Source organism: Equus quagga, chromosome 19, assembly GCF_021613505.1.
Source record: "Equus quagga isolate Etosha38 chromosome 19, UCLA_HA_Equagga_1.0, whole genome shotgun sequence".
In the NCBI taxonomy this organism is placed as follows: Eukaryota; Metazoa; Chordata; class Mammalia; order Perissodactyla; family Equidae; genus Equus; species Equus quagga.
The window spans coordinates 24,402,192-24,546,370 of record NC_060285.1 but is presented as its reverse complement, the minus strand read 5'-3'; the positions used below and the strand labels follow the sequence as shown (position 1 = coordinate 24,546,370).

The window sequence follows — 144,179 nt, the reverse complement described above, 5'->3', positions numbered from 1 at the left end:
AAAACTAGTATATAGTCAACCTATTCCAAATATCAAAGAACTATGAAAATATAGAACAAAATACAGTTAGACATTAGCATCAATTAGCAAATTCTTTTTAATAAACTATTATGTGCAAAATTGTCCTAGGCTTCAAGAGGTGACATACAGAAATCAGTACAATTGGGTCCCTGGCATGGAAGAGCTTAATCATTGTATGAGTATGGCTATAGGTACCCAGATGCCATTCATAATGAGCCCAGCCACCTGGTGGCCCTCTCTTAGCAAAATGTGTCATTCAAAGAAACATCAATCTGATGTTCAAAACCATTGAAAGTAATCTAAATCTTTACAGAGTCTCTCATAAGAACATCTGAGAGGGAATCTTTTCATAATACACAGGAAAACTTCTTTTAAATCTTCTTTTCCCCAACTGTCTTGCTCTTAATATTTCTCTGACATCCACAGCAGCTCTCCAACATCTGTCTCATTTGGCTCAAACTCTTCAAACTTTCCCTCCAACTCAGTCTGCATGGAGTGTTTTGTTTCCTCTCCCCTTCCTGCTCTGGCTCAGCTTTTTATCATGTACTTCAACTTAGTCTCTCTGATTTCTTCCAGTTTTCCTATTTCCCCCATTATCTGGATTCTACACTATGCAAAAGGGTAAGACTGCTGGATCCTTCCTTCTGTTGATGCAAACTGGTCTATTATTTTTGATATCTCATTCACACAGGTGTGTGAGTGTAGGTGTGTTGAGAGAGAGAGAAATTGAGCTAGACTTTGTAGTTGCTTAAATAGCTCAGACAGCATTGTATAGCCTCTATAGACTAAAATAAAGGCCATTTTCCCTTGCACCTCAAACTATCCTGTGCCCTTACTGTATTGTTTTGACAATACTGTACTGTTTATGTGTCTCTTTCTCTCTCTCACTGTGAATTCCTTTGCCCAGGGGTCCTATTCATCATTTTAGCTCCAATATCTAGCCCAGTAACTGAAGCATGGTGCTCCTTCAATAGTGCTTATGAAACTTTTAGTTGGAGACATGTGGAGAGCACTCATTCCTGACTGAGGATACAGCAAGAGATGAGATTTGAAGTTGTGGAATGAATGTTATATTCAGGGGACAGTGAGACATCTGTTGTGGCAGGAGTACAGGGTGAATGTAGTGGGAAACGAGGCTGAAGAGGTGGGTAGAATTGAGTGCTTCCTCCTCTCCGATCTCATCACATTGTGCTGTAAGAGTGTCTCTCCTATTTCTCCCACTAGTCTGTGAGCTCCTTAAGGACTCTCTTTCTTTCTTGTTCATTACACTCCATGGCACTCAGGATGCATTCAATAGATGTTGAAAAAATAAATGGTAAACGAACATTGTTCTGCAGGAAAGGGCTGTGGGAAAGCAGGTGCAGGGGTAGGAGGAGGTGGGGGCAACACGTGGAAGGGCATCTCAGAATACCCCCTACGATTCACTAAGATAACCCTGGTGGCATGTGAAGGAGGGACGAGGGAAGCAAGAGTTAAGAGGATGGAAAACAATTTTGCAACTTCCTTCAATATTATAGGTGAAAGATGATGAGGATTTTAACTAGGTCAAAGAGTTGGCTTTGTTATTTTTAAAGTAATTCAGAAGGCCATCTCTCATAAAATCAACAGATGCTCCTTTTTAAGGGAGAAATGACAAAGATTGAGCAAAGGTCATTCTGTGTCCTCCCAGACCCCTTCCAACTGCAGCTCACCTCCAGCAGCTTCCTGGTGGGGCTGAGGAGCTCGATCCCTTCCTTGCCCTCATGTCTGTGGTAACAAGGTCCTGTGAGTTCCCTCACGGCCCAACATCAAATCAGCTGGTTTCCGATGTGTGTATGTGGTTTACCTCAAACAATGCCAAAGAAATAGAATGTTGTTGAGGTGAAATTGCTGTTTGATAAATGTTGAGACAGGCAGTGGGAGGCATTTATCAGGTAACATTGCTGTCTTCATCTGTTATGTGAAATGATTAATGATATAGATAGTGTCATTTTGCTTGATAGCTCTTGATGAAATCATGACAGTAACCCATCGTGGCTGTTATTGAAACCTTTTATGTAGGAAAAAAACATACGTTAACCAGTTAGAAGTTTAGAAATATAGATAAATAAGAGGAATATAGGAGTGGATGTGTGTTCCTCCCTGTCTAGTAAAGTGGACCAAGAGCCTGGAAAATCCATCACAGGTAAACGGTCTACCCTCATCAGTGCTGGATAAATGCCTGCCCTCCATCCTTTTTGGTCCCGTGGAAGCTGGCCTCCTTCTAGCCATGATCACTTCCTGCCGAAACGGTTTGAGCAGTCTCCTGGCTGATTTCTCTTTTTCTCGTCTCTTCCCAGTCCAGTTTGCCTTTTTCTTTTGGTGAAAACATTTAAGTCTCACCTTTTTGTGAAAACAGTCCAGTTCATAAACCATGGCCAGAATTATCTTTTTAAAACAATTAGATATTATTTCCTCAGTCCAGTGCCTCTCAATTTCCCACAAAACAAAATCCAAATTCCTTACTGCCACATGTCCTGTTATGAGTTTACCTCTCCAGCCTTCTTTCTCACTACTGTTACCTCCTGCTTTCTCTGTATGCCTGCAGTAAATACCATATCAGATCCGTTATGTTCCTTAAATGCCCGGTGTTTCATTGCTTACATGGCTCCCTCCACCCGAAATGTCCTTGTCCCCATTCTCTGCTAATTGAAATCCTACTGCTGTTTCAGGGCTCAGTTCATATGACCCTTTCTCCAGGATTCTTCTCTGTTCATCATTGTACTTATAATTACTCTCTCCCGCCTCTAGGCTCCTATAGCATGTCGTAAATACCCATGTTCTGATCACATTTTACCTGGTGTTTTGTTTAGTTGTGTACAAATCTATTTTTCTCAGAAGAAAAGTAATTTTCCAAAAATCTTATTTTGGTATGAATTACTTTACTTGTTATTCTTCTGTAACATATGATTTTTAACAATGAATGTGCAGGGAAACAGTCCTAAAATAATGTTTTATTTGTAATCAAATCTTCTCTTTGGTGGCCATTCTGTATCTTTTCAAATATCCCTAATTACTTAGAGGATTGTAACCTCTGAGTTTCATCCTGACAATTACAGTTAGTTGAAGATGCAAGAAAAGATGAATCAAATAAATAATTATAATTAAAATATCTAATATTTTATCAATAAGATCAACCTCACTATACAATCTTCTTATTTCTAGAACATGATTATTGAATGTTGCTCTGAAATAATGACTCTGTTTGTGACCGATAGAGAGGTGACATCACTATCTGAGGTATGTATCTCTTTTAAAACAGTATCTGATTCTCTCACAAGCATTATTGTTGCTATGGAAATGGAAATGCAGAAAACATCTATTATGAAAGTATCAAGGGCCTAACCCTCCTTAATTAAAGTAAAAAAGTGGTAAACATGAGTTTATAATAGCATGTTATTTTGGTTAAAATATTCTTTGTTAAAAAATCAACCAGTGCAGAAAATTCTGAAGAGGATAATTTTTAAATTATCTCAAATCTACCATTCAAAGAATAACCACTACTAATCTTTTGGAGACTATCTCAAATATTTTTCATGTGTGGATAAACTTTATAATTTTTACATCAATGGGATCATGCTATACGTGCATTCTCTAACTTGCTTTTTTTCACTCAACAGTAATATTATGGAAATATTTTTATGTGAAAAATCTACCTTGTATTTAATGCCTGTGTGATATTCTCTTTTCTGTATTTGTTGTGTCAGTGTCTGTTTACATAACCATGTCTTTATTCATGGGTCTCGAGGTTGGCGGATTCTGGTACATACATATTTCATCCTTACATATTATCTCCTCAGAGTTATTTCTTAGGAATAGGATTTTGGAGTAAAAAAGAATATATACTTTTTTATCTGACAAAGAGTTAATCTCCATAATATATAAAGAAGTCACACAGCTCAACAACAAAAAATCAAACAACCCAATCAAAAAATGGGCAGGGGACATGAACAGACATTTCTCCAAAGAAGATATACAGATGGCCAATAGACACATGAAAAGATGTTCATCATCACTAATCATCAGGGAAGTGCAAATCAAAACTACCCTAAGATATCACCTTACACCTGTTAGATTGGCAAAAATATCCAAAACAAAAAGTGACAACTGTTGGAGAGGTTGTGGAGAAAAAGGAACCCTCATACACGGTGGGAAGGCAAACTGGTGCAGCCGCTATGGAAAACAGTATGGAGATTTCTCAAAAAATTAAAACTAGAAATGCCTTATGACCCAGCCATCCCACTAGTGCGTATCTATCCAAAGAACTTGAAATCAGCAATCCCAAAAGTCCCATGCACCCCTATGTTCATCGCAGCATTATTTACAATAGCCAAGACAGGGAAGCAACCTAAGTGCCCATCAACTGATGATTGAATAAAGAAGATATGATATATATGTATACAATGGAATACTACTCAGCCATAACAAAGGATAAAATCATCCCATTCACAACAACATGGATGGACCCTGAGGGTATTATGTTAAGTGAGATAAGCCAGATAGAGAAAGATGAACTCTATATGACTCCACTCATAGGTGGAAGTTAACGTATAGACAAAGAGAACTGATTGGTGGTTACCAGGGGAAAGGGGGGTGGGGGGAGGGCACAAAGGGTGAAGTGGTGTACCTACAACATGACTAACAATAATGTACACCTGAAATTTCACAAGGTTGTAAACTATCATAATCTTAATAAAAAGAAAAAATATATATACTTTTTAAATTGTAGTAAAATATAAATAATATAAAATTTACATTAACCATTTTTTAAGTGTTTACTGCACTGGCATTAAGTAATTCACAACGTTATGCAAGCACTCCACACAGCTAGGGGTGGAATTGATAGATCATATGGTAATTCCATGTTTAACTTTTTGAGGAACCCCCAAACCGTTTTCCTCAGAAGCTGCACCATTTTGCATTCCCGCTAGCAATGCACAAGAGTTCCAGTTTCTCCACAGCCTCACCAACACTTGTTATTTTCTGCTTTTTTTGTGATAATAGCCATCTTAATGGGTGTAAAGTGGTATCTCCTTGTGATTTGCATTTCCCTAATGACTAGTTTAGTTGAGCATCTTTTCACCTGCTTAGTTGCCATTTGTGTATCTTTTTTGGAGAACTGTCTATTCAATCCTTTGCCCATTTTTCAATTAGCGTATACATTTTGGTGTATATTTGCAAATGGCTCTCCAGAAACGTTGCACCAATTTTCTCTCCCACCAGCAGTAGATGAGAGGGCCAATTTACCCGTATATTCATCTACCTAGCTCTTCTCCTCCTTCTCCTCCTCCTTCCTTCTCACCTCCTTCTTCTCCTCTCCCTCTTTCACTTCTTCCATCTCTTTTTCTAACCATTATGAGTCTGACAAATGAAAAATGACACTTTCACTTATTTTATGTTTATTATTAATAAGGCCAAATATAGTTCATATGTTTGTTGGCAGTCTGTGTTTCTCCTCTTGAGAAATGGTATTAATTCATTTAATCAATCAACAAATATTTAGACTGAACTGTCTATGTGTCAGAAATTCCTTTCCAGGCCCTGGAAAGCAAGCTGTGAACAAGCAACGAGGACTCCACTCTCTTGGAGCCAACATTTTTGTGGTGTGAATTAATGAATAAATTAATAAGCAAGATAATTTAAGATTTTGTTAAGTGCTATGAAGGAAAAAACAGAGTGATATGTTCAAGTAGGGGTCAGCAAACTACAGCCTATGAACTACATCTCGCCCACTTCCTGTTTTATAAATAAAGTTTTATTAGAGCACAGCCATGCTCATTCGTTTGCTTATGGTCTATAGCTGCTTTTAAGTGACAATAGCAGAGCTGGGTAGTTTTGACAGAGACCATATTGCTCACAAAGCCTAAATTATTTCGTATTGGCCCTTTACAGAAAAAGTTTGCTGACCCTTGTGATAGAAAGTAACAGGGAATGGGGTGACATCTTACATAAGGCAGTCAGGGAAGACCTCTCTCAAGAGATGACATTTGAAGTAAGACCTGAAATATCACTCTGTGATCCTCCAACTAGACTATTAGCTTCTCAGGGGGCAGGAGTGATGCTGTCTTAATCTCTGAATTCTTACAGTGCCTTGTACATTCTATCACTTGGTTATTATTTCTTGAACTAAATTGAACTCCCTTTAGTTTTAAATACCTGAAATTTAATATTTGCTTTTTAAAAAATTCATTTGGCCATCCTGTCCTTTTCCCATTTTTTTAAATGGAGAACTTAATTTTTCTATTATGGAAATACGTATATTTACTGTGGCAGACCATTGATAATAAAATCAAGGTTAAATCTAGTTTTGTACAAACTTTAGTTAAAAATAGGTCACAGAAAAAGAATTTGTTATTATAAGACACATGATTTATAGTATTGTGAGCTTTGGCTGCTGACAGACCTGGCCTGGAGTCTCAGCCTTGAATCTTGTTGGTTATGTGACTTTAGGTAAGTTATTCAGCTTCCTCAGTTTTCTCAAGTGTAAAAATGGGGTGATGATGTTAACCTCTCACAATTGTGAGGACAAAAGCAAATAATATGTGTTAAGTATTTGGCATAGGTCCTAGTGCAAATAAGTGCTTAGTAAATATTAGCTATTTAATCGTCATTATCATCCCTACCACGGTCCTGCCTTCCAAGTGTAAATTCTTCATCTCCTAGTTAACTAATTTCAAACAGACTTGTAGGATCCAAATTTGTTTTGAAATATTGATAAAAAAAGAAGAGGAAAGGTGTCAAAGGTCGAGAGAGAACTAGGGATGATTTTCTTTGCCTGTAATGTAAATCATTGTTGAATTCTAGAGGAATTAGGTCAGTGTGCAGGATCCCAACCTGAGATGCCAGTGGGGAAAGAGCCACCAGTCCAAAAGAAGGTGCCTCGCAGTTGAACCCCACGCCAATACTTCCAATGACAGCAAGCCTTACCTAATAGTGCTGTGGGGGATGTGGGCCTTTACGAGCTTGTTCACAGGAGTAAGTTGTTAGACAAACAAAATTACATGCCTTAGCTATGCTGTTTTTGTCACCGGGATGAGATCTTGCTTTGCCAGGTGTTCCCTGCCGAATGTACCTATTACAATCGCCTTTGCTTGTTATTGCCTGCTCCTAATTAAAATAAATATTGCCACACACAGCTTGTGACAAAAAGAAACTGAGAATAGCAAGGAGATGAAGGAAGGGAAGGAGTGCTCTGTGCTAACCTTCTTAGTGATCAATCACAGAATAGAAATGACCAGTAGGTATGATTTCTGGGAACCGACAATAAAGCATCCCTTTCATTGCCTGCATAGCTTCAAATTATTGCAGTTTCCAAGTTGTCAGGTAGGATTCAAACGTGATGCTAAAAATATCCTTTCTGTTCTTGCTGCTGAAGATGGGAAGGACTAGGTTGTTTTAGACAACTATCTGTCCCTCAGTAATTACTGACTGCCAGCTGCATGTAGAACATTGGTGCAGATCCTTTTGTTGCTGCAAAGGCAAAGGCAACATAGGTTAAAGTTCTTGCACTCAGCTAATTAAATATTTTCCTATTGGTTCACATGACACAAATAAATTTACCTAATCAGTGTGTGTGTGTATGAACTGAACCAACTAGAGTCATACAGAATCAGTAGGAAGAGGAGATTCCTAGGAGCACATCCTGGTTTGAAGGTAGAAAAGGTTATCCTAGGCCAAGAGATAAGACACATTGTATAAGGGGGTTGCAAAGTGGTTTTTCTTGGCTGCATGAGTTTAGTTGGATTTTTCTTAGTTCAGGATTCTTAGCTTGATCTAGCATAACATTGACAACTGACAGTATGGACAAACAATAATGGTAGTAATCATTAAAATGCAAATATAGCTCCTAGTGGCAATAATATTAATAGTTAATATTTATTGAGCACATGGCATGTGCAGACACTGTTCAGTGTTTTAAATATGTTATCTCCTTTAATTTTATAAGAACCCTGTGACGTTGGTTACTATTATTATCCCCATTTTAGCAGTGAGGAAACTGATGCACAGGGAAATTAAGCAGCAAGGTCTCCCAGCATATAAGTGGAGGAGGCAGGAGTCAAATACCGTTCTGCTTATATCCAGGATCTGCATCTTTAACTAAATGATAGCCAGTGAATGTTTTATTAGACTAGTGGGAGCAGCTGCTACAGGGAGCTGAGGAGTGAGAGGTGAGAAAGTGGCAGTTGCAAGTGTCGGTGAATCTTTAGGGAGGTTTGGGTAAGAACTCTGGAGAGGGTAGAGGAGAAGCTGGAGGAGACACATTGTAAGGGAGGGTGTTAGGTCAGGAGTGATGGCGAGGGAAAGAGCTAGCAGTGGTGGAGGTTGCCTGTCTAGAAGAGAGAAGGCCAAATGATGGAGCAAGGCCTTAAAGGAGATTTTGGGAATCAAAAGACACGAACTGTACAAGTGAGCTGGTTGACTGGAAGAAGAGGAAAGACGTCTCTTCCTCTAGGTCTTGGGGTAGCAGATTAAGGTGGGAAGGGGTGTGAGTAAGCTTGTAAGAAAAGGGTGGGAGAAACTGGGGCCATTCACACCCAGTGGTATTCACTTTCTCAATGAAGTGGAGGTAAGTTTCTCTACAGCAGTCATGTGTCAGCTTAATGACAGTAAGACGTTCTGAGAAATTCATCATTAGGCAATCTTGTCGTTGTGCGAACATCCTAGAGTGTACATACACAGACCTAGATAGTATAGCCTACTAAAAATCTACGCTACATGGTACTAATCTTATGGGACCACCGGCGTATATTCAGTCCGTCATTGCCTGAAGCATCATTATGTGGCGCATGACTGTATTGGGGTGAGGTTGACACGTAGTCTTCTAAGAGAAAGATAAAGGTCTTGAATATTCACAGTCTTTGAGTGTGATGGACAAGGAAGCTGACAAAGGCCAAAGGAAGGGATTGAGGCCACATGGAGATTTAAAAGTCATAAATTTGTTGGGGCGCTAGGCTGCTTGGCCTGTGATTTTTCTCCAGCAGCTCTTGGCTTTCTGGATATAGGAGTGGAAAATGTCAATAGAGGCAGTACAGGAGCAGAACAGAGGCACATGCAAGGTGAGAGTACTGATGAGACAGCTGACAGCCTGCAAGAGGCTCAGGTGGATTGGAGCCGCTGTGAATTTCTCACAATAAATCCAAAAACTCCTCTTATTTACTCTGAGAAAGCACCAGTATAGCCTGACGTCTGCCATTATTTCTCAAGCTCCATTTGAACATAAAATAGTCTAATTATGCAATATGTTTTCTTAAAAATATTTTGAATTGAACTTATAAAACTCCTTAATGGTAGTTAAATTCTAAGGACTTAACGCTGCGTTATGTACACTGTCAGTGTGTGTTCCTTTTCACATGGCTGAGTTTAATGGACCCATGTTTTCTTACTTCTGATTCTTAACCTCATCATTTTTTGATGAGTTTATGATCAGATATCGACATCAACCACATGCTGATCACTAAAGTGATTATTATCTTTAAGAAGGTTTGGGTAAGATGTATGCAGAGGGAAGAAAAACAGCTTGAGGGAGACACAGAGTCACAGATATGTTAACATATCTTAGTTTACTTAGTCTTTTGCATCTTTAATTTTGTGTCAAATGTACTGATTCTGTCATGTGGCTACCTATACCTTATGGCTCCTATGACCTTATGACCCTTGCCTGTCAGCTGAAATAATTGCTTCACAATGCTAGCGTCTTATCCTTTGCTGGGTTATTGTGTAAAACGGGTAATAACACATCTAACCCACGTTAACCTAACTCAGACTGCCTTCTTTTCATCAGTCTCTCTCAAGCCCATGGTTTATATCTCTGTACTTAATAGTTTTTATCAAAATGCGTTATAATAATGTGCTTCCACGTTTGTCTCCTCTGCTAGAGCAGATTGGGTCTTATATAATAAAATTGGATCTAACTACATCTTTATTCTTAGCCCAGTGTTGGCCCCCTGAAGGTGTTGAATAAATGTTTGTTAAATGAATGAATTCTTGTGATACATCTTCCAAGATCCCCTTGGGTTGCAGTTCTAGCTTTGCCATTAACAGTGACTTTGGCCCTGTCAATTTCATGCATTTGTATAGTAAACATTTGTCCAGTGCCTCCTCTGGGCCAGCCCTTGCACTAGGCACTGGGTTACAGTAAAAGCCAGAGTCCCTGCCTTCAAGGGGACATGCAGATTAGCGGGGGAGTCAGACAAATACAGAAGCAATTATAGCACAGGGGGTAATAGAGGCCTGGGGGCCAACCATCACTCCTCAGTAATAATATCAGATGATACTCTGGTATTATCTCAGCATAGCTCTGAAGGTGAGAAATTCCCTTTGGTATCTTTCAAGAAGGGCTCACTAGTTCCCTATAAGAAATTGAGTTAGTAGAAGCTCTTATGGCCCATGGTTAAAAGTTTTAATTGCTCTGGAGATGATTGGAAGGCAGTAGAGTATCCTTAGGAAGACATAGACACGATGAAGGGCACTCATGAAAGCATTTCCTCTGATTCGGAAGGCCTTTGGAAAATGAGGCAAAAAATAGAGGTCGTAAATGAAGAGAGAAGTGAAAAAAAAAGTCAGCTCCGTTTACCAGCTGTGGCTGAGTGCAAGGCACTGTGTTGGACCCACTGGAGGAACCAGAGCTGAGAAAGAGCCCTCGCCTCCTCTGACAGTCTGGAAAGGAGGGATGGGGTTAATGCACACACAAGAAGACAGTGGTTGTGGTTTCAAAATGGATGATTGTTTTGCATGAACATGGGGTGAATGAGGTTGACGGAGGTTAAAAGACCTGCCTAAAGTCACATGGCTGGAACTGTCACAGCCAAGACTCGCAGACTCCAGAACCTGTGCTGTTAACTGGCATCGCTATGCTGAAGCCAGCACCGTGCGTCTTTTCAGCACCCCAGCCATTCAGGTGGAGGGGCTGGGTTGAGCATCACGTTGCTGAGGGAGAGTTAGAGTCAGGTTTTGGGAAGCAGTGTGTGTGGTGGCTAACGGGCAGGCTCGAGAGCCAAATTGCCTGGCTCTGAATCCCAGCCCTGCTCTGACATTTGCTAGATGTACAGTCTTAGGCAAGTTGTTTAACCTAAATGCTTCAGTTTCACTATTTGTAAAATGGGAATAAAAATAAGTACTTACCTCATAGGGTTGCTGAGTGGATTAAGTGAATTAATCCATGTACAACTCTTAGAACAGTGCCTGGCACCTACTAAGCAAAATAGCTAGTTACTATTACTATCCTCTAAGAGCTATCTGAGTTCACTTGGAATTAAGCTCATGTAAGTAGATTTGGTTCCGTAAGGAGTGACTGTAGCAGAACAGCAACAACATGTCTGGGATCAAGCCTCTGAGTACATTGCCAAAAGAGAGGCTAGAATAGTGGAAGAGCTAGGAATGGCTGCAGCCATTGCTTTTAACCACATCTATTCCTCATTCTCGTCTGTTCCACTACTACTGTTATATTCAAAGCACCCCAAATTTAGAGGCACAAATGACCACCACTTTTTAGGCTCAAGCATTCTGAGTGTCATGTATTTAGAAGGGCATAGTAGGGCAACCTGTCTCTGGTATCTTGCCCCATGGTATCTGGGGCAGTGACTGGGAAGACCCAAATGTTGGGGATGACTCAGTTGCTGGGGGCTGGAACCGCCTAAGGCTCAAAGGCTTGTTTGGTTTGCTGTTCGCCGCCGGGGCTGGTAACACAGATTGGGCTGTGGGCCCTGATACAGCACATGACGTGTCTGTGGCTGGTCGGGTGTCCAGACAGCATAGTGCCTGGGTTTCAAGAATGAGTCTCCCAAGAGAACCAGGCAGAAGGCTTATCGCGATTCTTGCTCTAGCTCTGGAAGTTACATTGTGACTCTTCCCCACTAGTCCCAAATCCACCCAGATTCAAGGTTGGACATAGAATTCACATCCTGAATGGGGAGTGTCAAAGTCAAATTATAAGAAAGGCATGTGGGTTGGGAGCTCTTGTTGCAGCCATTGTAGGAAAATGCAATCTGCCACAAAATCCAATAAAACGCCCTATTTCTAAGCCTGTTCATCGAGCAGAGGCTGCTCCTGGCAGATGCAGGGTTGGTGAGCCGAGGAGTCGAAAGAAAGATTTCTTGGACTCTTAAGATCTGGCAGTAGTGCTCTTTTATTTAGAGAATAGTATAGAATAGCATGGGGACAGGACCCATGGGCAGTCAGAGCTTCTGCTGCCCCAAGTTGAGGGTTAGAGCTAAATTTAAGGCATAGGTATGTGAGTTATCTCTTTACGAGACAAAAAAAAAGTTAAAATGGTACCAGTGCGGGTAGGGTCCAGCCATTGGGCGGTCCCACAACTTTTAGATAAGAATCAAACCGGATTGAGTAAATGGCAGAAGTCACGCTCAAATATTATCTTCAGCTAAAGATGAAGCAGGATTTTGGTGGGGGGGGGGTCAGTTACATGAGGTTGCCAGACAGTAAACAACTTAAGTTCTTGCCTTCCCCATTAAGAGTTTCCAGAGATAAGGCCATCCCGTCTTCCTCCTGGCACAGAGAGGGAGGCATGGAGATTTCCTTCACAAATGCAACTGTCTCTGATCAAAGGGCAAGCAAATTCCACTCCTCGGAGCCTGCTTCTCATCTGCAGGTTTAAAATTAACCAGCCTAAAATCCTCATCACTGAAGGAGGAGTGTCAAAGTCAAATTATAAGAAAGGCATGTGGGTTGGGAGCTCTTGTTGCAGCCATTGTAGGAAAATGCAATCTGCCACAAAATCCAATAAAATGCCCTATTTCTAGGCCTGTTCGCTGAGCAGAGGCTGCTCCTGGCAACCTATTTAAACAATTTTTAAAATTAGTCAACAACTCTCCCAAATATGCTAGGTAACTGTCTTGGAGTTGCCGAGTGTGTTTAAACCCAGAGGATAGAGGATAAACTAGGTGGATTCCCAAAGCACCCTTTGAAATAACCTGTGTGGCCTTTCTGAGTGTTGGGTGGGTTGGATGTGCCTCTACGTGAGTGGGACAGCTTCCATTTCACTTTCCTTTAGGATGTTAAATACGAGAGGATGGTGCTCGGCTAGTTAACTTCCTTTGGCTAATTTTATTACATTACCGTGTGCCTCTTGGTTTCTTTTTAACAAGACCTCCTAAATGGTAGCAATGCCAATACTCTCCTTAAACTGTCATTTACAAGGTTCCACATATTCTGTAGGTGTTTACTAAGTATTAAAAAATTCATTCTATTAATATAACTGCTTTTGGTTAAGTTGAGAGTTAGATTTTCATATATTCTTTTTTGTACCAGCCAAGAGTTGTCTGAATAGATTTTATGGGCATCTAGAATTATATCTTCTGTGAGACATTATCATTCTGTCCTCAAGTGAAGAGTATCCTTTATATGGAAGTTCATGAGACATCCACTTAATATTCTTATATTCTTTTGAAGACAATGCTGGATGACATCAGTTCCACGCTGCTTTTAAAACACAGCGCTGACTTTGATTCCGTCCTCTCACTGTTCGCTTCTAACTGTCAAATTTGGCTAAGGGAAAAAGAAAGCCCTTAAGAAAAGGCCAGGATATTAATGTGCTCTTCAAAATGCTAAGAAAAGGCTAAGTTGTTTATAGCGTTTTCAAAATGCTCATCTCTCGGAGATTTGCCAGCAATGGTGTCAAGGTGAAATACACTCTCGTTCATCAAGGAACCCAGAGCCTTTGTGTTATCTGTGCTCAAAGTACTGGTCCCACTTTTGTGAGATGTGCAATTTGGAGGTATAATGATACTTGGATATCATTTAAACCAAAATATAATCATGAACCTGATGTTATGTATTTCCTGTAAAAGTAGCGAGAATGTGTGCTCTGCTTGACAAACCAAGCCTGGCTGCATTCAGCATATAACTGTATTTCATTCTCAAAGGGACAATTTCCTGAAGTTTAGTCACTTTGTATAATTTCAAAGAAAGTGAGAGGCAGGGGTGTCGTTAACAAATCTGTTCGTTGCGTTCTGTTTTGCCGAAAACTAAGTTAAATGTTTAGTTTCATTTACTTCATTTTGCTCAACGGCTTTGTTGTGGTTAAAAAACTGGACCCTTAACAATGGGATTATAGTTTCCTTTTAGGAGGATGTTGATTTTTGCCTCATATAGCTGAGTCAGTTGGGAAGCCTTTGGAAATTCTCTTGACAAATGTTCTTTATATTTAAATGAATCCACAAAGAAGGATCAGGTGTAAATTTACCCATTTTCCTTGTCAATACTTTGAACCCTAGCCATTCGAGATTTTTGCTCTTACTCTGCCTGTATCTCAGGCAGCTAATACCGTTATGTTCTTTTCTCAACCACCTGCAAGGGCATGGGACAGTGGGAAGAACGCTCAACGCAATTTCTAGTTCCAGTTTGGCTTGTGGACAAGTCATTAATCCTTAAAGACCTCGGGTCAGTTAGATGCTGTTGAAGGTCTTGGAAGCGATGTATCTCAGTGGATAACACATGCTTTGATTCTTGGTTCCACCATCTATTGACTGTGTGACTGATAGTAAGCTACTTTACTTCTCTGCCTCAGTTCCTTATCTGTGCGTTGGTGATAGCTCTACTCATGTAGGATCACATTACAGACAATGTGCAGCATAATTAGTATATGGTGCCAGTACAACACCAGTAGTAAGCATCTGATACGTTGTGGCCATTTTTATTTTTCCCAGCCTTACAAAAATGCGAAATGCGTCATTTGTTCATTTGACCGTTAGTAACTCTCCTTGCTGGTAGTTTTTGGCCGGTCTGAATGTTTTGCTAATTTTTGAAAGAGTAAATGGACATTTAATGTATTTTTAATATTATTTTTTAACTATCCTTTTTAAATTAAACTTTTTGTTTTGAGATAATTGTAGATTCACAAGCAGTTCTAATAAATAATAATATAATACATTATAATAATATAATATAATACAAAACTGTAGTACAATATCACAGCTAGGATACTGATAGTACAGTCAGGATACAGAACAATTTTGTCACTACGAGGACGCCCTCCTATTGTCCTTTTACAGTCACCACTTCCCACCCCACACCCCTGTCCCTGACCCCTGACAATTACTAATCCATTCGCCATTTCTATAATTTTGTCATTTCAAGAATGTTATATTGAAGGAGCTGTACAGTATGTAACCTTTTGGGACTGGCATTTTTTCACTCAATATAATTCCCTAGAGAACCATTAAACTATGCTTTTGATGAACCAAAATGTCCTTATGAATATTGACACATTTTATTTTGGCCACAGCATTATTGTTAGTGAAAAGTGCTTTGCGTGGTACCTGGCACATACTGTATAGTGAATGTTCAGGAAGGGTCTGTGGTCCATTCCCACCCTTCCTCCTCCTCTTCTCCATCCTTCTCCTCTTTCCTTGCCCCCTTCTCTGCATCCTCCTATTCATATTGATAGACAAAGACTGCTTGCTCAAGTTAGAAATACTAAAAAGAGTTAAACGAAATCATTTATGTGAAATTGCTTTGTGACTTGCAAATTCTGTTAGACTTTCTGTCAGCAATTGCTGGTCAGTGTTAGCTGCATTATAGGGCTGGTTTGCAGCTGCTTGTGGTGTAGACTAATGTGAATAAAGAAGTCAGCATGAGCAGTTTTTCTTTCCACACTGTGCACATGAGGTCTGCCCTCCAGTTTGCTATTGCAGTGGGAGCTGCTCACGAACAAAGCCGGTCGTCCTTTGAATCTAAGCAACGAAGTCCCATGAATGGAACACAAACTTCAGTTCACATTCTTTATAAAGCCTTCACTCTGAAAAAGAGCTTTCTGTTTCTAGTTGCCAGACGTTAAGCCCAGTGAGCTCCCTCATAAAAAAACATCAAGAAATGCCAAGTATTGTTCAAACTCTGGAGTTTTCATTTCTATATCCCGGGTCAAAAGCTCACAGGCAGACCGGACACAGCCCTTCAGGAGGAAACTCAGCTTTACCTTACCCAGTTGCAGCATTTCTTCCTATAACTTCACCGCTGAGATTCAAAGTCCTGACCTTTAAGTGGAGTTAAAGCTTTCCTGTGATAGAATTTCCTCCTATTCAGAAATACAACAAGGAAAGAATAGTTTGCCAGAGCATACGTGTTTGAGTCAGGATAGGGTAGGCTATGCTGTGCTAACAGATAACCCCAAATCTCAGTAGGAAAAAGGTTTATTTCTTTCTCATGCAAAATCCAGTGAGGTTTGGGGGCCTCTCCTTCAGCTGTTTGGACTCTGTGGCCTCCGAGGTCACCACTGCAGGAGAAGAGTGCTAGGGGATTTCACAGGATGTTTTTAAGTAGGGTAGCCATACATATCAGTTTGCCTATAACAGTCATAATGGTTACTTGTTGATTTAGAGTAATGGTTAATATATTCTACTTTTATTCTCAAAAGTGTCCCGGTTTAGGCAATAAATTAGGGTGAGCGTTTCTAAGACCCAGCTGAATGACTATCATAATTTTTGCTCATAGTTTATGGATCTCAACCTAATGTGCAAGGAGGCAAGAATTGTAGAGGAGCAAGTGTATATTTTAGTGAACACTGATAACTGCTGGCACAATAGGCATTTACAGGAATGCTGTGAATTTTTAAATAGAAATAATTCAATAGCTTCAATTACCCAAACTCTGTTGAGCAGATACACTATAAATGTGATATTCTTATGAACAAAACCATCTCCTGTAATCACGTGTTGTGATAGGCCAAATCAGGGTTCCCCACGTCCTAATCCCCAGAGCCTGTTACCTTGTATGACAAAAGGGACTTTGCAGATATGATTAAGTTAAGGACATTGAGATGGGGAGATTATCTTGGATTATGCGGGAGGGCCCTAAATGTAGTATCAAGTGTCTTTTTAAGAGGGAGGCAGAGGGAGACTTGACAGCAAGAGAGAAGGCGATGTGATGGTGGAAGCAGAAAGTGGAATTATGGGCTTTGAAGATGGAGAAAGGGCCTACAAGGCAAGGAATACAGGCTAAAAAGGCCAAGAAACAGAGCCTCCCCTTCGAGCCTCTGGAGGGAACCAGCCCTGCTGATACCCTGACGTTAGCCCAGTGAAGCTGATTTCAGATTTCTTATCTCCAGGACTGGGAAGGAATAAATTTGTGTTGTTGTAAGCCACTAGGTTTATTATCAATTTGTTACAGCAGCAATAGAAAATTAATACACACATACATTCTGAAGTTCAGCACACGACTTCAGATTTCTGTTTCTAGCTAAGGTAGATACTATTTTCCTTATTTTGCATGTGAGAAATTGAGACCTGGAGACTTTAAGTGACTTGCTCAAGGTCCCTCAGCTGGCTAGTGTCAGAGCCAGGACTCACACCCAGGCAAGTTGGCTCCTCAGGACACGTTCCTAACCGTTCTGCCCCACTGCCTCTCCCCTTGCCCATCTCCTCTGCATTGTCTCCTGCTGTGTCTCTCAACCATGTAGTGCCTATGCCTCATGCAGCCTCTCCTCCGCTCCCACCTGACTTCAGTCTCCTGCTCCTCCTGTGGGCTCAGGGGCAATCTGGATGCCCACATTTTCCAGCTTTAGCTTTTGGAGGTTTTATGGGAGGTTCTAGGGCTTCCATCGGGAATTTCTCAAGTAAAGGCAGGCTTCAGGTGAAATTATTGAATGTCTTCATATTGAAGTTTGTAAGAAGATATTATTTGAGGGAAGATATTACTTCTGATTCTTCTTCCTACTCTTTAATTTCTGATTCTCCTCCTCATGCTCTAGAGGGGGCAATGTTCCAGGAGGAATCAAATAAAGTGATGAATAGAAGTCATTCTGTAAATGTATTGTTTGTTTTATCATGACCCAGAAAAGAAGCATCTGGAAATTTGATATACGTATTCTTAGTTTAACTCTTGCCTTAGCTTGTGTTGGTTATATACTCGTATGCATTTTGCCATACTGCCATTTGTGTAATGGTTCTGTAGGTAAGCACTGAATTAAATATTTCTGCCTGTCGTGGTCCCTGCACTGAGCCACCAGCAATGAAGAACTTATTTTCCCAACTCTGGGAACGTGCTGTTATGACAGCCATCAGCTGTCAGCCCTCTCTGGGAATTGCCCCTGACTAAAGGACATGGCCTCGTTCTGGGGAAAAGTCTGCATCTAATTACTGGTTGATGTGGAGGTGCAAAGACCGGATCCCCCTACCACAATTCGGGACAACTCTGAAACGCCATCTCATTGTGACTCCATTGCGGCCCATCTTCTCTCTCTACCTAATGCTGCTTTCTTACCTTTCCCCACTGACGTTGATCCTGAGTATTCCCTAATAAACTTCCTGAAAGCTAAGTTTCATCTCAGGGGCTGCTTCCCAGCAACCTGAACTGCAACAATGAGTTAAAAAATAAGCAGTGAAGATCTCTGACTGGTGATGAATATGTGAGAGTGCTCAAGTAATCCTTACTTATGGAATTAGAAGAGTTCCAAAGGAACTAGAAAATGTACTTTCTGGCTTAATGTTTATTTTTTAATGTAGAAGTAAGAGGAGAACATACACATCACTCACTGATTAAAAATGCCTTCTACGATGGGACCCATAGTTCAATCACATTTTCTTTAGACCTCCATTTTAACAGGTAATTTACAAATGAAATAAACTCTATAAAACAAAGGCTCCAGCCCACATCCAATCCTCAATAAATGCAGCCTTCCTTTCCGAGAGAAAGTATTTTTCCAGAGTACAAAAACAAGGACTTAGTAAAGCTTTGAAATCATCTTCTGAGGATAGAGGCAATGATGTAAAGTGAGATGTGATCACGTATAAGTACTATATGAGAATTTGTGCTCACATCTCCGCAGAGAACAAGGAAATAGGCATTCAGTTTTACAACACATTGAATATAGGCGTTTCTGTTAAATCCTCTATCCAAGAAAACTTTTCCTTTAATCTTCTCCCAAGTCCCTGATTATAAGCACTGAACCATCGCCACGAACTTGCATCTAGCCTTTATGCCCTCCGCACTTCATTGTTGGCTGCAGAACTCACGCTTCCTGTTCTGATTAGAGCTTTTGATATTTTAAAGGGGATTTGCCCTGTTTGAGACCTTTTATTACTTCTTTATATGGTGAAAAATACTTTCCTGGAGAGAGAGTGAGCCGCTGTTCTTTCTGCACAATAGGGTGTCAGATTTCAAAGGCTCTTTTCTCTGGGCCTTAGACTCTTGAGCGGTCAGAATAAGCCTGATGTGTACAACCTAAACTTACCTTTTTCTTAAAGTTCTCTTTTGGTCTTAAAGGATTGTTTTATTAAATAAATTCCTGTAAAAAGCATATGCTCATAATGGAGCCATCACTGCCAGCTCTATCACTTTTATCAAGTAATGCCTTGCTCGGCCTGGGGTGGGGCCTGGAGGGCAATGTGTGCAGAACGGGTGCTAAGGAGGAGGGTAGAAGGCACCAAGGTCCCAAAGATGTGCACTAACTGAGCACTGCCCTAATTTACATAATACCAGATATGACTGTTGCGTGGCTTTTCCTGACACCGACCAATTCTAAATTCTCGGATACCAACTGGATGTCCACCAATTCAATTCAATTCTGACACTACAACCCAGAGTTAGTGCAGACTCCACAGATTAAGGGCTCAATTCAAGACTGTCCTCACTTCAGATGTCAGCTACAAATGAGGTGTCCAGGTTATCCATACTTCTGCCCAGCAGACTACAAATTCTAGAGTTCCCACAATGCCCCCTCAAGTCTCATATTTCACTACAATGACTCACAGAACTCAGGAAAGCACTTTGTTATGCTTACCAGTTTATTGTAAAGGATACAACTGAGGAAGAGCCAAACAGAAAAGATGCATAGGGCAAGGTTTGGGGAGTGGGGAGGAGCGGAGCTTCTGTGCCCTCTCTGGGTACACCACGCTCCCAGCACATCAGTGCGTTTACCCACCAGGAAGATCCTCGAAACCTGTCATTATGGGATTTTTATGGAGGTTTCATTACGTAGGCATGATTGATTAAATCATTGGCCATTGGTGATTGGGCTCAATCTCCAGCCTTTCTCCCCTCCCCAGAGGTTGGGGCATAGGCTGAAAGTTTACACTCTCTAATCACATGTTTGGTTTTCCTGGTGACCAACCCCATCCTGAGGATATCTAGGCACCTCCCTGCCATAGCCATCTTATTAGCATACAAGAGAAAATTTCCAAGGGTTTTAGGAGCTCTATGCCAGGAACCTGGGATAAAGACCAAATATTTATGTTTTATTATACCACAACTGTAGGCTATGAACATAACATAAAATTGGTTTTTAAACATACATGCCAGTGAATGTAGTCTCCCTCAATATATCTCCTCTCCTGGAGGCACTCTTCATGCATTCCAATAAAGAGGCCATTGTTCAAAACATTTTTGGGGGCCAGACTGGTGGCGCAGTGGTTAAGTGTGCACATTCCGCTTCTCAGCGGCCTAGGCTTCGCCAGTTCGGATCCCATGTGTGGACATGGCACCACTTGGCAAAACCCATGCTTTGGTAGGCATCCCACTTATAAAGTAGAGGAAGATAGGCATGGATGTTAGCTCAGGGCCAGTCTTCCTCAGCAAAAAGAGGAGGATTGGCAGTAGTTAGCTCAGGGCTAATCTTCCTGAAAAAAAACCCAACATTTTTGGCATCTACTTAGGTGAGAGAAGGGAGACAGGGTCCATTATGCTGCTGAAATGATTTTGGCTGGACTGAAACATTTGGTTTCCTATGCATGTGCGACAATGTGTCTGAGCAAGAATTATTCTTTATAAAAAGGTGAACTCTGCTCAAGAGCTCAAGGAAACACCATGCGCAGCCAGGGCTCAGTGGTGGTAGAGTGATGGTGACGGTGATGATGAGGATTTAAGAAGAGTCTATCCTATTCTTAGATAGTATAACATGGGAACTGATCCCCTCCACAAATGCTGTCTCGCCCGTACCCTATCTTTAATTTCCAACTTTCTTGTTCTCTGAAAAATGCCTTTAAAATAAATTATTTCTTTAAAATTTCATTTTAAAAGATTCCTACCATCTCACCAATATGACCCTTTGAGCTCATATTATGTAAAAAAAACCCCAAGATTTCTTTTCTGTCTTATTTAAAGTTTTATTAACAGCAAAATTAGAGTGATGACAAAGATAATCTTGTTCTCAGCCAAGTGTGAAATTTCCTGTGCTCTGGTAGAGTTGTGTACAAGCCCTTCTCACATTCCTAAGGGTTGGGTGCTGTTTCTGTTAGATTGAGGAGAATAATATCCATTGTTGTTGGTATGAGGATTCTCTTGGTCATATAAAGTACAGTGAAACCAAATATGTCTAGTTCCCTCTCATCTCAACTTTTATTAGATGGATCACCAGTCATTCATGATATCAATTCTTTTTTTTTTTAAGATTGGCCCTGAGCTGACATCTGCTACCAATCTTTTTTTTCTTCTTCTCCCCAGAGCCCCCCCCCCCCCCCCGCCCCCAGTACATAGTTGTATATCCTGGTTGTAGGTTCTTCTACTTCTGCTATATGGGACGCCGCCTTAGCATGGCTTGATGAGCGATACTAGGTCCGCGCCTAGGATCTGAACCAGCAAAACCCTGGGCCACCGAACTGGAGCATGCAGACTTAACCACTCGGCCACAGGGTCGGCCCCCATGATACCAATTCTTCAGTAGCCTAGTATCATATTTTCCTTTTTACTTTGGAATGAAGGTTTTTCCCTAGTCTGAAAAAATCCAATAAATGATTAACTTCAAAGACTCAGGTGATATATTAAGAAGAGAGAGAAAACATGGTAGAAAAACTTATGTGTGAGAATGCGAGATGAAAACAGTATTTGCTTTCCTACCTTGAAGTTATCAAAAAAATTTTTTTCATGGCTCTGGCTCTCTGTGTTTTAAGGTTCTTGAAAGAAGGCAAAGTTAAATCCATCTGTATCACAAAGCTCACAATTTTTTTTTTGAGGAAGATTAGCCCTGAGCTAACATCCACCACCAATCCTCCTCTTTTTTTTTTCTTCTTTTGCTGAGGAAGATTGGCCCGAGCTAACATCCACTCCCATCTTTCTCTACTTTATATGTGGGACGCCTGCCACAGCATGGCTTGATAAGCAGTGCATACGTCTGCACCTGGGATCTGAACTGGTGAACCCTGGGCCGCCAAAGCAGAGCATGAGAACTTAACTGCTGCATCACCGGACCCGCCCACAAAGCTCACAGTTTTTGATATTCCACTTACCAATTACAAGAGTAGGCAAGCCTAACTGATTAGAGGAGATTTGCCTTTCTCTCTTTTTTCTTGGTCCTTAGCACTCAAAATCAATGAAAAGGCAACTGACACTGTGCTAAGAGAAGCAAGAAGAGGTGTCAAAGTAGATGCTCAATAAAAAGTCAGCGGATTGAGAAAAACCATAGGTACTTTGAAGACTATATGATTTTTCTTTCAATTAAAGGAAATTGTTGGAACAAAAGAACAGAAGTAATAAAATCTTTCATTGTGACAGAATCTAGTTTCCATGCAGAAACTCATATAAAATATAGCCCTGGTAAATAACCTCTGACTCGCCAATGGCTTTCAAAACTTCCCAAACAAGTTCAAGTCCAGGCCTGATTTTAATGAACCCCTTCAGTGTACCCCAACTGATTAACTTCCTTTCCCTTCCTAGTAGGATTCAGGGTTTATCCTCTCCAGGCAGGCAAAATCAGCACCATTTCTTTACTATCGCTCCTTAATGCATAACCTACTTGAACTGAGTTCCAGTCTACTACCTGCCAAGCTGTTTTCTTCCTTTCTCGCTACAAAGCCTTTCCTAATCCAGGAAAAAGAACAAGAATTCCTTCATCCCTTATTCCAGACAATTCAGACTCAAAGCTATTTACAAAAACATGAAAGACTTCTCAGTGATTACATGATTGCCAATCTTGCCTCCCCTGAATGAGAAAGAAATTCAATAATTTCTCCCAAGCTTAACTTTACTTGAGAAATTTCCTATGGAAGACCTAGAACCTTCCATAAAATTTCCAAAAGCTGAAGCTGGAAAACTGTCCAGAGTGCCACCAGGCCCATGGGAGAAGCAGGAGACTGAAGTCAGGCGGGGCTGGAAGGAGAATCTACATGCGGCAAGGGCATTTCCTGGTTGACAGACATGGTGGGCGGGAGTTCAGAGGCGAGTTGGGCAGTGGGGGACAGGCAGTGCAGCCGGGTGGTTAGGAATGTGTTCTGAGGAGCCAACCTGCCTGGGTGTGAGTCCTGGCCCTGACACTAATTAGATGAGGGAGCGTGGGCAAGTCTCCTAAGGTCTCTGAGCCTCATGGGTGTTTTCACGTTGTAAAAAATCATGTGGTCTCACTTAAATGTCCAGGTAATCAACCCTGAACAGACACAGGTGTCTAAAGAAGTACTTTACCTGTTAACTCCATCATTTTACTTGAAATCTTGTCAATTTTATTTTACTTCTTTAAATCTTGAACTTTCCTCACAGAAAATATAACTGTGACCTCCTGAGGCAGCTTCGGATGCTCTTAATATTTATAGCATTGCTATTCTTTGGCTGTGAGATAAATTTAGCATTTTCACCTAACTCAACATTTTTTCAAACTGGACTCCGTGATTTTGATGATAGTGTTTTCTTTATTTTACTGTTTAATAAAATCTTATTTCATTAATTACTTGGAACATGTTTGGGTGGTTTCTTTTTGTTCCTAAGTAGAAGTTTTAGGAATAATAAGGCTCAATAGCACGTCTGTGAATTAACATTACTTTGAAATATTTAGCTATTGGAATACGGCAAGAGAATGTAATCAGTAACATAAATATTGAGAAATAATAAACAAAATTATCTTTATTTGTAAGTGATATAATTGTAAAACCAAAACCCCAGAGTTTTTAAAATGACTAGATTAAGAGAATCTGATAAAGTGGCTAATATAAAAATCAATAATTTTATCTCTACTAAGAATAACCATTTAAAATGGAAAATTTTAAGTTCCACTCACAATGATATCGAAACTATGAAATGCCTAGGAATAAATTTAATAAAAATATTACAGGATGCAAGTAAATAAAAGGATGAGTTTTAGTAGTAGACAATTTTACAATGCCGTTCATTAAAAAAACCTCTCCCTTCTCCTGAATTAAAAAGTCAGTTAATTTTATGTTAATGACACCCTCTTCTTGCATCTAATTAACATTGTATGGGAATTCTTAGCCAGTGAAATAAAGGAAGAAAAATAAAAAGGTATAATTATGGGAAAGGAAGAAATACATTCTCATTATTGACGGATATAGAAAATCCAAAATAGTCTTCAAATAAACTCTTAGAATGAATAAATGAATTTATCAAAGTTGCTATATACAATATCAATGTAAATATAAATTTTATTTCTATATAGCAGGAAAAACAATTAGAAATGAAATTTTTAAAAAGTTCTGTGCGGTAATATTAGAAAATTTACGTGGAAATGCAAAGGACTGGAATAGCTAGGGCATCTGGAAAAAGAGGAAAGCTGGCGAACTTACACTTCTAGTTATCAGGTCTTATTAAAGAGCTACATTAACAGTGTGGGCTTGGAGAGAATATAGATATAGACCAATGAAAGAGAATAGAGTCGAGAAAGAGAGCCACACCTACGCAGTCCCCTGGTTCGTGTCAAAGGTGATTCTGCAGTACAGTGAAGAGAGAACTGTCTTTTCGACAAATAGATCTGGGCCGATTGGGTATCTATATGGGAAAATAAGGCACTTCAATCCCTACTTCACAATATGTACCAAATCCATTGCAAATCGATTGTAGAACTAAATGTGAATGATAAACAATAAAGCTTCTAGAAGAAATCATAGGAGATGATCTTCATGACTTTGATAATGGCAGAGCTTTCATAATAGGACCTATGAAAAAGTACCAACCATAAGGGCAAACACTGATAAATTGGACTGTATTTTAAGACACCATTCAGAGAATGAAATGGCAAGGCATAACGGGGGAGAATATATTTACATATAGCCAACAAAGGATTGGTTTCTAGAATATATTGAGAAGCAGTAGTAAAAAGACAACTCCTTCTTAATTGGACAAAAGATATGCACTTCATAGAGACCAGTAAACGTACATTCAATATTATTAGTTGTCAGGGACATGACATCAAAAACATGAAGAGATACCTCAAAACATACAACAGAAGGGCTAAAATTAAAGGTAAAATGATCAAAGTTTGTGAAGATGTGGAATAATTGATGCCCTCATACATTGCTGGCGGGGTATAATTTGGCCAATCATTTTAGGAAAATGTTAGGTAGAATCAGCTTAAAGATATATGCATAACCAATGGCTCGAAAAACTCCACTTTTGTGAGTATTCATAACGGAAATGTGTACATTTGTATACCAAAAGCCATGCTGATTCTAAACAGTGAAAAATCTGAAATAAAGTTTTGAAATAATACTTTGAAATAACCCAAATGCCCAGCATCTGGAAAATGAATAAATAGTGATACATTCATACAATGGAAACTGTACATCAGTAAGAATGAACAAAGTATTGTTAGACTCAACGACATGGATGAATCTGAGGAACATAACATTGGACAAAATAGCCAGACACAGAAAAGTATATATTTTATGATATTTTATAATTCTACTTAAGTACAGTTAAAACACACACACACACACACACACACACAGGTAAAACTAAGCTATTGGTATAGAAGCCAGAATAGTGGTTCCTTTGTTGGAAGGAAGGCAGAGTTAGTCACTAGGAGGGGGCACCAGGGGGACTTCTTGAGTGCTGATCATGTTCTATGATCTGGGTGATGGTTATGAGGATGTGTTCATTTTGCAAAAAAAAGAAAAAATTATCAAGTTGTGCACTTATGATTTCTCCCATTTTGTCCATATGTTATACCTAAAGAAAAGTTTATTTAAAGACTTGCATTTAGCAGTAGCAAAATATAGACTACGGTTTTATAGCATGGTAGAAAAAGCTAGAATTTGAAGCATCTGATTCCACCAAAGGGCTTGGAATGCCTGCATGTGTGTGGAAAGGGAGGAGTGGGTGGGTCCTCACAAGGGTGGGTCCTGACATTTTAGGGTAACTTGTATTCTCCTGAGGACAAAAAAATAATTAATAACTCCTGGGCGACAACTGTTTTTCTTTTATCTTCTTGGTCTGAAGCTTTCACTTGTGGCTTCCATAAACAAACTCAGCAGTTAATCTTCATCCTTTGACAAATGACTACTTGCTTCTGCAATTCATTGTCAGGGTTAGAGGCCAAAGTGCTCTATTTGTACCTAGGATATAAATTATGTCGTGAAGATACTTCTAATGTTATGTAAAACTAACTTGGCCTAAACTAACTTAGTTGTGTTTTTTAAATATCATTCCTATCTAACATGAGAAGAATTCTACAGTAACAGAGATATAGTATAAGAGAAAACACACACATTTTTCATGGTAATTATTATATTTTTGTATACTACTTTGAAAATCATCTATTAAAGCATATTAAATTGGACATGAGATATTTCATCACTATATAATAGAATGAATCTTTAGTGCAGTTAAATAGCAATGAGAAATAACCAAATAATCACAGTAAACACATGTATTTTCAACATATTAATAAACCAGTGGATGTTTTCTTGCCAAAATATTCCCTTATTTTTTTCCTGAATAAAACATAGTCATTAAATGGCAAAAAAAAAAAAAAAAGATTTATAACATTCCATAATAATATGCTGCCCTAGGTATGGGAAAACCCTCATATATTTCTGGTTAAGTGTTAATTGCCATGACCTATCTGGAAAGTAATCTGGCAAGAAATGCTAAAGTGTAAAATGTAAATACCCTCTGACTAAACCAACCACCTTGGAGAATCAGGAGGACAGAAATAAAAGCAGCCATATCCAAGGATATGTATAAACAAACAAGTATGTACAAAAACTAGAAACAACTTCTGTGGCAAATTATTGAATAAATTAGGATACTGCCATCCTATGCATTGTTAGTAGCCATTAAATATGATGTATTCAATCATGACAGTAATATGTAGCTTTCACTGAGTGCTTGCTGTGTGCTAGGCACCGTTGTAAGTGTTTTATATGTATAAACTCATTCCATCCTTGTAACAACAATATGAGGAAGGAGCTATTATTATTTCCATTTTACAGATAGGAAATTAAGTTGAAATGGATCAAATATTTCAGCCGACCTCACAAAGCTGGTATGCAGTGAGGTCTGTATTTGAACCAGGCTGTCTTACTCCAGGATGCACACCCTTCACCTCCACGTGGTTATTCTGCCTCCCTGAATGAAGGTGGGATTTCTCTCACATATTGAAAAAGCAAGTAATGGAAGTCTGGTTATCCTATTCCAAAAGAGAAAAAGAAAAAAACCCCCACATGAAGATACATTTTTCTGAGGATTTTAAGTTTTGGAAACATACTCCTCAAACTGCCAACACTGATTATTCTAGGACTGAGTGAGAAAGGAGGATGTTATTAATTTTTTATTTATTCACTTTATTATTTGAAGTTATAGAAAGTACTGGAATACTTTTGTCATTTTTTAATCAATAAGGTGAAGAAAAAGAAATTAAAACCAGACTCCACTTTTAGGTTCATTATGCTGTCTTGAGAATACAAGTTTCATTCAACAAACAGACAAGAAATGAATAAAACTTGTCCTCTAATTTCTTACCAGGACTCAGGCCTACAAGGGTCTAACTCATTGTGGTCATTCTCCATGACATTTGTTCATTCGTCTTCAAAGTATCCAGATCGGCATGAAGTGGGTCCCCAGTAAACATTCGTTTCCTTTCCTTCAAGTCTGTTCTCTCCTTCCTGCCCTTCTCCAGATCAAATAACCAGCGCTATGATCACAAAGCAGTCTTCACTTTCCATTTTTCAGCCTGCTCAGATGACTTTGGCTGCACTAGTCCTCAGCATGGTAACCGGGGCCTCTTTCAGAGAGAGTGAGCTTCAAACAACTCACTTCACTGTGTCAGGACTTAAACTCATAATGAGGGGGGAGATTTGCCAAATGAGGGAAGGTAGTCTGTTCCAGAGGAGAGGATGTCATTAGGAACGGGCTCAAAGTCCTACGTTAGAATCATGTACAATGGTTACATACATACAAATAATCCGTATTTCTAGAAGGATCTGCTGTTTTATAGGCTAATTTATGGATCTGAATAAGACGTAAGATGATATATGTGACATTTCAGCAGTGTAGAGATGTGAAACTTTGCATCTTATTTTAGGCAAGAGTTAAATATTTTTCACATAAAATTATTATATGGAATTGGTCTTTGTGTATTTTGCGTACTTTACTTCAGTCAACAGTTTGAAACAATGCATTTCATGAACTCTTTTGTGCTTTTTCTCAGGTCCCATTTACTATCTCGCGGACATCTATATTCAATCTCGAGAGACTTTTTGATCTTGCTAGCGGTTGTATCATACCGGGAGGAAGCCTTTTCAACTGGATGGTGTCAATTATTCCCTGAACATCCTTACATGTTAACCTTACAAAGAATTTAATTATTATTGTTTTTCTTGGTTTGAAATAGGTTTTTGGAACTGTCCTCTTATAAAAAACAAAATAAAATTGTTTTCTTACACAAGCTAAATGTCTTTAAAAATTATAGTTTTGAGTAATGTTTTAATCGTATTTGAATTAAATGACAATACTATTGCCTATTAAAACTATCTTACAGAAGTATTCAGAGAAAATCTTTGTTCACAACGCAACTATTCCCATATTTATATGGTTTATGTTTAGATTGTCTTTAGATGTGTCCACACAACAAGACTGGATCAAACCAGTGGTTCTCAACTCAGGGTGGTTTTGCCCCTCAGATGACATTTGGCAATGTCTGAAGACATTATGGATTGTTATAACTGGGGAATGAGTGCTACTGGCTTCTAGTGGGTAGAAGATAGGAATGCTGCTAAGTATCCTATGATACCCAGGAAAGCCCCCCACACAAGAATTATCTGGCCCAAAATGTCAAGGATGCCAAGGTTAAGAAACTCCGGATTAAACCTCAACATAAGGTCAGTTCAACTTTGGAGGTTTGCCTATGTTTCATGGGAAGAAATCCGTAGCAAATTAGACCTTTCATATTTTATACTTCTGAGAGGCAACATTGCGTACATTTTGGAGTATGGGTTATGGAATTATAGAGACCTAAATTTGAATAGTAAATTCACCACTTACTAGTTGTGCTACTTTGAGAAAGTAGCAAATTCTTTAAGCCTTGTTTCCTCACCTATTGAATGGGGATATTAATAGGATTGCTGTGTGGATTAAATTAAGTGAGATGATGAATAAATAATATCTTAGCATAATATCTGAGGTAGTAATAGTCACTGTGTTAGGCATTATCATTTTCCTGCCAAATTGGAAGAGGACCATGCATTTCTGACCCGCTTTGTTTAGCATCAGAGAATAGTGTAAATGAATGCTTCCTACGTGCTGGCCCATGGATGGATACTCATGGTAAAATGAAAAGAATAGGGATACATAGATGCGTTTTTCTAAAGCTAAATGTGTTTAATGAATTACCCTTTATTCTGAGATTATAGATTTCCTGCTTCCTATTGGTGTTAAAATGGTCTTTCTTTTATGAAGTAGTGGTAATAGCAGCTGGTAACTGATATTTTAAAATGTTTTTACTCTATAATAAAAGAAAAAAGTAGCAACCTTTAATTGGCCCCTGACTTTTTAAAGAATACTGCATGGAGGAAACAAGGCTTGAGCAAGATTTTTAATGATAAGAAAGATTTTATGGTTGCTGTAGGCAGGATGCTGCAGGAGAACACAGGCATAGAAACGAACATGGATATGGTGTATGTGCAGGGGACTTTCCTACTGCCTCTCTGGAGTGGACAGTGATGACGGAAAATAAGATGACCTCTAAGGGGGGAGCTAGAGTGAAGACTTCACTCTTCCCTATTCAGTATATGATAGGGACCCAATACTGGTGATTAAGGAGAGGAGTGACAAATTCCTGGCACTAGTAGACATTCAACACATGTTGAGTGAGTGAAAGGGAATGAATGATTGAAATGAATGATAGCCTGGCTTTCAGGGAAGATAAGTATGCAGTGTACAATGGAAAGGGAAGAAACAAAGGCAAGAAGACCAGTAGGAAATCATGTTGTAGTGAAAGAGAAAGAGAAAGGAATAAAATATTTACCATGCAATTCAGAAAAAAAAAATTTGCCTAAGGACTATACTTTTATGTGAAATAAAGTTTGGGTCTCAACCAGAAAAGCCATTCAGATAGTGATGGCTCTAATGTGGTGAAGGTTTGCAAATCCTTTGTCCAGGGACTGGGGTTTATAAATTTCTCTGCTGGGATGGAGAATGCTTTCAAGGGTTTTGTGTTTCTCCCATGGGGCAGTTTAATTTATTCTGCAAAATTTAGCCACCAGGAGCAAAAAGGTACAACAAAAGGCACTACACATTTAATATAGGTGTGGAAGTATAGCATGATTAATAACCAAGGCCACTCACTTCAACCTAATGTTAATTTCTTGAGAATGTATATGCATGTCTTTCAGTCTTCAGCACTATTAAGGTTTTTGCTAATTGGATGCTTTTTATTTTTCTTTATTTAAATGTTAGTTGAGATAAATGCATGTACTGTTTTATACAACTCTAGAACAAGGCCTAACACATAATAGAGGTCTATAATATTTGTTGAATGAATGAATGATTGAATGGATGGATGGATGAATGGATGGATGTGACCCAGGCAAGATGACACTATGAGATTCTAAAAGATATCACCACCACTCCACCTCCACTACCACTACCATGATTGTCTACGCTTTCTGGAGCATTTACCATGTTGGCACTGTGTTAGTAAGCACTTCATATGCATTATCTCCTTCTGTGCTCACAAAATTATGACCATGATGCACATAGGATGACTGACTCCATGTTACAGATGAGGAAATAAAAGCATAAGGCAGTTAAGTAACTTGCCCAATGATCACAGTTAATCAGAGGTAGAGCCGGAATTTAAATCCCAGCTCTGTCTGACTGGAGAATTGAGTGTTTCATTGCTAAGCTGATTTCCCCAGCACCTGCACTAGCCCTGCTGCTCTGAGAAATTTGAAAGTCGAGGGAGAGGAAGACACAGCTGAACCTCATGCTAAAACTGGGACACCTATCATGGAACACCCTAGGAGCAGATTTTTTAAAATGACTTGCAAACCTGAATGGATGCCCCAAGAAAGCAATGGAGGGTCCCCGATGTTCTCCATTCCAACATATTGGTTTCCTCTAGGGAAGGCAGGTCCCTTCCAACTATTACAGATAGTGTTTCCGCACATTTCTGTTTTTTCTCCACTTTTAGTAACTTACAGATGCTGTTATTTTCGGGTGTTGTTTTGACTGAGAGAAACACTGTCTAAAACTGCACCAGACCCTGCAGTCACAGCTTCCTCATTTTAAGCCATCATTCCAGAAATCCCCCATCTCTTCTAAAATAGGAACAACACTCACTAGTTAAAGCTGAAACTTTCTGTGCAAGGCAGTGAGGAAATGGTGACGAGCCGGGCTGAAGTAGAAACAAAAGGGAAATTCAAAATTTACCAGGATGAACGATGTGTTGATTTCCAGAAATGTCTTTCAGGTTTTTTTAAAGACCAAATTACACAATTTGCAGCTGGCTTTTTTTTGTAATGCAATCTACAGTATCTACAAATGCTTTATAGCAGACACCTGCAATGTTTTCTATTTGTTTTAATTATAACAGAGAATGACAGAAGGCAAACAGAAGGGGGGAGAAGAAGGGAAGCAGAAAAAGAAGAGAGAGAAGCAATGAGCAAGAGAAAGGAGCCAGTGCCAGCGGCTAAGTGATGGATAATAAACCCCAGTGCTTCCCATGTCTTTCTCCAAATCCATCTCCAAGAGATTGCTTTAGAAATTGACCACCTGCTAGCTATTCAGAACTTTAATGCAGTAGTCTCGGTTCACTTCAAGAGTAGGCACTTTACACATTGGCAACCCCAGTTGACTTGTTCTCCACTGAATTGCAGGGAAAAATGGCACATTTCTGGAAAGGACTAGAAACTTGGTTTCTGCCTCTGGTCTGCATTGCCCTTCCTTCTTCTTCCAGACAACATTATACAAATCTCTCCATCCCAGCTCAAATGGCAGAGGGTAGGACTCCCAGAACTACTTGAGCACTTCCTGGTGCCCTGCTCATTTGGCTTTTAATAGAGTCCTTGGCCACATGCTTCTGTATTGTTCTATTTTCACAGCTCAGTCTTATAAACTTAGTTCAAGGGTGTCATAATGCCCCACGTTCCTTTGGGTTTCATTTAGCTGAGACTGGGTACATCATTGTTTGCTAATGTATCTTGGAATCTACAGGGTGTCCATAAAGCCTGGAAACTTACATGAAATATACATAATGTCATCAAGGATATCTTCAGTCCATAGGAAAATAAAATATTATTTTTAACTTATTTAATATTCTCTATGTGGCATAAGATTGAACAAGTCCCTACCCGGGGTTAGGGGAGAAAACAGTGGGCCCAGAAGTCCGCTGTTTAACCACCTTTTCTCATGTTTTAAATGTTTGTGATATACCTGCAAAGAAGCTCCCACCCACGTGCCCGAGGAAACTCATGCAATAGCGTTCACTAATGCATTGATTAAATAGCAAAAAAAAGGAAACCGACTAAATAGCCCTCAGGTAGAGAATGGATAAATAAGTCAGGACGTAAATGAATTAATTAAAGAGACATATCAATCTGGATACACTTCCAAAGCAGGTTGAGCAAAAGAAAAAAAAATAAAGTATTGCAGAAGGATACATATAAGATACCGTTTGTATAAGGTTTACAAAACAGGCAAAATTGCATAATCAATAGTACTTATGGCTATATAAATATGTACTACAAACATTCTTTTTTAATGCACGTTAATGGTCAACACCAAATTCAGGTTTGTGGTCACCTTTTAAATGAAGGAAGGGGAATGAGGTGTGCTAGGAAGAATGTCCAAGAGGTTTCATTTGTATTTGTAAAACTTTCTTTCTGAAGGTGAGTGTTTGTTACATTGGTCTCTAATTTTGCATTCATGATGTATTTCATAAATTAAAAGCAGACACACTGTTTACCTTCCTCATCTTGTTGGCTGGCAAGCTTCACATTGCCCTTGGCTCATCTATCAGTAAATAATTATTAAATGTGAGTTACGACTCTGGTCTCGTTATACAACTATAACTGCATAGTTCACATCTGATTCCATTATTTTGAGTTTAAATGACAACTAAAGATCATTTTGAAATTAATGTGGAACTATACATGTGCCCAATTTTAGAAAACTCAGTCTATGAAAATATTAATTTTTAATATAAGTTAGTAGAGCCTCAATAAATGTTTAATTAAATTGAGGCAGATTCCCTGTACAATTTCTTTCAATTCTGAGTTCCCTAGCTATACTTTAAATTATTTGATTTTCCAAAATTAGATATATGCAGAGCTTTTTACATGACTGCTTGTTATGCGAAATGAGGTTCACTTGTAAAATCCATCTACCATCCATAATTTCAATGTTTTTAAAAATATATTAAGGAAGAAGTTTCTCTTTGCTGAAGACGCATTTGCTATTTTTGCTTTATACTTCAGTAGAACTTTATGAGTTGCAACTTTGACGTTAAAATTTCCATGGCAACAGAGTTTTTTTGTCATAAACACAAGCATGATTAAGAGGAAGGCTTTACTGACGGCAGTTTTCTTCATAATTAAATTCATTAGTTAAAATTCTGGGTTAACAGGCGTAGAAATTTTATTACAACAAGGACATTTTCAAGTCGGGCTTTGGAGACAACACAGAATTGATATTAAATAAATGTCTTTGGTCCTGGTGATATTTAAGATAACATTTATACATTTTGTATTTAATAGCTTAGAATGGAATAGGTCTAAAACCATCTTCTGCCCAAGTACGAAATCACCCTGAACTCTCCCTTTAAATTGTCCGCAGTGGGAAGCTCTATAGATTTCTCAGTGATTTGAAGATTTCTAAGTAGTTTCACCACTTTCTTGATTTAATTCTTCCCCACAAGCTTCAGAAGAATTTCTTGAACTGATTTCTTTTCTCATCGTTATGAAGGCAACTCAGAACTAATGTAGAGAATTTGCAAAATGTTGAAAGGCACAAAGTAGAAAATAAAAGTTACCCAGAAATCCACCACTATGAAACAATCAGTGTTAACATTTAAACACATTTCCTACAGCATATCGAATTGTCTTCTCTAACAGCCATAAAAAACAGTCTTCAGACTGAAAAAGATCAAGATTTGAGGCAACTGTCCATATTCCCTAAGGGGTAGATGGGTCTTTTCAGAGCCTGTTGGCTGAGAAAATGCCTGAGTTGGGAGTGTTTCGACCTGGTGGTTTGGATGAAATGCAGTTAGAAAAATCAGGATGTAATTAGATTGGAAGGAAACGTCCAGAGTTCTCCTTCTTAGAAATAAATTGTGTAGTAATGACACATAGGAGGTGAAAAAATGTCAAATCTTCATTTTGTCCTTTGGAGGCTGGTCATTTGCTCTCTTTTTTCATAGATACGTTAGTATTTCCCTGGCAACAGCTCTTTCATTCATGCACGCATTTGTTCATTTGTTAGATTTTATTACTCAGTGCCTTTGCTTCCAGGCAAAAATATCCTTTCTCACTCTTTTTACTTAAAAAATATTTATCAAGTGTCCTTTGTGTGTCAGAGACTGTGCACACGAGGAATGCCACCTGGGCAGACCCTTCCTTCAAAAAGTCACGTCTAATGATGCCAGCTCTTCATTCCAGATTCAGCCGAGGCATCTCCCCTACCTCTGACCTGTCTTTACTGCTACCGCCTGGTGCCTCTGTGTACCACTCATTGTGCTTGTGATACCCACTCTGCTTTATACATGCTGACTTTCATGTCTGTCCCCTCTGAGGTCAGGGAGTAAGGTAACTGGATTTCAAGGAAACAAATGATTTTATTTTCCCATGTTTTGCAGAAGTTTCTCATTAAATTTTGATGTGCATTTCTTTGATTACAACTGAGGGTGATCGTTTTCACATTTGCTATTGGCCATTTTTTCCATTTTTATGCCTCTTCAGGGCCTCTGCTCAATTTTTTACTTGTATGTCCATCTATTTTTTCCTTGCTGATTTCCAAGATCTTTCAATATCCAGGCTATTAGCCTTTTTCATATGATTTGTGAATTTTTTTTCAGGTCTTCATTTGCCTCTCAATTTTCATTTACACTTCAATGGTTGTTAGTTTTAAAACTGTGGTAGTCAAATCTTGACCACTTAGTTATATTCAGACTTGCACAAAAAGGGATATAAGGTAGCTTACAAGTGTACATTTAATACAAAGATAAGATAATTAAAACCAGATAAGGAAAAGGAGGCAAAGAAAACAAATAAAAGTAGGAAAGTAAGATGGAGGCAGGACTTGAGTTAATTTCTTGAAAAAAGATGCTATTACAACCTTTACCCTCACTTGGGGTCAGCCGCACATGTGGCTGAGTGCTTTCCTACAGCAATTACTTGTGTTGACAAGTATATACAATGCATTACAAGATCGGCAATGTTGTGAGAGAAAAACAGACCACATACTTTGGAGAAGCTATGCCTGATACTAATTCCAGAAAACACTTTTTCCCAGGGGTCCTCATGAGAATATGCTCTAAAGGAACTGTGCCTTCAACAGTAGCCTACAGTAAAATGTAACCCATTTCATAGATCATTTCAAGGACTGTAGACTTTCAAGGGATTATAGATTATAGACTTTCCTTTCAAGGGTTTTTCACTTATTTTTGCAAAACAATATACATATCTGATTAATTAGTTTAAAGCAATTGGGGGAGAAGATACAAGGGAGGGAGGTCAAGGAAAATGATATGTTTATTAATCTTAAAAATAGTTTCGTTTTGTTTGAGAAAAATACTTCAATGTGGCTTTTTTCTTAGAGCAATTTCACTGGTTAAAAATATTTTTCAAATATATTTGGGGTGCTGTGGAAAAACACATCAAAATGGCTATTTTTCAAAACTTCAAAGGCTGATGCTTTGAATTGCTTGAAGTGAGCTGGTTTATCAATCTTGACACTGCATTTGGAATGAACACAATTTACAACTAGCACTATAGCAATCCAGGCAACCACAAATATATAGTTCTGCTCGAGGTGCTGTAGGTCAAGTTCTAAAGCAGAGCAAAGAGAAACAATTCTACAGGAGCCGAGGAGACAGGGACATACCGTTTTATTGTACATTTTCTGGATTTCTGATTGAGGGCAAATAATTTTATGACATAAAAATTAATATTTTTGGCTGATTGGGGGTTATAATTTTTATAGGATTATAGATTCGTAGGTTTAAAGGAACCGTAAAGGTTATTCAGGTCAGTTCTCTGATACAAGCTTAAACAGCCTCTAAGCTTAAAGTCTCCCTCAAGGCGCAGCCAGCCTACACTTAAATAACGTCATAGTCTAGTGGTTAGGAGAGTTGGTGATGACATCAGGCCATGTGGGTTGGAGTCCTGACTTTGCTGTTTATCACTCATGTGAACTTGGGCGAGTTTCTTAACCGCTCTGCACTTCAGTTTTCTCATCTGCAAATTGAGGAGCGACAGCACCTGGACCAGTGGCTGGCAGATACTGGATGCTCACTCCGGTCATCTCTTACTATTATTGCCTCTTATTACATGCACCTTCCAGGAAAATTGTTTCACCTAGAAAGACAAGAGTTGGTGCATTTGTTGTTTTCTTGTTTGTTTGTTTTTCTCTCCTCAAAGCCCCGGGACATAGTTGTATATCCTAGTTGTAAGTCACTCTAGTTCTTCTATGTGGGACGCCACCCCAGCATGGCCTGATGAGCAGTGTGCAGGTCCATGCCCAGGATCTGAACCGGTGAACCCCGGGCCGCCAAAGCAGAGCACATGAACTCAACCACTCAGCCACAGGGCTGGCCCTGTGTTTTCAGTAATAAGAAGAGTTCATGGGGCTGGCCCCGTGGCCGAGTGGTTAAGTTCTTGTGCTCCACAGCAGGCGGCCCAGTGTTTCGTTGGTTGAATCCTGGGTGCAGACATGGCACTGCTCATGAAGCCACGCTGAGGCAGCGTCCCACATGCCACAACTAGAATGACCCACAACGAAGAATATACAACTGTGTACCGGGGGCCTTTGGAGAGAAAAAGGAAAAAAATAAAATCTTAAAAAAAACAAAAGAAGAGTTCATTTCTGGTCACAGCAGAGCAGCTTTTATTGAACAAACATCTGCTAATAACAATTTCGTACTTCAGACCAAAAAAACAGTGCGAACAATTATAGGATCAGAATTAAAATAACTGTTTGATGCCCCTGGGGAAAGATTGAAAATATAAGACTGAAACTGGAGGGGACATGATCCTGGAAATAACAGGAACAAACAATGTGGCATCACATTTAGACAGCTTCTTTCCCTGAAGGCACTCCTCGTCTTGCAAAGTACATGAGGGATAGAGCTCAGTCAGGAAGAGACTGGCTGACTGACTGGACAGAGGATTCAGAAGTCAGAGTGTGGTGTGTCAGAGTGGCTGGAAGTTAAGGAGGGACGTTCCAGAAAACGGGGAGACAGAGTGGGGAGCCACAAAACTCATGCACAAATTCCCCTCAGATTGTTGGCTGACCGACAAACCGCACATGCGCCACATGAGACCCCAGGGAATCCAGGGGAAAGTATTAGCAAGAGGTTAAAATTGCTGAGCAGAGATGTCAGCAGATGCTTGATGCTGGAGAAACAAGTTTTCGAATTCAAGTCCAGCCATGTAAAAGGGGCTTATAAATTCTTTGTGCTTTTCCTTGAAACCCTAAGAGGGCCATACCTTAAGACTAAGGATCCCAGGACTAAGGATGACAACTGAGGCCTAAGGACAAACAACAGCAAGCCCATCCTGTCAAGTCCCCACAGATCAAGGTGATTCATCAACAGTTTAGCACTTTACTAGAACAAAACTCAACACTTTTCAGAGGAAGATAATACATCGTCTACCATATGCTGCCTACAGTGTACAGTATATAATTTAAAAATTACTATACATACAAAGAAGCAGGAAGATGTGGCCCACAATCAAGGGAAAAAACAGTCAAACAGATCCATGGAAGTCCCAGATGTTAGAATTAGCAGATGAAGCCTTTAAAGTAACTCTGTTACACAGTCATACATCACTTAATGATGGAAACACATTCTGAGAAATGTGTCGTTGGGCAATTCTGTCACTGTTTGAACATCATAGGGCATATTTACACAAACCCAGATGGTAAACCTATTACTCAGCTATGTTACTAATCTTATGAGCCCACTGTCATATATGTGGTCCATTGCTGGTCAAAACGTCATTATGTGGTGTGTAACTGTACATGTAAGGGAATCTATTGAAAAAGATTGGTATAATGGGTGAAGAGATGAGGAATATCAAGAAAGATATGGAAACTAGAGAAAAGAACTGAATGGAAATCCTAGAACAAAAAACTATAATATCTGAAATAAGAAATTCATTGGATGAACTTAACAGCAACACAGAGAAAAAAAGGTAAACTTGTGAAACAGGAAGCATCAAAGCCAGGCCACATCTCTGGCTCACAGAAACAGTCTCTGCCTTCAAAAAAGAACTTTTACCCAAGCAAATCATATTCAAACTTCTGAAGACCAAAGACAGGAAAAAAATGCCAAATCATCCAGAAGAAACAGACACAACGTACTAAGGAAAGGAACAGTGATAAGAACAAAGGATGACACACTCATCAGAAACATTGGAGGCAAAAGATAATGGATTGTTTTCTTTAAAGTGCTGAAAGAAAAAAAAAGGTCAACCGAGAAGACTAAATAACCTATACTAGACTTATATTCCACCATGTCATTAATTATTTTAAACATAAATGGAACCCAACTTCCAATTAAAAGGCAGAGATTTTATGTAAAATCTTTTATAAATAAAAGACACTGACAGGTTGAAAATAAAAGGATGGAGAAATGTATACCATATAAACAGTGAACATAAGAACTCTAGTGTGATTATACTAATATCAAGACAGATTTCAAGACATAGATTACTGCTAGAGCTAAAATGGAACATTTCATAATGATAAAAACATCATTCATAAGTGTGTATGCATCTAATGATAAGAAATGTTTATTTTCTAAACATCTGGGACAGTTATTCCCTTTAAGGAGAGAGTTGCTTTGATTGGGAAGATATTTTGATAAGCCTATTGGAGTAGGTGGTTTCTGTGAACCAGAGATATGGGCTGGCTCTGATGCTTCAGAGAAGCAGGTAAGATGACTTTCTTGAGACAAGGAGATAGAGTCACCACCTTTCCAGTTTGCCCAGGACTGAGATGTTTCTTGGAACATGCAGCTTTCAGTGCAAAAACCAAGATAGTCCCAAAACTGAGACAGTCCCAGGCAAGCTGGGATGGTTAGTCATCCTACAAAGAGAGGACTTCATTTGCTTTGGGAATGCAGGAATAAGAGTAAAAGAGGAGAACAGAACGGATTGTCGTGAGATGGTAGGAGGTTGTAGTGGACAAAGTGACCCGTTTCAATGATCCCTTAAACCTTAAGTAAAATTACTAACCTCACAAAATGATAGGTGTAAAGTATGCTTGGGAAACCTATGATGAGGTAGAATGGGTCAAAAACAGACAGCATATGTCATGGGCATGGTGTTCATGAGCAAGGACCATGAGAATATAAGTGCTACAGACTGAAAGTTAGTGTGTGTGTTTCCCCCCCTAATTCATCTGTTGAAACCAAAGCCCCCAAAATGATGGTATTTGGAAGTGGGGCCTTTGGGACATAATTAGGTTTAGATGAGGTCCTGAGGGTGGAGTCTGCGTGATGAGATTAGTGCCCTTATGAGAAGAGACCAGAGAGCTAGCTCTGACTCTGCCACATGAGGATACAGCAAGAAGGCAACCTTCTTCAAACCAGAAAGAGGGCTCTCACAAAACACTGGATTGGCTGGCGCCTTCATCTTGGACTTCCCAACCTCAAGAACTGTGAGAAAGGAGTGTTTTTTGTTTAAGCCAGCCAGTCTATAACATTCTGTTATAGCAGCAAACTGACTAAGACAGTAAGTCTTCGGGAATTTGTAGAAATCATACAAATGGCTTTGGACTATCATAGGCTAGGAATTGGTAGATTTGACTCAAGTTTGGGTATATTAAAGGCAAAAAGGACTGAGATTACATCTGAATCTTATCACTGGATTAGTTAAGGATCTTTGGTTTTTGAAAAATAGAAAATCTACTTCTGACCGGGTCACACAATAAAGGGAATTTATTCGCTCACGTAACTGGAAAGTCCAGAGGTAAAGTGGGCTTCAGATTTGATTCACTCCACAGGTTCACAGTCACTTCTGGGCTCTGGTTCCATTTCTCAGCAGGTATCTCAGCAGCCCTCTTCCCTGTGACATTTCATACTCAGACTGCTCTCCCTCACGGCAGCAACAATGGCCATAGCAGTTCTGGGCCTCATATTCTCACCCCACAGCATGGGTCGGCAAATTTTATCTGTAAAGAACCAGACAGTAAATACTTTAGGCTTTGTGTCTCTGCTGTCTCCAGTCAACTCTGCTATTGTAGCGTGAAAGCAGCCGTAGAGAGACAGGCTGTGTTCCAGTAGAACTTTATTTATTGATTTGAGTTTCATATAATTTTCTGGTGTCATGGAATTCTTCTTCGGATTTTCTTCCTAATAATTCAAAAACGTAAAACCCTTCCTAGCTCAAGGACTGAACAATAACAGGCAGAGGGCCAGATTTGACCCACAGGTCATAGTTTGCTGACCCCTGACTTAAAATACTGTTTGACCCGAGTTTTAAGTAAAAAAACTCTCTCCTTCCTGGCAGATGCTCCCTTTTCTCTTCTCTCACTCAAGATAACCCCATCAGTATCATTTATGTGCTAAAATCTTTTTATCTCCCTCCCAGACTGCTCCCCTATCACTAAACTCCTACAGCCAACTGCCTGCTCAACATCTCTATTTAGACGTTTAATACATTTTTAAATTAACATAACCAAAATCTGCTAGGAAACTCTGTTTCCTTAAAAATAGGCTCAGCTTTAAGCAGCAAGCAGAGGCACCTTGGCAATCCCATGGGACTGACTCAATGCACAGGATGATGCTTAAGCATTTCTTATATTTCTGCATGCTTATGGTGAAAAAGAAGTATTCTGATTACTCTTTTTCCTCCTCAAGGGATAAATAAATCAAGAAGGTGACATCGGACTAAGTAATTTTTCAGCAATATCTGTCAGCTGTGGGAAAGTTGGTGAGAAGAAATAGTCGTGATTCAATATCTTGCTTGCACAGAAGCCGCCAGTTCAAACTTGGGTCATGCCCTATCTGATCATTTATGATGTCTCCAAATACTCCAGATATTACTTTGAGTTTTTGCTCTTGCTCAACTGGCCTCTTGCAGCCTCAAGTGTGTTTTAGCTCCCACTGGGGAAGTTTAACTGCTTTCTTTCCTGTTACTTACAATTTGTACATCTCTTCAACTTGCCCTCAGTTTGTCCAACGGATCTAGTTCCTTGGCAAGTTGCTTTGGCTTCTCCACTCTCTCCTGCGTTTTGAAAAGTGTAAATTTTCAAAATAAAAATGAGTATGCCTGTGTACTTAGTCCTTCATTTACTCAATATATATTTTTTGATCATTGCTGTCCACTGGGCACAGTTTCAGCCCCTGAAAACACAAAGATCCGTTAGCTGTGAGCCAGCCCATAAGACACTCATAGTTTATTAAGAGTAACGGAAATGTAAACTTACAATCGACAATACGGCGGTGTAGATGTTAAAACGAAGCCTGAACAAAATGTTTTGGAAGAGAGGGAAATAACAAGGATTCAGAGCAGATGATGCAGTTACTACATTAGGAAAAGGAAGAACAGAAGAGGAAAGGAAGGCAAAAATGAGAATGCGAGCCAAGATATTGTTAGTTGAGCCCCAAGAATGATTACTTCCGGAAAGAGGAAGAATTGAGAAGATGTATTGGGAAGATGAAATGCCTAATGAGACCATAAATGAGGAGAATTGCTTCTTATAGCTTATGAGGAGATAATTTTTATCAGATAATGAAATTGTTTTCAGTCTTCAGAATGAAAATGAATCCCTTGCTAATGCAAATCATGCTAATAAAGGGAGCGAGAGAGAGAGAATGTCGGAATTACACTTGGCTAGCAGTAGGCAGAAACCAACCTAAATAGTCTAGGAAAAAAAATGAAAGATAATGAAGTAATCAAAATAATTGCTTAATAGGGAATGTGAAAGATCTGAATTGTTAAATTATAAATGTACATTTTCAAGAAAAATGAGGTGACCTTAAGGAACAGATTAGAAACCCAAACTCACACTGGGTAGAAGCAATGCTTTTCATTAGCAAAACTGAGGATTAATTAAATCTGGGTAAGCTCTTTGAGATCCACTAGTGCGAGTTACATCAGAATACAATACAACTGGTATATTGGTATCATAATTAATGCTTAGCATGGACTTCTTTATTAAATGTATTCTGGCATAGTTCACGTGACAGATGTGAAATGAAGAGGACAAAAATGTGTTATTTAAAACCAAAATTGACATTAGCAGCTTTCAAAAGTGAGGAGGATGGGCATAGTTTATCTAGAGGGGAAGTATATTGTTCCCTTCTGTCTTTGAAATTGCCTTGAGACCCATTCCAAGCACTAAGGAGGGCACCATGCTCCCTCACCAACCTCTCTAGGGAACTAGGGAAGGGGATGAAGGGGGATGGCTTATCAATTATTTTTAAATTATCTCTGAATTGGATCTCTTGTTTCAGATGTCTTCAAGACAGACATCAGTGGGGAAACCACGGAAGGACTGGTCCATATCTAGGGTGCTGGAGGAAAGGTGATCTGTCCACTGAACTAGTTCAGGGACTTAGGGATTCTGAGCCAAAGGCAATGTAAAAATGGGAACCACATTCCAATCCTAGAGTGTCAGAGTTACACAGAGCTCACAGGAGGCAGAAACCAACCTACATAGTCTGGGGGGAGGGCACGTGACAGGATGGAATTGCAGCCAAGCTTACTCTGTAGTGATGGGTTAACTCACCTAATAACTGAAATATGGTTTTTCATTTAAGTTTGGTTGTTACTTTGAATTTGACGCGAAGATTTTAAATTTGACTTTGTTTTACACAGCTCAAACTTTCGACCTCTAGAGATGCTCCCTCAGTCACATTTAAAAGATTTCTGTGAATTCTACAGAACAAACACCTTACAAAAAACACTACAACTTAAAAAGATGTTATTCTGAAAATCCTTGCAGAAAACAGGAATAACCACATAGGTAATTTTTTAAAATTTGTTTTTAAATGCAATAAAAAGTTATTTCCTGACAACCAGAATGGAAATTTGCATAGAGATTTCATTTGTTTATAATATTTTATTTTTCTCATTATTCCCCTGTCTCTGAAATTCTCCAAAAGGCATGGTTTATAACCTGTTATTTTCCTCCAGCCACTGCCTTTGAACAAGCTCTGTTGAATCTCTCTTCCCCACCCTGGATATTTTTTGTGCTGTGATCTTCATAGTGTTTTTCAGTCACTTTTAATATAAGAACGAGTCCCATTGGGGAGATGAGATTCACCCTCAAGTATTATGAAGTCCAATCTAGTATAAATCAAAATGTCAATCTTACCTCCAATTTGAAGATTTTTTTTTCTCCCTGCATTCCTTCAGTGAGGAAGAAGGCAAGGTCTGTTTTCTCAACTTTTCTTCTCATCATTTCATTGTCCTGCTTCCTGATGTTTCTTTCTTCTTGCATTTGTGGGGCCCAGGAGGAAGGATGGTGAGATAAGGGTAAAGATCTCATGTGTCTTGTGCCACTATAACTTTTTTTTTTTGAGGAAGATTAGCCCTGAGCTAACTGCTGCCAATCCTCCTCTTTTTGCTGAGGAAGACTGGCCCTGAGCTAACATCCATGCCCATCTTCCTCTACTTTATACGTGGGATACCTACCACAGCATGGCTTGCCAAGCAGTGCCATGTCCACATCCGGGATCCAAACCAGCGAACCCCAGACCGCCAAAGCAGAATGTGCGCACTTAACTGCTATGCCACCTGGCCGGTCCCATGTGCCACTACAACTTGCTTGTGCCCTCTGAGTGGCAGACTCTGAATGTGGGTCCTCAGAGGCCCTCACTCTGGCCTATGCTGCACTCCCAGGTGCCGCCAACCAATGGCCCGGGAAAAGCCAAGGAGAATCTGTGGGTCCATCTGAGGATCTGCAGTCCCCGCTCAGCTTCTACATGCCTGTCCCATGATATATACCCCACAGCCCTTTACTAGGGGGTCCCCTAGCTCAGGAAGGCTGTCCTCTTGAGTGGAATTCCTTCAAGATGCTTAGAGCTGGGACCCTTTCCATGCCATCCCACCCCACCAAACACCAAGTGTGCAGGCCGCCCATACCGCTGCCCTCTCTCTTTGCCTGGTCAGTCTCCCACCTTCAGATTTCTGCAGGCAGAAGCACACACTCCATGTTCAATTATTGCTTCAAACTCAAGGGACATAAATCCTTCTTCCCCAAAGCTCTGCCCACTCCTGGTGGCCCCAGATTAAGCTGACAAGTGTCTGTGGTCTTCTACTATTGCAGGCACTTTGGTCTCTACAGTGCTTCTCTCCAGAACCCCTCCCCTCCACGCCATTTTCCAGCAAAGAACACTCTTCACTGCTCCACACTCTGTGGGGCGAGAGGAGAAAAGGCGTAGTGCTCTTCTGTCCCAACAAATTCCCTTTCCAAATGAACTTTCACCTGCTTATGTAGGATGGGTGGGGTGGTGGGAGTAAGTGGGGGGTACAAGGGCCTGTCTTGCCATCTCTTGGCAAGTCCTGGAAGGAGTGGCTGGAAGCTTTCTCTGCAGTCTTTAGAATGTGAATTGACTTATTGACCATTGGCCTCATCTTTAGGGCTTAGGAAAATTCTGAGAGTACAAAAAAGTTCCTTCCTGTATTTTTTTTTACAAGCTTACTCCCTACAACCTCTAGAAGAGACTCATTTTAAAGACAGAGAATCTTAGGTAGAAAAAACTCATTATGCAGGCTTAAATGTGTCAGTGGTGGAAATGAGAGGCTCTGCTTCTCATCTGTTCAGCTTTCTTTCTTGTGCGGACCATGAACAAAACAGATAATGGTCCCTGCCTCCATAGAGCTTACACAATCAGGAAAGATGGCTAATCAACACGCAATTACAATAAAGTACAATAATGCTTTGATAGAGAAATCACAGAGCACAGACTAGGAGCCCCTAACAGGATGTGAGATTAGTATGCTAAAAGGTAGGCTTCCTGGAAGAATCACCTTGACTTTTGTGTCAAACATAAATCTTATCTGCCACCTCTGATTCTCCCAACTCCCTACACTGGATGGTGCTGCCAACACCAGGGACCCGACCCCCAGGGGTCCTGGGAGTCCCAAGCCCTCTATCTTGACTTCTGCTACCCATTCAGGGATTTAGCTCCCCGTGGTCATGAAAACGCAACACTCAAATCTGCTGAGGGAAACAGGATTGATGGATGACTCCAGCTTCTACGCCCTGGATCCACTACTGTGTTGGGGCTAATGCCCTGCTTCCCTAGGCCGCTCTCAGCCAGTGACTCAGTGACACAAGGATACTGAGGCAGGCCCATTCCTGCAAGACGTGGGACTCCTGTGAGAGGTGACTTTGGCTGTAGGATTCTCCATCAGCCTGATAGAAACTTTCTTAGAACTTCCTTCCCTGTCTCCATCATGATTTACACCTTCCTTGGTTTCTCCACCTTTTTCCCCTCTTCAATTTCCCTCATAGTTCTTTCACCCAGTAAATATCTTGGACATCTGATCCAGTCCTGAATCTGCTTCTCAGAGGACCCAAACTAGCACATTTCACCCCTCACTCTGGAAACACTTGTAGGGGAACAAAAAATACTTTTTCCTCTATCCTTTAGGTTTGCTGACGGGGGCCTTGTGAATTGAATTGACAAAAGACAGATTAGTGAGAGTAAAACAGGGTTTATTAACACATGTAGCATGCATACACACGGGAAAAACTCAGTCATGAGTAGCTCAGAGAGATGGTTAGAACTTGGGCTTATATAGCATTTTAACAAAGAACAATAAATTTGTAGGGAAGTGACAAGACAAAGAAAAAGGTTTTGGGATTCCAAGGGTGACAAACTGTGGGAAGAGAAATATATGGGGGAAACTAATGAAGTACATTTTGTCTGTGCACGTCCATCTCGGTGCCAACTTTCTGTCTTCTTAATGGCCATAAAACTTCCCTGGGAGAGAGGATTTGTTGGCAGTCCTCATGTCTCAGAAGTTTCTGCTTTTAGTCAGAAGTTCCAGGAAGGTTTCTTTCTGCATCTGTTGAATCTCAAATGCTTTCTGCTCAAAATAATCCTTACGAAAGAAAAAATAATAATCCTTATGCCAAAGTGGCATATTTGAGTTGCATATGTTGATCCCCTACACACTACACCATCGCATGTGGGATCTGGTGTCCTGAGAGCCTGCAGAAAGGGCCAGATGACATGAAATAGAAGAGTGGGGCAGTTAATCCAGATGGGTAGACTTTGTCCAAGGGGAAATAAGCGACAAGTGGGATTGGAGCAAACAGATTCCCTTTCTCCTTTCTTCTCATTCTGAGGCACTGTTTCTCTGTGCAGTCGTCTTGAGAGATCCTATATTCTCAACGAACACCTCTGCTGAGCAAACTGATGTATCTCTTCAAGGCTCACCATGAAGCAGCAGACAGGGTGGGAACACATTTCACATTGATTCGCATCCTTTCTTACTTCACTCAAGTTTTTTCACACTTGCTTGCCCTGGGATTGCACCTCCCTGGCCCCTCCATAACACATCAGCACTGATTCCTTGCCTCAGGCTCTGTTGTCTAGGAAACCTGGGCTAAGTCAATTTTTAGACTAAGTCAATTTATACTAGGTACAGATACATAAGTAAGAAATAGCCTCTGAAGATGGAGGAAAATAGTCTAGACTTAGAGAATAGTAAATTTGGACACCTAAAGGCAAAAGGGAGTGTGGCTTTCCAAGAAATGGAGAGAAGTTCAATTTGGCTGCAGTGCAAGCATGGGGTGGGGGTATAGGGATTGTGAGAGGAAGGGCTAGAGAGGTATATGGGCTCACAAAATACTGTAGGGGCCGTAGTAAGGAGGTGTGAAAGCTACAGAAGGATTTGCAGCCTTGGTGACGAAGTCAGACTTGCATTGCAGATCACTCTGACTGCAGTAGGGAGACTGAATGGAAAGTGGGCAGGAAAGACGCAGTCAGGTTTGCAAACTCTCACTAGAGTTGTGGCATTGGTGGTCATTTTTATGGTAAAATGAAAGTTGCCTATCATATGTTAGCTCTACCAATTTCATTTAAGTAGTCCAATCATGTTATTTCCTATTACCAAGTGAAGAAGAATTTTCTTTAAAGTTATTCTGTGAAAGACCCATGAAGTATAAAGAAGGGCTAATTTTGGTGTTAATAAATGTTAAAATGGAGTTTATTAGGAGTTTTTCTAAACATATGGGATATTAAGAAAAATTATTCAAAATTTGAAAATAGGCAAATGGGATCACCAGGTATCCTACAAGTGGAGTGCTAGACATTGTCTAACGTGCCCGAGGTGGGTATCTGATTCTGTAGGGGTGTGAACTTGTGTTTGGCATTTTATTTCCTATTGATTAGGAAATTTTACATCTCTATAAGGGTGGAGGTTAACTAGTAAAAAACTGATAGCCATGCAAGTGATTCTTGTCCAATAAAAATGCAAACAAATTTTGCCGCAGAGGATACCAGTGATGGGAAGGTAACCCAAAGACCATCATGGACGCGTTGTCCTGCAGGACTGCGACCAGTTTTGTGTCTAACCTAGCAATCTTATTTCAACATTTTAAAAATGCCCTTTAGATAAACCTTACCATCCTTCAGCTTCCCTTATTAGTTAATAAGTTGAATAAAATCTTTGTCCCATCTTCATTTGATATTTTTATAAGTATAATGTTTTTAAGTTTTGAAAGTTATGTTTTGATATGGGAGAAACTTCTAGTGAACAATAAAGGAAAGACTGACAATAATTATTCAATGTGTGGTGGTATGATTTCCTTTATCATGCTAGAAAAGAGAGTCAAGAGACTGGTGCTTAATAACCCTATCACTTTCTTTATAAATACCTGCTTGACACTGGTGTTAAGATGTATACATCTATCCTCTCTGTCTCTTATATTTTCCATCCAGGGGTCATTTTGGATAGTGCCTTTAGATTTATCTTTCAGTTTGCTAACTCTCTTTTTGATTCTATCAAATCTGCTGTTTAATCTATCCATACAATTTTTAACTTTAAAGGCTATCTTTTTCAGTTCTTGAATGTGCACTTGGTTATTTATTAAATCTGCCTGCTCTTTTCCATAGTACTGTTTTATGATTCTGATTCTTTTATGTTATCAATCACTTTAACTACTTATTTTTCTTTTTCTGTCAGATTTTTCTACCATGTGATACTCTTGTGATATTGATTCTGCTGCTTGTTATATCTGCCTAATCTGGTTTATGCTGGATTATTTTCTCCTTTTTTAAAAATTTGGATTGTTATTTCGAGCAGGGTATGATCAGAACTTTATCTGTGTAAATGCTGTGTGGCCTGGCCAAAGTTTGGACCCTTCCAGAGGGGATTTTGCCAGGAACCTCTCCCTGGGAGCAATTATTTTGATAATTTCTCAGTTTAGGGGTCCCAGACCCTACAAGTAGTGATGGGCAGGGCCATGGTAACAAATTCTCAGGGGAGTCTTTTTATCTAGAGCCCCAGGAGATTAGATAAGATTCCTTGTTCTTTACCTGTGTTAATGAGCAGATTGTCTTCTAGTCCAACACGGTTTTTTTAATTAATTTTTTTTGTGAGGAAGATTAGCCCTGAGCTAACATATGTGCCAGTCTTCCTCTACTTTGTATGTGGGATGCCTCCACAGCATGGCTGATGACTGGTGTAGGTCCACAACCAGGATCCAAACCAGGATCAGACCACTGAAGTGGAGTGCGTGGAACTTGAACCACATGGCCACACGGCCGGACCCCTAGTCCAACATTTTCAGGAGAATGAAGTTTATAATTAGTTTCCTATTGCTGCTGTAATAAATTACCACAAACTGCTTATAGTTCTAAAGGTCAGAAGTTCAAAATATATCCCATTGGGCTAAAATCAAAGTATCAACAGTCCTGATTCCTTCTAAAGACTCTAAGAAAAAATGCATTTCTTTGCCTTTCCAGCTTCTAGAGGCTGCACACATTCCTTGGCTGGTGGCCCCCTTCCATCTCCAAAACCAGCAATGGTGGGTCGAGTCTTTCTCATCTTCCGTGGCTCTGACTTCTTCTGCCTTCCTCTTCCGCCTTTAAGGATGCTTGTGATGACATTGGGACTACTCAGATAATCCAGGATAATCTCATTATTTAATCAGCTGATTAGCAACCTTAATTCTGCCTGCAACCTCAATTCCCCTTTGCCATGTACGGTAACATTCACAGGCTCCTGGCATTAGGATGCAGAATCTTTGAGGAGTCATTTTCTGCTGACTACATAGTCTTTTGAAGATCTCACTTTATGCAAAGATCTTAGTTCTAACTTGCCACTCTGTACAGTTCCAGGCCTCACAAGCATTAAAACCAATGCCCTTAGGTTAACAAAACCAAAAGCTTCATCTAGTGAAGCTACAGCATCAGGTCACACCCTCTCTACCCTGGATTTCATTTCTCCCTTTCTCTCCTTGGGGATTTCTTGTTTGATCTTACAATCTCAGCTATAATTTAGTGGAATCTTTGCTATATTTATCCAGCATTTCTAGGGCTTCATAGTATGAGAATTTGAAGATTATCTAGCCAACAATGTTGCCACAAAAATAAATTTCCAATATGATCATATTCAATCAACCAGGGTACAAATAAAGGTACATAAAGTGTATATTCAAATACTTAAACATTGTAAATCAAGCCACAGTTTTTTTAAACTAAAAGGTTTTCTGTCATGCTAACTTGACAAATGCACTTATATAATGACCTGGAAGGCCAGATTTTAAGGTAGGACTCTTGAGTTTTTTGGAGTGCTGCACAGGATCTTGGCTGTACAGGAGAGATGTCTCCCAGCTGTGGCCTGTCTCCTTTCTCTTTTCACCCCTGGCTCCACCCAGCACTCTGAGAGGCCTCATATACCTGCCTGTGGACCAGCACCCCTCTGCCTGACTATGAAGTTCTGTCTGAATTCTTGGCTACTTCTCAGGCCAAAGAGTAGTGTATACAAATAGCAATTCCTATGGGCCTTGCTCTGTACACAGGGGAGTGACCAGAATACAGATTTTAAAGCACTGTGTGAAGGGCAGGAGTCCCCTTTGCCTGGCTCTCAGCATGGTCCTGTAATTGGCTGCCAAAATATTTCCCCTCGTATCTGTCCTGTAAATTGCAACTGTCCAAGTTTAACTCTTGCTTTGGCTGTTGCAATAGCTTCCTAACTGGTATCCTGGTGACCAGTGTCACACTTGGTCATTAAGAGGCAAAGAACCTGGTTCCAAATTCTGGCCTTGCTACTTAGTTGTATAACTTTGGGCAACTTAACCCTTTTTGAGCCTCAATTTGCCTAGCATAGCTGCTCCCAAATTCCCAACTCACAGAAACCATGAGAGATAATAAGTGTTTACTGTTGTTCTAAGCCATTACCTTCTGGAGTAATTTGTACACAAAAATACATAACTAAAGTATTACTACTCCACCCCTGCTTCTCGAATGATGGCATGATATCTGTTATTCCAGAGGAACTTTCTAAAAACCTAATATAAAAACAATGGTAAAGGTCATTGACTAGACACATTTTAAAACATTCTACCTGTTCTATTCTCTTGGTTCTTTAATAGTCTAAGCATGGAATTCTTTTTCAAGATAAAGCCTAAACCAACAAACAAAAAAACTAAACTGTATATATCAGGTCAAGTCCCTCTAATATCAATGACTCTTCTCATGACATAAATGAAGATTTTATAACATGGGCGATGGAGGCGGTGCCGTGTCCCCCACTCCAACTATAAGCCCATTTTACCCTAGAGTACTGTAGTGACAACACTCTTTAAAGACAATCACTAAGCAACAGAGACCTTACTCTTGCTGACATTTATCTGGTAATATTGGGGAATAGGCTGGTTTGGTTGGTCAAACATTATGTTTAACGCTTACCAGCATTATGAGATTTAAGCTATCTATAGAAACTGTCTCATGTCTAAGACAGTCATGAACATAATTGTCTTCTACAATGTAGACAGTGCCAATTTACTATAGTCCTATTCTGAGTCATTTAAACCTGTTCCTAATTTCTCTACTTTTGTCATTTATTCATTCCTTCATTTATTAGTTCAGCATATATCAACTATCTTCTATGTGCTAGCTCTAATAGAGAGTAAAAACTAAGACATTTGCCTTACTCTCAAGGAATTTAGAGTTTAATAAAGGAGAAAGAGAATTTGTAGTCTCTCTCTAAAAGAAAGAGGTGCTTTTAGAAAAATAATCCCTTGGTGTGAAGAGGAAGCATGAGTGTGTGTACATGCGTGTGCACACAGATGCACTCGCGTCTACTTATCCTCCATGTGGGGAAAGGATATTGCAGGGCTTTTTAAAAAACTTTTTACTGAAGTATGACATACATCCAGAAAACTGCACAAATCCTAGGCATATAGCTCGGTGAACTTATTCAAACCGAACACACCTAGTGACTAGCACCCAGATAAAAATACAGAATTTCACTAGCACCCAAGAAGACCTTTTCTGGTCAATACTTCAGCAGGGAGAAGGAAATATATCAAACACCCTTTTTTCCTGTTCAACACTCTGCTGAATGCATACCTTCCTGCGCCGTGAGTCACCCTCAGACCATTATTAGTCAGTCTTCAAAAATAGTTTCTGTGAGACAACTCCTCGCTCCTCCCAGGCTGAAATCAGTGATGAAAGTCCAGGTGAACCAAGGCAAAAATTTCCAGCTGCCAAATTAACATCCAGAAAGCATTTTTTCTTCACAAAAGATGTGTCTAGACTCATGGAAATTAGAAGGAAAAAAAATCCATTAGGTTATCAGGTGAAGGATTGTTCCCTCTGATATAATTCCTAGTTTTTTCTCTAATTTAAAATGAGAGCAGCTGTTCTTATTCAAAGGCAATTCATACACATAAAGCAAAACTAATGTACCCTTTATTATAGGAGTAGACGGGAAGCATGCACCAAACCAATTAGATAATATAACCCCATAATGTTACATCAAAGTATGTGGCATGTTATTAGAAACCAAGTGATATAACACATCTTTTATTTTGTGTTTAGAAAGCACAGGATGGTTATCTGACCCAAAGGTGAGCTCACGTGGATACAGACAGACAAAGCATCCTCCATCGAGATATAGGAGTGCAGGGCTGTGGTGTTTGTACCTCCTTGAGTGCTAATATCAATCAGTAGCTATGAGAGATGCAAAAAGTCACTCTTTGGGCTGAATCTTCCTTTAATCTTTTCTAGAAGAGCCTCATCACAGTTGAAACAAAATGGCTAAAAGTAAGAGTGAGTCTGTAGTAGGCAGATAACTCAGGTTGGGTCTCTTGGATCAAGTATTTGATGTCTTTTCATAGAAAGGGCAAAGAAACCTGAATCACAGCATTTGTGTTGTAAATTTCCATCAAGTCTCTATTGTTTAGTGACTTTCTCCAAAGAACTTGAAACCTACTTGCACAAAAGCAAAACTAGTAGCTCTTTTAGGCAGAAACCATGTTTTTATTTTGTTTTCTGTAAGTACAACATCTGCCATAGTACTTGGGACCTAGTAAGTGTTTAATAAATATTTGGTGACGGAAGAATGGCTGTGTGTGCTGAGCTAAGGAGTTAGAACTTTATCCTAGAAGCTATGGGGCGTCATCTCCTGAAGCATGTTCAGGAGAGGAGTGAAATGATCATATTTGCTTTGTAGGAAGTTCCTTCTGGCAATAGTATGGAACATTTATTATAAAGGGACATACTTGGAGATAAGATGACTCACTGGAGATAACAGTATCCCAGACTAGATAGTTTGAACTAAGGGAGGGTAGGTTAAGGTAAAAAGTAGGTACTAATTTGAAGGATACTTAGAAAGTAAGATCTATATGATCTAATGATTGATAGAACGTGGAGGGAGAGAGAAGATAGGGGAGGAGAACTCTATCAATGATACTTGGGATTCTGGTTTGGTCTTTTGCATGGATGATGGGTTAACTGGTTGAGATGCAGAATATAGTAGTAGGAGGAGCAGGTTTGGTGTCAAAAACAATAGATGTTCTGTAGCTCCTTTGAGCTTGGGTGCTTGTGGCACGTCTGATATAGAATAAATAGAATAGAAATGGTTTTTGAAGCTGTACATTTTGATGCTATTTCACAAGAAGAAAGGCATAGCATGAAAATCCAGAGGCAAAGTGCCAGAAGGAGACCAGAGGTGGCCAGAGGGGTGGGATAAAAGCTAAGAGAATATAGTGAGAAAGAGAACGTAATCAGCGGAGACACGGGATTCAAAAAGATTGAAAGAGGTAAAGACTGTGAAGTCAGATTGGTGTATGGAAACTAATTCGTAAAAGCTGCAATTATTCAGGTCTCTTGATTGCAAGTACTGGAAACTCAAATTAAATCAGTTTAAGGAATTCATTGGTTCATATTAATGGAAAGAGAAGGGAGGGTTCATGGTCTTAAATGATATTAACACCATTTTCTCCCCATCTCTCCTGATTACCCCTCATTCACACATCTCTGTCCTTCTCTGTTTTGGTCTCATTCTCTTCCACTGCAGACAGGCTTCTTGTCCATGGAGGGAGACAGGACTGTAGGTGGCTCCAGCCTCACATTTTCTCAGCCTTGTAAATCCAGACAAAAGAGGGAATGCCGCTTTCTCCACTTCAGAATATACAGCTTGCTGGGAAAGACTCTGGTTGGTCAAGCTAGCAGGTGTCATGAGCCTACTCCTAGGCCAGGGGGTTGGTACTGTGAATGGTTATGCTGCCAAAATCACATAGTTTGCGAGAGAAGGAATAAATACAAGAGAAGGAAGAGGAAGAGGCACTCTTTCCAGAATATATGGTAGGAGTGGAGGGCAACCAAAAACAACAGATGTCTACAATCTGTTGAATGACGCTAGTGGAAGCCAGTTTGCAGTTGAAATCCTGTCAGCTTTTTAGACTCAACTCTGACAGATATTGATTTGAAATGAAGAGGAACCCCCACAGACTAGTCTTCCTTTTGAAGAGGCTCACCTATTAAATAAACATATGGAATAAGATGTATGTATTCCCTAAAAGTCACACATAAGAAAGGCAGACTTTCTTCTCCCTTATGGTAATTGAAATTTGTTTTTGGCATGAGATAAGATTCTAAAGTGACTTTTTTTCTTTTAAAGAAAATAAGATAAAAACACTGGAATGTTTTCCAAGGTATTCACTTCGGGAGGCTGTACATTTATCCTGGCAGAGTTGTTACTGCAAGACATTTCTGAAATTTCTCTTTTGAATTTGCCTCAGAGCTTGAAGGGGCAAGAATCCATGTCTTTAAGGACAAATTTGAGTTTTGAAAACAACCCAATTTGTCATTTGGAGTAAAATTTAGTGAAAAGATGAGTAATAGGAATATAACATAATTGTGTAACACAATAATGAGATGGATTAATTCTCCTCTCCAGGACCCTAATGAGCTACTCTTTTCTCCCCTTTTTCTCTCTCTCTCTCTCCCCTCTCTCTCCAGTAGCTCTTACAGACTCCAGCGAGATTAATCTTTCTGAATCATGTCACTACCTTTTTCAAAATCTATCAGTGACTTCTGGCTATTCACATAAAAATATCCAAACCCTTAGGTCTGGAAGTCAAGGCTTTTTATGGTCTCACTGAAGATTGTTATTTGTTCTGCCTTTCAGCTCAATAAACTCTCAACTCTTGAATGTTTTCTGTTCATTCTCTCTGATTTTATCTTTTTATTTTCTCTCCATGTCCAATTTCTACCTTTCCTTTATGACACTGATCAAATGTCATCATCCCTGTGTGTTAGTCTTCCCTGATTGCTCCATTCCAGTTGATTATCCTTGGTTTCTTCCACCCAAAGCAGGTCAGTCATCCTTACAACATTTGGGAATGCCCCAAATGCTAATTTCTATTTATCTGGAAATTTGTGTGAATATAGTGTTAGAATTAAGGCAATGTTTTGGTTATTAATAATAATGATATATTTAATATAGTCCTGAAAGAAGTAGACAATAGTGAGACATCTGACACAGATTATATTGACCATTACAGTTTAGCCAAAAGAGCAAGCATAGTCATTAGGGTTAGACTGATTTGATTTGAATATTAGCTCTGCCATTTGTTAGTTTGGTGTCTTTAAGCAATTTGTTTAATACAGCAGCCCCACCTTATCTCTAGTTTTGCTTTCCATGGTTTTAATTACTTGTGGTCAACTGAGGTCTGAAAAAATTAAATGGAAAATTCCAGAAATAGACAATTCTTAAGTTTTAAATTGTGTGCCGTTATGAGTAGCATGATGAAATCTCACACCATCCCACTCTATCTCACCTGGGATGTGAATCATTCTTTTTTGCAGTGTATCCACGATGTATACACTACTTGCCCATTGGTCACTTAGTAGCTACTCAGTTATCAATAGGTTGTTACAGTATGTTGTTATAGTTGTTCTATTTTATTACTAGTTACTGTTGTTAATTTCTTACTGTGCCTAGTTTGTAAATTAAACTTTATCATAGGTATGTATGTTTGAAAAAAACTTAGTATATATAGAGTCTGCTGCTATCCACAGTTTCAGGCATCCACTCAAGGGTTTTGGAATGTTTCCCCTGTGGATATGGGGGGAATACTGTATTTCTCTAAGTATCCATTCTCTCATCTGTAAAACGAAAATAATAACATCAGTTTCTTAATTTTATTTTGAGGATTAGAAGCGGTCAAGGAAAAGATTTTTTAATGATTTTAGAGAGAGAAAGACCTCTATAAGTATGACAAAATCGAGAAGCCATAAAAGATTGATATTTTGACTGCATAAAATATCAACATTTTTGCATGGCAAAATAATACCATAACCAAAGCCAAAAGCAGGTAAACTGGAAAAAATATTTGCAACATTTCTGGTAGATAAAGAAATTATTTTTATCCTCTCATATAACAAGGAGGAAAAAGACCAATCCAGTAAAAAATATATTGACAAAGGACATAAAAATAGTCCACTGCAAAGGAAATACAAATAGCTTAAACATATAAAAAGATGTTCAATCTCATTTGTAATAAAATAGATGCAAATTAAAACTCAGTGATATACTATTTTTTGCCTGACTGACAAATGACATGGGAAAGCAGGCACTGCATGCATTGTTAAGCAGAATGTAAATAGGTACAACTTCTTTGAAAGGTAATTTGGCAACAGCCTTAAACATGTCAACACATACTCTTTTGAGCAATTCCACCTCTGGGAATGTATACACATTTGCTGTCCAATATGGTAGCCAATGGCCACGTCTGGTTACTGAGTACTGGAAATGTGGCTCATGTGAACTGAGATGTACTTGAAGAATAAAATCCACACTGAATTTCAAAGACTTAGTATAAGTAAAAGAATGTAAAATATCTCACTACTAATTTTTTATATTGATTTACATGTTGAAATGATAATATTTGGGAGCTAGGAGGTTAAATAAAATACTTTTTAAAATTAATTCCATTTTGTTTTTACTTTTTTAAATGTGGCTGCTAGAACATTTAAAATTAAATATGTTGCTTACATTATATTACTCTTGAACAATGCTAGCATATATAGTTCTACTTGTATGCATGGGAAATTACGTACATATAAAGAATATGTGAAAACATCTTTAATACTCACTGACAGAGGCTTTGCTAAACAAAACATGGTACATTCACACAGTGGAATATTATATGACCAGAAAAAGGAATGAGACCAGTATGTACTAAAATGGGGGAACTCTCCTAGAAATATTGTTAAGTGAACGAAAATAAAGGACAGAACAGATGCATAGTAAGCTAATGTTTGTGTTCAGTGTATATTGATTTTGAATCAATTATATAAAATTGTACATATGCATAGAATATTCTTAGAAAGATGTATGAGAAATTATTTTTATTGTACTAGAGAGAAGAAATTGCAGCTCAGTATCAAGGGTGGGGAAGATTTATTTTTAACTCTACCTATTTGCAATGATTATATGTTTTACAACATGTATTTATTACCTATTTAGAAAATAACATATTTACAAGCATTCATTGTTTTCGAAGAAAACAATCTCCAAAAAGAATTTCCCCAAACCAGTTACGACAGCATAATGATTCATGTTTATTTTTAAAAAGTGGAGGCAGAGGACAGACGTATGTGAGCCATGGGGCCCTACACATATTGGGTTCCTAGGAAATATCTATTCCTTTCTCTTCCCCACACTTTGGCTAACAGCACAGACATCATAACAGAATCTTTCCACGTTTCAGGGAGACCTTTAGTGTTACCTTCATGTTACGGCTCCAGAGATGTCAAGTGTTATTGGGATGAGGCTGCACTGATCCTTTGGCATGCCCTGGAAGTTAGTTATTCCTAATAAATCCCGGAAACTTGCTTGCTTACTTTTATACCTCTCTCATCAAAATAGAAGGCAGCTTATACAATGTATAATTTCGCAGTCAGTATAGTATTGTAGGCTGTCTGCAAATTTTATTACTATATTAAGGGATGAAGCAAACTCTTTCAGTTATTACATCCTCTGCACTAAAATCTTTGCTCTCCTTGTCAGTCTCTTGATTCTTGGCAGTTAAAACACTCTCTTTTATTTTTGTACCAGAAAGTCTAGACGCCTTGCTAACCTCTTCGTCTACTTCAATCACCTCCACTCACTTTCGTGAAGTCTGTTGATTGATTGCTTCTCACGGAGTATTTCTGGCTTTCCAGCCCTTTGTCTAAATTTAAAACACTAGAGCCATCCTTCAGAAAATACACAGTGCTCAATCAATTGCGTTTGCTCATAAAATATCTTTTTTTTGAACAAAAGTCTCTTGATTCTGATTCCTTATTTCCATTCTGCCTGAGTCCAAGCTCTCTTCATCTTGCTGGAATATGTCAATTAGCTCTTAACTAGTGGACATGCTTTCAGACTCCCTACTGGCAATCCATTTTCCAGTTTACTGCTAAATTCTAAAAACAGATTCTGAAAAACAGATTCATGCATGCATTCATTCATTCATTAAACATTTATTAAGTATCTTCTTTGTGTCAGGCATCATACTAGGAACTGGGGACACAAAGATACATTTTTCATATGCAGGCACTGTGCTCCTGAGCTTTGAGCCTAGTGAGTGGGGCCGATGAGTAGATACATGATTTACAGTCCATGCGGGTGGGCACAGGATGCTGTGGCAGCACCCAGCAGGGAGGGACAGTTTCTCAGCTCCTGCCATCTGATCAAATCGGAGGGAGGCAGAGGGACACGTTCTAAGCAGAGGCAACAGCAAAGGCATAGGGTGGATAGGGTGACGCACGGCATATCTGGTCAGTAAGGCTGGAAAGGTGGCCGGAGAAGAGCTGGAGACGTCAGCATGAGGCAGTGTGAAAGGCCTAGGAGGCCATGTAGAAGAGTTTGGACCCTATTTTAGGGGCCTAGGTGTTAAGAGGGCAGTCATGTGCTCAAATTTGCTTTTTGTTTTTGCTGCGGAAGATTCTCCCTGAGCTAACATCTGTGACAATCTTTCTCTATTTTGTATGTAGGTCATCACCACAGCATGGCCACCAATGAGTAGTGCAGGTCCGAGCCCAGGAACTGAATCCCAGCCACTGAAGTGGAGTGCTCCAAACTTCAGCACCAGGCCTCACGGCACGTTACATTTTATGAAAAGCATTGTGGTAGGAGTTTTATGAAAAGCACTGTGGTAGGAGTTTGGGAGGATAGTTGGAGGGATAAAAGACTGTAGTCAGGAAAGGAGATTAGGAGGAGACTGTTTCAACAAGCCAGTCAAGAGTCAAGGATGATCTAAATCAAGATAGCAATGGGATGAGGAAGTGGGCAGATCTGAGAGTTATTCATCAATAAAACAGACTGGGTTTCATGATTACCTACTTGGATGTTTGTGTGAAGGAGGGAAGGAAGAAAGGCAAGTCAGAGTTGACTTACAAGTGTCTGGTTTGAGCGTTTGTGTGCTATGAGGAGCTATGAAAGAGGAAATCGTTTGGCAGACAGCTGGTTGCGTGACTTGGTGAAGATGGTAGCAGTTAAGTACATGGGTCTGCACTCAGGTAAGGGACTTCGACTGGAGACATTCATTCTTGATCCATGTGGGGCAGCAGGGTCCCAAAGGAACCAAGGGTGGGGGTGGGTGGAGGGAGGGTTGTGGGGAAGGGGTGGAAGGGGGAAGGGATGCAGATGTTCACTTAATAGGATCCCTACCAGAATCTGAAAACCTTAAATTCTTAGGCATATGTCATCTTACCACCTTTTGAAACCATTCCTAGTCCCTTAGACAGAACTAATTCCTTCCTTGGCCATGACTGTCCAGCACTTGATAAATCTCATAGCATTTGTCACTTTGTATCACTAGTATCTGTTACTTTGGTATAATCTGAGCTTCTCCAAGGTAGGGATGTTGCTCTTCTTAGTGACTGAAATACCCAGCACTGTTTGCTGGGAACTTGGAAGGCCCACAAACGTAGGTTGACAGAATAACGACAAACACCACGACTTTTTGGCATGTCTTTGAAAACCACTAAAAAACATATTATCTGGCTGTTCTGTCCTTTCTAAATTTTGATGCTTTAAAATATGAATGGTCAATATTGCACTTAAAATTTTTTTCTTTTAAAATTTAGTTTACTCAAAAAAACACAAAAACCAGATACATTGCAGTAAGTTAAAGAAAAGTACATGAAACCAAACGGCTTAAAACAAAACAAAACAGAAAACAGTCCCCTGTCCCTGTCCACCTCTTTACTACTTCCCCAGAGGCAACCCTTTCAACTCTTCTGCTGTGTCATTTGTTGTTGATCTCCATCTGTCTGAATAGTAAGCTAACTCATGATTATTTTGTCCAGTTTTTGGTTTTATCTATTGACTTTCCGCCATAAAATATAAGGAATCAGTTCTTACAGCACCCTCCTCCATCCCATCTACATGCAGCAGCACACTTCCCATCTCTCTATCAACTCAATAGAGTTGTATCAACATCTTGGTTAAATGAACATTCCATGTTCACTTTTTATTACTGTGTAATTATTATTCATAGCAGTTATGTGGTATATTATGGTTTCTGTTTTCATTTTTCCTTTCTTGAACAACTTTTTGTTTCCCTGGTGTTAGTTTTTCTTTATTGTTTGGTTGGTTGATTGGTTTTCTAGTTTTCTATGGATTTGATCGTGAATTAAGCCTCTAACCTCCTCTCTCCCAGTTTCCCCTAGCTCTGTAATCTCTTCTTACTACAATTAAACATGTCAGATACGTGTGTGTGTGTGTATGCATGTGTCTGCATGTGCTTGTATGTTTCTATTTTGGACAGCAGCACTGCTGGAGCCTCTTGGCCTGCTGTCTGGACTGGTTGTTCTTAAGGCCCAGTGCCCAGTTATTATCCTGGGATTTTTATTCCCTTACATCCGGGGGATTCCCTTTTCCTTTCTCAGATGGATTCCTCCTCTTCCTCTCTTTCAGTTTACTCCTTTGTTTTGGTGGAGTACCTCCTCAAGTAACTTCCTGATACTGTACATGGGAGGTAAATTTCTTGGGAATTTACATGTCTGAAATGTTTTTATTCCTCCCTTACATTGAATGATAATATGACTAGATTATTTTAAGTCCATAATCATTTCTGCTCAGAAATATGAAGGCATCGTTCCATTGTCTTGTAAATTCTGGTGCTACTATTAAGAACATGGAAGCCATTCTGGTTCTTGAAATTCATTTAGTAACATCTTTTTTTTTCCTTTGTTTTGGGGAATGTTTAAAATCTCTCTCAGGCCAGTGTTCTGAAATTTGACAATTACGTATTTTGGTGTGTCTTTTTAAAAATAATTAATTTTGTTTTTCTCTTGTAAGTCAAGGACATCACTGCCACCAATTGTTTCCTTGACTCCTTTACGGTCCATTCATTCCTTCCTCCACCCAGGCAAGTGCTACACTGCCTATTGTCACTACGGATTAGTTTGCAATAAATCTAGATTGATATCAGGTATAGGTCCTCCGACTTTATCTTTTTTTAAAAAAATGTTTTGGCTAGGTTGTTTGCATTCCAATGCAAATTTTTGAATTAGCCTGTCAATTTGCACACATGCAAAATAAACCTGCTGGAATTTTGTGGAGATTAAGATGAATATATAGATTAATCAGGAAAAAATCAACATTCTAGCAATATTATTTTCCATCTCATTAATATGATATAGCTCTCTATTTATTTAGGTCTTTAACTCTTCTCAATAATGTTTAACGGTTTTCAAAGTCTAGTTACCGAACATATTTTATTAAATTAACTGTAAGTATTTCATGCTTTTGGATGATATTGGAAATGGAATTGTAATTTTTATTTCATTTTCCATTTATTCTAGTATATAGAAATACTACTTTATTTTTGTCTGTTGACTTTGCATAGGCCTTGCTAAATTCACTTATTGGTTCTAGGTGCTCTTTTCTGTATTCCTTATGATTTTCCAGTGCACAGTCATATTGTCAGCAAATGCAGAGAGTTTTACTTCTCCTTTCAATTCTGTATGCTTTTAGTTTTTTAAATTTTTTTGTCTTATTGCACTGGCTAGGGCTTCCGAAGACTGTTGAATAGTAATGAGACTGAGCATCCTTGTATTTTTCTCAGTCTTAGGAGAAAAGCATTCAGTCTTTCACAATTAAGTATAGTGCTACCTGTGGGCCTTTTGTGGATATTCTTGAACCAATTGGAGATATTTCCTTCCTTTTTTCCCTAGTTTGCTGAGAGCTGTTAATCATGAACGGATGCTGAATTTTTTCAAGTGCTTTTGTTTTGTCTATTGGCATAATTAAATGGCTATTCTCCTTTTATTTTGTTAATATAGTGAATTATGTTAATTAATTTTTGAATATTAAACCACCTTGCATTTTTGGAATAAACCTTACTTGGTCATGATGTATAATAATTCTTTTTTATGTTACCATATTTAATTTGCATATATATATAATTTTTGTCTCTAAGTAAGAGAAATCTGAATCAGTTATTTCTTGTAATGTCTTCATCTGGTTTTAGTATCAGAGTAATATTGCCCTTAAAAACAATGAGTTTAGGAGATATTCCCTCCTCTTCTGCTTTTAGAAAAAGTTTGCTTTGGATTGGTATTATTTCTCTCTTACGTGTTTGATAGAATTCAGCAGTGAAGCCATGTGATCCTGGGGTTTTCTTTGTGGGAGAGGTTTCTTAATTACGAATTCAATTTCTGTAGTACATATAGGACTAGTCATGTTATCCATTTCTTCTTGTGTCAGTTTTAATATTTGTATCTTCAAGATATTTGTCCATTTTATTTGTTATCAAATTTATTGGCATAAAGTTTTCATATTGTTCCCTTATTATCTTTTAAAATATCTTTTGGTTCTGTATTGATGGACTTTCTTTCAGTTCTCATACTGGTAATTTACGTTTTCTCTTTCTTCTTGATAAACCTAGCTAGAGGTTTATCAATTTTATTAATCATATCAAAGAATCAGATTCTAGATTCATTGATTTTTCTCTGCTTTCATTTGTTTTCACTTTCATTGTTCTCTACTCTAATTTTTACTTTTTGTTTAATTTTCTCTTCTTTTTCTAGGTTCCTTATTGATTTTGGAGCTTTCTTTTTTCATAATATAGACATTTAAACCTATATATTTCTCTATAAGCACTGCTTTAGCTGAATTCCATAAATTTTTATATATTGCATTTTACTTATCATCAGTTGGAATATTTTCTAATTTATTTGTGATTTGATTTCTTTTGACCTATGAGTTGTTTAGAAGTAAAGCTCTTTAATTTTCAGATGTTTGGGACTTTTCTAGATGCTTTATTGTTTTCTATTTAATTCTACTGTGATCAGAGAACATACTCTGTAAGATTTATTCTCTTAAAATCTATTGAGAGTTGTTTAACGACTTGGTATATAGTCTGTCTTTGTAAATGCTCCATGTGTATTTGAAAAGAATGTTCATCCTGCAGAGGTTGGGTATAGTGTTCTACAAATGTCAATTAAAATATTTGATAGTGTTCAGGTCTTTCACATCTTTACTGATGTTTTTCTTATCTGGATGGTCTATCAATTACTGAGAGAATTCTCTTAAAGTCTCCAACAATGATTATGGATATGACTTTTCTCCTTTAGTTCTGACATTTATTCTGCATGTACTTTAACTTCTGTTATTGGTCACATATATATTGATATGGCTTCTGGTTTTATTGACCCTTGTTTTGTTAGAAAATATCTGTCTCTAGAAATATACTTGGTCTTGATGTTTACTTTGGGAAAGCTGTATATGTGTTTATATAATTTGCATTAGTGAGGTTTCCAACATTTGTCTTCTATGGCTTGTAGATTGTATTATACAGAACTAGGAAACAGTATGCACACAGACACAGAGGCAGCAAAAGAATGACAGGATCGTTCCAGGACCGTATAAGGTCTGATGGGGATGTGGTACCAGCAGGGAGAGGGAGTGGAGGTTAACATTTGGCCCTTTATGGTGTGTTCTGGCTCTTGTCTATACAGCATAATGGCTGGGAGCATGGTCTTTGTAATCTTATGGTTCTGAGTTTAACTCCTGTGCATACCATTTCTTAACTGTGTGACCTTGGGCAAGTTACTTAACCTCTGTTTCTTCATATATACAATGGGGACATATAATAGTACATAGACGCTTTTAGAAAGATGAAGTTATATATATACATAGTATACATATACACATTATATACATATCTATACACACATACATATGTACAGTGCTTAGGAAAGTATGTGTTCAATAAATAATATCTATATGATATTTGTTATTATATTATATAATATATAATATGTATATATTACATGATACGTATTATTATATCATATATTGTTTTGTATATCCTGGTCTCCATTTTCCTACTGGCTTCAATTTTTCAGAGATTTAGTTTATTGTCTTTTCCGTGTTTGCCCTGATTCTCCCTGCTCTTACCCTGTTTTCTTATTTCCCAACTACTTGGCCCCCATCCTTACTGAAATTGTATTTAATGATCACAAGAACTATAGACAATACAATTAAGGCAGCTGTTGCTTGCTCTCTTTCTCCTTTTGAAGCTCCCCATCAATCTTTACAACTTGGCCAGGACTTCAATTTCTGCTCTGAAAAAATTGCACTTCTCAGAATTTTCCAGTTATTCACAACGTGGGTGCAAATAACTGGGGCTTATGTATCTAGTTCAGAAACAAATTCTGAGTATATGCTTGTGATGAAAGAATAATAACACTGTTTGCAGAAGAAATGCTCTATATTTATCATAAGTATTCTTAGCAAAAATTGTCGGTAAGCTAAAAAAAAAAAGAGGCTCTGGTAGACGGGGCATTTGAAAACTCAGTTCAGCTCCTCCTTTTTCCTCTGAGAAGCATCCCCTTCAAAAGAATTCCCAACCAGACGGTGTTTGATGTTCCTGATCCTTCAGCATGATTCGGAAGAAAAATCATAGGTTTTGAAGTCAGAGAGCTTAGACATTTACGCTTTTGGTTACCGCTTAGCTTTTCTGAGCATGTCCCTTGGTTTGTAGATTGCATGGGGTATTATCTGCTCTCCATGCTTTCCTCTTCAGGGAAGCCTTTCCTAAAGCCATATCCACGTTCATTTCTCTTTCGTATATTTTGTTCCTTTCCTTTGAAGCGATTGTCAGTTTCACTTTTCATTTAAGTATGTAATTATTTATTAACGTCTGCCTCCTATACTGGACTGTAAGCTCCACGAGGCCAGGGACCACAAGAATTCACTGTACCCTTCTCCCCAGGCTAATCCATCACGGTGCACCCAGAGTCTAGCAGAGTGCCTGACATACAGCAGGGAGTCAACAAACAGATGAATTTCAAAGAAGCAGCGGTCTGTTGCTCAAGCGCCGCTGCTGGGGCAAGTAGGGAGCCGCCCAGCCTGCAGTTCCCGCCCTGGCGCCGGGAAAACGACCCCCGCCCTGAGGCCTAGCACCGCCCCCAGCCCTGCCCAGCCAACCCGAATCCCCGCTTCGGGCAGCGCCTCTCCTCGTGTCGCCGCGCGGGGGCGGGACTTCCGGCCGCCGAAGTTTAACAGTCCAGGCGGGAGCCGGAAGCCCAGCGCCGGAGAGGGCCGCGCTGTGGCCCCCGGGGTGCTGCTGCCGAGAGGTGAGGTTCCGGAGGCCCGGGGGTCAGCGGGCCACTGCCCGCCGCGGCCTTGCACACTCTTGGACCCCGCCCGCCCTGCAGCCTCCTCCGGGCGCGGGTCGGAGGGCCCGGCACCCCGCGCGCCCGGGCTGGCGTGGCGCTCCGGGCGGTTCCCAGGCGGGGGCGCGGCCGCGGGGACTGGGTCGCGGAAGTGCCCGGGGGTCGCGGGCCGGGAACGCCCAGCCGCCTGCGCCGGAGCGGCCGGAGAGCGGGCCGGGTCGCTGCTGTAGGTGGGCGGCGGCCCGGGGGGGCCTTCTCTGGAAAGTTTGCCGCTTCGCCACCGTCCGTTCCCTTTCTGTCAGCCTTGCAGATGGGCTCTCATGCATTTTACAAGGTGCCCCCAGCTGAGCAGTTCTCCTGCCAGTAGAGGCAGTTTTGGTGTGAAGTTGGAGAACTTTTGTTTGTTGAAGCCAAGTGTTGTAGTGGGATTTGCTCGTCGCCGCTGTCCCCAGGTCCCGGGCGGGCCGTCCGGTACCTCCCTGTGTCCCGACAGCTGCTTGCGATGGGACCCTCCTGGAGAGGGTGATGTCATCATGCCTTTTCCTTAAATGCACTCAAGTGTCAGAAGACCGAGGGAGGTGGGTGCATGGTCCCCATTCTCGCTCCACTTTCAGAGAAGGAAACACATTAAATGACTCGGCTAGAGTCACTGTCACCTAACTCTGAGGCACATCGTTTGAGCGCTCTTTTTCTGAGCTCTGGCCTGAGTGATCTTTCCACGACTCCACGCCGCCCAACAGGAATGGAGTAAGATTGTAGCAGACATCTTTCAGTTGTGTTTACTGGGTTTAGAGATCACCTTTCCGGCCCTTCATTGTTCCTTGAGTCGGAACCAAAAGGGCACGTGTTCGGTAGCAAATCCAAACACTTTGTCTGCGCTTCAACAGGTGACTGTAATGACTTTTAGTAGCACTGTTTATCTGATGAAGCATGAATCCCATAAGTGACTTTTCTAGTTAACAAAAGTTTTAGCCTTTTTATAAACACATTAAAATTTTTTTTGTCTCTTGAGAATCAAAGGGCCCTGTAATTTATACTTTTAACTTGTCCTCTGAAATAGGGTGGAGTGGATGTAAATGTGATGGTTTTGATGACTTGGGAACCTGTCTGTGACATCACTAATGCTGTGCTGTGCTGTTACGCTGTCCACACCACGGGTCCCCTTCCCTCCCCCCTTCTCCTCTGTATTTTTGAGCATTCTTTTCTGGCTGGTCATGCCTTACTACCTGCTCCTCTTTAAGGTGTCTGCCTGGAGCTTCCTTGCTTTCTGTCTTCTAGATTGCCTTGGTTTGTGAAATCACTTCGTCACAATTATGTGTTTGAACTGTATACTGTGAATAAATAGTATGAACAAGGGCGTTTGGCTGTATTTACTCATTTTGGAGTTATTTAGAAGAACTGGAGTGGCTGAATTCTGACCTGCAGGGGTGCTGCAGTTTATCATACATTTCTAAAAAGATTAGGAAAAGTTGCCTATCCAGCAGTTACTTGTTGAGTACCTACTGTGTGCCAGGAATGTTTCAAGACTGGTGGTAAACAAGACAAAATCTCTGTGCTCAGGATCTTTGTTTTGTTCCAAGTCAGGGGAGACAGACGTTATTATGAGAACAAGTAAGAACTGCAGACAGCAGGAAGTGCCATGAAAAAAATGAAACGAGGTAATGGGATAAAGGACAGCTGGTATGGGGCTGCTCTAGCCGTGGGGTTGGGGAAGGCCTTTCTGAGGAGGAGACAGTTGAGCTGAGACTGGAATGATGTGAGGGAGATGACTGGGCAATCTGGGGAAAGAGCATGCCAGGCTAAGGGTGCAGCAGGCAAGAAAGAAGGCCAGTTGAGTCTGGTGCCCTGGCCCCGGGGAAGAGTGATAGGAGAGTTACGGTGGGGCCAGGTCCTGTAAGGCATGCAGCTTGGATTGCATTATAATTGCTGTGGAGAGCCATTGGAGGGGTCAGCTAAGAGAATGTGAACTGGTTTACATTTTAGAGCACTCCGTCTACTTCACGGTCAGCCTACTCTCTGAGACAAACTGGACAAGGAGAGCCACTTGTTTTAGATTAGATGTTTCAGTTTAATTTTTTTTTTGTGGCTTATCCTTAATTGTGTTTTAAATGTATTGTTTTAAACTATTTGCAGGTGCAGCCATGCAGGAAAACCTCAGATTTGCTTCATCGGGAGATGATGTTAAAATATGGGATGCCTCATCTATGACGTTGGTGGATAAATTCAACCCACACACATCACCACGTGGAATCAGCTCATTGTGTTGGAGCAGCAATAGTATCCTTTTTTTTTTTTAACAACCACTTTTTGTTAGGTCAAACAACCAGTATCAATGAGATTTTTGCATGTGACCCATAATGAGAAATATATTTTGCATCACTATGAAAGATAAAGTGAAATAGGAGTTTAATAAAGAGTACATCATATGAATGCACACTGATATTCTGTTCATTGCGTTTTAAAAAATTTTACTTGCAACTCACTACTTGGAAAAATACTGCTATTAAAAAATATATGTAGGCTATTAGATTTAGACCATAGAATTGGTCTTGTTATCAAGTTTGTAATTGAATCAAATGGAATAAAGTAGGTAGTGGTGGGAAAAATTCTGAAAGGCCTTGGAATGAGTTTTTGCATCTACATTTGGATATTTGTGGATCTGGTCTGAAAATTAAGGATAACTCAAAGGCAGAAGCAGAGGTTGGAGGACTTTTCCTAAGCTTTTTATGTTTCTGATTCACACCCTCCTTGACTTAGTAAGCTCCTAAATGTGGATAAAATAACTGAGGGAGTGAAGCTTGTAAATCAGGATTTCTCAGCCTTGCACTGTTGACGTTTTGGGCCAGATAATTCTTGATTATGGAGGCTGTCTGTGCATTGTAGAATGTTTAGAAACCTTCCTGGCCTCCACTTGCCAGATACCAGTAGCTTCCAGTTTAAAGCCACTGCTGTAAACAAAATAGTCATCACTCTTTGTATCAAAATGTTCTGTATATTTGGTATGCTAGAAATTATCGTTCTTTTGTGGAACTCATACACCATTTAAACAACAAATTAAATTTTAGCGTGTCTGATCATAGCAAATTATTAATATTCTGCTTCCTGATGAAAGTAACAATATCAAAGCTTTAGAATGTGACTGATTCATGAACAAAAACATTAGAAGTTTTCATGCTCAACCTAATTATTTCAAATATTTAACAAAAATGATGTATTATTGAATTAAATTTACTTCTTCCACATTCCTTGATTTTGTATTAAAATAGCAAAATATATTTCTTTGGTACTCTATTAATCAAACTCATGGTGAAGTGACTACATTTTTGAAGGGCTCTCCAGATGTGTAGTGGGGGAAAATGTTTTAAAAGAGAGTGACAAATATATGAAGTTGCTTCTCTCTAATATTAGATTTTTATTGTGTGTAGAGCTTAATTTCCCTGTTACTGTTTAAGAGAAAAGTAGCAGTTCTTAGTAAGATTTATTATTTTTGATTTATTTTTATTCCAAGGAGTTTTATTAGGAGTTGGCATTTGCTGGTAAACCACTTAATGGCCTATCAACAAAACTGGTGTGACTATGAAGCAGCGTTGTGTGACTTTTGGAAACTGGTCTTATTTCTTGGTAGTTTTCTTATATGAGTAGATGTGCACTGGAAACACTCATATAGTCTTATTCCTAATGAGGCCTTGATCCCTTCTGTGGGGGTTAGTTACTGAAGAACAAGGACTTCCCAGACTCAGCTACTTGGGGTCCACTCAGCATGGATTTCAAGAATGGCACTCATGGTGAGCTGCCATGGAGATTAGTTTTCTGGGATTTTTTGTTTTTTGGTCCTCTAGATAATGTTCCTGACTTTATCGTGACTTCTAAAACTACATGAGAAATAAAAGAAGTAGCTAGATTATGTTCTCTGTTATCTTCTTTCAGTCCTTTCTTTCCTATATTTAAGGAGAAAGTAGCAGTAAACAGAGGAAGAAGCCAAGGAAAGGGAAATGATTTATTGTTCTCAATGCTGTAATATCTAAGTGGAAATGAGTTTGTTTAACTCAAGTATTACAATAAAATGAGAATCTATGGTCTATTCACAAAATATCTCAGTGTTATGCAAATCACCCAAAGTAATGCAGTTAGGACGTCCTAAGTCCTAAGTTGCTTGTTAAAAAGCGTAGATTTAAACTTCTGATATTTTAATTTATGACTCTCAAAATCAGACTCTTGTTCTTGGTTATATTATTGAATCTAATCAGTTTAAAGATAAATACTGTTTAACACTAATAACAGTTTAATACTAATTACAGTTTAATAAATACTATGCTATTTTGTGTTTACTGATTTTTACACTTAAAATTTATGTAAAATAAGGTAAATATAGTTATACATTAAATTAAAATTTCAGAATAATTAAATAAAATTATATTTTAAGTAATTTAAATTAAATTTAATTGAAAGAAAGTTAAAATAAAAGTCTTCCATAAGATAAATAGTTGCTATTAATCCACACTTATTTATATTTGCTGTATTTACTGTAATATTCTTAATACATTTATGATCGGCACTCTCTGTCACAAAAATTCCAGTCCTGAGAAAATATCAGTCTACTTTTCTAGTGGAAAACTGGGAGATTAATGTGGATATTTGCTTCCTAGCTTAAATTGGTACCAAGCACCGCGTTAATAAAGAACTGTCTTGAACAGTTTTCATAGATGAAAGGCTGATATTTGCTGATGTGGCTTTTATCATCCTCTCACTCTTAAAGGATAAAATTAGACCTTCTGGCAGACTCTTTGAAAGTGGAGTAGTATTTCACGTGGGTTAAATAGCTTTCAAGTGACAGCAAAGCCAGAAAGGCTAGCTCTTCCCTGCAGTAGTAGTAAAGAGAATTAGTCTTAGTAATTAGTAACCTGAGCCGGTTTTGAAAGCTAATGTATAGGCTGTATTCGTTACTTGTCTTCTTGGTTAGTGTGCTTGCTCTTATCACAGTTCTTGTAATGATAGCCTAGTGCTAGAGCTGCTCATGGCTTGTTTGATGCTCCATAACTCTTCATTTAGATAACTTTCTAGTGACAGCATCTTCCAGTGGCGACAAAATAGTTGTTTCAAGTTGCAAATGTAAACCTGTTCCACTTTTAGAGCTTGGTGAAGGGGTAAGTGATTTTTTAAAAAACACTTTTTTTATTCTTAGTTCTGCTTGGATGGTAATTGCTTGTTTATTATGGTGCTTGTGACTTTTAAGGGTGTTTGAAAGCATTATTCTTAACCTGAGCTCAAAATAAGACAATAACACTTAGAGGTGAGATGAGTGTGCTTACAGGAACATCTTCAGGTAAAATAATATGGATCCGAGGGGAGCAATCAATTACTTAGATTTCCTCTCTGTGGGAGGTTCCCTGGTATTGCTGCCTTTTTTAGGGCTGTGTCCCACCAACATCACTACGTTGACTTGACCGTGAGAACCCTAATGATGTAACCCTACCCTTGCTGATGTTGGGCTTGGGACTGTCGGCTAAAGACCCCTCTCTGATGGTAGTCTTCTGCTTTAGCTTCTGCCTGCCTGGTACCGAGGGGCCTGCCCAAGCTTCCCCAAGCTCTCCTGGAACAGGATGGCTTTGTCAAAATGAGCTTTGATTCCAGAGCGTTTAATTGAAGCTCTCATTACCTACTGTTTTCTTATCCTTTTGTTTTATAAGTTAATCCCTGTGATTCAGGATAATGCTGGCTTCCTCATTTCTAATCACACACACTCTTTAAAAGCTCTTTCTTTTTAAAATAAGGTCTAAATAGAAAGGTACAAGTAGTTGGTAGCTTGTTCTTTTTAAAAAAAATTCAGTTTTCATAGTAGACCCTAAATCACTGTGAATTGTCATAATTTTACACACTGAAATGGGAAAGGCAGCCCAATTCAAAAGAACACAGCAGGACAATGGGATATAAGCTCATCTAATTTAAAAAGGACTTTTTCTATCAGTTCTTTCCTAAGGGTGTCCAGTGGGATTGATCTGAGCATCAATTCCAGCCCACAGATGTTGGAGGCTGGGACAGAGAGAATGCCTGCTAAGGGTAGAAGTGGAATTTGAGGCACTCTACCTGTTCAATCTCAGTTAAGTAAAATTGAGGCAGAGAGGATTCCCAGTCAGTAAAAGGTAAACTGTGCTCTTCAAGAGCAGGCCAAACGTCTGAGCTGTCTTTGGATCTTTAGATCCTGTGAAAGGTGGTCAACAAACATTTGTTGAATTAAATATCAACATCAAAACAATTTCAATTTCCACGTCTATCACTACACACACACACACACACACACACACACACACATACTACTTTTATGCATTATGCCTTAGAACCAGTTTGGGACCTTTTTTTGTTGTTGTTAATGTTAAAAATGACAGATGATAAGGGCTGCTGGTGGTGTAGTGGTTAAGTTCTCATGCTCTGCTTCTGTGGCCCAGGGTTTGTGAGTTTGGATCCCAGGCGCGGACCGACACAGCACTCATCAGCCATGCTGTGGTGGCGTCCCACATACAAAAGAGAGGAAGATTGGCACAGATGTTAGCTCAGAGACAATCTTCCTCAAGCAAAAAGAGGAAGATTGGCAACAGATGTTCACTCAGGGCCATCTTCCTCATCAAAATAACCCAAAAAACAAAAAACCCGCAATAGATGATATTCACAAGTGTGGCACCACTCTAAGGATTTTGTGAATATTCCATACCACGTTAGTTGCTATAGGTGGTTCTCTTTCCCACAGTTAAGAAGTCACATCAGAGAGCAGGTGGATGAGAAGTCATTATATAATAATTTGAATCTGCTTTACTTTAATTTACTTATGCAAATATTTTGCCAGCATTGGTTCTTTAGCCTTTATTAGTAATTTCTTGTAAAGTGTTAGTATGTTGATGACCTTTGGTTTGTAGCATCCAAGTCCTGTTAATCACGTGCCATTTGAGATATTGGACCCTTCCTACTTGGAAAAGTAAGATTCTATCCTACTTACTTTAACATTATCTTTAGGGTGGAACTTTAAGTTCATATTTATTTTCTTTGATTTTGTATCTTACCTCTTTAAAGTAGACAGATCAGTTTTAACAGTATTACAATGGCTGTGGTAGGCTACTACATCCTAGAAATTTGACCAGGTGTTATCATTAGATTTTAAAAATTCCACCCATTGCTTGTATCTTGGGGTACAGGATTCCTATAATACCTCACAATTTCCATTAATTATTTAGGTTCGTTAGCTACATTAATAATACGTTCACTTAAAAAAAAAAGATCTATCATTAAGGTAAGCCAGCTATAAGTATAGGTTTTGCTCTGAGCCCTTAGGAATAATTTAAGTTGTTTTTGACGATAAGAATCCTAATATTGATCTTTGATAGATGCCATTCTTATCTATTTTCTTTAAAGGTTATTTTGATAGCTGTTAGCAAACTGTTCTGATTTTCAGTGATAACCAGATTCTAAATCTTATTAATCTGTTTAAATCAAAGTCAATTCCTAGAGTGGTGCCTGCAGGGAAATTATGGCAACTATATTGAAACATTGATGTAAGGTGCTCCTGCTATTTTTATATGTGTTAGTAATTTTGATTCTTGGTCAGAATTGTAGAGCTAGAAGAAACCTTGGGGGAGGGCAAGGAGGGCCCAGCGGCACCCTTTTAAGAATCTGGTGCTCTCTTGAACAGAGGATGTTTTTGAGATGCATGACTCTCAAGATAAGACAGTGGATCTAGTCCTCATCTTTGATTTCTCAGATGAAGAAATGCAGGCTCAGAAAGGTGGGATGATGTGCCTAATACTACATAGCTTGCGTTGTAACTTTTAACTGAGTCACACAGTGTCCTCTTTGGAATTCATTTCTCTGTGTTTTTCCCCATGGCATTCAGCTGGAGGTGAGAACAGTTATTGTAACTACATAATGTATCTGAAGGTTAAATAGGAAAAAACATGCAACGTTGTGTTCTGTGTAGCATCATTACTGGTGGTACCACCAGATAGATGACACTCATAGGTACTTACTCTGAGGACAACTTGATAACCTTTGTGTTTTTAGCCATTTATTCTGTAAATATTTTTTGGGCATGGATGTGGTCTTTGCACTAATGGGACTGACATTGTGGTGGGGTGCAGTCAATAAACTAGTAAACAGAATACCCATGTAGTTATAGGTTGTTATGCAGAGAACTAAAGTAAGATATTGAGATAGCAAGTTACCTTTGGTGGCCAAGGGAGGTCTCCTGAAGAGGTGGCATTCCAGTTGATATCTGTGGACCAGAAGAAGCCATTCAGCCAAGGTTCGGGGAATTTAGCTTCCCAGGCAAGAATCGCTGTGTAGAAGCGTTGAGGCAAATATAGGATTGTTATGTTTAAGGACTGGAAGATGGTCAGTGGGGGTGGAGAGTTAGTGGATGAGGAGAAAAATGGTGAGAGACTAGGTAGGATAGGGCCAGATGAACAGGGCTTAGAAAGCCAGGTTAATGAGTTTGGAATTCATTCTAGGTATGATTGGAAGCCATTGAAGATTTTTAAATGGGAGACACGTTATCTGATTTACATTTTTTAAAGGTCACCCTACTTACGGAGCGCAGCACGTAGGGAAGCAGGACAGCCAGTTAGGAGGCTGCTATTGTGGTTCGGCCAGGTTTGGGTTAGTGTGCTTGTAGTAACGATAGAGGAAGGGGGGCCCATGTGGGATTTAGTTTAGGGCCGGAGTTTAGAGAACTTACTCATAGGTTAGGGGGTGGGGAGAAGGAGGAATCAAGGGTAATTCTGGATTTTTATCTTGAGAAACTTGATGGATGGTGTCTTTACAGAGATGAGGAAGAGTGTAGGGTCAGATTCTGTTGATCTGATGTTTGAGACTAGGGCTCCCTAGGGGGAGGTTTGCTGTGAGACTTGGGCATCTTGTCCTCTTGATAAAACTTTCTGCATCTGTAAATTGAGGGGTCAACTAGATATTCTTTAATATCCCCTCTACCTTTAGCATTTTCTGAGCTGTGGGTTGATTTTAATTTAAGATATCCTGTGGAAGTGCAAGAGCCGGTTTTTTATTAAAGGGCGATATTAAGGGCAGCCAAGCCCTGACGGGAGGCCAAGACTTGCTCACCTAAGGCAGGACGAGTGTCCTAAGCTTCCTCCGTCGCCTGTTCCGTGGGAGAGAACATGAATCTGGCTGATTTCCTTGAATTCTTTTTGAACCCCTTATAAGCTGTTGGATCCATGTAGAAGATGATGAGAGGTGAATCTTTTAGTACAAGTATTAGCGTGTTTATAGCATTAATTTAACGAATATTTTTCAAGTGCTTACTAAGTGTTGGATGAGACTTGAAAGTCGTCTCTGGGTTCTACTAAATTAAGGTAACTATTTTTTCTTTAATAGCAAAAGCAGACATGCATCAGTTTAAATTCTACATCTATGTATTTGGTAAGCGGAGGCCTGAATAACACTGTTAATATTTGGGATTTAAAATCAAAAAGAGTTCATCGATCTCTTAAGGTAAGGAAATTTTTTTTTTAATCCTTACAGAAATGGGTATCTCACAATGTGTTTAGAGTAGTCGTCAAACTTTTCTTTGAATTTTGAGCTATTATGATAAAAATAAGATACTTAAGAATTGAAATGAGATTCGTTAGGGTAAATAAAGATGCTGCTAGCCCAAAACTTAATTTTTTTGGTCTATTTTTCCCTCCATGTTTGTCACCAATGCATATTATTGATGTTTAAAACTTTTTCCTTATTTTTTCACTTAGCTCTACTCTTGTTTGAGTGAACCACTTTCTTCATTTTCTCTAAAGCATGGTTGGTTGTCGTCAGAGATCTCTTTTTAAGGCACTTTGTAAAAGAAATGTGATTTTGGGATGACAGTATTTGATTTAGTGATCAGAATTGGGGGTTTGGCTTCTTAGTTCTCTACTACTGTTTGTGTTATTTTTGTGTGTGTATTTGCATCTTGGTAATGAAATACTTTCTAAAATAACTTACTATTTGTAATTAGTATTTCTTTGAATAGCTTTTTGCAGTTTCAGAAAATAAAAATAATCATCACAGAAAAGCCTCTGGTTGTGGGATTCTTTTGGAATTCTTTATTGCTTTTCATTATTATGTTCTTTTAATATTTGGAAGTTCATCTTTATTTATAATTTTTATATCTTTTTAAAAAGTTTTAATATGAAAAATTTTAAACATGTTTGTGTATGTACACAGGCATGCCTGTACACAGAGAAAGAACTTCCTTTAACCCCTCACCTGTGTATTCATCATCTGACATTAATAATGATCAGCTCATGGACAGTATTGTTTTGTCTATGCCCGCTTCTACTCTCTAATCCTCAGACCCTCAGAATATTTTCAAGCAAGTGTCATAGATCATTATTTTGCTACACTGTATCTCAGTGTCATTGAGTTAATTCTTACTAGAGCTGTGGACTAGAAGAATTTTTTTTCTTAGCTAAGTTGAAATATAATTCTATAATTGGTATTTAAAGTATTACCTTTGCAAGTTCCTTATTTTAGGTATCAGCTAAACTTTGAAGAGTCTTCAGGAAAATTGAAAAGTTGCCAATAATGAGAATAGTTAACTTTTATTGAGTTCTTTGATATGCTGGCCGCTATGCTTAACATAACGTTTATTCTATTTATCTCCACAACTCTGCAAAGCAGGTGGTAGTATTCCTAAGTACAGACAGAGAAACTCAGGCTCAGACATGTTAAAGAACTTGTTCAGTGTCAAATAGTAATGGCAAAGATGAGATGCAAATTCAGATATTATTCATTGTTTAATCTTTTAAATTATGAAATAATTGAATTAAAGCTATTTAGAGGGATATACTCACGGTGAATAGAGTGTCTTACAGAACGGAGAAGAGATTAGAAGTCTATGGCCAGTTTTGTCCCATATTGTCACTCATTTTAGGGGCTTCACTTCTTCCCATCCCTCCTTACTGCATGGCAAACTTCTGCTCATCTTTCCGTCCTCAACTTTCCCAATTACTGCAGATAGTTTTTCTTTTCTCACTATTTGAAATTCTTAGAGTGCTTCATTTGTTCAGTTAACAAGTATTTGACTAATTTTGATAGTGGGGAACTAATCTTTCACCTTTGGGTCCTTCCTCTGTGGTTCTCTGCCTGGTAATAACACAGTTTCTGGCACTTGGTAGGTGTTTAGTAAATGTTTACTGAATGACTTATTTTCCACAGTTGAAATAAGGAAGACACCTGCCTCTTTACAAAGTCATAGAAATTGTTTTGGACCCCACATTCTTAATTTCTCAAATGGGAATGATACACTAAATGTCTGCTCTTTCTTTTCTCCCCATGAGACATTTTTTCCTCAGGATAGCACTTACTTCTTTGATGTTGCATTACTTTGATATTATATTACTATGCTTGATACTACATTAATCTAATTATTAGATACAAAGGTTAGTTTGTTTATATTTTCAAGATATGACACCAAACTGTTAAAAAGTTTACCCCAATCCTGATCACTTTTGTATGCTCCTGCTAGATAGCTCTAATTTGACATTGGAAAACATAGTCCTTGTGAACTCAGTTTGTTCAAAACCAAACAGTTTTATTTCCTCCAAGTGGATTCCCCCTTGGATTTGGGAGACAGCCTAGTATAGTGGGAAGAAAACAAGCTTTGGAGTTTGACCTGGAATTGAATCCTGGCTCTACTACTTAGCACTTACGTGAGCTTGCACAGGTTTCTTGACTTTTCTGTGCCTCCTTTAGTTAACAAAATGAGAAAAATGACCTTGCCTCCCAGGATCCTCCTTAGGATTAATAGTAATATGTAAAGCTCCCAGCACTAGTAGGTACTCAGCAAATGGAAGCAGCTGCTGTCAACTCTCAAACAAGTGTGGCTCCATCTGGCTTCGGGGCTTTTGTTTTTTTCTCTCTTCCATTTTGCAGCGTCTAGTTTCTTCCTCTCTCCCTAACTCATCCTTTAAGGTTGAACTCAAGCTTTAGGTCTCCCATAAGGCTTCCTGTGTCGGCTCAGTTCTCAGCGATGCCTCTTCTCTTTCCTCTGACCCTTTGCCTCTACCACTCATTTAGCGTTCATTCTGCCATTTTCATGTTAATTTAAATGTCCTGTCTTCTCAGTTGAACAGTAATACTCTCAAGGGCAGGGACTCTCATAATAGTCAACTTACAATAAATGTTACTTGTCAGTGGAAATGAATTCTTGAAAGTAGACATAATGCCATTTAGAAAATTACCTTTCCTTTCTGTCTCTTGTTTTAAGAGTGCCTGATCATTATTATAGTTATGAAAAATAAACCTCTGTTCCCTAAGAAGACTTGGTGTTGATCAGATAGTTTCCTGCTCGTTTGAGTAATTTTTTTTAGGTTATTTGAGGAAAATGTTAAAGCAAATATTAGATTGACAAATATATAATATTTACAAAACATGAACTTTACAAAGACATGAACACGTGCTGTTTGATGGTTATGTGGCACTGTACTTACTTTCATTTCTTTCAGGATCATAAAGATGAAGTAACTTGTGTAACATATAATTGGAATGATTGCTACATTGCTTCTGGATCTCTCAGTGGTGAAATTATTTTGCACAGTGTAACCACTAATTTATCTAGTACTCCTTTTGGCCATGGTAGTAACCAGGTACAGTTTATTTTTATTTATCAAAAATAAAGCTGATAAGATAGATTTTGAATTGTCTTACATAAGACAATGAATTTAAGTTTTTAAAATTAAGTATTTTAAATTTGCATTTAGCTTGCTTGGAAAGCTTACAGCTAGCTGTTTTTTAATGGTAGTGTTTTAAAAGTGTTCAGATAACAGGCTAATTCATACTAGGTTATGGTGCTTACATGAGTTCAGTTATGCCATTGAATAGTCACATGCTCCTAGAATATAACTATTTGTAACAAAATACAAATAATTGTTGATAGGTTAAGCCTGAAACATGGATATTAATCTTTCCCTGACATTATAGTTACAGAAGTGTTGCTTGCTCAAAATATGTCAGCTACGAGACGGGTACTTATGTTCATAGATACTCTGGTGGCTATGGGATAATTGAGTGTGTTTAGGCACAGGGTACATTGAATTTTGTTTTTTAAGTATATGATAGTTCAAGTATCAACGTTTATTTGTATTTCAGGTTAATATAGGAGTATTTAGGGAAACTTTTTCTAAAGGAAAATTAGTCAAATTTTTTCCTTATAAAAAATTAGTCTATAAAATTCTTGAAAGAATAAATTCAGCTTCTCAAGAAATTTAATTCTTGGCTAATTTTCTATGAAATTCTCAACAGAAATTTCTAATGAGGTGCAACTTCTTTTAATTCTTACTTTTTATTGTAACCACTTTGGCTATAACGGTTATTAGGTAAAATACGGGAGTTCTTCACTTTTGAAAAGCAGATTTTAAAATCATTGTTTGAATAGTATGTATTTAGTGTTTAAGGAAAGTTTAGTGGATATTAAAAATGCGCAGAAAAAAGTCTTCTCAAGTTCCATATGTATTGGGGAATAAAAGGGAGAACGCAGAAATGATATTATGGGTGATTGATAGCGAACAATCTTTGGTGAGTGAGAACAGTGAGGGAAAACGATCTGATTGGGAATAAAGTAAGGAAAGTTGAAGGAGGGAGGGTTTCAGCTGGGTCTAAGGCTTAATTGATTTTTGTTTTTTTGTTTTTATTACGACATGAACTGACCACTTTGCTAATTACTGTATTCTGACTTGTGTTAGGATTAGCTCTTTGCGTGCCCACATCCTGGTTGGAACCATGTCTTGTTTCTTTGTCCTCAACAGTTGTCCAGCTTTATGCCTTACATGGAAAAGATTCTCAATAACCACGTGAATGGATGAACACATTTAGAGCTAACAAAGATTTTCGTAGGCTAATACAACAGAGCATGTTAGGAGAGGGCTATTTTACATGGAGGAAGTCACATGAACCAAAACAAGGAGAAAGGAAGCTGTGTGGGTTTTACATAGGGCCAGTGTGAGAAAAGATTGAAAAGGTCAGCATGAACCTAGTGTTGATGTGGGGCCTTAAATGCCAGACCAAAGATTTGTCTTTTATTTTGGAAGGCATTTAGGGAGCTGATCAGAGTTTTTGGTTAGTTGAATGTCAGAATCGTGGAGTCCTTGAACTAAAAAAAACCCTTAGAGGTAATCTTACTTTCTGCATTTTATGGGTGAGGATAAATGATTTGCCATGAGAATGTATTAATATTGTCATAAAAGCAGGAAGTAATGTTTTGTTTTCGTGATTCTTTTTTTTGCTTATTTGTATTTTGATTATGGAAATGTAAAGCCTAGGCCCATGGACATTGGAACTTTTGTAAAAAAATCTTATCTGGTGTTCAAATGTCTTGCTTTTTAAGGAAATAGAGTAATTTTTTCCTTTTTTTTTTTGGTACACTAGAAGCATGACAAATTTAGATTTATAAATGCACAGCTAACTTTTCAGTAACCTAAAAATTAGGTCAGATACTACCATGTATATTATTATATTTCAGTTTTTATTGTATCTTGCTAGAGAGTTTTCTTATTAAAACCAGACATGAAGGAATAGTCCTGAAAACATTAGCTTTGGTGGTTGTTCTTGGCTTAATTGTGTGTAAAATACTTAAAATTTTTCACTTGAGATATAACTTACGTATAATAAAATGCATATATCTTAAGTGTACAGCTTGATGAATTTTTATATACACAACACCTGTGTAACTACTACCAAGATCAAAATATAGAGCATTTCTGGCACACTAGAGGATTCCCTCTTCACTCTTCCCAGTTGCACTTCATATTTCTTGAAAGAATTGTGCGTGTCTGGCTTCCTTTAGCTTCATTGTGTTTGCTTTGTCGTGTGGAATGGTGGTCTGTAGTGTGGTCCTTCTGTGCAGTGTTCCATTTTATGGATGTGCCACAATTTATTCGTCCATTCTACTGTCGATGGACTTGTGAGTCGTTTCTAGTTTTTAGCTGCTACGATAAAGCTCCTTGAAGATTCCTGTACAAGTGTGTTTTGTGGACATATCTTTTCATTTCTCTTGAGTAAATACTCAGGAGGAGAATTGCTGGGTCTTAGGGTAGGTATTAAGTTTTACTTTATTAAAAATTGCCAAAAAGTGTTCTAAAGTGTTTGTGCCATTTTACTCTTCTGTCAGCAATGCACGTGAAATCCAGTTGCTTCACGTTTTTGCTAATACTTACCAAGTGTTGTCTATCTTACTACTTTCAGCCACACTAGTGGTATCATTGTGGTTTTAATTTGCGTTTCTCTGTGTTGAATAAGTTGAGTGCATTTTCGTATACTGTTTTGTGAAGTGACTCTTCAAGTCCATTTCTCCTTTTTGTATTAGGTAATTTGTGTTTTTCTGATTGATTTGTAGTTTATTATATATTCCAGAGGGAGTCATTTTTTTGGATATACATGTTGCATATAACTTCTTTTGGCCTAAGGCTTGCCTTGTCACTCTCTTAATGCCTTTTTTTTTAATTGAACAGAAATTTTTAAATTTAATGAAAGCTAGTCTAGTATGTCACTGTTTTTTTTTAATAGATGCTGCTTTTCTGTCCTCTTGAAGAATCTTGCTTGCTCCAAGGTCTTAAAAATAATGTCCTTTGTTTTCTTTTAGATAAAACTTTATTGTCTTACTCTCCTAGTTTATATTTATTATGATCCATTTCAAATTAATTTTTGTGTATGGCGTGAGAGTTCAACTTTCTGTACAGGTATGTAATTATGCCAGCATTATTTATTGCGAAGACCATCCTATTGCCACTGAGGTGGGTGTAGGTGGTGACAAGGTTTGGAGAGCATTCCAGGCAGAGGTCATCCCCTTCGTAGCATCCTTACTACCGTTCATTGTGTTTCAAGTCCTGTGATCCTTGCTTTATATTACATTTTCTCGTTTAGTCTTTGCTTCTCGTTTGTGAGGTGCATGGTATTCTCATTTTATAAATGGGAAAACTGAGACTCCAGCACTTTCAGATCACGAGACTCTTAATTGACTTTTGAAGATCAACTCTTCAAGAGTGATAGTATTGTTTCCTTTTGGATCTCTTTTTAGCTCAGGAGCAGCTGAATGTTTAAGGATTTGAGGATCCAAAGCTTCAGGAAACTTTGCAGTATTGTCTTGTTACTTTGTGAAGTCTGAAATTTGCTTCATATTAAAGAAATACCTTTTAAAATTCTGGGTGACAGGTTTTTGCGTTGTTAGTTTTCAAAGGGTTTTCCTTGATTAGTTTCCATAGCAAAACTGAATTTAAATTATCTTCTAGTTTAGGAACACAGTAATGCTCAAAGCTTAGCTCTTGTGCGAGGTCTCATAAACCAGAACCTGAGATTTTCATGTGCCTGCTGCTCCTTCTGGGCAGGTGGTGTCTCTATAGGGTCTTCTGGTATAGCTTTGCATTGTGAGTCCCACATTTATTTGGAGAGCCAGCTGTGTGAACCTGGGCAAGTTACTTAACTCTCAAGCCTCCTTTTCCTCATCTGTCAAGTGAGAATGAGAATAGACTTTCAGCAGGGTTGTTTTTGTTTTGTTTTGAGGGCTAAATGAGATGCTGAGTGTGTTGAACATAGTTCCTAACATTTGTAAGAGATCAGTGAACTTTAGTGTGAGCTTTTAGTGAATAATCATATTAATAGCTCTTCTGATTCACTTCCCTGAACTGGTTTGAGCATCTTTAGGTTTAACTCATTCCCTCCAAACCCCTGCTAATGTACCAGTTGCAATTTGACCTAATAATCGTATTTTGTGTTTTAGACTCACTTAAAATAAGGAAAGCATTAAAGAAGGTCAAGAAATTGAACTGGAGTGTGTTAGTTTTTTCCATTTCCCTGGAACAAATGTTTATGTATTTTTTTGTGTACCATATTATTTCATTTTCTTCTATTTAAAACAGACGCCATGGGCTAGGAAATGCCAGTTGGTTCGTGTGTGTGTAAGTATGCCGTCTCAGTTTTCTTAGTGAGGAAAGTCACAGTTTTTGTGATTCTGCATACTTATGTTTGCCATTTACAGGCAGCATAATTGAAATCTTTGGAGTGTTTTTAAATTAGTTTCTTTCCTACAAATGATTTCGTTATGGCTTAACTGTTATTGACCAAAAGCATAGAATTGCTACTTGAGCATTCATTTAAAAAATTATTTAATTAAGATTTCTCAAAATTCATTTAAGATTTCAAATATATTAAATATTCATTTCTTAAATGTAAACAATATTCATAAAAATTTCAAGTCTGTCAAAAAATTGACATAATTCAATTCAAATACACTGTTATCCAGCCCAATTTCTATGTTCATTAGTTTTACTATGGATAGGATCTGGGTGATTGAGGAAAATAGCAGGTAGGGCACATCTGATGATTAAATTAAAATTTTTCAAGTTTTGTTTCTATGAACAATCGAGAATTTGAAATCTTTTTTTTTTTTTGAGGAAGATTAGCCATGAGCTAACATCTACTGCCAATCCTCCTCTTTTTGCTGAGGAAGACTGGCCCTAAGCTAACATCCGTGCCCATCTTCCTCTACTTTATTTGTGGGATGCCTACCACAGCATGGCTTGCCAAGCAGTGCCATGTCCGCACCCGAGATCTGAACTGGCAAACCCCGGGCTGCCGAAGCGGAACGTGCGCACTTAACTGCTGTGCCACCAGGCCGGCCCCAAGAATTTGAAATCTTTAAAAATTATCAAATTGATTTCTTAGCAAAAATGACAAAACCTTGGAGTCTCACTGAATCGGCGTTATACTGAATTTCGTATCAGAGATGAGGTTGCCTGAAGAATACTGAGAACCTTCCTTGACGAGTCTGAGCCGCCCCGGAGCACTCTGGTTTTGTGTGGATCACAGCGTCTTTCTGCAGGGAGGAGCCTGGCTGCTTCTGCAGGGCCGCCGGGTGCCAGGCTTCTTGGGTTGTGATCCCTGTCACTGCCGGGCGGGTGTGTGTGTGGCCGAGGCTTGCACACAGGCTCGCCTGCGCTGCCTTCCTCAAATCGCAGCCCCTTTCAGAGCAGTTAGAGATGGGCGTCTGTTTCGCTGGTTGCTTAGATTTAAAAATGATCATAAATGTAGCAGGCTTTCTGTGAGATTTTAAATACAGTGTATTTCAGTATGTGTTTATGAAGTCCATTTTCTTCAGTGAAATTTTCGATAGTTTAGGTAAAGATTTTGTAAGTATTAATAAGCTAGTTTGAGTACAGAGTTCTGGTAAATGTAAATAATTTTTAATTTTATCAAGAATGAGTTTAATTCTGATTTGGTTAACTTAGTTGACTGGTTGTGTTTATACTTGAATTTCGGCACTCAGAAAGTTTGACCACAAAGCTTCATACCTGGAATAGGTCTCCTTTATGTTACGTAGGAGCAATGGTGTACCATCACATGATAGTATGTCCGTGATTCTCTTGATACATTTCTGTAGTATTCGTGTATACTTGTCTGGCTTATATATTATGTTCTTGGGCATGTTGGCATAAAATAAACTTCTGATCTATATTTTTGTACATTACTTCTTAAAGGCTAATTTTTTTCCTTCTTCCCTTCTAAATTTTCTTATTTGGAAGTAATTTGAAGAATGTTTTCTTGCAGGGTTTCTATGTGTAGCTCTGTCTTCTTTCCATACAGTTATAATCATTCTGTTGATCCAATCTTGTTTTTTTACTTTTTCTCATTAGTGTTCTATCTCAGGTATTCCCTTATTACTAGTGTTCATGACCATAATTTTTAATGGCTGCATGATATTCCATTGTTCAAATGCCAATTTATCTATACATTTCTGTATTTTTGGTATTTTCCAAATTTTTTTTTTTTTTAAATTGGCACCTGAGCTAACAACTGTTGCCAATCTTTTTTTTTTTTTTCTGCTTTATCTTCCCAAATCCCCCCTGGTATGTAGTTGTCTATCTTAGTTGCAGGTTTTCCAAATTTTTATAATCACAACAGGCACCGTATGTTAATATTTCCATAAGTATATATCTAATGCTTTTGACTTTTTCTTTGGGATTACAAATTCTCTTTCAATGTAACTCAGTAGCAGGCTCACATTTCCTTTGCTTGAGGAGCTTAAGTATGTTACTCTATAATTTTTTTTTTTGGCTGAGGAAAATTAGCCTTGAGCTAACATCTGTTGCCTGTCTTCCTTGGTTTTCTTTTTTTTTTTTTGCTTGAGGAGGATTAGTCCTGAGCTAACATCTGTGCCAATCTTCCTCTACTTTATATGTGGGTTGCTGCCACAGTGTGGCTAATGAGTGGTGTAGATCTGCTCTCCCAGGATCCAAACCTGCAAACCCAGGCTGCTGAAGCGGAATGTTTCAAACCCCAGCACTACGCCATGGGGCTGGCCCCTACTCTATCACTTTTGATCTCAAATGTCTGATGGTAATTTAAGTATTTTATTCCTTATGAGTTGCTTGTTCTTTTTCCCTAGATGTCCAAAGGATATTTTTCTTTAAATCCAGTAATTTTACTAGACTGTGTCTTGGCATAGGTTATTCTGTATTGCTATTCATAGGTACATGGTGTGCTCATTTAATATGTAGTTTCAAATGTTTTGTTCTTTCAGGAAAGTTTTCTTGAAGTATAGTTTTGAGTATTCATTATCTTCCTTATCTTTTTTTTTCTTTGTTGGATCTTCTTATCTTCAGTAATTTATTATTTTCTCTCAAATCATTTTTAACTTTTCCTTTATTTTTGATTTTTAAAAATTCTTTCCTTTTTACCTATCTTTAAGATGTTGTCTGTTGTGTTTGTTCATTCTTATATTCCTATTAAGTTAGCCTTCATTTTTGAAGAGACTTTTAAAATTCCTAATTCTTTTCCAAGTTCTGACATCTCATTTCTGAGTTTTCCAATTATGATTTATGTTGTTTTTTAATGTCGTATAGCATTTTATTGTCGTCTTGGTCATCTGTTGAGAATGTCTTTCTTCTCGTTCTCTTGTTCTCATAATAACTGTGTATGGGATTTATCTGTGAAGATAGTTTCCCTGGACTTCTAGACAGAGATGGAGTTGAGAGTGTGTTTTCTAACTTTACAGAGCTCCCTCTTGTTTTCAGGTATTTTTTTAAAACAGTAGCGACTTGTTTTCTGAGGTGCTTGACTTTGTTCCACTTCCCTGCTTGTATGTGAACTTCTGCTTTCCTTCGGCTCTGTTGACTCCACCCTGTTCAGATTTGCCACCACTCCTAGCACAGTCTCCTCAGTGTGGTGCCCTGACCTGGAGAGAGGTGCCTTGACTGGTCAGTTTTGGGAGTTCATTGAGGCTAAACTGCCCTCGCCCTTGGGACCTTTCGGCAGTCCTCTTGTACGGACCCACTAATGCAGTGGGTATTCCTGGCTTCACCTGATGTTGTCACATTGGCCACCACACTTTCCTGTGAAAAACTTCTGGCTATTTTGGGCCTTTCCTGTTCTCAGATCTGCCTCAGACTCCCTGTTATTTCCTTCTGCATCCTCCAGCACAGACACTAATACTCTAAAGGACTTGTGGCTGTTACTTGTTTGACCTACTAGCATGTATCTTGGGGCTCATGGGGATACCTATTGTCTAGTTTTGTTGTAAACGTTGTTCATGGGATTTTAGTTTTGCTGTCTGGTTTGCTATCTGTCTGTAAAATACACACGCAGACACACACACTCACTCACACTCATGGTGCTGGGGATCCCCAAGACCAGGTTTGAAGATTCACTCAGAGTACTCACAGGATTCAACACCGAGTCATACACATGGCTGTGAGTTACTACAGTGAAAAGATCCAAGGCACGATCAGCAAAGGGAAGAGGCACCTGGGTGAAGTCCTGAGGAAACCAGGTGTGTGCTTCTGAGTGTTCTCTCTCAGTGGAGAGGATGTACTTAGTTTCCTAGCATCACGCTGTGACATGTATGAAACGAGGGAAGCTCCTTAGAGACTCACTGCACAGGTTTTTATTGGCGGCTGGTTACCCAGGCAACCTCTGCCTAGCATGTGCCGAAATTCTAAACTCTCAAGGAACGTAGGTGTTCAGCTATAAACCATATGTTTTGCACAAACACTTTAGGCAAAGTTAGCCACTCTTATCAGTCAGTGAGCCACTCTTTATCAGTTAGCATAGTGGGAACCCTCCCAAAATCCAAGTTCCCAGTGCCAGCCAAGGGCCAACCTTGAAAGCAGGACTTTGGCTTTGTAAGGATAGGCAGTCTCAAGCCTGCTTATTAAGTCTTATCTGCACACACACACACACACACACACACACACACACACAAATGGGGAATTCAAGGAAATTCAAAGATGCTGTCACCACCGTAACTACTGTCTTCTCAGAGTCCTCCAGTTAAAAGGATTTTAAGCAAGACAGAAATATGTTGAAGTTTCCAGTTTTGAAGAGGTTATTGCTGCAGTAGTGTGAAGGATGGCTGGTGAGCCCTTGAGAATGGAGGCAAGCAGTAGCTCTGGTGGTGGTTGATTAGTGCTTGAAATAAGACACTGGAAAGCGAGAAGAGGGAGGGGGTGGACTCAAAAGGATACTGTATATATTTATTTGTGTGTGTGTATATATGTATGACTCTATATGTAAATACATGTATATAGTGTCTAGAGTGTGTATATATATGAGACTAAAGCTATAAGAAAATATGAATGTACATTCTTATCTCTGCAAAGGGGAGGCTTTTCTAAGCATGAGAACAAAGTCTTAGTCGTGGGGACAAGTTTGATAAATTCAAGTACATAAAAATTTAAAATCTGACAAAAAGGAAGACCTGAAAACAATCAACAAAATTGAAAGGAAAATGGGATAAATATTTATACCTATGAGAGCAAGCTTTAATGTCCTTATTATATTAAGATCAATTCCAAATTACTATTTAAAAAATCTTAATAGCCCAATAGAAAATAAGCAAAGTAGATTAATGGACAATCCACAAAAGAAGGAAGACAAATGGTCACTTAGCATTTTTCAACCAAGAACCTTTAAAGCGTGAACAACAATGAAATACAAATTCTTTTATAAATTAGCAATTTTTAAAAATGATAGTAGTCAGGGTACTGGGAAATTGGAAATAATCTAAATGTCCAACATTAGTTATTTAGATAAATTGATATACTCATACATTCATTATTATCCAGCTATTAAAATCATGTAGTAGAAAATATTAATGACATGGCTAACTTTATATTAATAAAGTATGATCCCAAGTTTTCTGTTGATACTTTACTGAATGCACACAAACATATACAAATATAAAAATACTTAAAGGATATCCCCCAAAATGTTAACCAGTTTTTCTCCAGGTGGTGCCATTATGGATAGTTTTTCTTTTCTTTTTTGTGATTTTTTTTTTAATTTCCAAATATTGATAGCAGAAGTCAGCACACTATGACCCGTGGGCTGGCCATTATTTTTTTAAATAAAGTTTTATTGTAACAGAGGCATGCTCATTCATTTATGTATTGCCTGTAACTGCTTTTGCAGTACAACAGCGTAAAATATTCTCTGACCCTTTAAGAAAAAGTTTGCCAACCCCTCATCTATAGTGAGTGACAGATTTTTCATATTTGGAAACAACCTCCCTCCTGCACAAGTGCACGCATTCCTATGTAATAATAATGTAAGAACAAAATAGCATTGCTTCTTAAAATGCTGGGGTTTCTTTTATCAGCTTCTGAAGATTTTTTTTCTTAGAAATAACTTGAATCTGGAACAAGATAGGGGCTTACTAAGTACTGCTGATACTAAAATGAATGGATACTTATTTTAAATATACTTCAGTAAATTAATACTTCATTTATCCAGGATCATTGGATGCTCTCTTCATGATATTCTAAAGAGATGATGATTTAATAGATGTAGAAAGTTCAGAAATGAAGGTCTGTTATCAAAGAGAGAGAGAGAGGAGGCATTTAAAGAAATCAGTGTGGCTACCTAAGGGTCTTTTAAAAAACTATGTGCAAAAAAGATTGAATGGGTACATAAACAACCATGAATAAGAGTCAGAAACCTGTGAAAATAGTGGCAACAGCTACTATGTCCCTGGCTCTGTGCAGAAATGCTATTTAATCCTCAAAATAACCTTGACAGGCAAACAAGAATATTTTATATTTTGTAGATGGGAACACTGAGGCTTGGAAAATTTAAATAATTTACCCAAGTCATACGGAGTTTGGCTGAGCTCTACTTAAATCCAGGTTTATCTGAGAGGAAGATTTATGATTTTTAGCCACTTTTTTTTTTCTTTTCTTAATGGCTTCCCATATAGGTCCACAGAATTTGAAGCAGTATATGGAATTTAGGTTTTGACTTAACCAAGAAATATGTTTTTATCTATTGGTAAAGTTCTGTTATGTAAAGTAGTAAGCTCCTTGTTCTCACCACATTCAAGCAGATTCTGGATGACCATATTTTAAGGATGTTTTAGCAAATTCCTACTGTGGCTAAGAGGTTGAACTTTACAAACTTTGAGAATGCACAAGGTGTATGATTTTAACTAAGAGATTGAACTTTACAAATTTTGAGAATGCACAAGGTCTATGATTTTAATGGTGTTAATTTTTTAAAGTTCTTGTACATTTAATTTAATATAATTATTTAGATTATATGAAGGATCATAACTGTATGAACTCTTAAAGTACTGCAGAAACCTTTTAAAAATTAATGTTTTGGTTATGTTTTGATAGGTTGATGTATGACTCTATAAACATTAATTCACTAAGGATCTCTATGTCTTTTATATGGTCAAGGTTCATGTAGTTTACTTTTCCTTGAGTATAGATCAGAGGAAAGATTTGTCTATTCAGATGGATATACTTTTCCTCAACAAAAATGGAAAATATTATCGAACATTTTTGGTTTGTACTTTAGCCAAATGAAAATGAGGAGCCAAATTTAATGGATGACTATAGTAATTATCTTACCTTAGGTGTCTGAATAACAAATACTCCTTTTGTTTCCTTAGACTCAATTTGTTTTGTGTTATTCCTAAATATTTTTTGCTGTTGAAGGCTGATATATGTTCTTTTAAAACATCTTAGAAGTAAGTAGAAAATGGGTTTCTAACATGTAAAAGCTTTGGTATCAAATCCTTTTGGAGTGTGATAGGTTAAACTAGATAGAAAAATAAGAAGCTCTCACATTAGACTTTTGTTCGGTGCCGGTCTTAGCTGGGACCTGTATGTATAGCTGCTATCTGCCTCCTAGAACCTGATTCGTTGCTTGACTTGGCGCTGTAACTTAACTGTTCGAAGGTGTCTTACAGCCAGTTTCCCTCTCTTGTGGATTCTACTTAATATTAATTTCTATGCTTACATTGCTGTTTCTGCACAGAGAAAAATTAGCTTAAATGTAAAACACTTAATTTTCAGCACAGTAAATGATAATATCAGTACAAGTTTGAAAGCAGCATTTTAGTAACAGTAGATGAAATTCATTCAGTTTTAATCCAAGACCTGTTTACTCAAAGTGGATCTTTGTTTATTCTGGTCCAGCAGAAACGAGAAAGAGAGAATGTCTCCACTGCCTCCACGGACCAGTGTTTAGAGAAAGGCCAGCATTGCCCTCAGGCTGATGCTTTTGAAACAATGGATATGGTTCATCCCCAGTCTAGAGAGTTGCCAATTCCCCCTTTGTGGATTAGTTAATTTTTTATTATGCTTCAAGTGTTGAATTGCCAGCATGTCAGATGCTTAGTTTAAATAAATATATCCAAATATCTAAAATACATACAGAAAACAAATATGAAATATTGCTTATTCCCTGCCAGTTTTCCTTTATTCTTATTTGTGATTTTGTTGTGACTGGGCGTTTTATTTATGGTGGATGTTCTAACCCTGATGAATTCATGTAGTTAATCTCAATGTATTGTATTCTTCCTTTGAAAAAGAAGAGATTGAGGTAACTGTACTCCACGATAATAAAATCATGACAAATATTCAATTACTAGTACATTGGTTATGTCTTGGGGTCATCTTATAGTCCACTAAATGATTTTATGGTTGTCATGATTGAAACCTGTTACTCTATAAACCAGAGAAGTCCTAAATCCTTTGTGATTAGTGGAGTTGGCCGTTATTTATATAGTTTATGTAAAATGTTCTTATGAATGCTTACAATTACATAAGATTTATTCTTATTTTTGTAGTCTGTTCGGCACTTAAAGTACTCCTTGTTTAAGAAATCGCTACTGGGCAGTGTTTTGGATAACGGAGTAGTTACTCTCTGGGATGTGAATGGTCAGAGTCCGTACCATAACTTTGGCAGTACACATAAAGCTCCAGCTTCAGGCATCTGTTTTTCTCCTGTCAATGAACTGCTGTTTGTAACTATAGGCTTGGATAAAAGAATCATTCTCTATGACACTTCAAGTAAGAAGTAAGTGAGACGTGCTCATTTCTTAATATAGTAGCATGATTATCATCTCATTAGCAGATATGTTTGTGATTTATATAGACCTCTCATTAACGTTGAGAAGATCTAAAGTTTGTGTACTTGATAATCTAGTAAGATAGAATTTTCTCTTTTTCTTCCCCTGCAGAAAAAAATAGACAAAGCTTGAGTATTCTTCAGAGTACTTCTGGGTGGTAAATGTTGAGGGATAGCATGTTAATGATTTCACATCTTTATTTTAGCACACATGCGTATTATTCTTTTTCAAAATACAACTAAATTTGTATATTTTTAAAGCAATATAATTAATTTGCTTTAAAGTTAATTCATTATCTAGGGCAGGGTTTCTAAACTATTAACATCTGCGCTGGTTAATTCTTCGTTGTCCTGGGCGTTGTAGGATGTTCAGCAGCATCCCTGGCCTCTATCCACTGCCAGTAGCATCCCAGAATAAGCAAGTTTGCCACCGTTGAGAACCACTGATCTAGAGCTAAAGAGTACAAAATCTTCTAAGTATCTGAGTCCATTGTACCTTCTTGTCCTTCTTAGAGTTAGAGATGTGCTTGGTTATCTAAAAGAATAAAGGGAAAAAAGCTGTAAGGGTGCTGCAGGTGTATTCAAGACACCTAACAGTATCTAAAGATCACGTGGAAGAAAATGGTAATATCACCACCAGGGAAGGACTTACTGTCAGCCCTTGTTAACAGTTTACTCTTAGTTATTTCACTCTGTTTTTTTTTTTTTTTTTTTCTGTTTTACTCTTTTCTTTTTGAACTAATTTCCTGAGAACCCTAAGAGTTATAAACCATTCCTCTCTTATACCAGACACTCCAGCAAAGAGCTCAGCTTCAGCAGACTGGTATCCATTTTTCTGTATTAGCTTCCTGAGGATCAAGCCACATGGATTCTGTTAGCTTTTTGGTCCAGAGATCCATAGCTAGGAACAAAGTAGCAGCTGCTCCCTGTGAAAGGTCATAGTCCTCTTGAGGCCTGTGCAGGCCAGTCAATGACAAGGGGATGCTTAGGATCCCCTTAACCTGAGGCTAGAGCTCTTGCCTATGGTGTAACGCCCAGGAATTCTGTCACATTCACTGCCAAAGTGATAATTACCCAAAGAAATAGGTGCTGCTTCTAGAAGATGTAGAATGAATCTATTGGAAATGAATAGAAAAATAGGATGGAGGGTTCAGCAGTTCCTAACATGCTGTTGTATTGGAAATGTCTCCAAGTCTAATTCTAAATTTCTGCTTTAAACAAGTATTTGGGATGTGTATTCTAAGTAACTTTACCAAATTCTAAGTAATTTTGGTTTTGGTCTGCAGTTATTTATATGTCATATAAGCGTATATACCTCGTACACTCACATGTCCTCTGTTCCTCAGGCTGGTGAAAACTTTAGTGGCTGATGCTCCTCTCACTGCAGTAGATTTCATGCCCGATGGAGCCACATTGGCGATTGGATCTTCCCGTGGGAAAATATATCAGTATGATTTAAGGACGTTGAAATCACCCGTTAAAACCATCAGTGCTCACAAGACATCTGTGCAGTGTATAGCATTTCAGTACTCCACTCCTCTTTCTAAGGTAGGGTATTTTCTTTCTTTTCGGCATTTTTTGTTTTATTAAATAAATCTAGCTCAGAATGTGGACATCATATGTTGTCAATCACACAGTGTAGTTTTGCTTTCTAATCATTTTTATATGAAAGCATTTAAAAAATTTTAATACAAAGCAATTTGATACTTAATTTTAAAACCATTTTTTTTTCACACTTAATTCTTATATTTCTCTCTCTTCAAACATGTTTTAAAAGACTTTTTTGGTTCAGAGGGAAACTCTCAGATCCACTAGCAAGCTTAAGATTTGTAAGGGAAAAAATATATTTTTTTTTAACCTAACAGGGAATTTATAAAATATTAATGTATAGTATGGAGCATTAGAAACCTGAGCTTTTAAATATTCCATTACATTTCAGTCAAGTTTAAATAAAGGCTGTTCAACTAAGCCCACAGCTGTGAGCAAACGAAGCATTAATGTGAGCGCCGCTAGTGGAGGAGTTCCGAATTCCGGAATTGTCAAAGAAGTGAGCACCCCTTCCATTGCCACGGTTCTGCCACAGCCCATGACAACCGTTGTGGGGAAAGGAACAGTTGCTGTGCAAGACAAAGCAGGTAAACGTTGCTTGTATATAGTATTCGGAGTTTCCCCTTCCAAGTACTTATCATTAGCACTTTCTTCTAGTGTCCAGAACTCAAATTCATTTGAGTATTTAGGTAAAATTATTAGTAGATAGTGAAAATTGAAGAAGCGAAAATTCTAACTTTAGCTATAAATTTTTTTAAGTAAATGAAAGATATTTCACTTATTCTGTTTAGCTAAAGTTCTGTTGTAAGAAATACTGATTATCTTAAAAATGGGATAATGCCAATTTAGAAATTGTTCATCCTTAATGCCACTACAGACTGGATGACTTTCCATTGTGTCTTCCGATTAATCAGTAGAGAATGTGAAACTTTGATGGTGCTATTATGATTCCATCTCTGAGTTAAAAAAAAAAGAAAGCTATTAATGACTTCTTTTATTTCACAATTCAGAATGGAAAGCGAGTCAAGTGATGAGTTTTAAGTGCTGGATAGTGCCTGGCACATATTAAGCAGAATATTGGTTGGTTGTTAAAATAAAATAATGAAATAAACATAAATGAAAATATTGCAGTTTTTAAATAATTTCTTCTGCTCTGATAATCATGTTGATGAAACTATTCTTAAAGAATTCATTTAGACTTTGTGAAGGTATATATGATAAGCTTCCTCATACTTATTGTAGAAAATATTGTTTGCGACAATAAGGATCATATTCCTTAAATTCCTGAAAACCTTTTTGTTTTTATTTTAAGAAATTATGCTATACTGTCAACTTGCGACATATTTTTAAAAGTCTACATGGTATATGTAGATATTTCCAAAATAGTCTCATTAGAAATGGATGTATCCATGTCTTTTTTAATTTTCAGGACAAGTACTTGACTTGGACAAAAATGTGTTTTGGTGCCTTCTCAGTGAGTGAGTTTACTATTTCCAAGTAGAAGGAAAAGTAATTTGTTAGACTTGATAGTGTGAAATAGTTTTTTAAAAATAATAAGTATATTCACTGTAAATTTTCTGTGAATATCTACATCATCCTTACAGAAAAATCATTACATACTATGTAGAAAAGTAATTAGGTTCTTCAGAACTTCTGGAAACAAATAGTGTTACTCTCTATTTAAAAGAAGAAATTCTTTTTGAAATATAACTTTAAGTAATGTTTGCCAAGGTGTTGAATTAACTGTATTACGAAATTGTCATTATTTTAAAAAATTATTTTATTTTCATGGTATTAATTTTATTCATAACTTTCAAAAATTAAATGAAAGAAAGATTCTCTCATTTACTGTAAATTTTTTGAAGCCTCCCTGTTATTCATTTAGTTTTTATCCAGGAAGCTCATGCATAACGATGACAGCATTAATTAGAAAATGGAAGACTTGGGTGTTCAGGGTTACTGATTAATGATAACTTTTGGCTGATGAGCAAAGTTTCTGGCAAAATGAATGTTTACTGTGCACCCACAAAGAGTTAGACATTTTGTTTATTTTATTTTGAAATAATTGCAAACTTATAAAAAAGTTTCAATAGTTGTACAAAGAACTCCTGAGTTCTAATACCCTTTAGCAGGTTCACCATTTTATAAATTTTGTAAAATTTATAAATTCCCCATTTTTGCCACATTTGCTTCATCGTTTTCTCTCTCTCCACACACACGCACGTGTGCATGCCCATGTACCTTCCCCCCTCTGAAACACTGAGAGTATGTTCGACTTAAGTCTCAGGGCTTTCACTTCCTATTAGGGTGACGTTGGGCAGTTTTCTTAACCACTCTGAATCTCATTTTTCTCTTCCATTTATAATACTTAACGTTTAGCATTACTGTGAAAATCAGGGAAAATGTATCGAAAGTGCCTGGCACGTTGTAGGCACTTTGTAAATTATGCTATTGCTAATATTGTCATCATGATTATGATTATCACTATTACTATTATTTTAAGCTTCATGTAAAATAAGTCTAAAGTTTGAAAAAAAATTCATGTTTCTTCTACTGAAGGCGTCCTGATTTAGTTATTGAAAAGAGCCTCTGCAGACTTGTTGCTAGCACTTATTTTCAGTAGGAAACATTTATTTAAGAAGTAAAAAATTAAGGCTTTAGCAGTATTTTAAATGATACCAAATTTCTGTTTCCTAAAGTTCCAGAGGCTAAAGTTATGCATTCAGACAGGTTGGGACCTGGTAAAAAGAGAGGAAATTTCTTCTTTAAAACAGTTTAACTCTTAGTCTTAGTGTAAACACCCTTCCATGATGGTGATATACAAATGTTTGGTTCTATTTTAACTTTCTATAAGGTGTTATCAGAAAAATTTATTTCATTAGCCAGGCTTGGACATTTTTGGATATACTGGCTGTTCTTTGTTTTTTTCCCAGGCTTTTCAGTTTTTATTTTGGAAATAAATGACAAAACACTTTTTAAAATGTAGTGCTGTAACATGCTACCGATTGAATTGCCAGACTTTCATCAAAGCTCTTGAATCTCTAGAACTCAGTCTTTAACCCAAAAATGGGCAAGAAGCTACTGAGCCTGCAGAGTTCATCTGACAAAAGTCCCTGGCCTAAAGGCATGCCTCCACTCTGACTGAGAATAAACTGCTGCCTGCCTCCTTAGGATATCTACTTTCCTATTCTTTATGAGTTTGGTATTCCGTTTTCCTTCCTCTTAGTAAACTTTCATGAGGTTAGTGAAGTCATTTGAGGTTGATAATGCTGAGAGCAATGTTAAGCTCACACTGTTAGTGAAGCAAAAACAGAAGGGGAAAAAGAGATGTCCCTTCACCGCAAGCTGGGAAAAGGAACTGGCATTACTTGATGCTGCTGTATGTTAGGCATTGTGTGATACACCTTACAGGCTTTTAAAAAATCGTTTGTAGGTGATCATAAGAGTGAGTCAGTCAGTAACAAAAATAAGTTGTGGTCAGTATACTTTGTTTAAGACGGAGGCAAAATAAGTTATTTTAGAAAAGTTCCATCAAAATGGCTGGTGGTGTTATATGGATAAATAAGTTAATTGGCTTTTGAGGAGCCCTTCATTCCATGCAAATGTTAACTGAGCTATTGTTGTATTCTGCTTTCTTGTCCTCATGCTTGCAGTGTTAATATTACCAATAATGTGGGTAATGCATTAATTTTTGGAACCTAGCTTCTGATAAATTTATTTAGATGTAGTAACACTTATTTTTATATCTAATTCCTATCAGGTTTGCCTCGAAGCATAAATACAGATATTTTAACTAAGGAAACAGACAGTGGAAAAAATCAGGATTTCTCTAGCTTTGATGATACTGGAAAAAGTAGTTTAGGTGACATGTTCTCACCTATCAGAGATGGTAAGTCTGTTCAGATCAGAGGATCATGTTCTCTTGCTGGTAGTCATTACATTTTTATTATGGCTAAAAGATATGGGTAATAACTTCAGTCTAACTCTATTCATGACAGTTTGCTTAATTTTGTCAATCCCCGGGGTGGTATCTTTTCCTTTGCCCTGATATTTCAAATGTTATCATTCCAAAATATGTGCTGGTAATTTTCACATGGGAACTCTGCAAATAGCTCTCAAGTTAGCATTTTAATTTCCACAGAAGTTTTGCCTCCATAGGCAGTCTTTTACTTCTATCTACTTGTAAATAGATCTTCCAAAATTCTTGTATGATTTTGAAAGGCAAAAAAATATCTTCCTAACTTAAAAAAATTTGTTTCTTTGATTATTAGTATTTAATTGGTATTTATTAAGTGTTTTCTTGGAGAAATATGGCTAGGTGATAGATTGCCTCATCTTTTATACTAATTATATGTGGAAGTACCATACACTCACACACATTCTCTGCTTTGCTAGTAGATTGTTGCCATTAAAAAGAAGAAAAACCCAAACTTGGCCAGCTTAATAACTGGAAACATTATATCTCATTGTTGTTCACACTGTATGAACTAGGTGTGGGGTTTGGCTGTGCTTTTTGGTACTATTATTCATGCCGTTTTCCTTAATGGGCTAGTCTCACTGCTCATAGCAGTATTATCAACAATATGGTAAATTTCTAGAGGATATTTTGGCAGACTTAAATATTCATACTTTTTGGCCAGTTAATTCCATTTCTATAAATTTACTAAGAAAATTTTCAGAGAAGGTGAGTGGTACAGAATTATTAGGTGACAGTACAGAATTATTGAGTGTCTTCTGCCTTTACCCCATCCTGAAAATCACTACTAAAATTGCTTGGTCAGATTCGCCAGTCTTCAACCTAATGAAAGAGGAAGGATTCCTTTCATTCAGGATGAAGAGAGGTCAGGCTACATAGTTAAAGAGTAAGTAGAGGAAAGATGTGAGCAAAGGAGGGAAAAGTGGCTTGGGCTGGATTGAGAAAGGTTTTGGAGGTTGGTACCCAGTTGGGGAGCTTGGCTTTTGAGAAGCCTGGAGTAACTTGTGGACTGAACGGTGTAGGAAGGGGCTTTTTGGAAGTGTTTGAGTTATAAATGAAATCTTCTTTAATTGTTTTTAGGAGAAATGAATAAAGGATAGAAATTCTTCTTTAATTACTTTTGCTATTTTTAAAAGTAGGATTAGAATTTGAACCATATGCCCTTCATTTATTAGAGTTTCATGTTGTTAATAAGGAAGAAACATGAATGCTAAATATAGTATTGGTTTTCATAGTTAAGAGATTTGTGTTTTAATCTCAAGGATGCAACTCTACTTAGATAAAAGGCTTAACCTTTTGTGCCTCAATTTCTTCATCTTTTAAACAAGAATATGTCTGTTTTTGTTAAGAGAAAACTAATAACTTCTAAAAATGTGTGGTGCTGTGCACTGGCTAGATGTGTATACACATGCAGAGAGATGGACAGATGGATGTATGGATGGATGAATGATAGTCCTACTAATATGATAATAATGTATGATAATTTGTTGGCCATTTGAATTTCTGGTGAATTTTTTTGACCTTTGCCCATTTTTCTATTAATCTGTTAAAATGGAGTCAAACAATTTTTGGTCGTTAATTGGTAAATGAATAATATTACAGTACTGAAATATTCTCATGTGTATTCTACCATTGAAATAAATATTAATAAAACCTTATGTTTTTTATAACATGGTATTGCTTGCAAAATATGTTTACATTATTTCAGTTGTTCCTCAAAACAATCTTGTGAAATGGTCAGGGCATACTCCCCATTATATAGATGCAGAAACTGAAGCTTAATTGTAGTAAAGTCTTGTCCAAGGTCACAAAGCTTTTAAGTGGTATAGGCGGAACTGGATTACAGATCTCTGCAGCCTACTCCAGTGCTTTATCTAGTGTACTTTTCTGTGTCGTTAAGTGACTCTATGCCATAGAATTCTTTTCGTATTTGCATCTATGTATGAAGCTAAAAAAATAAAAAGGAAGTTTATATGAGTACTAGCTTTAACTTCCCTAGAGATTTTCCTTCTTAAAATCGTTAGTCTCTGTACTCTTTAGGAGTTTAATAGGAAACTTAAGTTGCTATGGCTTCTTTTTCACTATTTCTAAAATTTGTTTTTCTAATTTTGTTATAGATGCTGTAGTTAACAAGGGAGGTGATGAGTCCGTAGGCAAAGGAGATGGTAAGAACTATTGAGAAATATTTTTATGAAAATTAAAAGTGGTGTTGTGTTATTTATTGCTGTCTAACAAATTACCCCAACATTTTGAAGCTTAAAAGAACAAACGTTTATCATCTCACAATTGTGGGTTAAGAATCCAGCCATGACTTAGCTGGGTGTGTCTGGCTTCAGGTCTCTCTTGATGCTTTAATCAGGGTGTCAAGAGGACTGCAGTCCTCTCAGGGCTTGACTGGGCGAGGATCTGCTTCCAAGCTCATTCATGTGGCCATTGGCCAAAGACACCAGTTCCTTCCCGTGTGGGCCCCTACAGGGCAGTGGACGACGTGGTAGCTGGCTTCCCTCAGAGCTGGTGAGCAAGAGAGTGAGAGAGGGCACTCAGATGGAAGCCACAGTGTTTGTAACCTTATCTTGGAAGTGAAAGCCCACCACTCTTGCTATATTCTCTTTGTTAGAATCAAGTCACCACTAGGTCCATCCCACAGTCAAAGGCCAGATTACACGAGTGCATGGATCCATGCCAGAAGGCAGGGACGCTTAGGAGCCATCTTAGAGGCTGCCTGCCAAGATCTACTGCAGATCTACCACATTAACAGTTTTCAGTTATCAAAAACTAATATCGACTGAAATGTTCATTGTGTTTTGCAGTTTTCAAAATATTTTCATATACAATATCTCTTTTAACTCTCACCACTCAGGGAGATAGATATCATTCACATTCATAGATCAGGAAACAGTCACAGAGCTTTATGACTTTTGCCCAAAAATACACATCAAGTAAGGGGTAGAGCTGACAAATGAACCTATCTTCTAAATCCAAATCACATGTCTTTCTACCGTATTGACCTGTCTGTCGTGTTATGTTCTTTTCTTAAATATGCAAGATTGGGGAACATCATATGCAAATGCTGTTTTTTCTCTTCTTTTTCAGGCCTTGACTTTTTACCACAATTGAACTCAGTGTTTCCTCCAAGAAAAAATCCAGTAGCTTCCAGTGCTGCAATACTGCATTCTAGTCCTCTGAATGTCTTTTTGGGCTCTCCAGGGAAAGAAGAAAATGAAAATCATGATCTGACAGCTGAATCTAAGAAAATCTATCTGGGTAAACAGGAACCTAAGGACTCCTTCAAACAGGTACCTGCCTGAAAATGATACTGAACTCACTGTGTGTGTTTATCACTAGCAAGAATAAGGGAGCTCATCACTGGAGAGCCGGCAGCTGCCAGTGGGTGTGTCTTAATTATTGACAGTTCTGGGCACTTACTAGGTAGAAAAATCTTCTTAAATCTTTATGTCACATGTTAAAAACTAAGGGGTACTTTTGAAATCTTTCTTTGGATATTTTGGAAGTAATAGCAGATGTAAACTTATACTGTCTTTTTCTAAGACAAGATACTTGATTTAACTTTGTAAGAATATTTTATACCTGAATTCTTTTAAAATGTGTTTCTATTGCAACAGAAAGCACCAATTTGGTGGTCAAGTCATCTACCCTATAGAGCAAACTGATGGTGCTAAGAATGTAATTCATCATCATTACTTCAGCTATAGTATAGTATCCAATGTAGAAGTTTTTTTGCTTGTGATTGCCATTTTAAATGATATTCAGCACCAGATGCTTTAGTAAATCAGCTTTTCCTCATCGTGTTATCATTGAAGTTGTTTTTGATTAGTAAACTTGATTTATTTTGGGACTAGTCCTAGCAATTTCTTTTTCTCCTTCTATGTCCCTTCCTATTCTTTTGTTCCCTGACCCTACCTACTGGGACAAAAGAGAAAAGCAAGTATAAATTATATGGACAATATGGATAAAACCAGAATTTATATATTAATTGTTTATTTAAAATGTGAAGTTTGCACAGTTGATCTCTGGTGCTGATACTGGAAATCTGAATACCTCTCCATCATCTAATCAAACGAGAAGTCCTGAGAAATTTGAAAAGCCGGAGAAAGAAATTGAAGCCCAGTTAATACATGAAGCCCCGGTCAATGGATCCTCAACTCCAAGTGAGTACATAACACTTCCTGATGTTTGAAAGTGTTAAGTTGAAAACTCCCACTATTAACTTGAAAAGGATAAATAGGGTGATCATGGACTGAAAAAGTTCAAGGAGTTTAAAATTTATGACACTTCTCTAGTGTAACTCTCTTATTGAAAGACAATAAAATGTGTATGAATGGTTAAATTCAACCACGTTGATTTGATATTCTTTTGGTGTGAATTTCATTTTCAGTCTAATTTGTAAGTGTCTTGATCTAATATGGTACAGATAGGAATATAATGTAGGACCCTTTGAAAATGGGTCATTAACTACTTGAGATTATCTCTTTTTTTTTCATTGAAGTCCTAACCATAGAGTTCATGCAACCCTCCCTAAAAACTTGATCACATTTAAAGGGATGTTAGTATTAGGTTCAGCTCTGTTGTCTACCGTTCAAAGCAACTCTTTGTATAGAGGCAACTCTTTTTATAGACATCTGTAGTTGACTTTAGGTTTTCCATGGATATATTGCGTTAGCTTAAACTCTGGGGCTTTGCCTGTAGCACTACTTTACTGCTGTACTCCTTCTGTTTGTTTTTAATAGTCTTGGTTTATCTAGTTTGTGGTGCAGCTTGTCACATTCATCTTTTATAAGAGGAAATGGTTTGGAGATTCTTCAAGATTAATCCCTCTGTCATATGTTATTACATTAGACAGTTGGCAGTTTATATATATAGATAGATGACTATTAGAAATTATGTCATAGAAAGTTTCTAAGATTTGTATTCCAGACTGAATTTTTCTAAATGTCACAGGAACACTGTTCTTTACCAGTTTTTCAAGTTTTCTCATGCCAAATCTTATTTAGAAATGTTTGATGTCTCTTAGTCCAAGTTGACTATTAATATTTTCCTCATTTTTTATTTTAGATCCAAAGATAGCATCCTCTGTCAGTGCTGGAGTTGCCAGTTCACTATCAGAAAAAATAGCTGATACTATTGGAAATAATCGGCCAAATGCACCATTGACATCTGTTCAAATCCGTTTTATTCAGAACATGATACAGGAAACATTGGATGACTTTAGGTAGTCATTGTGAAATTCCTCTTTCTACCTAGCATTTTACTGTTTTTTTTTATTAGATGTAAAACTAGAACTGTAAGTAGTGTTGGTGGTTTACTGCTTTTGCCTAGATTCTGGTGTCCATAAAACCATAGAAAACATTATGAGTTTTGTTGATCTTGATGTACTGAATTTATTGAATATCAGCCAGGAAAAGGCACATTTGCCGAGGGCAATTATTAGATAACTTGGCAGGACAGTCTAGCAGGCAGGCTGCCATTGTGAATTTTGTAATCATCAAAATTTGGACAGATTCTGGTAAGCTCAAGTGGGATTCTTATATACAGTATTTATAGATCTTATATTATAGATAAGTATGCTATGTGCAGTAATGTAGTAAAGAAAGATATTTTTTAAAGGAGTTCTGATTACTTTCAGATAGAATACATCATAATGTAATACTTAATTTAAAAATATTCTTGCCCAGATCTACCCTTGGCTTCTCATCCTTTGAATTTTGAACAGTGTGAGAATGCTGCTTCCTTTTACTTATCTCAATATACTTTGGAAGCTATTTTCAATTGTTAGAATCTTTTTTTTCCCTTTCTGGTCTATATTTACTTAGTATTCTAGCTCAGATTTGGATTATTGTGAACAAGAATGTTGGAGCAGAAACACAGTTTTTGTTGGTGCATGTTTCTTTTTAATGTTAAAAATGCTTCAATATATATATTTTTAAGGGTTAACAAATAAATTTTTAAGGAAAAATCATCGTTGTGGCATTTGCGCTGTGCCTAGTATATGTACTAGATAGTAAGGGTGCAAAAAGGAATGATCTGTCCGCAAAGGCCTTATGATTTAATTGGGATTGGTACAGTGTCCTGCCATGGTGTGTGTTTCTTTAATGTGGATTAATTCACTTGTGATTGGTAAATAGGGGAGTGATGACAATGTGATGAGGAGATTTTGTTGCTTCATGTAACAGCAGCCAAAACAGTGTCCGTCTCTTCCTTTTCCCTTCCTCTTAACTTGGTTTGGCTGTCTGCCTTGTGTTAGGAAGTGCTAATTTTGTGATTATTCCCCATCTTTGCACATTTTATCCTTGCCTCCATGCTTGACACCCCCAATCCTTCCTTCTGTCTTCTTTCCCCTTTTATCAAATGAGTCACTTTTTTTAAGGTAAAGACTTTTATTATTTAATATTTAAACTATGCCGGTATTTTTATTAGAATTTGTTTTTGTTAGTGCCTTGGTTACAGAGTTGCATAAATTTTAAGTGTCACAATCTTTTTTCTTTAAGTCCTGTTATTTTCTTTTCTCTTAACTTTCTTTTTATTGGTTTTATTGTGATAAGAACGCTTAACGTGAGATCTACCCTTTTAATAGAGTTTTAAGTGTACAATACAGTATTCTTAACTATAAGTACAATGTTGTACAGCAGATCTCTCCAACGTGTTCTTTTTGTATAACTGAAATTTTATACTCGTTGATTAACAATTCCGTTTTCCCTTCTCCCCAACCCCTGACACCCATAATTCTGTTCTTTGCTTCCATGAGTTTGACTGTTTTAGATATCTCACGTAAGTGGAATCACGTAGTATTTGTTCTTCTGTGACTGGCTTATTTTACTTATTAGCCTTGTGTCCTCCAGGTTTATCCATGTTGTCACTTATTGCAAGATTTCCTTCTTTTTTAAGGCTGAATAATACTCCATTATGTATATACCATATTTTAAAAATCTGATCCTGTTAATTTCAATGCACAGTTTTAAAGAAAACAAGGTTTTCAGGAATACATATATATGACAAAATAGCAGAATTGTCTGGATACAGCTGACTATAATATGTGGATAAAGCAATGTTGGAAACACAGAAAGGGAGCCGTTCTTCTGCTGGGGCAGAGTTAGAAAGATATCACTGCCCTGCCTCAGCTTTCAGCTGCCTTGCATGCCTGTACCTGGGGAGTTGGGGTACAGGGGGCCTGCAGAGGTCTCTCTCAGCTCTTCCGCCCCTCTGTCAACAATAGGCAGTCTCTTCTTGGGACTCAGTGAGGACTCAGAATGGCTCAGAAGATCTCTGTAAATCCACCTGCCCTGACCTCAGGTCTTGCACAGCTGCGCCTTACAGTGGACGGACAGAAGAGGGTGTTGAGGGGCCATGAGCTGTTCTCCCTCAGCTCTGGAGGCTGCCTTCTCCACGGGGGCCTGAAGTGCTTCGGAGGGCTTACTCTCAGTTCTCCTCCCCTGCCCTGAGACTTCACTAGGCTCTGTGCGTCTGTGCCTTGGGGAGTGGGGGTGGGGAGTGGGAGTGGGATGGGGTCTCTCTCAGCCCTCCTGTTCTGCCTCTGAACTTTTACATAAGCAATGAATGAAGGCCTGTGGGGCAAAGTTGGTGGGTGAACGGAGATTTCTTTGTGACTGGGACTCTTTGGGATTCTAAACTGTTGTTCTAGTCTTCACTTGGCCTTTAAAAATCTGTAAAAATTTCAAGTAGTTCTTAACCCTATCCATGGCAGCTTTCTTCCCCCACTGCTCTGTCAGGGATGAAAGCAGTCATGGGGCTCTCTTCTCCTAGGAGGACTCATCATTTTCTGGATTTTAGTTAGTTTAGGTTTCTTTGCAATCTCAAAGTTGAATTTAAAAGTGTGTGCTTTTATAGATTCTCTGGCTCGTTCTCGTTAGGGTTGGAGAGATTACATCTTAAGTGGAAGTCTGTGGGTCTGTTCCTGTTATCTTTCAAGAAGACCTAAGTTTCTTCTGACAGGTAGATCACTTTGATCCTGTACTTGCTGGGTTTCAGGTCTTCTTAGGGCCAGTTTATTTCTGGTTTGCCTTTATTCCTAAGGTTTTGTCTGTGCCCTTCTAGGATGTCAGCTGAATGTCTGGAGTATTCACCAGGCCTTTTTGCCTTGGTGGGTCCTGAAATTTAACCTCCATTTCCCCAGCATCTCAAGGCTGCCGAAATCTGTCTCTACCCTTTAGCTGCTACTTTACTTTTGGTTTCCTGTCATCTAGCCCTGTGTGAGCATTGCTTAGGAGCCAACAGATGTCTCGAGGGGAAATTGCAATTTCAGATTTACTTTTCTGCAGCTTCCCCGTTTTCAGGATCTTGGACCTGGCAGCCTTGGCTGCCTTGGCGGTCCCAAACTCTAAGACTCCCCGACCCAGTGAGACTTTCAAGTTCTAGCGCTGTGTTTTCAGCTCAGCCTCTTTTCTCACACTGTGGAATCAGCACATCCCCCAGAGGGAAAAGCAGAGGTAAACGTGGGGCTTACCTCATAGATTTCCCTTCTTTGCAAGACCTCGGCCCCTCAGATCCTGGCTACCTTAGTGGTTCTCTGATTCCTTCAACTTTAATACAGCTTCTGTCATAACTGAAAGCAGAAGAGAAAATTTTTTTAATAGACCTTTATATTTGCAATGGAAAAAATGAGGTTCCTTAGGAGTAAATGTAACCAAAGATGGTAAAAGATTTTTATAGAAAAACATTAAAAAAAATTTATTAGAAAGCATTAACACTTAAATAAATGGAAAGATGTTATGAAGATGTCAGTTCCTCTAAATTGGTCTATAGATTGAATGCAATTCCAATCAAATCCCAACTGGGTTTTTGGGAAGAAGATGATAGGATAATTCCAAAATGTATATGAAAGAAGAAATGATCTGGGAATAACCAAGAGACTTTATGGAAGAATAGGTTGAAGGGGACTTGTTTGTCAGATGGATAAGCTTAATTATTAAGCTATAATTAAAATAGTGTAGCATTAGCATGGGGTGGACAAATTGCCCAAAGCAATCAAATAGACCAGAAAGAAACCTATGCATATATGGAAATGTGATGTACGAGAGGAAAAGTATGGATCCCTATTCCATGCTATTAAAAAAGTCAGAGTTTAAATGTAAAGGGAAAAAGTTTAGGCATCGTAAGAGAATTTATATATGACTTCCGAGTAGGGAAGTTATTAAAAAATAGGAGGATACACTATCTATAAAAATAGATTGGTAAATTTGACCGCATTTTTCGGTTAGTAAATTTGAGAATACTAATAAGATCTGTTTATCACAAGACACCATTAACGATGTAAAGGGGAAAAAAGTCTGCAGTACTTGAATAACCAGCAAAGGATTAGGTTATGTAAAGAACTCATAGATAAATAAGAAAAAAAGACATTCAATAGAAAAATAGTTAAAAGACACTGAAAGATATTTCACAGAAGAGGAATGGTATATGAACATAAGGAAAGATGCTCAACCCTGTGATTAATCAGAGAACTGAAAATGTAGTGCAGTGCCATTTCACACCCATTCGATGAGAAAATACTGTACAAAGTCTGGCAACACCAAGTCTTGGTGTGGATATAGAGCAAGAGGAACTCTGTTATACTGATGATGAGCATGTCTATTGATACTACCACTTCGGAAAACACTTTGTATTGTTTTGTAAAACTAAACAAGTATACGTCTGGATCATACCTATAACTCAGCATCTACAGAAATTGGCACATATAGGTTGGGAGATATATCCATGATTGCTTGTAAAAACATTGTTATAATAAAAACTTTAAAACAATCCAGATGTTAACTGACAGGAAATCGTATACACCAGTATAAGTCAGTGTGTTACAGATATATAGAACATGAATCTTGAAAACATGAGATTTGATTATTTTTTAAATGTACACTACTCAAAACTACATAGGGTGTGGTCCCCTTTTTATAATGCTCAAAAGCAAGTGCAGCAAAAATATATTGAGTACAGATTCTGTGTTATACAAATGTGTTTTTTTAAATTGAATTCATAATAGTTTACAACATTCTGAAGTTTCAGTTGTCCATTATTTCTTGTCCGTCACCGTAGAAGTGCTCCCCTTCACCCCCTGTGCCCACCCCCAGCCCCCTTCTCCTGGTAACCGCTCAACTGTTCTCTTTGTGTGTTTGTTTATATTCCACATATGAGTGAAATGATACAGTGTTTTTCTTTGTCTGGCTTATTTTGCTTAACATAATACCCTCCAGGTCCATCTGTGTTGTGAATGGGATGATTTTGTCTTTTTTTTATGACTAAATAGTATTCTGTCATGTGTATATATATATATATATACACACACACACCACATCTTCTCTATCCAGTCATCAGTCGGGCACTTGGGTTGCTTCCACATCTTGGTTATTGTGGATAATGCTGCAGTGAACATAGGGGTGTGTAAGTCTCTTAGGATTGTTGATTTGAACATCGTTTCATATGCCTGTTGGCCATCTGTATATCTTCTTTGGAAAAATGTCTGTTCATATCCTCTGCCCATTTTTTGATTGAGTTGTTTGTTTTTTTGTTGTTCAGTTGTGAGTTCATTATATATTAAGGAAATTAACCCCTTGTTGGATATATGATTTTCAAATATTATCTCACAATTTGGTGGATTATCTTTTTGTTCTGATCTTGGTTTCCTTTGCCTTGCAGAAGCTCTTTAGTCTGATGAAGTCCCACTTGTTTATTTTTTCTCTTGTTTCCTTTGTCCAAGAAGACATGGTATTTGAAAAGATCCTTTTAAGATCGGTGTCAAAGAGTGTGCTACCTATATTTTCTTCCAGAAGTTTTATGGTTTCAGTTCTTACCTTCAAATCTTTGATCCATTTTCAGTTTATTTTTATGTATGGCATAAGATGATGGTCTGCTTTCCTTCTTTTGCCTGTGGCTGTCCAGTTTTCCAAACACTATTTATTGAAGAGACTATCTTTTCTCCATTGTATATTCTTAGCTCCTTTGTCGAAGATTAGCTGCCCATAGATGTGTGGTTTATTTCTGGGCTTTCAATTCTGTTCCATTGATCTGTGTGCCTGTTTTTGTACCAGTACCATGCTGGTTTTATTACTATAGCTTTGTAGTACATTTTGAAGTCAGGGATTGTGATGCCTCCAGCTTTATTGTTTTTCCACAGGATTGCTTTAGCTATTCGGGCTCTTTCGTTGCCTCCATATGAATTTTAGGATTCTTTGTTCTGTTTCTGTGAAGAATGTTATTGGGATTGCATTGAACCTGTAGATTGCTCTAGGTAGTATGGACATTTTAACTGTTTATTCTTCCAATGCGGGTGCCTGGAGTATCTTTCCATTTCTTTATATCATTATCGTGATCAACGCTTCCACCTGTCACTACTGGGTGGGGGTCAAGAGCTGCGTATTCCAAGCACGCTGTAATCCACAGGACAGCTCCCAGGTGCTGGTCTGGGGCGCCGCGCGTAGGGAGGAGCGCTTTCTTTGTCCTGCATAATCTTGGGGGCTTCTTGCTCTGCCCTTGCTGTCTGCTCTCCTGGGGTGTTGGCTTGATGAAGACACCTCTGTGAAAGCTAGTCACATCTGTAGGGGCTTTCCCCCAGGCTGTGAGGGACCTTGGAGATCTGTGGTGGTCTGCAGAGGGCCACCACTCCCTCCCTGCTTTCCTCCCGGAGGCCACGCGCAGTCCCTAGGTTGCTGTCCTTCAGGGAGGAAGAGATGCATTCTCATACCTTGTTCCAATTCCTTAGGGCAGGGGTGGGGGCTCCAGCACCTCCACCTTCTGAGGTATGGCTGCGTGGGTCTCTCAGACATCTTTTGTGTTGTGTGGATGTCCTCTGTTGGAATGTGAATGTCCTTTTTGTTGTATCTTTGAGGGGAAAGTTTACAGGGAGGACTCACTCTGCCATGATGCTGATGTCACTCTATACAAATGTATTTTTTTTTTTTTCAGCATTTGTTTGCTTAAACAAAATTCAGCAGAATAGTTACTTCTTTCTTGGTCTTCTCCCAAGAGTTAAGCAATGGAATCAGGCAGGAGCACACAGGAAGCTTCTATGATCTTGCTAGTTAGTGTTCCAGCTCATAAATTGTGTGATGGGTGACTGAATGTTTCTTTTATTGTTATACTTCATAATTTTCATGTATTCTTTTCTAGTCACGAATTAATTGTATTTTATTGAGTAACCTCTGTAATAACCACCCAAATAGCCTTTTTCCATTCTATTGGAAGTATTTTTTTAATAGCAAAAATATTGATAATAGTTAAAGCATTGTAACCTAGTGAATTATCTGAATTTCATTGTAGTATAAACATGTCTTTCCTTGATAATTTCTATATTCAGGAATGTAGTGTAGTGAGAGTTCTGGAGGCAGACAGCTTTGGTTTATATCCTGGCTCCACCATTTGCTGGTTGTGTGACTTTGGATAAGTTATAACTGGTCTATGGCTTATTTACTTCATTGGTAAAACAGAGGTAATAATTGTATCTAGTTGTGAAGATTAAGTAAGTTCTTACATTTAAAGTACAAGAAACAGTGCCTAGCATGTAGTAAATAAATGCTAGGTGCATTGGTATTTTTATTATTGTAATAATAATTATTAGCATACAATAATTTGAAACCAAAGTTTAGCCAGTTTCTTGAATGATCTAGAAGTGGTAAAACTGTTATAATTCTAACAAGTATTTTATATTCTTCCCTAGAGAAGCATGCCATAGGGACATTGTGAATTTGCAAGTGGAGATGATTAAACAGTTTCATATGCAATTGGTATGTATGACAAATTTTGTTTTAAATGAGTGAGGAGTTGTGGATCTGAAAAATCCATTCAAGGACAATATATTTTTACTTAGTTATATCTATTTGCTAAATAAATAAACAGGGAGTTTTAGAAATTTACTAAGTAAAATAGATTTTAACTAGTCATTGTTCTTTTTAACCTATGATAGTTAAGGCTATTTTTTCACAGGTTTGTTTTTCATTTTGTTTTTTAGTAAGTAATCAAAAAGCTTCCCAAATGTGCAGATGTAAGCCTTTCAAATAAATAAATTTCACCAGTGATCTTTCATTTATATTAATGAAGTCGTTTGGGTGGTTAAGTACAAGAAATATGATTCAGCTAAGTTAATTGAACATGAGAGAAATGATAGCTGAAAGTGTGTAAAACAGCTTGCCAAATAAATGTAAAATACCAATAATTTTAAAAGCATTTTTTCCTCTTTCTAGAATGAAATGCACTCTTTGTTGGAGAGATACTCAGTGAATGAAGGTTTAGTGGCTGAAATTGAAAGACTACGAGAAGAAAACAAAAGGCTACGGGCACACTTTTGAAATTTCAGTGAATACCTTAATGTTTTGTAATTCGAGAAGTTTTTGGCAACACAGAACTTTGTGAAATCAGTATTGTTTTCATGGCCTCTGGGAAAAAATTTTTTTTCAAGTAAAAGCGTGATGGAATTTTATACCAACCACTATTTCATCTTCTCTGACTGTCAAAAAATATTTATATTTTTATATTAAAAACTGTACAATGTCATCAAGTAGGAAACCAACAGGATCTTTATTTTCTGAAAGCTTTAGCTATACACTAAGTGCCCTTTTTCATAAGAGTAGAAAACTGTGCAAAAAAAGGTTATGTATGTTTTTTAATCTCCTTTTTTAACAGATATATTTTTGATTGACATTTGTCTTCCAAATTTTTTTGGATGTTTGAGGATTAAAGAGTTTGATATGCCTTCTATTTTTATGAAAGTAATTTTCAAATGGCAATTGGTATTTCTAAGCAGTTGACTAATAAAATACAAGGTTGGTTAGTAATTATTTTGTTAGCTTGATGAAGTCAAGTATGACTATTATTTATTACTTGTACATTTGATAAGACAATTTTTGGAATTTTGAATTGCACAGATTACATTATACCTATTGTGTTTATGTTACTGTATAATACTTCTGACAAATCTCTACTCCTGGTTGATTTTTTTTTTTAGTTAACTTAACTTTACCTATGATAACTTTTAAAAGTTTATAAGACTTAAGCAGAGCTGAATTTCTCATGATTATTTCATGAATTAATAAATACAAAATTATACAGTAAAGTTTCAGTCAACATGATTAACTTACAATCAGTGAAAATTTCATATTAGATACTACTACAGTATTATTACCTTGTATTTTCCCAGATGAGAAGTGTGGATTATTTTGTTTTGTGGCCTGTATCATTAACTTTCTATAATTCTTTGTGTGCTGTGTGTATTATTTTTATTGACCTTACCATAAAATTTAGGAAGGTTAATTGTCAAAAGAATTTATACCTCTGACAACAGGTGGATGTGTACATCTGCTTATGTGATCTGCAGCTTCAGTGGTGTAAGACGAGGAGGGCTACTGGCGTGTTTACCTTCTTGTAGTCTCTTCTTCCAAAGAGTTAACTATACCTTGTATACCGCACTCCTGCCCCATTTTGACTTCTGAGATGAAAATATTTACTAAAATGAAAAAGAAATCTAGCTAGCTTACTAACTTTATGGTTTTCCAAAGCGATGGAAAATTTTAAGGCTATATTAAGTGTAAACATACTAATAATTACTTTTAAGAAATAAAAACAGAAATATTATCTTTTCCCAGAATATATTTGTACTGAAGCATAAAGGGGTGCTAATGTGATCTTTCTCCTGACGAATTATAAAAGCATTATGACTTGTAACAAGTTTCCTTATATATCATTATCGAACAGGTTTAGAAGACATATAAGTGTGTTTGCCTACATGCTGTATTTAGATCCATTATTATTTTCCTATTGCCTTTTTCTATACATGCACTTAACGTGTATTAAAAGAAGTGAGATAAATAAAACAATTTTAGTATCTTCATGTGTATAGACAAAACATTTTTGTCATGGAATTTAAAAGTAAATAAGTTCAAAAAATAAAATTTTTATATGATGAAAATGGGAAACCTGAAATTGAACTTCTGCCTCTGGCCAAGATGGAATACTAGAGATTGGATTTACCCATCTGAAATTTTGAAAATACACGAAAGATATGAAACAGTTTTCAAATATTAGACATTAGGCAGCACAGGACAGTGATCGCTGAGAAAGGGAAGCAAGGGAGACCCAAGACACTCAGTGAACCCCAAGAACAAGATAACTACACCAAAGCACATCATCATCCAGCTCCTTAAAACCGGTGACAAAGGAAAGTTCTTAAAGCAGCTAAGGTCAAAAGACACAGGAACAAAGATAGGAATGTCAGGGACAGTGGAGCAACATCTTTAAAGTACTGACAGAAAGAAACTCAACTTAGAGTTATATATACCCAGCAAAGATATCAAGAACAAAAATGAAATAAAAACTTTTTCAGACCTAGAAAGGCTGTAAGAATTCGTCATAAGCAGACTTGCCCTACAGGAAATGTCAAAGGATGCCTTTAGTCAGAAGGAAAATGGTACCAGATAGAAATCTGCTTCTATGCAAAGGAATGAACAGAACCAAAAATGGCGTGAACAAATGTAAGACTTTTTTCTTATTTTAAATTATCTTTAAAGGATAATTGACTATTTAAAGCAAAAATAATAACGAGGTATTGCGTGATTATCATAGGTAAAGTGAAATGTCTGACAACAGTATCACCAAGGATGGGAGGCGGGACATGAAAGTATGCTCCTCTAAGGTGCGTACACTAACTGCGGGGCAGTACAACATTACCTGAGTATTGTCCCTGATAAGAATGTGTACTGTAAACCCTAAAGCAACCACAAAAAGAAAAACTGTTACAACTAATGAAGATGATAAAATGTAGTCATTAAAAATATTCAATCCAAAAAAAGGAAGTAAAAGAAGAAAGTTGAACAAAGCATAGATGGGACAAATAGGAAACAGTAAGATGGTGGCTTTAAATAACAACATCAATAATTACATTAAATAAATTGTCAGTTACCCTTATCAGATTGAGTCTTTTTTATCCAACTATATACTAAATTCAAGAAATCCACTTTAAATATAGAGACAAATAGTTTCAATACAAAAAGAAAGAAAAATTTAGTATACTGGATTGAATGCACATGAACAAATTATCAAAATTTATGGGAATCAGCTAAAGCAGTAAGTACAGGGGAAATTATATTAAATGTCTATATTAGAAAAAGAAAGGACTCAAATCAATGACTTCAGCTTCTACTTAAGTTAGAAAAATAAGAGCAAGTGAATCTCAAAATAAGCAAATGAAAGAAATCACTGCAATAGAAAACAAAACCCATTGAGAAAATCAGTGAAATTAAAAGCTAGTCTTTTGAGGTCAATAAAAGTGATACACCTTTAGCCAGACTGATGAGGGGGGAAAAAAGGACACGTAAGTTACCAATATCAGAGTGAGAGAAGTGACATCATTACAGATTCTACAGGAATTTCTGACAAAGAAAATGCCAAACCTAAATGGCTACACTGGTGAATTCTTTCAAATGTTTAAAGAAGAAAATATCTCAGTTCTCAGCTAGTGCTCCCAAGAAATAGAAGAGGGGATGATTCCCAACTCATGCTATGAGGCCGGCGTTACCCTGACACCAAAATCACAAGAAAACTACAAACCAATATTCACCACGAGCACATGCCAAAGTTCTAGATAAAATTTCAGCAATTTGAATCCAATGAATTGTAGAAAGGATAATTTATATGACCTAATAAGATTTAGCTCAAGAATTCAAATTTGGGCTAACTTTAGAAAATTAATTCATTATATTAACAGACTGACAGAAAAACCATACAATCATTTCAGTAAATGCAAAAAGAGCATTTGATGAAATCCAACATTCATTTCTGATAAAAGCTCTTGGCAAAGTAAGAATAAAAGAGAACTTCCCTAGCCTGATAAAGGGCATCTTAAGAAAAACCTGCAGCTAACATTGTACTTAATGGTGAAAGACAATGCTTTTCCCCTAAGATCAGAGACAAAGTAAGGATGTCTGCTATCCCCCTCCATTTGGCATTGTTTTGGAGTTTGTAGCCAAGACAATTAGGCAAGAAAAAGAAATGAGAGGCATCCAGATTACAAAGGAAGAAGAAATTCTCTTCACATGGTATATTCAACTCTACAGAAAATCCTACAGAATACATAAAAAATCTAAAACTAATAAGTTTAACAAAGTTACAGTATACAAGACAAAAATGAGTTGCATTTCCATATACTACCATAAAACAAAAATTTGAAACTAAAAATACTGTTTACAGTAGCATCGTAAATATGAAATACTTAGGTGTAATTCTGATAAAAGTTATTCAAGACCTGTACACTGAATTCTACAAAACATTACTGAGAGAAAGGGAACCTAAGTAAACGGAGTGACATGCCATGTTCATGGATTGGAAGGCTCAATATTGTTAAATGTCAATTCTTCCCATATTGATTTACAGATTCAGGATAATCTCAATAAAAATCGTAGCAGAAACTATTTTTCTCTTCAGCTGTGTCTACTTTACTGTTTACCTAATCTGGTAAGTATTTAATGTCAGCTGTTTCATCTTTTTAGCTTAGAATTTCCATTTGGTTCTTTTTTAGAATTTCTAATTCTCTGTTGAAATCTTGTAATTTAATTTCTTAAATCTATTAATCTTAGTTTTTTAGAGTCTGTGTCTGATAACTATTATCTGGGTATCCTATGCATCTCCTTTTACATTCTTTCTCTCAGTTTTTGGTTACATTGTGCCTTCTAGTCTTGAACATTTCTTTATTGAGGATTGACATGGTTATAGATAATTGTAAAAGTACTTTGAGCCTCTAAATGCTGTTTTCTTCTCCCACAGAAGATTTACTTTCACTGTGGCAGGCAGCTAGGCTAGGGGAATGGGCGTTCCCATATCACCTTAATCCAATCAAGGATTGAGGTGATTCCAAGTTGAGTTTGAGGACCTGGTTTATTCTTATTTTTAAGGTGTAACCCTTCAGAGTTCCAACCAAACCCTTGGGGTTCCATCAGAGCCATCCTACTTGGTGAGTCATGATCTCTAATTTTTGTCTCTCCAACTCTGTCGGTCTTTTCAAAGTTCTTCTTATCTTACTGATGATTGGATGTTCTCTTTTGCAGTTGAAGTTAACAGAATGCCAGATGAGTTAGTACTGTAGATAACCACTGTATCTCATCTAAAATATTTCCATCAAAGAATTATTTTGTGTATTAAATTATGGAGTTCCACATCCTTAACTTAGATGGGGCTCTTAAAGACTACAGAGAGATAAAGATGAAGAGAGAGTATGTTTCCATTTATGTTACCTGTGGGAAAATTAAGGGTGTGGCTATAGAAACTATAGTTAGAACCTCTGAAAGGAAAAAAGGTGTCTTTTTGATTATCAGAATGTGGTTTGATAAGCCCTGGGAATTCCCAAGATCCTTTTGGGGACCCGTGCGCTCAAAATTATTTTCGTAATAATACGAAGACATTGTCTTTTTCATTCCTACTTTCTCATAAGCATAGAGAGGAGTTTTCCAGAGGTTACATGGCATACAATTACATCATTGCACTGATATCTAATGGAATGGGTGCTTGTGTAGTTTGTACTTTCTAGAATTTTCTAAGGGAAGCTCTTTGGAGTCCTCAATAATATTTAGTAATATAAAAGATACCTGAGACTAAGAGAATTGAGAGCCTGCAGTATACCTTTTCAGCTGGTAAAAAGGACACTCGGAAAGCTTAAGAGCATGGTGCCACATTAGTCTAATATGTGCTTAGCCGCAGCAATTAAGCCAAGAGTGAGAGAGAGAAGCATGTCTAGAAAAGAATTGTGAGGGACCCACCCAGTCATGTAGTGGTTAGGTTTGTGTGCTCTGATTCAGCGGCCTGGCGTTCATGGGTTTGGATCCTGGGCATGGACCTACACACCACTCATCAAGCCTTGCTGTGACAGCATCCCACATACAAAATAGAGGAAGCTTGGTACAGATGTTAGCTCAGGGACAATCTTCCTCACCAAAAAAATAAATAAAATTGTGGGTACACAGAGTAGACTGAAATTGAATGCATAGAAATTTACAAAGTGTTTTAGACAATTTGAATTAGCAACAACACTGCCATCTAGGACTAAAAGAGATTGAAGCTTTTCAAAAATATTTAAATCTCTTGAGTTCCCAACTTTCTAATGCAGGAGGCAGGCTGAGAATGTTGTTCAGTTGCCAAAATGGCATATCTTCCAAAGCCCTTTTCAGAAATGGTTGAAGAGGAGGATGAAAAAGAAAGGACGTCTCAAAGAACAGAGTCAAAAACAGTGGAGAACAATGGACTGCGGAGGCGCTCCAGGGAGCAGAACCCAGGCCTAATCAAGAAACATCCCCATCTACAGAGCACCGTTTCCCCAGCGGGATTTCAGAATTCCTATAGGCCGGTGACTGCCATGAGCCTGCCATTCTTCCTAAAGGGGAGTGTTCATTGCAGTTATCGTGTCCCAGCTTCATCATGGTTTATAGGCCCTGTATGTGTATGTGTGTGGGCTGGGGTGGGGGCAGATAGCTCATTTTTTTGTTCATTGTTCTCTGAACAAAAAGCAATCATTGTTCTTAGCAAGATGAGACACATCTGGATCTAGTGTAGGTTACAGGATCACAAACTTTGAGTCTGATGCTATTACGGGACTTGACTTTTGAGAGTCCTTGGGTGGGCGTGAGCATATATTGTACATACTGTATTTGGGAGGAATGTGAGCAATTGAGGCCCAGAGGGCAGAGTGTGGTGTATTGCATTATTGTTACAGGTCCTTCACTCCTGTATTCCTGCACTTTGCCATTTGACTTTCCAGTTCCTATTACTAAAGAGGTGGAGTATATTTCCCCACCTTCTGACTTTGGGTTTGGCCATGTGGCTTGCTTTAGCCAATAAAGCAGAAATGATGGTGTGCCAGTTCCAAGCCTGGGTTTTAAGAGGTCTTGAGTGTTTTCACCTGTGTCTTGTGCTTCCAATGTGGACTTTAAGACAAAAATCCAAAACATAAAGCTACATGGGCTAGCTGCTGGTCTCAAGAGGAACATAAGACTTGTGAAGCAGAGCTGTGTCAGCCAAGCTGCTCAGCCAAAGCCAGCCGAGTCCGGCCCAACTGACCCTCAGCCCTATGGGAACAAATGCTTACCGTTGTATGTCACTGAGAGTTTTTTGGTGGTTTATTATGCAGCAACAGGTAACTGATAAACATCTTGATTCACCTCTATTCCAGCCGCTCTGATTCAGAGCTTTATCATGCCTTGCTGAGATTTTTATAAGAGCCTCCAAACCAGGCTTCGTGTCTTCCTCTATTCCTTCTTGTCTGTTCTATATACCTCTACTAGAGTTGTCTTCACCCAAAAAGCAAATCTAATTGTCCAAAGGCAAAGGCCATGGTCTTTAGTGTGGCATCCTGGCCCTTCCTTGAAGACTTTTCTGCTGCCACTCCACACCCTTCATTTCATGGCTCTGGGCTGTCACTTTCATTGTTCTTTCTGCCTGACAAACTCCTACAGGTTGTTCAGGACGCTTCTCATGTGTCACCTCTTTTGTTACATTTTTTCATGACCTAAAGGCAAACATACTCTCTCCTGTGCATCTGAAAATTTATTTCCTACCACTATTATAAATCTTATAGAATTGGGATGATTTGTTTTCAGGTCTCTCTCCCCACTGGGCAGAAGCCGTTTCTGAATTCTGTCTGTAGATGCAATGTCTGGTATGATGCTTTGACCTCTGTGGGGATTCAATATCATCTCATATGTAATTTTATCAGTTGTTGAATAATGTGGAATACATGTAGGGATTGTTATAAATTATTAATTCCTGTAAGGTATTTATGATATTTGCAATAAGCTGGAAATTTGATTAACCATAATCCTTCCTTCTTCACACGTCAAATGATAGCATTTATAGTAGTAGGATAAATTTATGAACATATAAAAATGACAATGATGGTTGAAGATAGTTGACATGCCCTTGATGTAGATATTGTGGGTTCTTTTCAAGTGAAATCTGACAACCAACTCACTTAAAATTAAAATGTCAAAAATCAATTATGCTTCATTTGCATTCAGACAAATTGAACTTCTCAAAATTTATTTGAAGCACGTCTTATGTCAAAAGACACCTACTCTATTATTTGAATACTGGTGAAATGAGAAAACATTTTATTTCTCATTTTTAAGATAATAATACATGCTAGATCTTTATCTGCCAAAATGAGACTGAAGACTATCTGGATGTCTAAATATTGCTGTCGTTATTGAACTCTCTTTAAATAACCAAGTTATTGACTTTGGCAAAGAACAAAGTTGTCTAAATTAAATAGGAGGGAGCTGCTGGAACATGGGCCCCATGAAGGAGCCTGTACAGGAGCAGACTGAAGAGAAAGGTAGCTACAGATAAGGAACGGCTTTGTAAGTCTGGGAGTCTAGACTTCATCCAATAAACAGAGGGATTTTTGCCTATAAATTACAGAATGAGGGCAGTGACTTTCTTCATCCCTACCCTTCTTGTAGAAAGTGTGCAGACTCTTAAATGTGGCACCATTTTCAATTTTATTAGGTAAATGTAGTTGACTTCAATTTGTACATGAGGCTTGGCTTTTTCAGTTTGAAAGGGGAATAGCACGTCCTCTGAGTGTGGGTGTGTGGTGATTTGGGTAGGTCTGTAGGATATCCCAGATCTGGAAGGTTGGCTTTGCTGGTGTTTCTCTCAGGGTTTGTGGCATTATCTCCTGGTCTGGGCAACTCCCACAGAAGATTCCACTCCAGCCTGGGCTTCAGCAGAGGTGTTCCAACTGATAGGACTCACATTTGCCCCCTTGTCTTCATGTTTTTCATCATTCATTCACTCAGTGAACTGTAGTCGCCTCCTATGTGCTAAGTACTGAGGATCATACTGAAGAGCACATTCATTGAGTAGAAAAGACAGAGATATAAATTGAATAATCATGTGCTAAGAGTAGGGAATGGATATATGCCCAGGACATTATGGAGGCAGCAGAGGGACATTAGTTGCAACCTGAAGAGGTAGAGTCGTATCTGAGAGGGCTTCCTAGGGGTAGTAGGAGGTAAAAGGCCTGGGCTGAGGATTAGGGTTGAGTATAAATATACCTAGTAAAGAGGAAGGAGGAAGTGCCTCCCAATGCTGGACATGGTGTGCACAGGACAGGCAAGGGCCAGGCAGGGTGAGCAGCATGTGAGTTGTAGAGATGAGCCACGTCTGATCACCAAGAGCCTTGGGTGCATGCCAAGGTGCTAGGATTTTCTTTGGAGAATAAAGAAGAACGAATAAAGGGTTTTAATCAGGGATGTGACATGATCAAATTTAGAAAGATGATTCTGACCACAGTGAAGAGAACAGTTTTGAGAGGGATTAGACTAAGGGCAGTGATGTCTTAGTCTGTTCAAGCTGCCATAACAAAATACCATAACTGAGTGGCATATAAATGACAGAAATGTATTTTCACAGGTCTGGAGGCTAGGAAGTCCAAGATCAAGGTGCTGGCAGATTTGGGCCTGCTTTCTGGTGCCTTGATGGTACCTTCTCTCTGTATACTCACATGGCAGAAGGCATGAGGAAGCTCTCTGGGGCCTCTTTTATAAGGACACTAATCTCATTCATGAGGGCCCCTCCCTCACGACTTAATCACCTCCAAAGGCCCTACCTCCTGATACCATCACCGTGGGGGTGAGGATTTCAATATATGAATTTGGGAGGACACAAACATTCAGACCATAGCAGATGTCATTTAGGACACTGTTAAATCATCAAGGTAAGAAACTCTGAAGGCCTGAACCATCCAAAGATTGGTGAACTATTTAGAAGGTGGAAGAAGCAAAGCTTGACCAGACAGTAGATTTAAACTAAATGCATCTAGAAGCTACCTGTCAATCATTCGGTGGGCTGTTGTTTTGAGTAGCATTCCCTGCATTTAATAATTCTCCCACTAGCCCTAGTTTTCAAAGAACTTTAAACATTAATGGTATGAACAGAAATTTAACAGATAGTTTCCAACATCTATTGAGCTTTCTTTCCACCCTTTATTAACCTATAGCTTTGAGTTGTTATGATTTATTTTTGAATACTGACCCATCTTTTTATTTGGGGTAAATTCTGCACGGTCAGGGAGGATTGCTTTTTTCATAAAGTGTTGCATCTTTTCCCCTGGTGTTTTATTTCAGAGTTTCAAGTGTATTTTCTTAAGCAATATAGGTTTCTAATTATCTTTTCTAGGTTTTTGTATAGGGCATATATTAGCTTCTTAACAAAATAATGTTAAATGATATATGTTTATCTGGTCTGGCATATTAGATTTAAAAATGATGTTATAAAATTATATTTTATACCAAATATGTTTATTATGCTACTTGTGAATTTATTTTATAATCAAGGTGAAGTGTATTTATGCCTATTTTATATAACTTCAAGCATAATATTCTCATTTAAAATTATTATAGAGGCTCTGAATCCCTTGTTTGCTTTTGTCATATATAAATTGACCGTATCAGTCATAGCAATGATTTACTTGATGCTGGGTCATCAACTGCCTATTATAAAATTATTCCTATGGGAAGATACTAACTCAAACGGCAGAGGCGAGAAACACATTGTGGAAAGCCAGGCTTGGACTATTTTATATGCTGTTGTGTGTTCTGCAGTAAGTGTGCTTTTCCATTTGTTTCCTTTTGGTTGCATTTTGATCATATGGCTGGGTTTTGATTATTGGAGAGCTGACTAGAAATGGCATTTAAATTTTGTTTTAACAGTATATTTTGTCAGTTGTCTCTTTAGATATTTAAGCCACTTTGGCAAAAATGTAAAAAATACATGACAACAACAAGAACAAGAAAAACCATCTTTGCTAGTTTAGAGTCTATATTAGTTTTCTATATTTCTGTGTAACCAATTCCCACAAATTAGCAGCTTCAAACAACTCACATTTATTATCACACATTTTCTGTAGGTCAGGAGTGTGACAGGGAACAACTGAGTCTTCTGCTAAGGGTCTCATAGGACTACAGTCAAGGTGTTGGCCAGGCACGCATTCTCATCTGGAGGCTCGACTGGGGCAGAATTCATTGCCAAGGTCATTCAGGTTGTTGGCAGAATTCGCTGCCTCGTGGCTGCATGCCTGAGGCCCCAGCTTTTGCTGCCTGCATGTTGCACTATAGCTGAAGATCCTTGTTGGCTTCTCCAACATGGCTGGTTACTTCCTCATCCTCACAAGTGGAGTTTCCTGCTTCACGGAACATCTAGTCTCTCTTTTGAGAGATTTTTACCTGCATAAGTCAGCCCCTTCGTCCCCTAACCTAAACAATCTCCTTTTCAATTCATCAAAACCAACTGGCTTATGACCTTCATTACATCAGCAAAGTTTCTTCATCTTCACCATATTGTTCTGGCTGGAGGGAAGTCAGAAGTTCTACCTGCACTGGAGGGTCAGGGATTATACAAATTGTGATTATACAGGGAGCAGGATTCATTAGGGCCACCTTAGAATCTCCCCACCAGAGAGTTTTCTCATACGACCCATTTCTCATATTAATGTTTTATTAGAAACTTACTCTTTTTCTTTTAGTGTGAGGGAAAAGGACAGCTCCTTAAGACTGTGCTTGTCAGCTGTGTCCAAAACATAACGGCATGGGCTTTTAGTCTGCACACCTTACCTTTCAGTCTCACCCTCTCCCCGGGCCCTATGTGCCAGACAACTTGGGCTGCTTGCTGCTCCCAAAACTGTCACCCTCTTTCATTATGACTTACCATTGTGTAAATAGTTATCCCTGAAAACCTCTCCTTTTCCACTCTTACTCATCTTTCAAAACCTAGCTAAAATTACACATTCTGTAGTGGAGCCTTGATGACTTTCTCAGGAAGAGAAAACTTCTCTGTTCCCATGATAATTTTTAGAAGTCTTTTTCATATCAACTTTTATCTGAGATTGTAGCTATTTGTTATGGACCTGTTTCCTTGCTTTAATTGTATCAGGAATCATGACTTACTGTGTTCTGTATCTCTGCTCCTGTATCTCCAGTACACGACTTGACACATAGTAGGTACTCCATAAATTAAATGTAAATGAATGAGTGAAGAATGAAAACAGGCTAATGTAGTAACAAAATAATTGTAGAAAAATGAAGTAAGAGGAAACAGGAAAACAACAGTGTAAACAGAATGCAATGGCAGCATTTTCTAGTGTTTTATCAGAATGTGAAGGAAGATAGTTGTGACTCAGTCTACAAAGGTCAGATGACAGAGGGTCTTGAAATTTCTAGGCTATAAAATGTGGACTTTGTGGAATTTTAAATCTAGTGGGGAATATACATAAATCAAATAATCCCACAGATACATAATTTCAAATTGTGAAAAGCTCTATAAAGGAAATGTTCATTGTGCTATAATATCAATTAGCAAGGAGACCTGCTCCAGCAGAGGTCTGTTGAATAAGTGACATTTGACGTGAGACCAGAAGGTTGAGTAGGAGTTACCTGTTTGAAGGGTAAAGAGTGGCATAGGATCAAGCTGGAGAGGAAACTCAGAATCGGGTTCTGCAGAACCTTACAGGCCACATTACCATTTTGATCTTTATCCTATGAACAAAAGGAGAAAATTGAAAAATTTTAACAAAGTGGGCTTGGAGTGGTGATGGGAGAATGAGTGAGAGAGATGATTTGTCTTTTTTAAAAAGGCCCCTGAATAGTAGACGGAAAGAGTACAAGAACGGATGCAGGGAGATGAGTCTAGTTAGGAGACCTTTTAACGCTGCAGGGAACAGACCACAGTAACTTGATCTAGGGAATGGCAGAGAAGCTTGAAAGAATCGGACAGATTCAAGATATATTATGGAGACTCAGTTGACAGGAATTAGATATGGAGAGTGAAGGAGAGGGAAATGTTTCTGGCTTCCATGGCTAGATGAATGGTGGTGCCCAGAAAGAACAGTGGAATATGAACACGTTTGGAGAGGTTGGAGACCATGAGGTCTGCTTTGGGAATGTTGAGGAGGATATGTTGAATGGCCTGATGGATACATATGGATCTTGAGCTCAGAGGAGAAACCTTTGTAAGTGATAATAAGGGTTACCGTATATCTATGGTCAACTGATTTTTGACAAAGATGCAAGGATCATTCAATGGGGGAAAGAACAATCTCTTTAACCAATAGTGCTGGAACGCCTAGATGTCCACATGTGTAAGAATGAAGTCGGACCCTTTCCTCACATCATTTAGAAAAATAAACTGAGAATTCAAAAGACCTAAATTTAAGAGCTAAAATTTTAAAACTGTTAGAAGAAAACACAGGGGCAAATCTTCATGACCTTGGATTTCACAATGATCTCTCTTTTTTTTAATGATTTCTTAAATATAATAGCAAAGCAAAAGCAACAACAACAGAAAAGGGTAATCTGGACTTCCTCAAAGTTAAAAACTTTTGTGCATCAAAGAGCACTATCAAGAGAGTAAAATGTCAACCTGCAAAATGGGAAAAAATATTTGCAAATCATATCTCTGTTAAGGGTCTAGTATTTAGAATATATAAAGACCTCTTACAACTCAACAACAAAAAGATAAAACAATCCAATTTAAACATGTGCAAAAGGACTGGAACAGACATTTTTCCAAAGAAGATATATAAATAGCTAAAAAGCACATGAAAAGACACTCAACATCATTAGTCGTTGCACAAATGCAAATCAAAACCACAGAGAGATGGCACTGCACATCCACTAGGATGATCACAATTCTTAAAAATGAAAATAACAAATGTTGACAAGGATGTAGAGAAATTGGAACTCTCATACATTGCTGGTGCAAACATAAAATGGTACAGCCAGGTGCCCAGCCCAGTGGCACAGCGGTTAAGTTCGCACGTTCCACTTCTCGTCGGCCCGGGGTTCACTGGTTCGGATCCCGGCTGTGGACATGGCACCGCTTGGCACACCATGCTGTGGTAGGCGTCCCACATATAAAGTAGAGGAAGATAGGCACGGATGTTAGCTCAGGGCCAGGCTTCCTCAGCAAAACGAGGAGGACTGGGAATTTAGCTCAGGGCTAATCCTCCTCAAAAGATAAATAAATAAAATAAAATGTTACAGCCATTATGGAGAACTTAGCGGTTCCTCAATAAGTTAAACATAGAAATACCATATGATCCAGAAATTCTGCTCCTAGGTATATATCCCAAAGAATGGAAAACTGGTTTCCAGCAAAAACTTGTACACTAATGTTCACAGCAACATTATTCACAATAGATAAAAGATGAAAACAACCCAAATATCCATCAACAGATGACTGGGTAAATAGAGTGTGGTATATCCATATGGTGAAATATTATTTGGCCATACAAAGGAGTGAAATACTGATACATGCTACAACATGGATGAACCTTGAAAACATTATGCTAAGTGAAAGAAGCCAGACGCAAAAGACTACATGTTGTAAGATTCCATTTCTATGAAATATCCAGAATAGGCAAGTCCATAGAGACAGAAAGCAGATTGCCAGGGGCTAGGAGTTGGGGGAAAATGGAGAGTGACTACTTAATGGGTGTGGGGTTTCCATTTGAGATGATAAAATTCTGGAACTAGATAGTAGTGATGGTTGTGCAACATTGTGAATGTACTCAACGCCACTGAATTATACACTTTAAAGTGGTGAATATGGTAAGTTTTATGTTATTTGTATTTTACCATAATTTAAGAAAATAAATAATGAGATTTGTCGGCATCTGGATGTTAATGAAGGCCTTGTAAGGATGGGGTGAACTAGGAAGAAGGTGTTGAATGAGAGAAGGGGCTAAGGTCAAGATTTTAAGTGCCAGGCAGGGGAGCGTGCTTCAGTCCTGGACAGCGAAAAGGAGCAGCATAAAAAGTAGGAGAGAAAATAGGAAAATGTGGTATCATTATGCAGTGAAAGCTGCTGAAAGTAACGGGGAGCTATTGAAAGTTTTAAAACAGAGTAATGGGATCAAAGCTTTTCCTTGGGACAATTCATTTGATAATTGTGTGCAAGGAAGACTGGAGGAGAACCTGGAGTGAAGAGACGCAGTTAAGAGTTATTCCCGTGGACAAGATAGGTTGGATTTGGGTAATGTCACGAAGGTAGAAAAATTTGACAACATGCTGAGTTTAGCTGGGCTCTTACACTTGGTGGTTTGGACATTAGAAGTTTTATTAACAGGAAGATAAGAATTTTCTCAGACCAGTGAGGGGGCCATTTTGGGCTGGACTATTTTTTAGTTTTGTACCATCTTTTAGATATAGTAAGGTACCTGATGCAGAATTTTTTCGTATATATGAAATTTCAAATTTCAAGAGTTTTCTCCAAATTTAGGGATTACTCCATGCTCTATTAGTCAGTGTTTTAAGTGAGTTATATGGCTTTCTATCTGCACCCTTTCAGGTTTTCTTTTCCTTTCATGTAGAGAAATCACATAATCATAGAGCTAGAAGGCACCTTAGAGATCACTGACCTCCGTTTGTTTTTTCTACAACTGATGGCAGGCCCATGAAGGGTCTTTCTCCATGTAGTAGTGGCGTCGCCATCCTTGGGGGCTTTTTTTCTTTTCTTTGTTTTTTCCCCTCCCTCTTCAGTTGGCCCACTGACAACTTGTTAGGGTTTTCAGATGGCAGAGATTTCCGAATGTAACACTTACATTAAGCACATCTTAAGCACCAACTGTGTACTAGTTACTGTTTTAGTTCCTGGATATAAAGAAAAAACCAGATAAATCATCATTTCAACGTTTTCTACTTAGAGAGTAACGTTTAATTAGTTTCTAGCACTCTTGTGGATAGCGCATAGCATGATGGTTTTCTTGGCTGCAGTCAAATAAAAAGCAAATAACATGTTTTATGTATATAATGTGAGGACTCAAGGGACAGGGTTTAGAATAAATCCCTCATCGACAGGGGATATGGATTTCAAGTTTTAATCGATGTCATTGCCACAGGTACTCAGCATCATGATTCCTTTGCATCGTGGAGTCAGTGTGCATAGTACACACAGTGTAGTGTAACTTGGTGTGGAGTCAGGCAGCACGTTCTATTCTTCCAGATTCTCTGTTCTCAAAGCTACTGAGGCTCTTCTTTGAGACACCCAACTCCTGTTGCTTTTGTTCTGAACTTACAAACTTTCACTTTGTCCTGGTGTCTGTTAACCTCATGTTTGATTTGATGTCTGTCTATTGTCTGCCATGCAAGCATACTTTTACCTTCAATACAATTTTGGGCTGATGGATGCTTTTGTCTTGTGGTTCTCAACAATACGATTAGCTAACTCAGATCCCATCCTATTCAGAAATTAAGTACTTATTTATTCAATCAATTTATTCATTCAATTTATCCTGTGACTAGAAGTCCTTGGTCTTTTATTTGAAACCGTTGGGGCTTTGGAATTTGGAATTTTTATCTTGTTTAATAAAGATAAGAGGTTATATACCTTGTATAGTCTGATGCTTCTGGCAGGGTCCGCAGCAGCATGCTGTAATCACACACATTAGTTGCTCCTTAGCAAAACATAGGAATATTCACATTAAGTGGGATTAGGAAGAACTATGAGTAGCCTCATGTCTATGCAGGTCATGTGTGTTTTTTCACCAAATAGCAACAAAGGGACTTTTCGGTTTCAGGAGTTTATGAATTTTGGAACCTCAGATAAGGGAATGTTTGCCTGTTTATGAACAAGGTGAAGAAGATGTAGTACCTGCCCTCAAAGAACACAGATGCTTCATGTTTTGGCCATTAGGCCTTTTCCTGTTTGTTGTAAGCCAGCTCAAATGTGCTTAGATCCAAAAAAAAAAAAAAAAAAAAGGGTGGGGTGGGAGTGACTTATTGATTCAGTAATTGAAAAGTCTAGGAAATTTTGGACACTGCTAAATTTACGGCTCAAATGATGCCATTGGCCGGGTTTCTTTTACTCTTTCACATGGTTTTTGTTCCAAAGATTTCCATCTTATTCCCTAGTGGCATCTGTAGGCTCTAGGCCAACCCTTCTGGGGCCTCAGAGACCGCTACAGCAGCTCATTCCATACTCAAGTTTTCCAAGGAAGAAAAAGGCCCCCTCTTTCTGTTCCAGCATTCCCAGCAAACACCTTCTGGCATTTCATTGGCTCTCATCTAGTCACATGCTGATCTTTGAACCAATCACTGAGGTCAGGAAGATGAGATGTGCTGATTGGCTTGGGCTTGGGTCATGTGATCCATTCTGGCATCCGAAGAGTCAAGCCTGTGAACTGAGGAGGTACAGACTATCTCAAACAAGAGCTGGGAGCTGTTGCCAGAGAAAATGGGAGGTGTTGGGTGGGAAAGAGTAAGTGTCCTCCACGGTTGACCCTGAATTTTCTTTGTAATTAAAATTTTTCTGATGGAATACAGTGGCGTTAATGTCAATATCTTTCCAGCTATTTATAGCTTTCCTGCCGATCATGTAGCAAAACATTGTTACTGTTTTATATGTAGCAAAATATACGAGGCTGCAAGTCTAAAATCAAATTGAACTCTAAGCTGAACTCATCATCAAACTGAAATCATTAGGAACTCCCTGTTTTCTTCAACGACAATGCGGCAAGCCTTAAGGCTTTGGGCAACGTCCTCAGAGAGCAGTGCTGCACGTGGATGCCCAAATTGTCTTTTTAATCCTCAACTGACAGCTGAAAGGTCTTTGTCTGGATATCTTGTTAGTATTATTTTACTTTCTCATACGGAAGCAATTTTGCATGCTGGTTAAGAATATAGACTCTGGAGCCCATTGCCTTGGTTTGAATCTTTGCTCCTAGCACCCACTCAGATGAATTACTTAATCTCTTTGTGCCTCAGTTTCCTAGTGTAAGATAGCACCTACCTCATCAGGTTGTTTTGAGGATCACATGAATTAATTCGTGTAAAGTACTTAGAATGGGGCCTGACACGTAGTAAGTGTGCTATAATCATTAGCTATTATCATTATTCCATAGAGTAACACTATGAAATTCCCCATAGTGAAGTAAGAATTTTTACAGCATGGATACTAACATTTCTGTGTCTTTAACTAATGTTGCTGCCGCCCTGTGTACATTATTATGGATAATACCGTTTGTCTTATTGTCAGGTTAAAGTTAAAAAAAAATAAGCCAACCATAATTTTTTCCAAAAGCATTTATTTTGACACAAGAGATTCCAGTCAGACTTACAAACTTAGAAAGTGGAAATCCTTCCTGAACTGATGGAAAATGAATCCGATTTGAAATCCCCAGCTAGACTCCTGTTTTTGTTGCTATTCTTCCCTAAAAAGACAAAAACTGATGTTTTCACAGTGTATGTAAAACAAATTTTAAAATCCATATATAGCACAGTGTTTACCACCCTCCCCGTCCATGGTCATGAATATCACAAATTCTTTAAATTTCCCAAACATGAGATAAATGTCAGACGATTCTATAAATTGACTTTATGAAGCATTTCTGAGCTGAGCTTTCTGACATTCACACCAATGTTTCCATAGTAACTAATGTGTTCAGAAGGGGAAAAGCAAGAGGAGATGAAAAACAAAGGAGAGGATCCAAATAAAAGAGATGCATAAGTAAGGGAGAGTAGAAGGTTCTATCAACTTTGAACCATTGCTTCTTGCATGAGACAAGCATTCTTGTTCACATGGGTGACTTGCCCTGCTGGCTGCCTGATTCAGAGGTCCTTACTGGAAAACCTCTCAAAGCTTGACCAGTTGACACCCGATTACCCTTGGACAATGACGCCAATTTGGACTATTCCTTCCCCTTTTTATTTTAATTTTTTCTCTATTTGGTGGTCTCTTAGTCACCATGGTAACAGTGAAGTAATTTGTGCCTGTCACTGAACTGTCAAAAAAATGCAATATCAAGTCAATTTAAAGAATAGTTAGAAACAGGGGAGGGGAGCCCAGGTGTTAGCGTTCATCACAGTTTGCAAACATTGAAGAATGCTAGAAAGCTACTGAAGTCTAGGTTCTGTTTTCACATCTTATTAAATGGTGCCCTATCAGTTACATTTAAAAGCAGATTTTAATGATCAGTTGTTCTCTTGTGATGTCGAGAGCACAGTATCTTTTTCTCACAAAACTTGAACAAACTTACTTCTGTGAAAATGTGTTTCATCCCCTAGTTGTTTGTAGGCTAGATCGGGTAATTGGATAGTGATGAGTAGTTTTTTTGAGTCATTTTTGGGGGAAATATACTCACAGGTGTCTGACTCGGAGAAATAGGCACCTGTGGTAAGCAAAATAATGGCCCCTCAAAATCTCCACATCCTAATCTCCCACACCTGGGATCTTGCAGATGTGATTAAACTGGGGATCTTGAGATAGCAAGAGTACCCTGGATTATCCAGGTGGCCCAATGTAATCACAAGGGTCCTTAGAAGAGGGAGGCAGGCATGCCAGCTTAGAGAAGGAGACGTGATGGTGGAAGCGGAGGTTGAAGTGATGCCGATCCACAAGCCAAGCGATACAGGCAGCCTTTCGATGCTGGAACAGTCTAAGAAATGGATTCTTCTCCAGAGCTTACAGGACGAATGCAGCCCTGCTGACACCTTGATCTGAGCCCAGTGAGACGGATTTCAGAATTCGGACCTCCAGAACTTTAAGAGAATAAATGTGTGTTGTTTTAAGCCACTACATTTGTGGTCGTTTGTTACAGCAGCACTTGGAAAATATTACCGCACTGTTGGCAGTCTCTGGTCCCACCAGTTCCTCTGAGGCAGTCTCATTTGATATTTACCTTTAGTTGGCAGAAGTAAATGAAGCCGTCCCCGACTGTCGGCTCAGCGTTCTGAGTGTCACCAACTGAGGGTCCTGTGGGTCGGTCTCTCTCTGTGTGGTACTTCAGGGACCTTGGATCTGGTCATCAGGAGGGCTCTGGTCACGGCAAGGCCAGCTGCTGAGGCAAGGCCGACGCTGAAATCCCTGACTTGAACACCTGAGCGGCCAGGTGCTTGCAGGTGCTGGTGACAAGCCCTTCTTGAGAAAGAGAACTCTGGTGCTCACAATCTGTCTCTCTTTGAAAGTGCTGGGTAGGTTGCCTTGTCTTTCAACTGGACTGTACATGTCTCAAGTGTAGACATCACGCTTTATGGAAGTCTGTAAATCCCACAGTTCCCTGCACCCCGTGGGCACCCGAGAGATGCTAAGAGAAAGACCGTCTCTTTCTCTGAGCTGCTTCCTAGGTAGGTTTTATTTTATTTTCTGATTATGTTGCTCTTAACCATACAGGTGCTGTGTTAAGCACTTGATGGATATCATCTCACTCAGTGCTTACAACCACCCTCAGGGAAATCTTAGGATTTTTATTTTACAGGTGCAGAAACAGAGTTTCAATAACCAGACTCAGTTACAAGGTGAGTGAGAGGCAGAACTGTGCTTGGTGCCCAGGTATGTCTTCCTGACCCCTCCACTTCTCATTGCTGCCTCGCTGCCAGGTCAAAGTCACCACTGGGCGGGTGTCAGTGGCCTTTCTTCCCTGTGGCCCTAAGTAAATGACCTTTATCCTCGGAGCTCCAGGGTTGGCTCTTTCTCCCACTCATGCAGGGGGTGGAGGAGGGGAATGAGAAGGTTGGAGAGGGCCTGGGGCTCAAGGCCAGATGGAAGGAGGGGGTCCTTTGGGTCCTGGAGGTACCTTTGGCCTTTAGACATTGGCTGTTTTAGATAGGAATCTGATGTCTGTAAATTAGCACGTTTCTATAGCTTTATAATTTCTTGGTTTATTTTCCTCTATTTTCTTCTGTGGCAGGCAGAATTTTAAGACGACTTGCAAGCATCCCGCTTCCTGGTCTGCATGTTCTGTGGCTGTGGACAAAATGTTTCTGTCCCTCTAAATCCACATGTTGAAGCCCTAATCCACAATGTGACAGTATGAGGAGGTGGGGCCTTCAGGAGGTGACTAGGCCATGAGGGTGGAGCCCCTCATGATGGGATTGGTGCCCCTGTAAGAAGAGACACGAGAGAGATGCTCTCTCCCTCTCTACCATGTGAGGACACAGCAAAAAGGCGTCCAGCTGCAGACCAGGAAGAGGGCTCACCAGGAACCCGACCAGCCAGCACCTTGATCTTGGACTTCCCAACCTCCAGAACTGTGAGAAATGAATGTTTTCTGTTTATGCCACCCAGTCACTGGTATTTGTTACAGCAGCTTGCACTAGGACACCTATATAATCCTCTCCCCTGTGCCTATGATGGAATTTCACTCCCATTATTAGGTTCCTAATCAGTGGACTTCGAGTTAAAAGAGATTATCCAAGTGGGCCCGATCAAATCAAGTGAACTTTAGAAGAGAGAATAGACATATGAGAGGCTCTAGGGAGGGGACCATGTGGCAAGGACCAGCGAGTGGCCTCTGGGAGCTGAGAGTGGTCCTTGGCCAATAGCTAGCAGGACAATGGGGACCTCAGTCCTATGACCACAAGGAAAAGAATTCTGCCAACAACCTGAGGGAGCTTGCAAGTGGGTATTTCTCTGATGGAGCCTCCGGGTGAGGATACAGCCAGCCAACACCTTTGGTTCAGCCTTGAGAATCGAACCCAGTGCCTGGATGCATCCACAGAAACCATGAGATAATAAATGACTTGCTTTAATGTCCTAAGTTTGTGGTACTATGGTACACAGCAATGGAAAACTAAATCATCTTCCTGAAATTCACTTAAAAGAAAAAAATCAGTCTGGCAGGCCTAGGCGGGAGAAAGGAACAGACCTGCCCCTGTTCAGATACTGTTTGAGGAGTTAAAACCTTAAAACACCTTTAAAAAAAAAATGGTTGAGAAGAGCATTCTCATCTGTCCAGGGTTTGTTTTTTACAAAGATGTGACTCCCTTCGGTGATGTAAGTTATCGTCTCTGATCAGTTCCTTTGAGGGGGAGCTATGAGAGAAAGATTTCTGGGGCCCGGAAACCACTGGGAGCCCCTAAGTATACCTATAAAAGAGGTAGGGGATAGCTAACGCCCAAAATGCCATGGGAAGCTTTGAATGAGGAGAGTCGGGGCTGGCGGGACATCCTCCACCGGGCTGGAGGTGTGCAGACTCACCCCTCTTTTAGCGGGAAAGAAGCTCCATTTTCCTTTCGAAAGTGGTCAGTCCCTTAAAGACGCAAGGCCCTTCCCAGAAGGAAGCTTACCATGAAGGTTCTACAGCAGCCCAGCAGTATTTGCCTCATGAGTGACAGGGCTTTTCACCTTGCATTACTTCCACCCTCCTCCAGGAACCCAGGGCATGGTTCATGCAATCACTTCATTCATTCATCAGATTCTCATTGAGTTATTAATATAAGGAAGGTTGTGCTGCCCTGGGGGACCCAGGAATGAATCAATCCTCTCTCCAGCAGGAGGAGGATGGAACTGATGTAGACACAGGCACCTAATAATAATAAGCACCAGCATTTCCCGAAAGCGAGTTTGCGCTAGGCGCTGGGCTAAGAGGTCTGTATGCGCGATCATCTCATTTATGTTCCCCCAGGTTAATCCCATTCGAACGTATACTTGAAGAGGGCAGCGACTGGGACCAATTTGATTGTCAGGGTATCCTTAGTGCCTCTACAGTGCTTGGAACACGGTGGGGACTTCAAGGCGTATTTGTTATGAATGAATGAATAAATGAATAGCTAGTCATAACTGACAACTGTGGCTTAGATATTAGCGTTATCACCATTTTCTTAGATGACGAGCCCGAGGTTCAGAAAAGTTGAGAAACTCGTTCCTTATGGCCGAAGCCCAGTTTCCCTTATCCGCTAGTCCACACTGCCGTCTGGCCGGCTCCGTGGGGCACTCCGCCTTGGGACCAGGCGGGCGGCGGGCGGCGGGCGGCATCTCGGACGGCGAGACTCGCGGGCGCCCCCTATCGGCGCTCCGGTGGCTCAGCGGCCCCGCGAGCGGCCGCACAGGTGCTCGGCCCGGCAAGGCAAGAAGCGGGGCGCAGGCTGCCGGCGTCGCCCCCTGACCACCCATCCGTCCTTACGTGCTTCCCGTTTGGGGGTGCTGAGCGAGCACCCTCGGTGGGACTTAGATATCACCTGTGAGTTTCAGGGGCGTCGTCCTGGGTCTCTTCAAGAAATCGGCGGGCGGGGGTGGGGGGCGGGGGGACGGCTTAGCCAAGGGCAGAACTTGAAGAGTTAAGAATCGCGCCCCTGGGTGGGTACCAGAGGCAGTGAGAAGCTGGAAAGGACGAGGTTCTAGTAACTCTGGGTCCTTGACTTCCCTCTGGTGGGGAGGGGGGAAGTGGAGTTGGGAGTGAAGTTGCCTTTGGATCGACGGCCCGACCTCGTGATGCTGGTGTGGCCTGAAGCGGGGAGGACCTTCCCTGCATCCTTTTTCAGAACCTTCTGTCTCAGTTCCGTCTGGCAGGGCAGGCCGCGCACGCAGCGCTCACCTGGAACCTGTTTGCTTAAAAGAACACATCCCACTCATATTTGGCTGTATTCTCTTACACGCTGGCTGATAGTCTTACATTGTCTCCCGGGCACCGGTCTTACTCAATTCTTTTAGTTTCTTCCCTGCTTCTTTTCAAAAGACAACATTCACCCACATCCAAGGCCAATTTACAGTCAAGATGTCTTCTTTCTCTCTTTAAAAGTGATGGCTTTGTTCTGGTTTTCACGTCAAATAAGGACCACTTCTGGGGTGGTTTTGTTTTTGATTCCCTCCTCCCCATAATCATATCCTTCATTTATTTATCTTTTGCCTATTGAAAATCCAAACACACAAGGCCAACTTATTAATTTCTCTCTCTAAAACCCTGACAAGAAATACTTATCTCTTCCTACTCTCCCTGGAATAATATGTTCTCTAGATGGGGAAATTTAGCTTCATTTATTAGGAATGAAGTATAAAAAGACAGGTCAAAGAACAAGAGAGGAGAGGTGGTGAATTACTCTGAGAAGACAGGACAAGTGCATTTGCTGGTCAATGATTCGGTTCTCTCGGGGACTGTTGGAAAATATGGTTTGAGGAGGGTGCGCCATCCGCTCCCATGCAGTTCACCAAAAGAGGTTTTGAGGATATTTGATCTGGAACTACTGTTCTTTCTTTTCATAATATTCAACATCTCCCTACTCATTGTATTCCAGATATTGAACACAAGCTTTTAATCGCTTCGACCAAAATGTTTTGCGCGCATTTGAACACTTCTAAATTGAAATTCTAAATTAGTATTCGTTGAAAACTGGTTTGACACAAAGAAAGGAGCATGAATGAAACCTTCTAAGCCTTCTTTGCCTTTCCAAGTGCATGGAGTCATTGTTAGTGGTTGAGTGAAGATTTGTTCAGTTCCCAAGTGCCACCTCCAGAGGGCACAGCTGTCTCAAAAAGCATTTTTTTTTTTTAAGTTCCTTCAGTTTTGTCAAGTAAGGGACTCTCTAGTCTGTAATTGTGATTCCTGGGATCCAAATTTGAAATATTTTTACCTCACATATTTTAATGTTAATTTAGATGTTATAGTATTTTACTATTTTCGGTGATTATATAACATTTATAATATTTTAAGTTTTTATAAAAGGAAAAGTTAAACCCAATGTCGTTGTTTTGCCCATGTCTTATCGCTGATTCTCTTTGCTTTTAAGTAATAACTCCAGACAGATTGAAGCAGTACCCTGTAATTTTTTTCAATGCACTTAAAAGTTTATTGCAGCAACCTAACTTTGTATTCCTCAGAGATTGAACTCAGTGCTCCAGATCGCCTAAAACAAAGGTGTGAAATGTGCTGTATCTTCCATATAACATTATTTTGGTTTTAGTGCCTAACATATTCTTGTAGAGTCTGCTATTATGTTCAGAGTAAATGCTTTGGAAGCCTTTTACTCCTGAAGCTACACAAAACATCTGTGGGATTTATTTTTGCAATATCAAAATTTATGGTATCTTTTTGTTTAAAAATGTTTTTACTCATCTGCAGAGGAAGGGATGTTGACGTGAATTTGCTCAGAAAAGAATGGGCATATGTTCTTCCAGAATGCATATTAAATGATTCCCTCTCTCCCTCCTTTGTCTCAGCCATCTCCACTGTGTTTAGTGTGAAATTGAATCCTGTAAGGCTAAAATCTAAGACGAGAGAGAAGTAAGGATTCATGCAAACGATTTACATATATTTCTTTTTGATATTTTCTTTCAAGCTTTCCCTTGCTGCTCACTTTGGGCTATTTTTTTTTTCTGTTATTTTTTTTTCCCTCTGTTAACATTATACACAAAGAAACTGGCAACAGAGTGTGAAAGGGACTGTTTGTAAGTAGTTAAAGCTGCTTAACATCTATTGGAGGTTTATTTCCATGTTGACATGGAAAATTTTGGAAACTAATACTGGATAGGTGTTGAAAGTGTTTAACTGTCGTGTTTGCTTGTTATAAAATGGGAAAGAGCTAGAGCAGACGAGAGAAGAGAGTTTGTTCTATAAGAAGCCATGCTTAGGGAGCAGAGTCAGCTAAACATGTGAAAGAATCTGGAGAGGTCTTGAAGAAATATCCCTGAAGTAAGGTTAAGCCATAGATGAGCCATTCAGGGCTCCTGTGTATGGCACAGAAGTGTAATTAGCAAATCCATGAATTATCCCTCTTCTGTTTCAACTCAAAACACTAAATGTTAGTTTAAGGATTTATCCCTTGGCCTTATTATTAGTCTTGTCTCCCCAGGGAGATGGTGGAAGATCTTTGACAGCAAAGACCCACATCTGATATGTTTTTTTCTATTCCATCATGGTAACTAGCCCAACGTTAGACCAAAATGGGCTCCCACAAATAGTTGTCGATAGATTGTTAGCCTATCACATTATTGAGCAGGATCTGGTCCCAGTTAGTGAATGCCAGACTCTTGAAAGTTGAAAGCATTTGTGGAATCCAAAGTGGGTTCTTCTCCATGTGTCTGCGTGAGGCTCAGGGGCGCTCTCAGTTTTTCCTTAGGTGAACGGATGTGCTTCTGTAATCTGACAGGTGACTTGCAAGAAATTTATCATAAATTCTTGGAATTTTTGGTGCTGCCATTCTTCTGAATTAGGTAACAAATCTGAAGATAGTGTAATGGAAAGGATTCAAATGAAGATGAAGTTACATAGAATATTTGAAATGGAAGGAGCAGGAAACCAAATACTTCAGCAGAACAGAGAGGACTAAAATAAAAATGCGCTCTCCCCTTAACTGTCCGTCTCCATTCATACGTTGTAGAGCCTCACTTATTCATCTATAAATGTTAACTGTTACATATGAGATCCTGTACTGTTGAAGTTGAACAACGCATAAGAGCCTTGAGGAGTAGTCATTTCCTGACAATGGATGTACTTAAGCGAGGCTATCAGGCATGTGCCTGTGGGACCTCTGACCATGGAGGAAGGTTTTCTTAAGTGACCTCTAAAGTCACCTGCCAGTGAAAATGCTATGTGATTCTCTGATGAGCTTGCATTACACTCATTTTATTAGAATCAAAGACAGTTTTACAAATGCTGAAACATCCTAAGGAAATGTGAGATGAAGACCAACAAGCTGAAAGCGTGGCATCATTAGGTTAAGGGTCTGTCACCTCCATGTGGGGTCCAATTTCTAGGCCTGTTAGTTTAGGGACATGTTAATTACATGATTCAGATTTTCTGTCTCTGACAGTTGAGTCTAGTTGAACTATTTGTAATTTTAATCCAATTAGAAATGCATTCAAAGAACTAACGTTATCTGCAAGAATTTAGAAGTAAATCCCTTAGTAAAAGAAATGGATCCTCGGTAAAGTGAGTCATAACCTAATTTTGAAAGTCTGGATCTTCTCTCAGCTTTGCTTGAAGTGTGGCAGAGCTGTTGCGAGAATTCTGGGGTAGACGCAGGACTCATCTGTTCTCACTGTGTGACTTCGTTCAGGGTCTCTATTAGAGTTTTTCTTCTCCCAGCTACACTACAGTCTCCAAAGATGATTTGCTTATTAAAAAAGGTCCGTAATCTTAACAGTTCTTTTTGTCCCGTCTCATCACGGCATCTCCTGGCTGCCTGTACATCCATGTAGATGAGTGAATTCGCAGTCAGTGGCAGTGCTGCAGGTGGAGTAGAAAGCATTATTGATGCTCAATGAATGTTCAAACAATAGTCCTCTCACCTTCCCTTGGTCACATTAGGTGATCTTTAGACTACTGTAGTCATGAGCTGACTTCCTGCAATCAGAGCCCCAAAGCCAGGGCAGTACTATGGTGTTTAATGTAAGTGGCCTGCTGGTGGCACTAGAAGGAGACTTACTGTGTACAGAAAGGCCACACGTTTGGCAGGCAGAAAAGATAGAGTCCTCTCTCTGCAAGTCACATTGTGCCTTTTCAAAGTCTGTTTGGTTACGTTTGCTGTGATGTGGACGGGTTCCTACAATTTACCTTCAGTCTCAGCAAGTGGTTTGGGGATGGACGCACATTTTGGTGTTTGTTAATTCCTGAGGTGACACTTTCAAGTCCCAATGTTTGATGTTCCACAGTCCCAGAAAGAATGATTTTTGACTCTTTGATCCTATAGGAAATATCCAATTGTTTTCTCTCTTGCAGTTCATGCCGATGGCTTTTGTTCCCTCATCGTTTTAGCAGATATTTTCTTTTTCAAGCCAGAGTCATGGTGGGGGGAGGTCTGTTAGGATATTGTAGTAATATAAATAACAGACTAGTGGAATTACAAATATAGCAAGTGATTCTTAAGAGGTGAGAGCAAGAATCAGTTGTGGTTATCAAGCTAGAGGACAGTTTTGCGTGGTCTAGAGGTTTTTTTTAAATGGCATGTCTGTAGCATTGCTTACTTTTAAAATCATCCTCTGTTTGCTAAGAAGGGAAAACACAGGCTAAGGAATAAAATGCTCTGGACACATTTCGTTTAGTTAGGATCCCCTGCTCAGTCCTCCTGGTGGTTTTCCAGTTCTCTAATAATGTTACTTGGAGAATTAAGGACAACCTTAAAAAGCAAAACAATAGCAGGGAAGAAGGGCAGTGACAATGACAATGAACTGAATTCTCCAGACTGTTCACAGAATGGCAGCAAAGACAAAGAACTTTTTTCCTTCTTTATAAAAGCTGCCCTTACCTTTTCTTCCCTTTTAGACCTTTTTCTTCCTGTTCTTGGCTTCCTTGCAGCTTTCAGTGTCTTATCGTGAATAGCTATTTTAACTTCTCCTTTTTATTAATAAATAAGATGATATTACTGTTACTAATTTAGTATTCGGAAAATAGAGGCTTTAAACTGGCACTCTTAAAGGTTTGAGAGTAATTGCAATTTTAAGTCTTCTCGTTTTTTACCCATTGAATCTGATTTTTCTCTTAGCCGAAGTGTTTTGCCTATTCTTTACTGCTTTTTTTTTTTTAAGGATAATTGAAAGTTGTTCTACAGATATAGCTAAAAAATAAATCATGTTTCTCAGTGAAAAATAACAACCCTGAAATGAAAGCCAACTTAAATTGTACCAGAACAGACTCACAAAGTGAAGCTGACATCCTGGAAGGAGAAGGGAGAAATGCGGATGCTCCCAAGTAGTCAGTTTTGGCCATTTCAGTACTAAATGACAGGATCAAGAAGGAAAATTTTGAAATTGATTTTTAAGACTGTCTGAAAAAGGAAACTGAAATGAATATTAAGTGATTTCTTTGGGGCTGTCAGAAATAATAATGGAAGAAGTGACAAGCCCGGTCTTGCCGCTGATCATAGGATTAGGGAATTTAGAGTCAGTGCAGATTGGAGATGAAGTTCTGCACCAATTTTTAAGAAATGTTAATGAACAGAAGGGAAAAGGAGCAGCAAAGGGACCTAATATGAGTTGGTTTGAGCTGGAAGGAAGAGACGAAAAGACATAGTGTCACATGTTGGAGTGCTGGGAAAGAGGCATCGTGATGGGTGCGTGCTGTGCTCTGATTTTGGGGGTATGAGAACCCCTTTCCTGAGAGAATGTGCCACACAAGGTGTTCCAGCAGAGGGGATGGGTTTGTCTGGACATATCCATCGTCTTTACCCTCCTCCCGCCAGTAGCCATATACATCTATCTATCAGTTGGCCGGTTGGAGTGGGGCTCCAGGCTGGCTGCTGTACATGCCCATATGGTGTGAGGATTGGATTCACATCTTTCATCTCATTAGCACCATGTTGGAACCAACAGAGTTAACCAACTAATTAATACAGAGATGCATTGGGTGTTCACTGGGATTTGGAATCAGTTTCCCTTAAATTAGCCATGTCAATTACCTCAAGTCCATAGATACCAAGAGTTGGAAAAAGATCTGGCAGGATTTAAAAACAGATAGGGAAACATGGAGAATTTGAATAAAAATGGAAAGGAATGCCCACCATACTAGGATCATACTTTTCCAGCACACGAATGCTAACTATCATGACATTGTGAAGGACTGATACAGCATTCCGATGGATTACTTTTTCTACAATCTGCTTTCAGAAATTTCTTAAATTTCTCTTTTTTTCTTGTTCTTTGGATACATGGGCTGGAAAACTTTACCTTCTTCCACTTCCTGCTTACCCGTGTGGAAATGGACGGCAAGCATTAATTTCCCTATCTTTTGGGAACAGTATCCCAACTTCCCTTTTGGAGACTTATTCACCTTCCCTTTGTCTTATGGGATCGTACATCAAGGTGCCTGGCCTTTCCTAAGCCATGAGGTGGGCAGTTTTGTAATTCAGTCTAAGCCAGTGGTGCTGAACTGGGGATGACTTTGCCTCCTGGGGGACATTTGGCAATGTCTGAAGACAGTTTTGGTTATCACGACTAGAGAGAATGCTACTGGCATCTAGTACGTAGAGGCCGGAGATGCTGTTAAATATCCCACAATGCAAAGGACAGCCCCCCTACTACGAAGAATCATCTGGTCCAAACTGTTAGTTGTACAGAGGCTGAGAAACTCAGCTCTAAGCCAACTGGACTTTCCTTCTGGGACTCTGAAACATCAGTCGTGTGATATAAGCAACAAACTCCTAAAGTAATTCGAACTCATTCGTTCCAGTAGCAATGCCTCATTAAGACCTGTCAGGTTGATCCTGTTAGCTAGACCTCCTCACACCTTTCTAGGCTCCCACTTTTTTCTGTGCTAGATTTCCAGCCTTTTTATCAGTTCTGTGAGCTCCGCTATACTCTTTTGATATAGTCTTTTTCTATTTGAATTAGCCAGAGTAATTTTCTGTTACTTGCAATCAAAGAACTCTAAGCTGATGTGGAATAGCTGACAGATTGTTAACATATATGTGTCAAATGACACCTCATAAACTCCTGGTGCCTTATGAAGTTTTTCTGTGGTTATTAAGTAGCCATCTGGTAATTGAGGGTCAAGTTAGAGCAAGCAGAAGCAGTGGAACAGAGAAGACCCAGACATTTAAGCTTTCTTGTGCTGATCCATTGCCGCAATGTCAGGAGAGTCAATAGACCAACAGATAGCTTGGGAACTCACTCCAAGCAGGGAAATGAAGTTTTCCAGGACGGTAGAGCATCAATGGCAGCCGATCAAAGAGTAGGATTAAAAAAAGAAAGAGACTGTCCCTGCCTTTGACCTCCTTGGGCGGCCATGCGCAATGTGGAAGCCAGGGGCTGCAGGTGAATAATTCCTTTCCTTTTTAAAAAATCATTCTTCTCATTTCAAACTTCATTTTAAAATAATGAAAGCATAGATGGCAGTAACTTCCTCACAGGCATAGAAGCTTTCTTTAAAGATTTTACAACTCAGGGCATGGTGCTCTACTCCATGAAATAAGAGAAACTTTTTTCAAACTAAGATGATCCAGAGTATAGTCTCCTGATTACCGAGCCTGGGATAGGCGAGTGTGGGTGGTTGTCTGAGCCTGTTTAGCTGTTGAAAACCTTGGGGGCTGCCTCCTAAAAGACGTGTTTTGTTGGAAGCTTCTCTTTGACTAAGTGCATGGGTTGGAATATGTTAAACTCTTCTTCAGTGAACAAAGTCATAAAAATATGTAAGCATACAAACAGAGGATTCGTGTTGGAGATCCCATGAGGTTCATTGTACTTCTCAGAGAGGGTTTCTTTTTAAAAGATGCCAGCAAAATGGTATTTTATTTTTGTCTCTGGTAAATGGATCTGGAAACTTAAACAAATTAAACATCCTGTTTTGTGTTTCCAGGATGCACTAGGGAAACGGTCTCTCCAGGCTGATGTTTCAGGTGGGAAGTAAAATATGCGTATAATCACTTTTTTGAAATAGTTATGTGTGTGCTGGGGTAAGGACGTGCGCGTGTGTGTGCAGGCGCGCGCATGGGCCATTAAGTATCACCTGGAATTGCAAGCAGCTGAGTTTATTATCAACAAAGAAGAAAACAAAAGTGAAGTTTTTGGAGGGGTGTGTGTGTTTTGTTATGCTATAAGATGGGAAATTGTTTCTGGGGCTTTCTATATTTTAGTAATTGATTTCTGGTATACTATATTAGTGAGACTCAACTCAAGTCCATTGTTGAAGCCATTTTGAAACAAATTTAAAATAAATCTTAATAAAAATAATAATTAATGATCATCATTCAAATGAAAGGCAACAAGATAGAAATTAGCAACTAAAACTTTAGAGCCTGCCTTTGGAATTTAATGGGGCTCTGTTTCTCTTGAGCTGCCCATCACTAAAAAGCATTTTCACTTATTTTCAATGTTGGGAAAGGGAAACAGCTCTGAGATACACCCCCGCCACACACACACACACACACACACATTGGATTTCTCTGGAATCAAAAGATTGCTTCCCTTCAATGTCTTTCTGCGAAGACGAGTAGAACAGTCTGGAAGGCCTGTGCCCCTGGGCCTGAGTGATAAAATTAGCCTGAGTGGCTAATTTTAGTGTTTCTCTTCCTCAAAGGGGTCTCCTTGACAATAGGAACTGTCTGGCTTGGTTACTTTTCATGAAAACATCTCAAGCCCCCCAACAGCTTGAACTCTCAGTTGAAATATTACATTTAAAGGCCAAACAGAACCCAAATGAATGGATGATTGCAGCACCTTTCAAATGTCACTAAAAAAAAATATCTATGAAGCGAAGGCTTAAGTCCTTTGGGAAGGAGCAGAAATGAACTGTCACCCATATCCTCCCTTTTCGTAGATATTGGCTCTCTCTCGCTCTTGCTCGCTGTCTCTGCTCTCCCCCCATTTCCTCCCTCCCTTTTCTCCCCCCCCCTCGCGCCTCCTCCCACACACACCTGAGCTATATGAAATTCTGGTTTGGGTGTATGCCCTGGAGGCTGAACTATGCAAGAAGTGTCATCTGTGGAGGTGTTTCCTTTTGGAATGTCATTGTTTAACTTCAGGGTCCTGTTATTCTTGTGTGAATGAAATGTCAGAAATGAATTTCACCGTGTAATTTCCCAGACATTGACAGGCCTTTGCCATCCGTCACTGGCTCTGGTTTTACCTTTGGTTTCCTGCCATGTTTAGGGTTTTGACCTATTGCTTTGAGTCCCGGGAATTTTACCTCTCAATATAGCCTCCGATGGAGGACTCTGCTGCCAGGTGTGACTTTTATAACTCTAAGGTATGGAATGATTTCTTCCACAGGCTTTACTTTTTATTATTTTTAACACCCCAAGTGTCATGAATCCTGTCACTCGAACAGTGTTGATTTGCGATTAATCTTGTGTGTATCATCTATTTTTGTCTTCAGTCTTTGCTGATGAGGAGGGCCCACGTTATATAGAAATCTCAGCGTTGCATTTTGAAATACAGGACTGAGTTCTATTTGCTGAAAGATGTGGCTTAAGGGGGAGGAATTGGAGGAGGAAGAGGAAAAAAAGAGTAATGGTTTTTATAAAGAACCCAAGTTTAATTGGAAAGAAGGAAAACTGAAGTTTTTCATTCCCTACGTAGTGAAGATTTTGAGAAATCCTCCTGCTCTGAAGTCAGAGGACGGGTTTTATAAAGTGCAAGCAGATTGTTTTTGAACTGACTGTGAAAGCTCTGCTGTCAGAGTTGACAAGTTCCCGAATTCAATTTTCAAACTAAAACTTAGAAAACTGAGGAGACACTGTGTCTCCTCAGTAGCTTATCAAAAGGAACGTGGTGGCAGGCGCCCACTGCTGTCTTGCGCTGGCCAGGTGGAGGGAGCGGGTGCACCCCATCAGCTGCTCTCTGCTCCCTCTGGTAGACGTGCATTTTTAAGGTAGGCTATGATATGAAGGGCTTCAAGCTTGCTAAGATTGGATGACCATGACAGGCAGCCCAGCTCTTCTCCCCCAGAAAGGGGAAAGTTTTAGCATTTTTAGAGAAGCGTCAAGCACCAGTGGTCCTTGCCCAGGGCTGACAGGTCTTCATGGTTGGCAGAAAAAGGATTAAGAAGTATAGATACTAGCACGCTAGATGTTGCTTTGCAAGAACAGTGTTTCCCTATATGGAATTCCAGGGATAGCCACCACCGGCTCATCTTTCTTTTGGGATAAAAATTAACCAGTTATGGCTCCTGAGTTCTCAAGATCTTCCTTATGCATGTAGACAATAACTGGTTGTCCTAAAAAAAGAAGACATGTTGCAACTAACTACGATATATTGCAGGAGAGATGGCTGAAGTGATCCAGCAGCTGTAGGAATGGGGCGACTATGATATAGTATTGCATGAATATTATATTAATATAAACAAATATTAAATATTTACAATATGCCATGTGCTGCCTAGAAGCCATTTCAATTTCATAACAACTCATGAAGTAGGTAACATCCACCATTGTGCAGATGGTGAGAGAGAGGCTTAGAGAGTTTATTTAGGATTTCCCAAGTAGTAGGCAGAAGAACTGGGCTTTAGACCGAGCTCTGTCTAACTTCTAACCTTGTCCTCTTAACATTTTGCCCTTAAGCCACCTCCAAAGTGATGACAATGAGAAGCTCAGTGATAGAATTTCTTCCTACAGATTTTTTCAGAAGTAAATAAATGTCATGACCTTTTGAATACTGTTCAGGTTGTGTGATTCCATTAAGTCTTAAATTTCCACAGCCTTTTATTTTGTATCCATTTGGTCTTTGAAAATTCAGATTTATTAGTTGCTGTATTTCGTTTTTATTCCCGTAACTATTATAAAACCTTATTAAATTGAAATCTCATTACCTGGAACTCTCAATTAGCCAGATGGTTTTTTCCCCCCTATATTCCACTTTTAGAAGGAAGAAGAAAACCACAGAAAAATAAGCTCATATCAGAATTTCTTTTAAAGGTTAAATATGTCCTGTGCCTTTTAGATGTTTTGCCCATGTCTAACTATGCCTACTGAGATGTTAAAACATGAGTATATCTCTTCATAATTTTGAAATGCTTAACCAACAGCAGAGTCTGCTAAGAATGTTAAGGGGGTTGTATTAGTAAGGGGTAAGCTAATGCCTGTGACAGAGTGCCTCATCTTAATACTCATCCTAATAAAAGCTGATTTCTCATCCACCTCACAACTCACTGGGAGTCAGTGGTGGTGGAAGGGAGGGCTGGTTCCTCTGGTCCATACACACATTCAGATCCTTGGACACTTTCTGTCTTGTGGCTCTGATACTCCTCTAGAATCTCAGCTTACTGAATCTGAGGAACCTGACTGGCCAACAAAGGGAGGCAGCCAACCTGGAAGATTCTCTGGGAAGTTTTTAGGGGCCAGGATTGAAAGTGGTACCTGGCCCTTCCAGCCACATTCCAATGGCTGAGACTCGGTCATATGACCTTCCCTAAGTGCAGGGGAGGCTGGGAAATGCAGTGAAGCTCTGTGCCTGGGCAGAAGAGGAAATAGGGTTTGTATCCACCTAGCATGGTCTCTGCCATAGCAACGACATAAAATCCTGAGATTTTATGGCCCTTCTGATCTTGTGAAACATCTGAGAAGCATCTGATTATGATGTAGATTAGTGGTTTTCCAAAACCTGGGTCATTAAAAAATGTCTCTGGAACTTCATGTCAACCCACACAGAATGAGAACGGGAGTGGTGCGGGGAGAGGTGGGTAGAAGCAGGCCATAG

At 38.7% G+C, this 144,179-nt stretch overlaps 2 protein-coding genes across 13 annotated transcripts in view; both read left to right on the top strand.

Annotated features, from left to right (window-relative positions):
- The window catches only part of CFAP54 (cilia and flagella associated protein 54), a 298,057-nt gene extending 269,463 nt beyond the window's left edge, over nucleotides 1–28,594 (top strand). For all 8 annotated transcript variants that reach the window (XM_046646604.1, XM_046646603.1, XM_046646606.1 and 5 more), the window contains 2 exons: nucleotides 3,205–3,279; nucleotides 28,352–28,594. In XM_046646604.1, the coding sequence (XP_046502560.1) occupies nucleotides 3,205–3,279; nucleotides 28,352–28,471 (195 nt within the window). In that variant the 3' untranslated portion in view covers nucleotides 28,472–28,594. The remainder of the gene's footprint in view (nucleotides 1–3,204; nucleotides 3,280–28,351) is intronic.
- Nucleotides 28,595–67,060: 38,466 nt separating this feature from the next.
- On the top strand, nucleotides 67,061–111,220 carry NEDD1 (NEDD1 gamma-tubulin ring complex targeting factor). Of its 5 annotated transcripts, none has more exons than XM_046646709.1 (16): nucleotides 67,061–67,113; nucleotides 67,589–67,732; nucleotides 70,505–70,599; nucleotides 74,828–74,944; nucleotides 77,935–78,075; nucleotides 90,549–90,778; nucleotides 92,176–92,377; nucleotides 92,799–92,964; nucleotides 93,807–93,851; nucleotides 96,138–96,266; nucleotides 98,471–98,518; nucleotides 99,447–99,649; nucleotides 100,369–100,522; nucleotides 101,427–101,583; nucleotides 109,033–109,099; nucleotides 109,556–111,220. In XM_046646709.1, the coding sequence occupies exons 1-16, from the start codon at nucleotides 67,095–67,097 to the stop codon at nucleotides 109,658–109,660; spliced, it is 2,022 nt and encodes a 673-aa protein (XP_046502665.1). In that variant the 5' UTR covers nucleotides 67,061–67,094; the 3' UTR covers nucleotides 109,661–111,220. The 5 variants fall into 5 exon arrangements, with proteins under 5 accessions (XP_046502665.1, XP_046502663.1, XP_046502666.1 ...); XM_046646707.1 differs by having other exon boundaries at nucleotides 67,065–67,113; nucleotides 92,769–92,964; nucleotides 109,556–111,219; XM_046646710.1 differs by lacking the exon at nucleotides 93,807–93,851 and having other exon boundaries at nucleotides 67,069–67,113; nucleotides 92,769–92,964; nucleotides 109,556–111,218.
- The last annotated feature ends 32,959 nt before the right edge of the window (nucleotides 111,221–144,179 follow it).

Coding starts and splice junctions, on each gene's coding strand:
- NEDD1 (XM_046646707.1), top strand. Junction 70,600..74,827: donor TTTTAGAGCTTGGTGAAGGG/GTAAGTGATTTT, acceptor TTTCTTTAATAG/CAAAAGCAGACATGCATCAG. Junction 109,100..109,555: donor AACAGTTTCATATGCAATTG/GTATGTATGACA, acceptor TCCTCTTTCTAG/AATGAAATGCACTCTTTGTT.